Consider the following 127,547-nt stretch of genomic DNA (forward strand, 5'->3'; position numbering starts at 1 on the left):
CCTACGTGTGTTTCGTCATTAAAGAAACTCTGTTTTGTCAATTCGCTTTTGGGTCCTCATTCACGCACCTGACATATTGATGCATGTTAATTATATTATAAGCAGCAAAGAACATTAAGGGCATATGCTCAAAACACCGTACAAAAATATCTAACAAATAGCAATAGCTCCATCTTTGAACATGCTCATTCTGTTTAGAGTTTTTGTAAACAATCTAACAAGTTCAACATAAGTCAAACATACAGTCTGAAACACACAACAAAACAGTTCACTGAAACAGCCTGTTTTTAAATGCAACAGATTTGTTAGAAAGTTTCTCAGTCAGTTCCATAAAAACCTTTTGAAATACTTAAGGTGTAGCGGAGCTCATTAGGGTAACTGAGGTTCATGGCATTCATGAGGCTGTTAATTGCAACAGCAAATGCTACATTGCCCCAATCCTGCAGCACCTTGACGGTTCCAGGACAATCCCAGTGTCATCTGGTTCCTCACTCGTAGCATGGTCTTTGAGAATACACAGTAGTGTCCAAAAGTTTTGAGAATGACACAAATATTAATTTTCACAAAGTCTGCTGACTCAGTTTGTATGATAGCAATTTGCATATACTCCAGAATGTTATGAAGAGTGATCAGATGAATTGCAATTAATTGCAAAGTCCCTCTTTGCCATGCAAATGAACTGAATCTCCAAAAAACATTTCCACTGCATTTCAGCCCTTCCACAAAAGGACCAGCTGACATCATGTCAGTGATTCTCTCATTAACACAGGTGTGTGTTGATGAGGACAAGGCTGGAGATCACCATTTCCTGCTGATTGAGCGCAAATAAGACTGGAAGCTGCAAAAGGAGGGTGGTGCTTGGAATCATTGTTCTTCCACTGTCAACAATGGTTACCTGCAAGGAAACACATGCCGTCATCATTGCTTTGCACTGAAATGGCTTCACAGGCAAGGAGATTGCTGCCAGTTGTTACGCACGCCTCCAAGAAGAGGGAACGCAACACCCTGCTACAACTCAACTCTCCGTGAAGTGAAAGAGGTATGGACTGTAGGTGTGAGTAAGGATGACAAAGGCAGAGAACTTACCGTTACTAGAAATTAATCCTTCACACAGTAATATGGGGAAAAGGGGCTGGACGGAACCAAAGCAAAGAAAGTACATCTCAAAGCCCCCTCTCCTACCTTACCTGCCTACCCACTACTTGCCTAATTTAGCACCACCTGGTGCCCTAACCAAAAAACAGGGAGGGGGGGGGGGGGGGGGGGTCTGCCCAGGTCTTACCTAGTGTGCCTAGACAGTGAATATACTACGGGTATATGTATGTCCGCGGGCCTCTTGCCTAAGCACTCCCTAGGTGCCTTTCCCTTCTCCCCTGGGAACAAATGAAAAATGAAACAGAATATTAAACAATCCACTTCACAACAAAACTGAGAAAAACTAACTCAGGCCATTAAAGAAGCTCTGACAAAGCAACAAACACAGAACATACCAAAACTGCTACCAAAAACAACTAACATAGTACATACCAACGACCAACATGCTATAACCCTCAGCCATCAACCTCCTCTCTCAGCAATGATCTATATCACAATCAATCTCTCTCCTGAACAACAGAATACTGGCTTTTATAACTGGAGACGGAGTCTAATGGGATACAGCTGTAACTTGACAAGGGGGCGGGGTCAGCTCCAGTTAGCCATGGAGTCAACCAATCAGCAGCTTGGGGGATTTCAGGAAGCCATTTCCTGAAATACACACATGCAAATACACAAACTACAACACAGAAACTGGGGAATGTAACACCAGTAAGATTGCACCTAAATCAAACATTTATTGTATCATCAAGAACTTCAAGGAGAGCGGTTAAAATGTTGTGAAGAAGGCTTCAGGGCGCCCAACAAAGTCCAGCAAGCGCAAGGATCGTCTCCTTAAGGTGATTCAGCTGCGGGATCGGGGCACCACCAGTACAGAGCTTACTCAGGAATGGCAGCAGGCAGGTGAGTGCATCTGCACGCACAGTTCGGCGAATACTTTTGGAGGATGGCCTGGTGTCAAGAAGGGCAGCAAAGAAGCCACTTCTCTCCAGGAAAAACATCAGGGACGGACTGATATTCTGCAAAAGGTACAGGGATTGGACTGCTGAGGACTGGGGTAAAGTCATTTTCTCTGATGAATCCCCTTTCCGGTTGTTTGGGGCATCCGGAAAAAAGCTTGTCCGGAGAAGACAAGTTGAGCGCTACCATCAGTCCTGTGTCATGCCAACAACAAATGCTCTTCTCCCACACTAACTTTACAAAATTCAAAATTGTAATGCTTTTCTTTCATTATATGGTATTTTATGCATGAATGTGATGGCTCCCGGTTTGATGTTAGCATTTCATGTCTGAGTTTGCAATGGCATAAAGCCATTTAAATAATTTGCCACATCAAAAGGTTTTATGATGAATGAGCCATCTGATTCAATGAAAGTCTTTCTGCCCATAATTATATGTCAGGTACGTTTTTTTCCCATCATTCTTTATATCACTGTTCCATCTTCAATTTGTTGAGTTTAGTAACATAATTTCTAAACATACAGTAAGTTTGCCAATCAGATGTGCAGCCAGACTTCTAGCCACTCCTTTCGCCTCTCATCTCTAACATTTTTCAATTCCTCATCAATCCATGGAGCCTTAACAGCGCTATCAGTCAGTTTCTTAACTGGTGCCTGCTTCTCAATGACTGGAAGAAAGGATTTTAAAAATGCATCAAGTGCAGCATCTGTATGCTCCTCAATACACACATCAGAACAACACATTTTCAACATAGGAATCATTACAAAACATTGTGTATGATCTCCAGCGGTTCAGTTGAACTGAAATAGTCTCTGTTAATCATTTTGGGAGGTGGTAATAGAACAGCAGCGTTGACTGTGTGTGTGTGTGTGTGTGTATATATATATATATCTATAACTCTCTCTATATACAACTCTATATACTGTATATACAGTGCCTTGCGAAAGTATTCGGCCCCCTTGAACTTTGCGACCATTTGCCACTTTTCAGGCTTCAAACATAAAGATATAAAACTGTATTTTTTTGTGAAGAAGCAACAACAAGTGGGACACAACCATGAAGTGGAACGACATTTATTGGATATTTCAAACTTTTCTAACAAATCAAAAACTGAAAAATTGGGCGTGCAAAATTATTCAGCCCCCTTAAGTTAATACTTTGTAGCGCCACCTTTTGCTGCGATTACAGCTGTAAGTCGCTTGGGGTATGTCTCTATCAGTTTTGCACATCGAGAGACTGAAATTTTTTCCCATTCCTCCTTGCAAAACAGCTCGAGCTCAGTGAGGTTGGATGGAGAGCATTTGTGAACAGCAGTTTTCAGTTCTTTCCACAGATTCTCGATTTGATTCAGGTCTGGACTTTGACTTGGCCATTCTAACACCTGGATATGTTTATTTTTGAACCATTCCATTGTAGATTTTGCTTTATGTTTTGGATCATTGTCTTGTTGAAAGACAAATCTCCGTCCCAGTCTCAGTTCTTTTGCAGACTCCATCAGGTTTTCTTCCAGAATGGTCCTGTATTTGGCTCCATCTATCTCCCCATCAATTTTAACCATCTTCCCTGTCCCTGCTGAAGAAAAGCAGGCCCAAACCATGATGCTGCCACCACCATGTTTGACAGTGGGGATGGTGTGTTCAGCTGTGTTGCTTTTACGCTTAACATAACGTTTTACATTGTTGCCAAAAAGTTAAATTTTGGTTTCATCTGACCAGAGCACCTTCTTCCACATGTTTGGTGTGTCTCCCAGGTGGCTTGTGGCAAACTTTAAACAACACTTTTTATGGATATCTTTAAGAAATGGCTTTCTTCTTGCCACTCTTCCATAAAGGCCAGATTTGTGCAATATACGACTGATTGTTGTCCTATGGACAGAGTCTCCCACCTCAGCTGTAGATCTCTGCAGTTCATCCAGAGTGATCATGGGCCTCTTGGCTGCATCTCTGATCAGTCTTCTCCTTGTATGAGCTGAAAGTTTAGAGGGACGGCCAGGTCTTGGTAGATTTGCAGTGGTCTGATACTCCTTCCATTTCAATATTATCGCTTGCACAGTGCTCCTTGGGATGTTTAAAGCTTGGGAAATCTTTTTGTATCCAAATCCGGCTTTAAACTTCTTCACAACAGTATCTCGGACCTGCCTGGTGTGTTCCTTGTTCTTCATGATGCTCTCTGCGCTTTTGACGGACCTCTGAGACTATCACAGTGCAGGTGCATTTATACGGAGACTTGATTACACACAGGTGGATTGTATTTATCATCATTAGTCATTTAGGTCAACATTGGATCATTCAGAGATCCTCACTGAACTTCTGGAGAGAGTTTGCTGCACTGAAAGTAAAGGGGCTGAATAATTTTGCAGCCCAATTTTTCAGTTTTTGATTTGTTTAAAAGGTTTGAAATATCCAATAAATGTCGTTCCACTTCATGATTGTGTCCCACTTGTTGTTGATTCTTCACAAAAAAATACAGTTTTATATCTTTATGTTTGAAGCCTGAAATGTGGCAAAAGGTCGCAAAGTTCAAGGGGGGCGAATACTTTCGCAAGGCACTGTATATATACACAGTTGAAGTCGGAAGTCTACATACACTTAGATTGGAGTCATTAAAACTATTTTTTCAACCACTCCACAAATTTCTTGTTAACAAGCTATAGTTTTGGCAAGTCGGTAAGGACATCTACTTTGTGGATGACACAAGTAATTGTTCTGACAATTGTTTACAGACAGTTTATTTCACTTATAACTCACTGTATCACAATTCCAGTGGGTCAGAAGTTTACATACACTAAGTTGACTGTGCCTATAAACAGCTTGGAAAATTCCAGAAAATTATGTCATGGCTTTAGAAGCTTCTGATAGGCTAATTGACATATTTTGAATCAATTGGAGGTCTACCTGTGGATGTATTTCAAGGCCTACCTTCAAAATCAGTGCTTCTTTGCATGACATCATGGAAAAATCAAAAGAAATCAGCCAAGACCTCAGAATAAAAATTGTAGACATCCACAAGTCTGGTTCGTCCTTGGGAGCAATTTCCAACTGCCTGAAGGTTTAAAAAATATATATATATATATATTTCACATTTATTTAACCAGGTAGGCCAGTTGAGAACAAGTTCTCATTTACAACTGTGACCTGGCCAAGATAAAGCAAAGCAGTTTGACACAAACACAGAGTTAAACATGGAATAAACAAACATACAGTCAATAACACAATAGAAAAGTATATATACAGTGTGTGCAAATGAGGTAAGATAAGGGAGGTAAGGCAGTAAATAGTGGCGAAAATATTACAATTTAGATATTAAACCCTGGAATGATAGATGTGCAAAGGATGAATGTGCAAGTAGAGATACTAAGGTGCAAATGAGCAAAAAATTACATTATGGGGATGAGGTAGTTGGATGGGCTATTTACAGATGGACTATGTACAGGTGCAGTGATCTGTGAGCTGCTCTGACAGCTGGTGCCTAAAGTTAGAGAGGGCGATATGAGGCTCCAGCTTCAGTGATTTTTGCAATTCGTCATTGGCAGCAGAGAACTGGAAGGAAAGGCAGCCAAAGCAGGAATTGGCTTTAGGGGTGACCAGTAAAATATACCGCTGGAGAGCAGATATAGATGACCTGGAGCCAGTGGGTTTGGCAACGAATATGAAGCGAGGGCCAGCCAACGATAGCATACAGGTCGCAGTGGTAGGTAGTATATGGGGCTTTGTTGACAAAACCGATGGCACTTTGATAGACTGCATCCAATTTGCTGAGTAGAGTGTTGGAGGCTATTTCGTCAATTTTATCACCTGAAGTCAAGGATCAGTAGGATAGTCATTTTTATGAGGGTATGTTGGGCAGCATGAGTGAAGGATGCTTTGTTGCGAAATAGGAAGCCAATTCTAGATTTAATTTTGGATTGGAGATTAATGTGAGTCTGGTTGGAAAACCAGTTTGAAATATAAACTTGCAAACTTCCGCACTCGCCTGAGAAGACTGGGATGTCCAGAGGTGACAATAAACTCCTTGAAGCACAAACCTGCCTGTAAAGTCAAGTGCAGGCTATGGAACCAAAGTGAACTTTTCCCCACATATCCCTCAGGAGAAACACAAGAGAGCCTCTAGGACATGCGGAAAGCTCTGCTGTCTGATGTGAACAAAAGGAACAGCAGAAAGACAGTGAAGTTCAAAATGGAGAAGATGTTTGCATACAGGAGACAAGAAGTTGTCCTATGGTAGAGGACTTCATGGCAAGATGGCCTACTCTCTTTGAAGTCATTGAGGTAAATTAGCTATGCTTGTCTTAGTGTTGATCTATTGGGTATGTTATTTGGATTTGTTAGTGAAGGTAGAAGATTATTTTTCTTCAGCTTGCCACATAAGTAAGTCTTATTCAGAGTTATCACCATTTTTGCTGACTGCCTAGTTATTTTTCTCCCTATAGAGAACCCTCTAGTTTGCTGCTTGTGTGATCATCTCCAGTCTATTTTCCTTCATGCAGTTTTTAGTCTAATTTTTTTAACTACTATTTTCAGGTCAATGCTGAGTTTACTTAAAAAGTTCTTAGGGATAGACACTTTTTTTTTCAATTTTTCCCTAAATGACATACCCAAATCTAACTGCCTGTAGCTCAGGCCCTGAAGGATATGCATATTCTTGGTACCATTTGAAAGGAAACACTTTGAAGTTTGTGGAAATGTGAATTGAATGAAGGAGAATATAACATAATAGATCTGGTAGAAGAAAATTCTACCACCATCTTTGAAATTGAAGAGAAATGTCATAGTTGTAGCCATCACTCTGGTTTTAATTCCGATAGTGTCCAGAAGATGGCAGCAGTGTATGTGCAATGATTCAGATGGATAACTTGAAAAATGAGTGAACAACAATAATGTGAATATTGTGAAGTCCCCAGGTTTATTTGGGCAAATCGTGAATGAGACATTCGCATGCATATTCCATTTTTCTGCAAGAATATCGTCATATTTGTATACTTGGACTTTTATTTAGCTTTTCAAGTATTAGAAGCCATATTTTAATTTCAGCAGTTTCAAAACAACCAGTTTTTATAACTTTATAACTCTTAAAAAACGTCTTATGGCTGGGGGGCAGTATTGAGTAGGTTGGATGAATAAGTTGCCCAAAGTAAATGGCCTGCTCCTCAGTCTCAGTTGCTAATATATGCATATTATTATTAGTATTGGATAGAAAACACTCTAAAGTTTCTAAAACTGTTTGAATGATGTCTGTGAGTATAACAGAACTCATATGGCAGGCAAAACCCTGAGGAGAAAGGAAACCAAGAAGTGAGACATCTGAGCTTGGTATGTATTCACCACAGTTCCCAATGAAATCCCCTTGCGATATTAATGATCTTTACTTCCTAGGGCTTCCTAGGGCTTCCACTAGGGCTTCCACTAGATGTCAACTGTCTATAGAAATTTGAATGAGACTTCTACTGTGTTGTGGGACTGAATGAAAGCAGAATCTATCAGGTGACTGGCAGTCAGCCATTTTCTGATCACGCGCATTCCTTGTGGTATCCACTTGCGTTTCATTGCTCATCAAGACACAAAAGGAATTGGAACTTTATTGAAGCTATATGTTAAAAACATCCTAATGATTGATTCTGTACTTAGTTTGAAATGTTTCTTCAACCTGTTATATAACCTTTTGAAGTTTTTGTCCGACGTAACGCTGACCAGAATGAGCGTTTGGATATGTATAACAAACATTTATTGTGGACCTGGGATTCTTGGAGTGCTTTCTGATGAAGATCATCAAAGGTAAGGGAATATTTCTCATGTCATTTCTTGTTTATGTTGACACCAACATGGCGGCTATTGTGACTATTTTTCTGAGCGCCGTCACAGATTATTGCATTGTTTGCTTATTCCGTAAAGTTTTTCTGAAATCAGACACAGGGGTTGCATTAAGGAGAGGTATATCAATAATTCCATGTGTGTAACTTGTATTATTATCTACATTTATGATGAGTATTTCTGTGGAATGATGTGGATATGCAAAATCACTGGATGTTTTTGGAACTAGTGAATGTAACTCGCCAATGTAAACTCATATCTTGATATGAATATGAACTGTATCAAACAAAACATACATGTATTGTGTAACTTGAAGACCTATGAGTGTCATTGGATGAAGATCATCAAAGGTAGGTGATTAATATTATCTCTATTTGTGCTTTTTGTGACTGCTATCGTTGGCTGGAAAAAATTGCTGTGTTTATTGTTGTTTGATGGTGATCTAACATAATCGTTTGTGGTGCATTTGCTGTAAAACATATTTGAAATCGGGACACTGTGGTGGGATTAACAACAAGAAAACCTTTAAAATGGTATAAAATACATGTATGTTTGAGGAGTTTTAATGATCAGATTTGATGTTTTGAATTTGGCGCCCTGCACTTTCACTGGCTGCTGTCATATCGATCCCGTTAACAGGATCGCCCTAGTTAATATTCTTATATGTTGTGTCCAAAAGGAAAAGGCATGCTGTCGCAAAAGGTTAGCTCCTACATTTTGAGACCGAGACAGGGTTTCCTGAGACTCCCGTAAAGCTCAGCTCATTGGCTAGCTAGAAAGCTTTATTTGACAAAGATACAGTTGTTCAAGTGATGTCACGCCGCGTCATCGCCGCTCTCTGACCAAATATGGTGTCCTATACGATATATTACACCCCTAATGAATTAGTGAAACAATTGTTTTTTATAAGAAGAAGATTGTGGAAGCTGTATTGTTCGATTTCAGTGCAGTCTTTGATATTATTGACCATAATTTGACCTAATGCATTATGGCTTTTCATCGCCTGCTGTGGATAATGAGCTATCTGTCTAATAGAACACAGAGGATTGTCTTTAATGGGATCTTCTCTGATGTATAACATGTAAAGTGTGGTATTCCACATTGCAGCTGTCTTGGTCCTTTACTGTTCTTTATTTTTTATTCATGATTTATCATTAGCATTAAACAAAGCCTGTGTGTCTATGTGTGCAGATGATTCAACACTATAAATGTCAGCAACCACAGCTAGTGAAATCACTGCAACCCAAAGAGTTGCAGTCAGTTTCATAATTGGTGGCTAGGAATAAACTAGTCCTGAACATATCTAAGTATTGTACTTGGTACAAATCATTAAGTTCTTAACCTCCGCTAAATCTGGTAGTGCATGATGTAGGTGTTGAGCAAGTAGAGGAATATAAACTAATTGGTGTTACCTTGGCTTAGATTGTAAACTGTCATGGTCAAGGTATATGGATTCTATTGTTTTAAAAATGGGGAGCGGTCTGTCTGTGATAAAGATATTCTCAGCTTTTTTGATCACATTAGACCAAACAAGTCTGGTTTTATCATATCTTGACTATTGCCCGGTTATTATGGTCGAATTGTATAGAACCATGGTTACATGGAACTGCCTTCCATCTATAGGACTGTAGCTCTCCAGGAACAGGCTTAGAGGGAAAACCTACAGGACGGTAGCTCTCCAGGAACAGGGTTAGAGGGAAAACCTAGCTCTCCAGGAACAAGGTTGGAGAGCCCTGACCTTTTGTATAGATATCAGACTATTACTTCACATACTGCTGTTTCTATTGTCATTATCCATCAGACTTTCTATTATGGATATTGGTTATGGAACTGCAATGTTGAGGGAGCTAGCACACAAGCATTTAGCTGTGTACGTGACGAATACAATATGATTTGATGCATCTGTGATCTATTTACATGGCTCCTGGGAACCTTCCCAGCAGCATTTATAAAGCATTCACTTATACAAACATACATATGAGCACACTCGCACAGACGCACACACACACACACAAAAGCTGCTAGACACAAGGGAAGAGGTTATCACTACCAGTGGAAATGCGTGGTTTGTGATTGATCCATTGGAATGTCATGATACATTTATGAGCTTAGGGGAAAGCGAGTTAATGATCAGTGGCATATGGGCGATCTGTCTTACGGCATTGATAATTTCCTAACCACAATGCTTCCCCCATGAGGATGCAGTCAGTGCTGGATGGGTTTCAACCACTCTGGGGGACGTCTGAGATGAGTGATGTTTTAGCAGCTTACTGGAACAAGACCGAAAAGAGAGCTGGTGCATTCAGCAAGAGTTTTTTATTGGAACAGGGCCATACATATTTGAATGGCACATTTGCATTGATAGTTATGCCACTGTAATCCCCATTCAATAATAATGTAAAGCAATCGTATATCAATACAAGCATACATTAATAGTACAACCCCGTGTACTGCTCCTGAGTGGGGCAGCGGTCAAAGGCACTGCATCGCAGTGCTAGCGGCATCACTACAGACCCTGGTTCAATCCTGGGCTGTATCACAACCGGCCGTGAGCAGCGCACAATTGGCCCAGGGTCGTCCGGGTTAGGAGAGGGTTATCCGGAGTAGGCCGTCATTGTAAATAAGAATTTGTTCTTAACTGACTTAGTTAAATAAATAAAGGTTAAATAAATAAAGGTTAAATAAAATAAAATAAATACATCACTGAAGTACATTTAAATATATTTCCCTTACATTGGGGCACCTACAGCCCTGGGACAGATCCTGCTGAATTTCACATCACAATCACATGTGTCTGCCTGTACACACAAAAGCCAGGAAAAACTATCACTGGAATCCTCTTAAATGTAATCGAAAATGTAATCTATGTAATCCCCAAAACGTATTATTTATCATGAGAAGGCCATAAACAACAACTAGTCATGCTCCATACTACAATAAAGGTTAAAATCTCACCTTTCAGGTAAAAATAGTTAAAAATAGCTGGTGTAGTCACTTTTGTGGACACAAGCTCAAGAACACTGTACAAATATGAAAAAACTATGAAAATATTAATTATTTTATATGATGAACTTCCTATTCAACAAAACAGTATGAATAAGGCTTGAAATGTCATATTTTTTCTAAATGTAGTATAATATAGTATAACATTTCACCTTCCTTATAACTGTAAAATACATATTTGTATATTTACTGTTAAAGAAAATGTGGATATTTTCTAAAGGCCTTTCTTGATTAAAACCTCTGCCCCCATCGCTGTGAATGTCTCACAGAGCTCACCTTTCATCTCATATTGATCTTGTCTGTGTATGACAAACAGAAAGTGTTTTTTATTTCAAATCTATGAATTATTTTAGATTACGGGCTATAAATCGATCTCTGAATGTGCTACAGAGACATGGCCACTCTCTCCTGGTGCTTTACACAGTAAGTATTATGGGCATATGCGTTGTTAGGGGCTCTGACAGGGTTTAGCCAGAAGTTGATGGACAGTAGGAAGAGCGAATTAAATGGTAGGAGGGACATCCCAGCTTCAAGTGGCGTCAGATTTCATGTCCTGCTTCATTTAGTCAGAAGAGACATTCTCCTTTGTCCATGAGAATCAGAGCTACCGCTCAATACAAGCCATTTTGTTTCCACAGATCGATTTATAAAAGAAAATGTCGGTCAGAACCAGTACCAGAACCATGCAGGTCCCCTACACAGGGGACTTTACCTTCGAAGATGTTTAAGAGGAGACAAAACCATTATTTACCTCAATTATTGCAGACATTTTTCAGTTTCCTGAGAGGATTGACATCACAGCATCATCAATCAGGCCAACACAAAGAGTCCCTGAGGGGAGTAATAGTACTGTGATGGGAAGGGAAAATGCTTCCCCCCTAAGAAGACATGCCTTAAAGATGAACAAACACACACACAGTAACTGGGTACCTCTCAGATAGAGAGAGAGAGAGAAAAAAGAAGATAACACGAATATAAAAGGCTACTGTGAATATAAAAGGAAAATGTAAGATCTGAGTGGAACTCTACCCTCTTTTACAAGAGTCACAATTGATAGAACAGCTAGCACCTTGCCATACACCATTGTGGTTGTTTACAAGTGATAACATTAGCTAGAGTTTATGGTACCAAGCAATATGAGTGTTTGGCCAGTAACAGAAAGGTAACAGGAAGTTTTGAATCCCCGAGCCGACAAGGTGAACAATGGATCAATGTGCCCTAGAGCAAGGCACTTAACCCTAATTGCCCAAGGGTCGCCGTTGACAATGGCCGACCCTGCATGACCCCACTCTCCAAGGGTGTCTCAGGGGGCGATGGGATATGAAAAATAACACATTTCCATTTCACACGTGCGTGTTAATACACATGCGTGAAACAGGACAAATATAAACACCCACCATGTTATTACTAATGTTATTCACCCTCTAATAAAAGGTCAAATTAGGTTCTTGTGAAAGGGAAATGTGGCACAGTTTTGGAACACAAACCCTAATTCCATCAACTTATTGACCTATAACATTTATGAACTATCCCATTGCTTCCTATCCTGTCCATTTTACCTGACCTTGCTTTCTGGTGTGTTATTGTGATCAACACAAACAGTTATTGAAGGTTAAAAAGCAAAGTAGAGCTGTCAGATGTTCCTATGCAGGAATCTCAGACCCTAAAATGTACATCACTCACAGTTGGCCATTCAGTTTTATGCAAGAAGCTGTTTCCTCCACAATATGAATAAATAATGATGAAAGGTCAAGATACATTGAGACAAAGAGAAATACAGATATAGACAAAGATCCACCTCAGCAGACTTGGCAAAATAGTTCCTGCAAGTACAGTATCTGCTAAATTAGCTCTAAAAGTAAATAAAGCAGTCTAAGCATCAGAAGAAAGTTTTGTTTCTGACCATTTTGAGTCTGTAATTGAACCCACAAATGCTGATACTCCAGATACTCAACTAGTCTAAAGAAGGCCAGTTTTATTGCTTCTTTAGTTAGGACAACATTTTGCAGCTGTGCTAACATAATTGCAAAAGGGTTTTCTAATGATCAATTAGCCTTTCAAAATGATAAACTTGGATTCGATAACACAATGTGCCATTGGAACACAGGAGTGATGGTTGCTGATAATGGGCCTCTGTACGTCTATTTAGACATTCCATATAAATCTGCTGTTTCCAGCTACAATAGTAATTTACAACATTAACAATGTCTACACTGTATTTCTGATCAATTTGATGTTATTTTAATGGGCAAAAAAAAAGTGCTTTTCTTTCAATAACAAGGACCTTTCTAAGTGACCCCAAACTTTTGAATGGTAGTGTACATGTGTGAATAACAAACTTACTAACATTTACAAATGCGGTAGTAATGATTCATAAATGGTGAGCAAACAGTTTGTAATTGTCACGGCTGATTGAAGAGAAGGTGTAGCAGGGATCAGACCAAAATGCAGCGTGGTAAGTGTCCATAGTTGTTTTTAATTAATAAACCGAAACACTACAAAACAATAACCGAAACGTGAAATAACCAAAACAGTACAGTACAGTGTGGAGTGGAGTGGAGTGGAGTGGAGTGGAGTGGAGTGGAGTGGTGTGGTGTGGTGTGGTGTGGTGTGGTGTGGTGTGGTGTGGTGTGGTGTGGTGTGGTGTGGTGTGGTGTGGTGTGGTGTGGTGTGGTGAAACAGACACGGAAACAATCACCCACAAAGTACCCACAGAATATGGCTGCCTAAATATGGTTCCCAATCAGAGACAACGATAGACAGCTGCCTCTAATTGAGAACCAATCTAGGCAACCATAGACATACATTATACCTAGAAAGGAAACAGCCCCATAAACATACAAAACCCCTAGACAAGACAAAACACATACATCACCCATGTCACACCCTGACCTAACCAAAATAACAAGGAAAACAAAGAATACTAAGGTCAGGGTGTGACAGTAATTGCCTTAAATGTTTTAAAAATGGTTTAATATGGACCCTTAAAATAAAGTTTTGCCAACGCTTAATTCATAGTCCACAAATTTAGTGGTACGTAAAGTTAGATAGAGGCTGAACTGATTTATTCAGTTTGAAAACAACCCTTTCAAGTCATTTAGTACTTATATAACCCTCAACTCTCCTCCTCCTCATCCTTCCATCATCCTCCCTCCCTCTCTCCCCTCAGAAATCAATATCAGTTCAACAAGTGCGAGCCCCTGTTAGAGGATTTAGTGGGTAATGGAACTGGTAACTCCTGACAGCTTCTCCTGTGTGTTTGGGCAGACCAGTAATGAATCCAAGGAACAAAGGCAGAAGGGCAAGTATTTACCCTGGCTATAAGGCAGCAAGCTGCCTGCAGCACGTCCTGTCCATCTAAAAGGCTTTGCTCCTTCCCTAACTGAAATGAAACCTCAGTAATGAGCTGACAGGTGCAACGTTTGTGCTTGATACCAGCAAGGCAAATGTGTAGGGGGATTCACATGATGTATGATGCATATTAGGAGTTCATATTCATTAATGCCTCTCTCATCTCATCCAAGCCAGATGTGTACCCTTCAAAATGTGTTCAGTGGCTTCTGCAGCATTAAAGGTGCAGTGCAGTCAAAAACATAATAATCATTTTTTTAATGATAGTTCCACTCTGAGGTCAAAGTAACATTAATAATGACATTTTAGTGTAATCACTTACTGTTCATGTGGGATGGAGTTTTTGGGCCACAGCATGACATCACAATCAGATTTGATTATTCTGACCAATGACCAAATATTGTTTAATCAAAAATATTAAATAAATACATAAACATTGAAAAAAGATTTATAGAATACCAGTCAAAGGTTTGGACACCTACTCATTCAAGGTTTTTATTTATGTTTTACATTTTAGAATAATATTAAAGACATCACAACTATGAAATAGCACATATGGAATCATGTAGTAACAAAAAAAATATATATTTTATAGTTGAGATTCCTTGAAGTAGCCACCCTTTGCCTTGATGACAGCTTAGCACACTTTTGGCATTCTCCACACAGCTTCACCTGGAATCATTTTCCAACAGTCTTGAACGAGTTCCCACATATGCTGAGCACTTGTTGGCTGCTTTTCCTTCACTCTGCGGTCCAACTCATCCCAAAGCATCTCAATTGGGTTGAGGTAGGGTGATTGTGGAGGCCAGGTCATCTGATGCAGCACTCCATCATTCTCCTCCTTGGTAAATAGCCCTTACACAGCCTGGAGGTGTGCTGGGTCATTGTCCTGTTGAAAAACAAATGATAGTCCAAATAAGTGAAAACCAGATGGGATGGTGTATTGCTGCAGAATGCTGTGTTAGCCATGCTGGTTAAATGTGCCTTGAATTCCAAATAAATCATTGACAGTGTCACCAGCAAAGCACCACCACACCATCACACAACCTCCTCCATGCTTCACAGTGGGAACCACACATGTGAGATCATCCGTTCATCTACTCTGCGTCTCACAAAGACACAGCGGATGGAACCAAAAATCTCAAACGTGGTTTCATCAGACCAATGCTCATGTTTCTTGGCCCAAGCAAGTCTCTTTTTCACGTTCGTCATAATGAGGAGACGAAGGTGCTGCGTGATAAGCGTACATAACGCTTTAATTATAGAGAGAACACTGAACAAAACTATACAAAACAACAAAACACACCGTGAAGCTATATGACTAGTGCAAACAGGCAACTAAACATAGAATAACAAACCACAAACTATCCAAGGAATATGGCTACCTAAATATGGTTCCCAATCAGAGACAACGATAAACAGCTGCCTCTGATTGAGAACCAATCTAGGCAACCATAGACATAAAAACACCTAGACTAGAAAACCCCATAAACATGCAAAAACCCATAGACAATACAAAAACTACACAAACCACCCTTTTCACACGCTGACAAGGGAAGACTATGGGTCTTCCTTTCCTGTGGCTATTGTTCTACAATGTAGAAAGTAGTAAAGATAGAGAAAAACCCTGGAATGAGTAGGTGTGTCCTAACTTTTGACTGGTACTGTAATTGTCTCATGTAGTTCTAGTTCAGAAACTACCCCTTGACTTTTTCCACATTTTGTTGTGTTTCAGCCTTTTTTTTTGTTATTGATCAAATGTAGATTTGTTTGTCACTGGCCTACACACAATACCTCATAATGTGAAATTGGAATTATGTTTTTCAACATTTTTACAAATGAATAAAAAATAAAAAAGTACAATGTCTTGAGTCAATAAGTATTCAATCCCCTTTGTTATATCAAGCCTAAATAAGTTCAGCAGTAAAGATGTGCTTAACAAGTCTCTTAATAAGTTGCAGGGACTCACTGTGTGCAATAATGGTATTTAATATAATCCTTTAATGACTACTTCATCTCTGTGCCCCACACATACAATTATTTGTAAGGTCTCTCAGTCGAGCAGTGAATTTCCAACACATATTCAACTACGAAGAGCAGGGAGGTTTTCCAATACATCTCAAAGACGGGCACTCAAAAAAAAGCAGACAATGAATATCCCTTTGAGAATGGTAAAGTTATTAATTACATTTTGGATGTTGTATCAATGCACCAAGTCACTCCAAAGATACAGACGTCAATCCTAACTCAGTAGCCGAAGAGGAAGAAAACCTCTCAGGGATTTCATCATGAGGCCAATGGTGACTTTAAAGCAGTTACAGAGTTTAATGATAAGAGAAAACTGAGGATGGATTAACAACATAGTTACTCCACAATGCTAACCTACACTGAAAAAAAAATGTGGCAAATAAATTCGGGGCAAATCCAACAACACATCACTGAGTAGCATTCTTCATATTTTCAAGCATGGTGGGGGCTGCATCATGTTATGGGTATGCTTGTCATTGGCAAGGACTAGAAAAATCTTCACCATCAAAAGAAACAGCATACAGCTAAGCACAGGCAGAATCCTAGGGGAAAACAAGGTTCAGTCTCCTTTCCAGGTTCAGTCTCCTTTCCAACAGACACTGGGAGACAAAGTCACCTTTTAGCAGGACAATAACCTAAAACACAAGGCCAAATCTACACAGGAGTTGCTTACCAGGATGACATTTAATGTTTCTGAGAAACGTAGTATACATTTTGGTCTTAAATCGGCTAGGAATCTACAGCAAGACTTGAAAATGACTTTCTAGCAATGTCAACAACCAACTTGACAAAGCTTGAAGAATTTTAAAAAGAATAATGGGCAAATATTGCACAATCCAGGTGTGCAAAGCTCTCAAAGACTTCCTCAAAGAGACTCACAGCTGTATTAGAATTCTTCTTCCACTTTGACATAAAGTTTTTTGTGTAGATAGTTGATCAAAAATGACAATTTAATAAATATTCATCCACTTCGTAACATCAAAATGTGGAAAAGTCAAGAGGTGTGAATACTTTATGAAAGCACTATATGTTGCCTTTTGAGGTCAGGATTGTGTTCCGTTCACAAGAAAGAAACCTCTAAAAAGTCTTACTTCTTGTTGGCACCTGCTGGTCCTCACTCCCACACCCTCGCCCACTCCCAGTGTTTGCCACAAACCTTTTGCATCTCCTCTGCAGCTGGTGAGTGGACCTCATCACCATCCTCACCATGCCTCCCTCCCTCCATCCTCGAAACCCCCTCCCTCCATCCTCAAACACCCTCACTCCCTCCCTCCCTCCCTCCATCTTCGAACCCCCCCTACCTTCATCTTAAAACCCCCTACCGCAAACCCCCTGCCTCCTTCCTCCCTAACGCCATTATTTGCCACAGGCCAGTTTGTAGCTCTGTGTCTGGTGAGTGGGCCAGTTTGTATCTCTGTCTGGTGAGTGGGCCAGTTTGTAGCTCCTCCATGGTGGGTGGGTGGTGAGTGGGCTAATACCCCTCATTAGAGAGGTGACCTTTCTGGGAATTGCAGCTGTGCTCTCATCCTCGGCTCATAACCCCCTGACTACCTGTGTTACTGCAGCTCAAATCAAATATCCCAGTCGGCAGTCACTGTTCGTGGCGCTCACAGACCAGGCCAGAAAAATAATGCATTTTATTGATGCCTCTCCTGGCAAGCTTACTGGAAATGGTTGAGGTGGTTGAAGGATACACAATACCCCGTAATGATAAAGTGAAAACATATTTTTTGAAATGTTTGCAAATGTATTGAAAATGAAATACAGAAATATCTAATTCACATAGGTATTCACACCCTTTTACTATGACACTCCAAATTGACGTCAGGTGCATCCAATTTCCATTGATCATCCTTGAAATGTCACTACAACTTGATTGGAGTCCACCTGCAGCCAAATCAATTGTTTGGACATTATTTCTTAAGAAGCACACCTGTCTAGGTATATAAGGTCCCACAGCAGAAACTATACTATGAAGTCCAAGGAACTGTCCGTAGATCTCCAAGACAGAATTGTAATGAGGCATACAGTGCCTTAAGAAAGTATTCGTACCCCTTGACTTATTCCAAATTGAGTTGTGTTTCAGCCTGAATTCAACATGAATTATGTATTTTTTTCACAACCATCTAAGACAATACCTCATAATGACAAAGTGAAAACATGTTCTTATATTTTTTTGCACATTTATTGAAAAGGAAATACAGAAATATCTAATTTACATAAGTGTTCACACCCCAGAGTCACTACTTTGTAGAAGCACCTTTGGCTACGATTACAGCTTTGAATTGTCTTGGGTATGTCTGTATCGGATTTTCTCCCATTGCAGATTTTCTCAAGTTCTGTTATTTTATATGGGGAGAGGCAGTGAACAGAAATCTTCACGTCTTTCCACAGATTTTCAATGGGATTCATGTCTGCGCTTTGGTTGGGCCACTCGAGGACTTTTACATTCTTGTTCTGAAGCCATTCCAGTGATGCTATGGCTGTATGCTTGGGGTCATTGTCCTGTTGGAACGTCAATATTCTACCCCAGTCTAATGTTGTTTGCACTCCTAAGCAGGTTCTCATTAAGGATTTGCCTGTATTTGGCCCCATTCATTATTCCCTCTATCCTTATCAGTCTCTCAGTCCCTGCCCCTGAAGAGCATCCCCATTGCATGATGCTGCCACCACCATTATTCATTGTAGGGAATGTGTTAGATGGGTGATGAGATGAGCCTGATTTTCTCCAGAAATAGCACTTTGCACTCAGGCCATAATAGTAGTTTTTTGTCTCATCAGACGACATAATCTTTTGCCTTATGATCTTAAAATATTTCATGTGCGTTTTTTCAAACTCCAAGCTAGGTGTCATGTGCATTTTTCTCAGGCGTGGCTTCTATCTGGCCACTAACTTATTGTGGGAAGCTTGTGGAAGGCTATCCGAAACGTTTGACCCAAGTAAAACAATTTAAAGGCAATGCTACCAAATACTAATTGAGTGTATGGAAACCTCTGACCCACTGGGAATGTGATGAAATAAATAAAAGCTGACATAAATCATTCTCTCTACTATTATTCTGACATTTCACATTCTTAAAATAAAGTGGTGATCCTAACTGACCTAAGACAGGGAATTTTTACTAGGATTAAATGTCAGGATTTGTGAAAAACTGAGTTTAAATGTATTTGGCTAAGGTTTATGTAAATTTCCGACTTCAGCTGTAACTGAGTACCACTCTTCATATTTTCAAGCATGGTGGTGGCTGCATCATGTTATGAGAACACATGTCATTGGCAAGGAGCCAAGCACAGGCAGCATCCTAGAGGAAAGCATGGTTCTGTCTGCTTTCTAACAGACACTGGGAGATGAATTCACCTTTCAGTGAGAAAATAACCTAAAACACAAGGCCAAATTATACACTGGAGTTGCTTTCCAAGTCAACATTGAATGTTCCTGAGTGACGTACTTCCAGTTTTGATTTATTAAATCGGCTTGAAAATCTATGGCGAGACCTGAAAATGGCTGTATAGCAATGATCAACAACCAACTTGACAGAGCTTGAAGATAAAAAATAAAAATGATGTCAAATATTGTACATTCCAGGTGTGCAATGGTCTGAGACACTTACATTTGAGTCATTTAGCAGACACTCTTTTCCAGAGAGACTTACAGGAGCACTTAGTGTTTAGTGACTTGCTCGAACCTGGCACAATACTCTTAACCGCTAGCCTACCTGTCTATCTTACCCAGAAAGAGTCACAGCTTTAATCACTGCCAAAGATGCTTCGACAGAGTGTGAATACTTATGTAAATTAGATATTTATGAATTAAATGTTCAATAAATATGCAAACAATTCTAAAACATATTTTCACTTTGTCATTATGGACTAGTGTTTGTAAATGGATGAGAGAAGAAATCAATTTAATCCATTTTAAATGCAGGCTGTATGCAGCAAAATTTGGAATTAGTCAAGGGGTATGAATACTTTCTGAAGGCACTGTATATAATAGACCTGGACTGCATGGAGTAATTTTGTAATCGTACTAGATGTACAGTACTCAAGAACTTTGAATTGCATAACTTCATTAGCGGTTCCTGAGAACCGAAAGGGGAATAAGTCACTGGAAATGTTTTAGTAAGTTGAAAAATCCCCAATTATAGGATTTACTGAGTCAGGGCTACTGCAGGGGAAAAAGACATGAACAGAAATGCAGGCTAAACATTGTCAATGTTATCCCAAATGAAGTGTAGTATGACTTGAACGTCACCCTTTCGTTCCTGGATCAGTTCTAGATTTTCAGCAACTGTGTATATGTCCTTTATGTTTTCTGTCCAGTTACAACTTATCATTCATTATTAATTAATTATTAAGTACAATTATTCAAGAATAACATTCAGTAGTATATCAAGAGGAAAATGAGCACACACAAAGCTGACCTCGGTAAGAGTGAAGTCCAAACACTGTAGTTATCGTCCAATTTCTGTCTTATTTCTTGTTTTGAGCCTGGTTTTCTTCAGACAGATCTGGATGATGTTGGGGCCAATCATAACTTTTCTGACATATCGTGATATTTGAGCTTATAGAAAGCCCCTACAACAGCTACAACATTACAGTGAAATGCTTACTTACAAGCCCTTAACCAACAATGAGAAGTTCTAAGAAAAAGAAGTGTTAAGAAAGTATTTACTAAAATAAACTGAAGTAAAAAATAAGAAAATAGAAAAATAACTAATTATTAAAGACAACAAAATAACAGTGCAAATCATAGTGCGAGTGGACCAGTACATCACTGGTGCCAAGCTTCCTGCCATCCAGGAACTCTAGACCAGGCGGTGTCAGAGCAAGGCCCTGAAAATTGTCAAAGACTCCAGCAACCCTAGTCATAGACTGTTCTCTCTGCTACCTCACGGCAAGCGGTACCGGAGCGTACCAAGTCGAGATCCAAGAGGTTTCTAAACAGCTTCTAACCCCAAGCCATAAGACTCCTGAAAACTTAATCAAATGGCTACCCAGACTATTTGCATTGCCCCCCCCCCCTTTTACACCGCTGCTACTCTCTGTTGTTATCATCATTGTATAGTCACTTTAATAACTCTACCCACATGTACATACTACCTCAACTAACCGGCGCCCCCGCACATTTACCCTGCACCGGTACCCTGAACCCTGAACCTAGCTATTAGTAGTCTAGCTATTGTTATTTTTCTGCTGCTCTTGAATTACTTGTCACTTGTATTTCTTATTCTTATAAGTATTTTTTTTAACTGCATTGTTGGTTAGGGGCTCGTAAGTAAGCATTTCACTGTTGTATGCGGCGCATGTGACAAATACAATTTGATTTGATTTGTTACATCTTATGGAGCTACACTTCATTTCTGTATGATCAGATCAGAAATCCCATGGTTGGACTTAGCTTGTGCGTTGTAATGTATGAAGCCATTTAGAGCTGTCTCCTGGTGATACAGCATGTGTGGCTTGGCAACGATGCGTACCTTTGTGTATACATACACGTCGGTATGTTTGTATTAGTGTAGCACGGTGTTAGATGAGGCTTGGCTCAGTACAATGAAACTCCCATCGCCGCCTCAAAAGGTCTGTCCAATACTACAAATAGGAGCATACTGCCTTGAACCCATAATCAAAAGCAACGTCAGAAAGTAGATTGACTTTATTGAACGTAAGATGTTTATGTTGCACAATGCAACGCACTCAATGTGTAATTGGACTTTACAGATCCAAGTAAAACTGTTTTACACCTCATTTCAAAGTTTCTCATTATGATTGGATAATTGTCCTGGAACCTTCCCAAAAACAGGGGTGCATTGACCGGTCAATAGCGTCTAGACAATGGATGTACAGTAAATGTGTCCCTTTAGAGTGAAGGTAAAGTTGCTAATCAGTGGAGGCTGTTTAAAACCTTTCACCTCAGATGATGCACCAGTGAACTGGGAATCTATGGTAAGTGTCATTTACACATGAACCAGATACACAGATTGTAAACTATGGAAATACTGCATGTAATGAAACCTAAGATTACCTGAGATAACAATGTAAGAAATAACACGTAAAAAAAAACTAAAAACTGCATAGTTTCCTAGGAACGCGAAGCGAGGCGGCCATCTCTGTTGGCGCCGGAAGTAGACAACACTGAAAGGAACGATACCTGCAGCGAGATCATAATTAATATCACGGTAAATCTGCCTTGTGTGCCACCAGGAATTGTAGCTGACCTCAGAAGAGGGGTGAAAGTAAGACCATGGCTGGTGCTTTCTTCCACATGCTGAACCCCACAAATACACACAGTAGACAATTTTGTACCTGTTTCCTCCAGCATCTTCACAAGGCCCTTTGCTGTTGTTCTGGGATTGATTTGCACTTCTCGCACCAAAGCATGTTCATCTCTAAGAGACAAAACGCGCCTCCTTCCTGAGCGGTATGAAGGCTGCGTGGTCCCATGGTGTTTATACTTGTGCACTATTGTTTGAACAGATGCATGTGGTACCTTCATGTTTTTGTAAATTGCTCCCAAGGATGAACCAGACTTGTGGAGGTCTACAATTTTGTCTTCTCTAAGTTCTTTTGATTTTCCCATGATTTCAAGCAAAGAGGCACTGAGTTTGAAGGTTCGCCTTGAAATAAGTCCACAGGTACACCTCCAATTGACTCAAATGATGTCAATTAGGCTACCAGATGCTTCTAAAGCCATGACATCATTTTCTGGAATTTTCCAAGCTGTTTAAAGGCACAGTCAACTTAGTGTATGTAAAAATTGTATCTACTGGAATTGACAGTGAAATAATCTGTCTGTAAACAATTGTTGGGAAAATTACTTGTGTCATGCACAAAGTAGATGTCCTAACCGACTTGCCAAAACTATAGCTCATTAACAAGAAATTTGTAGAGTGGTTGAAAAACGAGTTTCAATGACTCCAACCTTGTCAAGTGTATGTAAACTTCCGACTTCAACTGTATTTCACTGATTTTACAAACACGCAGGGACATGCACCGGCCCCAATCTTTCTGTCAACACCTATAGTTGAGTTACTGTACTATACTCAACTCTACTGTACTGAGCTGTTACTGTACGTCATTAGCTGACTCACTGTTCCCCCAGAGTCTACAGCTCACTCTCTCAGTGTCCCTAAATCAGATGTCACTTACCTACATTGTAAATAATTATACAACATAGTATTAATAGAAGACATCCATGATGTTGGTGATGAAGAGGAGGAGGGTGAGGAGGAGGAGGAGGAGGAGTAGACGAAGGAGGAGTATGTTAGGAGGAGAAGCAGGGGAGGAGGAGAAGGAGGAAGATGGGGGAACGTGTAAAGAATGTGTATATTGACTACCTTTTATTTGTGTTTGTGGCTCTTTGAGTAATATGTTTTCACTGTGATAAAATACATAACATGACAAGGATTGATTTGTAGCAGTGTCCCATTTTCTACTGGACCTTTTTTGTCTAGCAGCTAGTCAACACAGTCAACATGATTTTGTTCAAGTGCCAAGCTTGAGTGTGATGTTAAACCAAGCCAGCGATCTACAAAATACTTTCCAGCCGAAGCCTTCAATATGCGACGGACTTAAACTCCCGGCACCGTCTGTGTGTAATAAAGCAGGCTCAGACAGTAGTAAAATATAGATGCTTCTGGAACAATCGGCCTTGTTTACCAAAAGCCCTTGGCCCCGGAGGACCAGAAACATTCTGCTGTGAATTCTGATGTTCTAAATCCCAGTCCAATAAATTGCCTACATTTTTGTCAAACATCAAAACACCTCCGGTCGATGTGCCACGGGCTGTATTTTTTTAAGTAAGTGAGAGAAAAGAGAAAGGGCCTGAGAAAGACATGTAGGACTCGGAGTTTAGTTTAATCATGTCTCTCTCTCACGTCTATTTCTATGACTCCTCCAATAATCTCTGTACGTACAGTGGCTTGCGAAAATATTCACCCCCTTGGCATTTTTCCTGTTTTGTTGCCTTACAACCTGGATCTAAAAAATATTTTATGGGGGTTTGAATCATTTGATTTACACAACATGCCTACCACTTTCAAAATGCAAAATATTTTTTATTGTGAAACAAACAGGAAATAAGACAAAAACATAACTATTCACCCCCCAAAAACATAACTATTCACCGCCCAAGGTCAAAACATTGTAGAGCCACATTTTGCAGAAATTACAGCTGCAAGTATCTTGGGGTATGTCTCTGTAAGCTTGGCATATCTAGCCACTAGGATTTGTCCCATTCTTCAAGGCAAAACTGCTCCAGCTCCTTCAAGTTGGATGTGTTCCGCTGGTGTACAGCAATCTTTAAGTCATACCACAGATTCTCAATTGGATTGAGTTCTGGGCTTTGATTAGACCATTGCAAGGTATTTAAATGTTACCCCTTAAACCACTTAAGTGTTGCTTTAGCAGTATGCTTAGGGCCATTGTCATGCGGAAGTTGAACCTCAGTGCTAGTCTCAAATCTCTGGAAGACTGAAGCAGGTTTCCGTCAAGAAGGTTTCTCTCAAGAACATCCCTGTATTTAGCGCCATCCATCATTCCTTCAATTCTGACCAGTTTCCTAGTCCCTGATGATGAAAAACATCTCCACAGCATGATGCTGTCACCACCATGCTTCACTGTGGGGATAGTTTTCTCAGGGTGAGGAGAGGTATTGGGTTTGCGCCAGACATAACATTTTCCTTGATGGCCAAAAAGCTCACTTTTAGTCTCATCTGACCAGAGCACCTTCTTCCATGTTTTGAGGGAGTCTCCCACGTGCCTTTTGGCAAACACCAAACGTGTTTGCTTATTTTTTTCTTTAACTTCTTGGTGACAGGGGGCAGTATTTTCACGTCCGGATGAAATGCATGCCCAAATTCAACTGCCTGCTACTCATTCCCAGAAGATAAGATGTGCATATTATTAGTCGACTTGGATGGAAAACACTCTGAAGTTTCTAAAACTGTTTGAATCATGTCTGTGAGTAAAACAGAACTTACAGTAATTAGCAGGCGAAACCCCGAGGACAAACCATTCAGATTTTTCTTTTTGAGGTCACTCTCTTTTCAATGAGTTTTCATTGGGAATCCAGATTTCTAAGGGACCTTCTTGCAGTAACTCCTTCACGGTTATGTTTGGTCTCTTTGTTGCCTCTCTGATTAATGACCTCCTTGAGTTTTGGTGAGCGGCCCTCTCTTGGCAGGTTTGTTGTGGTGCCATACTTTTTCAATTTTCTAACAATGAATTTAATGGTGCGCAGTGGGATGTTAAAAGTTTCTGATATTTTTTTATAACTCAACCCTGATCTGTACTTCTCCATAACTTTGTCCCTGACCTGTTTGGCGAGCTCCTTGGTCTTCATGGTGCCGCTTGCTTGGTGGTGCCCCTTGCTTAGTGGTGTTGCAGACTCTGGGGCCTTTAAGATCTTTCATGACGGCGACAACAGAGATGGTCGCCTCGCTTTGGGTTCTTCAAAAACTATGCAGTATTTTGTTTTGTTATGTATTATTTCTTACACTGTTACCCCAGGAAATCTTAAGTCTATTACATACAGCTGGGAGGAACTATTGGATATAAGAGCAACTTACCAACATTACAACCAGGAATACGACTTTCCCGAACTGGATCCTCTGTTGGACCACCACCCAAGACAATGGATCACATCCCATTAGGCGACCCAAAACAACGGCGCCGCAGAAGGAGCAGAAGGAGCGATCTTCTGGTCAGGCTCCGTAGACTGGCACATCGCTCACCGCTCCCGAGTATACTACTCGCCAATATCCAGTCTCTTGTGTCGTGTCTTTACTATCATTAAATTGAAGACTTAGTTTTTATCAAAGATTCTCTGTAATTATTATTACGCAATCAAACTGATTAATCATGTAACTGTAATTAACTGGGAAGTCAGGGCACCAAGGAAAATATTCAGATTTCAGATATTTTATATCTGATCAGTAGTCCTCACGTTAGTCTCATTCCAAACGTCGTAAATTGTTGGTTATCTCCACGAACCCAGTCTTCACTATGAGTCATCCATACATCAATTGTCTTAAATCATTTATTTATTAACTAACTAAACAATCACAGAAGTGCACACACAAACAAACAAAGTAAATATGGTTACAAGAAATGATAGGGAAATGTGCCCTAGTGGGCTGAACCGGCATGACGGCTTGTTGGACAAATGGGGTCGACTAAGAAGTCACTACAGAGTTAATAATTATAACAATTGAAATGCTAATCCTTTACACATGAACGCTCACTCATTCGGGAACAATTGCAATCAATATATATATTTACGCTCAGTGTGTCGTCTTGATCGCTGTTGAAAAGTTTGTTTCTTTTGTAGAATTGTCTTTCTCTCTCTCTCTGTCATGGTTATATTGGATAGTTCAGAGTGACATTCATTCATGTTGTTGTAGAATGGATGTTTCGGCGGTTGTCGTTCTTCGTGTTCAATGATACCGAATTCCTAGCTGCAGACTAGTAATTAATATCAAAGGCTTGTTCTTATTCTGTCGGTATCGATAGTCTAAGAGTTTAACCAAGTGGTATGGTTAAAAGATTCAGCAATGGTCTGCAACCTTTGTCCTCCAGTGATTGAGAGAAACATGGTCTACTGAGAATTTCTCAAAGTTGGGTTTTATTCGGATTTGCAGAAAAGGGGCTGTCCCAGGATGCCTGACCCTAACTGGGCTCATGGGCGGTCCTCTGATTTAGTTAAACTCTAAAGGGAATTGGAGTTTCCTTCATTAAACAGTCCAAAATCACATTACACAATTTTACAAACAGGCTCATACTCACTCATTCATCTTATACAACAATTAGATGTAAACCTCATTTCTGAGGCTATTATACAAACAGCGTTATGGTAATGTGGCCACACCGTCTCCCATGAGCTTCCCCAAGTTGTAGCAAATGGACCAGTTTGTAGCTGGATTCTTCACCAATCTTTGATATCTTCTCCGGAACGTAAACGTTGTTCGGACCTCAAGTTCTGTGAGGAGGAAGAAATTCCTTTGTTTTCTATGAAACTTCACTCTCTCTCTATACTGTGTGGCCATGAGGCAGGGTCTCCCCTATGAATTTACGACCTCACTCTGACCACAGCAGTCTGCTTGTAGAAGCAGAGAGCGGGGGATGGTGCTCGCTGTACCCAAAGAGGGCAACGTCATGACACTTGACAACAAGGTAGACGAAATTCGAGCAAGGGTTGCTTTCAAGAGAGACATCGAAGATTGTAACATTTTCTGTTTCTCGGTAACATGGCTCACTCGGGATACGTTATCAGAGTCGGTACAACCACCTGGTTTCTTCACACAACGCACTGACAGAAACAAACATCTCTCTGGTAAGAAGAAAGGTGGGATTGTATGCCTTATGATTAACGAGTTTTGATGTAATCATTACAACATACAGGAACTCAAGTCCTTTTGTTCACCTGACCTAGAATTCCTTACAATCAAATGCAGACCGCATTAACTACCAAGAGAAATCTCTTCGATTATAATCACAGCCAAGCAGACGCCTCGACGGCCCTGGACTCTATGTAAACTGGAAAGCATATATCCTGAGGGTCCATTTATTGTAGCTGGGCATTTTAACAAGGCTAATCTGAAAACAAGGCTCCTTAAATGTTATGAGATGCGCATTTTATCAAATGTGCATCCCGGGCTGGCAAAATTCTGGATCATTGCTACTCTAACTTCCACAACGCATACAAAGTCCTCCCTCGCCCTCCTTTTGGCAAATCTGACCACGACTCCATTTTGTTGCTCCCAGCCTATAGACAGAAACTAAAACAGGAAACGCCCATGCTCAGGTCTGTTCAACGCTCGTCTGACCAATCTGATTCCACGCTTCAAGAAGATTGCTTCGATCACGTGGACTGGGATATGTTCCGGATAGCCTAAGACAACAACATTAATGTACATGCTGATTCAGTGAGCAAGTTTATTAGCAAGTGTATCGGTGATGTTGGACCCACGGTGACTATTAAAACCTTCTCCAACCAGAAACTTTAGATTGATGGCAGCATTCGAACAAAACTGAAAGCGCAAACCACTGCTTTTAATCATGGCAAGGCGACCAGAAACATGACCGAATACAAACAGTGTAGCTATTCCCTCCGCAAGTCCATCAAACAAGCTAAGCGACAGTATAGAGCCAAAGTAGAGTCTCAATTCAACGGCTCAGACACGAGACGTATGTGGCAGGGTCTACAGTCAATCACGGATTACAAAAAGAAAACCAGCCCCGTCGCAGACACTGATGTCTTGCTACCAGACAAACCAAACAGTGCCACTGACACGGCCCGCTACCAAAGCCTGCAGGCTCTCCTTCACCACCGTCAATGTGAGTAAACTCTTTAAATGTGTTAACCCTCACAACGCTGCCGGACCAGACTGCATCCCTAGCCGCATCCTCAGAGCATGTGCAGACCAGCTGGCTGGTGTGTTTACGGGCATATTCAATCAATCCCTAAACCTGTCTGAAGCATCCCACATGCTTCAAGATGGCCACCATTGTTCCTGTACCCATGAAAGTTAAGGTAACTGAGCTAAACAACTATCACCCTGTAGCACTCACTTCCGTCATCATTAAGTGCTTTGAGAGACTAGTCAAGGATCATATCACCTCCACCCTACCTGACACCCTAGACCCACCCCAATTTGCTTACCACCCCAATAGTTCCACAGACGACGCAATCACAATGCACACTGCCCTAACCCATCTGGACAAGAGGAATACCTATGTAAGAATGCTGTTCATCGATTACAGCTCAGCATTTAACACCATGGTATCCTCCAAACAGCGTGGTGAAGGAGGCGCAACAGGCTGAAGAAATTTGGATTGTCACCAAAAACACTCACAAACTTTTACAGATGCACAATTGAGAGCGTCCTGTTGGGCTGTATCACCGCCTGGTATGGCAACTGCTCCGCCCACAACGGTAAGGCTCTCCAGAGGGTAGTGAGGTCTGCACAATGCAAACTACCTGCCCTCCAGGACACCTACACCACCTGATGTCACAAGAAGGCCAAAAATATCATCAAGGACAACAACCACCCGAGCCACTGCCTGTTCACCCCACAATCATCCAGGAGGCGAGGTCTGTACAGGTGCATCAAAGCTGGGATTGAGAGACTGAAAAACAGCTTCTATCTCAAGGCCATCAGACTGTTAAACAGCCACCACCAACATTGAGTGGCTACTGCCAACATACTGACTCAAATCTCTAGCCACTTTAATAATAAAAAATTGGATGCAATAAATGTATCTCTAGTCACTTCAAAACAATGCCACTTTATATAATGTTTACATACACTACATTACTCATCTCATATGTATATACTGTTCTCCATAACATCTACTGCGTATTTCCTATGCCGTTTGGCCATCGCTCATCCATATATTTATATGTACATATTCTAATTCATTCCTTTACACTTTTGTGTATAAGGTAGTTGTTGTGAAATTGTTAGATTCCTTGTTAGATATTACTGCACGGTCGGAACTAGAAGCACAAGCATTTTGCTACACTCACATTAACATCTGCTAACCATGTGTATGTGACCAATAAAATTTGATTTGATTTGAACAGGTGTATAGGTATACTGAGATCATGTGACAAATCATGTGACACTTAGATTGCATACAGGTGGACTTCATTTAACTAATTATGTGACTTCTGAAGGTAATTGGTTGCACTAGATCTTATTTAGAGGCTTCATAGCAAAGGGGTGAATACATATGCACGCACTACTTTTCAGTTTTTTCACTTCACCAATTTGAACTATTTTGTGTATGCTCATTATATGAAATCCAAATAAAAATACATTTAAATTACAGGCTGTAATGCAACAAAATAGAAAAAACACCAAGGGGGATGAATACTTTTGCAAGGCACTGTATAGTGCCCTGGTCACTCGCTGAGCGTTGAACACTGACATGCATTTTTTGATGTAGGGCCTGTGCACCACTTTCTTAATTCTCCAGCTGGTAGTTAAGAATGCATACAAGAAGATTATCTTTGAGTCAACTTTCAACCATTGTCTTCATCTTACTGAATTGTTTTCACCGAAGTGTCATTTGTGAAAGTAAGTTCTTTGAGAGAAGTAGTTTTTAGTGTAACAGCCAGACTGCATACAATTCCATATCTGGAATGAATAGCAAGGATGTGTTTGTTAGGCTCCATTTCTTGATTAAACCATTGTCGTGTGTGTGAAATCTCGATTTTACCGCTCCTCTGTCCTTTTGCCGGCTAATTTAGTCAGATAAAAGTGGGAAGTAAAAGTGTCAGATTGAGCTGTTAAAAAGTGATTAATAGCTCAAAGCTACAGTTACTGTTTGGGACATCTGCTTGCTTGTTATTTTCTCTAATTAAAATGATAAATAATTAGTCATGTAAATCCATCAGCATATCTTTGGATTTTTCCTGCTACAACAAAATGTGTGGTTGGATTCAAACCACTCCTCTCATCTGCATATATTAGATACACTTGGAATGGAATATGCCAATAGGATGTTGAGTAATTAGTGATGTTTCCACTGGCGAAGCTTAGGCTGCACAAACACCAGAACCAGAGGTCCAGAGGAGGGTCATACAGCATGTGGGTGTTAGCAAGGCTTTCATTGTAATACTAGTCAGGTTCAAGTGGTGGGCCTAGTGCTTGTTATGATTTAGTTCAAACTATTAGCTAACATCCTACATGAATTTAAATATTAAAACATACCGATCTATCCTTTGTAATGTGTGCACTTTAGTTGTTCTGCCATCACAAGATGCTGCCTTGTTCTCAAAGATGGTCCTTCAACCTGGACTATGGAAACCCAGAGCCTCTGAGCAAAAGGCAGGATTTGACCCCCATTTTACCTAGTTTCCGGTGAGATACATTTTGTCCTGATTAGCCAGTATTCTATAATATGTGTATAAGGTTTCAACTGAACAGATGGGTGCCAAATGCTCTGACAACAGCAAATAACCTTTTTTCCAACATCAGAGAACTGCTAACTATGACACCCAAACTTGGGCTTATCCAACATTTCCGCAGATTATAGCAGTAAAAAAAACAAGTTTAGATATGTAAAATATAGTTGCATTTCCTGTGTGCATATTTAACGATTGTACACTATATATTTGCCGCCATGTATGTGTTACATCTGCTCCTGCCACGCCATCTACTGCTCGTCCTGTCTCTTTGACCTGCAGCCCACTCCCCCAGTGCTCTCTCCCTCTCGCTCTCCCTCTCTCTCTGTTTGTGTGAGTTTGTGGGTGGAGACAGGTGTGCTGGAGTCAGAGCAGATCCCCACCAGCTGCAACCTGTTCCATAATCAAGAGCTCTACAAATACTCAGTCTTGCCACTTCCACACTGCCAGATTGCAATCTTTGCTTCGTCAGTCTACGTTTCTAGCCGTTTATTACTATTTAGATCCTGTTATCCTGTTGTGCCTCTTTTCCTTGCTAGACAAGGTTTTCCTCTCTGCTACAGTTCTGCCCGCTCTGATCTCTGGTCCCACGTCCTAGTCCCACGTCTCCTCATCCTGCTACTCTGCCCTGGATTCCCCACTCTACTGCTCCCTTGGATTCCCCTCTGGACCTGCTTACCCTGTCCCAGCCCCTCTCACTCCAACCTCAGCCTCCGCACCTGGTTTCCTGCAACCCGCCTGAGTTTCCCCTGGCCTGCACTCCATCTTCCCCCTGTGTTTCAATAAATATATTGATTTCTTCATCCCAGTCTCCTCGTCTGAGTCTACTCTTGGTTTTCCCTGTTCCACTCCACGTAAAAGTATGAGACATATTATGTGACCGATGGGCTTGAATTTGTCTTATGTAGCAAAATTTGAAATTAGGTTTTTTACATTGGAGAAAAGTAGATATTAAGAGCTAGAAAATTTTATACACCACAGTTGAGGAAAAATTGGAAGTAATTCTGCTTTGAAAGTTGATAAACTTGCAACCTACATTTTTTGAAAATGGCATTTGAATGTTTTGGTACCTACTGGAGAGCTCTTCTTTGTCTACACCCATTCAGCATTGTTCACTCCCTTTTAAGCTTTAGCCCCACCCATCTCTTTAAGGATTCAAGTGAGGCTATGTACTAAACAAACCAAAGACTTCAAACAAACAACAGCAGTCAAGCACCCAAGCTAACATTGGCTAGCTACTTCCAGACACAAATGAGAGAACAGCTCACTCTGACCATTTTACTTGCACTAGCAGAGCTGGTTAGGCTGTTTTCACGTTATCCAGAGTGTTGGTGACTGCAACTGTGCTTCTGGCAACAATTTAATTAAACTTTTTTACTGACTTATTCAATGGGTCTTGAGCATTTGTAAATTCATCAGTTATTCTGCACTCTGAAACACTCGGAAAGGAGTACTTTGAAATTGGAGTAGATAGCCATAGTGAATTTACCAGCTACGTCTATCTACTGTTGTCGCAGTGGCATCAATATTCTATTGAAATAGTTACTTGATTAGTGGAGTCTTTTGTTTAGACATGTAGCTAGCTAAAAAATGAACCATAATCCCAACTGCAAGAATCTGCAGGTAGCTAACCAACCAGGTTCAATGTTAGCTAGTTAACATTAGGCTATAACTAGCAAAGCAAATGGCACTGAGATACGAATAATATTACTACACAGATCATACACGTAATGTTAGCTAGCTAGCTAACCAGCCAGCTAACGTTAGCTAGCTAACGGTACACTTTAACTTGAAATGAAAACGACTTTCTGACAAAATTAGAAACGTGTAATATCTGAAAATGTAGCTAGCTAGACTCTCTGTTCCATATACATGGATGGACGCTTCTCCCTCTCTGTCACGGATAGCATGGTTGCCCTTAGTTTGAAGATGTAATCCGGGGAGATATGTGTCTTATACAACAGCCTTCTGTGTGTTCCCTTTTCAACTCCGTCTGCAACTCATTTCCTTAGCTAGTATACTCTACTATACAGATTTTCAAAACTTGGTCCTCCAGAAAGTGGAGAGCAACACTTATGCAGTTTTACTATGTGATATATATATTTTTTAAACTGCATTAGAAAGGATTACCTGCACATACTGACCAGCTCACATTATAGACAGAAGCGTGCTTCATGGCAGACCAATCTGAACTCATCTCTCAGCATGTCCAGCCCACTCATTATCTTAGCCAATAATGGCTAGTGGGAAGGTTGCTCACTTTTTATGTGGCTAAACCAACTAGGCTCGTAATTTAACAATTGTATTTGTATTTACAGATGGTTTACAAGTTTGTTAGTAAGGCACATGAAAATTCACATGTTCCAGAAGGCATTTTGCTAAAAAATAAAAGTACATTCCAATGTCTCTCCTGTGAAGTAGTGACACGCAAAACATGCTTAGTTTCCCAAAATGAGTCACATATTGTAGACTGACTGAAACTGTTGAACTGTTAGATTTCGCTGGAATCAAAACAGTGTACATACTGTCCAAAATAACACTCTCAGATTATGCTTTTTAATCAGATATCCATGCGTTCCCACACAAGCATTAAATTATGGACCAGGATCTCCTTGCATTGACTAAGCATTGCATTAGAAGTCCCAGTTTAAGTGGATGGATGGAATATTTCATTATTATTAATTTTGCTGTCTATCCAGAACATACTCTGCTGTTGACTGTCTCATAACAGAGAGGAGATGACTGGCCAGACGATGTTCATAAAATCAAAACAAATTTGGTAGATCACATACACGTGTTCAGCAGATGTTATTGTGAGTGTAGCAAAATGCTGGTGCTTCTAGTTCCGACAGTGCAGCAATATTTAACAAGTAATATCTAACAATTTCATAGCAAATACCTAATACACACAACATCCATCAGTACAGTGTAACTGGTGGCTGTGCTGCTTGCAATCAGTATAGGAGTGGTTTATAGATGGCTGGTGATGGTGTGGAAAAGGATGGGTCTGCCTCCCAAATGGCACCCTATTCACTATATAGCGTACAAAAAAACATTTGGAAGACCCATTTGCGACCAAGCTTTAACTTCCTAACTGACGTCTTGAGATGTTGCTTCAATACATCCACATCATTTTCCTACCTCATGTTGCCATCTATTTTGGGAAGTGCACCAGTCCCACCTGTGGCAAAGCACCCCCACAACATGATGCTGCCACCCAGGTGCGTCACGTTTGGGATGGTGTTCTTCGACTTGCAGACCTCCCCCTTTTTCCTCCAAACATAACGATGGTCATTATGGCCAAACAGTTCTATATTTGTTTCATCAGACCAGAGGACATTTCTCCAAAACGTACGATCTTTGTCCCCATGTGCCAACATGTGCCAACATGTGCCAAGTTACAACCCGTAGTCTTGCTTTTTTATGGCATTTTTGTAGCAGTGGCTTCTTCCTTGCTGAGCAGCCTTTCAGGTTATGTCGATATAGGACTTGCTTTACTGTGGATATAGATACTTTTGTACCTGTTTCATCCAGCATCTCCACAAGGTCCTTTGCTGTTGTTCTTTGATTGATTTGCACTTTTCGCACCAAAGTACGTTCATCTCTAGGAGACAGAACGCGTCTCCTCCTGAGCGGTATGACGGCTGCGTGGTCCCACGGTGTGTATACTTGCGTACTATTATTTTACAGATGAACGCGGTTCCTTCAGGCGTTTGGAAATTGCTCCCAAGAATGAACTAGACTTGTGGAGGTCTGCAATTTTTATTCTGAGGTCTTGGCTGAGTTATTTAAATTTTCTCATGATGTCAAGCAAAGAGGCACTGATTTTGAAGGTAGGCCTTGAAATACATCCACAGGTAGACCTCCAATTTACTCGAATGATGTCAATTAGCCTATCAGAAGCTTCTAAAGCCATGACATAATTTTCTGGAATTTTCCAAGCTGTTTATAGGCACAGTCAACTTAGTGTACGTAAACTTCTGACCCACTGGAATTGTGATACAGTCAATTATAAGTGAAATAATCTGTCTGTAAACAATTGTTGGAAAAATTACTTGTGTCACGCACAAAGTAGATGCCCTAACTGACTTGCCAAAAATATAGTTTGTTAACAAGAAATTTGTGGAATGGTTGAAAAACGAGTTTTAATGACTCCAACCTAAGTGTATGTAAACTTCCGACTTCAACTGTATATCTCCAAACACGCAATGTCAAGTTATCGTACTGTGTGTAATCTAGCTGTAAAGACCGAATGAATGACATTTTACTTAAATGGAAGTGTAAACCAAATGTTGATGTTGTGGTTATAAAAGTTGCAATAGTATTAAGTGTCTATTGGAGGATAGTTATAATCAAGAGAAAACTAATGAGAAAGACTCTGTTACAGTTATAATCATTAATCATGACACAGCCGATAAGGGAATCATTAGCCATTGTCTTATTTTGTCATTTTTAGTGCTTGGATGAGAGGTTTGCCCTTCACCTCTTCTCTCCTTTCTTTCTAAATGCCCCTGTCTCTCTTTCTCAGTCTCTTTTCACTTTATCTGTCTGCCTACCCCCTCCGTCCTTACTCTCTAAACACCCAGTAGGGATGAGATTGGGGAACCTGAGCCAAGAATGTGCACACAATGGGGTGTGCGGATTGGGGAGAATCAGTCATAGTTACTGGAGTGAACAGTGGGATGGATTGTCCCGTGCCCAGGCACCTGCAGGCCATTGGCACAGCAATGGTAGGCTTGCCACAGTATATTCCTCTGATAGAATAGAGAATAATAGCCTGTTGCTCTCTGATTGAAATATGCTTTGTTATTGTGTTATTGTGAGTCAGAAGGTTCTATAAATAATTTATTTTGATGGGGTCTGTATTATTTTGTTTGTTTATACCACAGCATTGTTGAATACTCGTTTCTGATTGGTTAGAATCACATTCTATACTGGACATTAAAACCAGATAACAGGACAGTTGGAAAAGATATCGGGACAGTTGGAAGAGAGGAGTGATGAACATGAATTTCTCTGGTCCCTAGTCATACTGTCAAATCCTCCCACGTTTCTGGTTTGACCAGCTGTTTTAGGCAACTGATATTGTTTTGTTCACTTGTCATATTCGCAGTTTTGCTAGAAACAAACTGGTGTCCTGATGAGAAGGTAAACTGTTCCATCTACGCCAGGCAAAATCGGGCATTATCAGCTCATTGTTATGGATGTACTCAAATGACTGTCAATAGAAAACAGCTACTTTGCTGTTATTCTGGCTGCAGAGGTCGTGACTGTGTTTATCCCTAGCTATCTGGTTAGCTAGCAAGTAAGGGATAAGAATGTTGCCAGAGACCATGGCAACAGAACATAAAGAACAATCGACTGGGTAGCATCCATAAATATGATGAGAAAGTATGAATTCCTTTATATAAATGAAAATATCTACAAAAAAATATTGTTTCTACTCGTGTGCTTATAGTATTGTTTTCTTGGGCAACTGTTGTATAAGCAGGATAAACAGCTTAAACAAACGTAACTGAATACACTGTTGTTATTCTGGCAGCAGAGGCTATGACTGTGTAGCTATAGCTAGTTGGCTAGCTAACAACAAGCAAGGGATAAGAATGTTGCCACTGAGCATGGCAACGGAACATAAAGAACTGTTTTCTGTCAAAAAATATTGAACTAATCTCAAGAACGACTGGGTCACGTCTCTATCAAAAAAAGATTAGATTGTTTACCTTGGAAAAATTAACTCTGCAAAGGGACTCAGCTCCCCCTCTTCCCGCTGCATCGTCCATTTTTTTGTTTCTTGACATTTTACACAATGTAGTCATTTAGCAAGGTAATGTACAGAACGGAGCCGCTTATCCCTTAATTACAACTATGTATCTATACAATCTAATCTATCTATACAACTATGTAAGAATAAAGTTATCTGACAATGCATTTCCAATGCCTTTTTGTGACGCAATCTTGAGTGGTACTTAAAGGTAGCTTAGTGCACATATAGTATTTCAATAGTAGAGAATTCTGTAAATCCCACAGTGTGGTAAAAATAATTATATTGACGCAACATGCGTCAATCTAAATAACATAATAAAAAATTTCCAGCAAAATCTGCCAATTTAAGCTAGATATACAGTGCCTTTGTAAAGTATTCAGACCCCTTGACTTTTAAGGATGGAGGCAAAGATGAACTGAACAAAGTACAGAGAGATCCTTCATGAAAACCTGCTCCAGAACGCTCAGGACCTCAGACCCTGAGCACACATTCAAGACAACAAAGGAGTTGCTTCGGGACAAGTCTCTGAACGTCCTTGAGTGGCCCAGCCAGGGCCCGGACTTGATCCCGATCTAACATTTCTGGAGAGACCTGCAAATAGCTGTGCAGAAATGGTCCCCATCCAACCTAACAGAGCTTGTGAGGATCTGCAGAGAAGATTGGGATATTCCCCAAAAACAGGTGTGCCAAGCTTGTAGCGTCAAACACAAGAAGGCTTGATGCTGTAATTGCTGCCAAAGGTGCTTCAACAAAGTACAGGGTCTGAATACCTACAGTATGTAAATGTGATATTTATGTGTTTGTTATATGTTTGTTATTGTGTAGTATCGTGTGTAGATCGATGAGGGAAAAAACAACTAATCAATTTTAGAATAAGGCTGTAAAGTAACAAAATGTGGAAAAAGTCAAGGGGTCTAAATACTTTCCAAAGGCACTGTAGTTGTTTTTTAGCATGTGCTGTGTCTCAATCCACCGCATCTGCCTAAGCCCCCTAAGCCGGCCTTCAGCATCTGTGGTGGAACATGGACGAGCTAGAACAGTGTTTGTCAGACAATGAGCCATCCGGTTGGTCCAAATTGGTCTTCTCACAAAAAGGTTTTGCTCTACGACCCCCACAAGTGTCAAAGGTATCGTCTGAAGGTAACTGGTACCATTTTTTTTTAATGAATGGAAGTACAGTGGCTTGCAAAAGTATTCACCCCGCTTGGCATTTTTCATATTTTGTTGCTTGAGGTTGTATCATTTGGATTACACAACATGCCTACCACTTGGAACATGTAAAATATTTTTTGCATGGTGTACAGCAATCTTTAAGTCATACCACAGATTCTCAATTGGATTGAGGTCTGGGCTTTGACTATGCCATTCAAAGAAATTTAAATGTTACCAATTAAACCACTCGAGTGTTGCTTTAACAGTATGCTTAGGGTCATTGTCATGCTGGAAGGTGAACCTCCATCCCAGTCTCAAATCTCTGGAAGACTGAAACAGGTTCCCTCAAAACTTTTCCTGTATTTAGCGCAGTCCATCATTCCTTCAATTCTGACCAGTTTCCCAGTCCCTGCCAATGAAACACATCACCACAGCATGATGCTGCCACCACCATGCTTCACTGTGGGGATGGTGTTGGGTTTACACCAGACATAGCGTTTTCCTTGATGGCTAAAAAGCTATGTTTTAGTCTCATCTGACCATAGTGCCATCTTCCTTATGTTTGGGGAGTCTCCAACATGCCTTTTGGCGAACATCAATTTTTTTATAAAACCATATTTTTTTATAACCCATCCCTGATCTGTACTTCTCCATAACTTTGTCCCTGTCCTGTTTGGAGAGCTCCATTTTAATTAAGAAAATGTACGCCTACCACGCTGAACCTTGGTCTCATTCGAGCGACGGACATTACACCTTGATCTTAATGTGCCGCTTGCCTGGTGGTGCCCCTTGCTTAGTGGTGTTGCAGACTCTGGGGCCTTTCAGAACATATACTGATATCATGTGACAGATCATGTGAAACTTAGATTGCACACAGGTAGACTTTATTTAATTAATTGTGTGACTTCTGAAGGTAATTGTTTGCACCAGATCTTATTTAGGGGCTTCATAGCAAAGGGGGTGAATACATATGCATAGACCACTTTTCCGTTTAATATTTTTTTTTTCATTTCACTTCACCAATTTGGACTATTTTCTGTATGTCCATTACATGAAATCCAAATAAAAATCCATTTAAATTACAGGTTGTAATGCAACAAAATAGGAAAAATGCCAAGGGGGCTGAATACTTTTACAAGGCACTGTATGGAGGTAGTTTTCTGTCAAAAATGTGTGTCCCTCAAAGGCTTAGACTTTTAGAGACTAACCATAGAGATGTTATTAAATTACTAGAGGGGCTATGTCATAAACCATCAAAGTTCTATAAAGGGATCGAAATGAAAGTCATCTTGGTCAGAGAAAAATCCAAAACCAGTGTAATTGGAATGAATTGAAGTAGAGGCATAGGTCATGCATTTCCTGCTTTTACATATGCAGGGGGAAAAAGTAAGGCATGTGATGTATCAGAAATTGTGTTCTGTAGTCAACCTAAAATATTGTCACATAATAAAAATATGTATATGTATATGTATATGTATAAAATAGTATAAATAGCCTCTAAAATATATGTAAACAGACTATACATGCCTGTTTACATATATAGCTGTCACGCTATTATATGATACAATATCTATACTTGTTGCATTTACAACTTGTCTAAGTCCTATCATCAACTGATTTCCGCCAGTGTATTGACTGCATTGTTTGAATGGAATGTTGGCTTATTGGCAGTGAATTATAACAATTAATAGAATAATTCCTCTAAAACTGTCTGGCTAGCTAGTTACAGAGACATAGCGCAGATAAATTCTTCACATTCATTGTTTTACACAATAACTTATCACAGCACTGGCAAACCATAGTTGACCAACTCCCTGACCACCATGGCTGACCTTTGGACCATCATAAGAAGGTTCATGTCCGTTATAGTATTCTAATTTCTAATCCTATGGGTTTAACATTAGCATAGTAAGACCCTGGCTGTCAGGAAGAACTCTATTTTAGAAATCCTTAGCTCCGGAACATGCTCAGCTCCATTAGAGAGTGAAAATTGGAGGCAGGGACGTGTACAGAATTGCACATAACCCCTCTAGCACCCCAGAAGTACCTCAAGAGCCTAGGCCTGCCATCCCTCCTGGTTGGGGGTAGAGCATGTTATTCCCACGAAGATGCCTCCACAGTATAATACATTAATGTAACACATTACTGTGTTAGAGATGGATTTTCCCTCCATATCTCCTGGGCGCTAGGGGGCTAATTAAGAAGGATTGGGGGCTAATTGAGAAGGAGGAAAGGAAGACATTTTGAAAAGTTTTTCTCCTTTATGTTGGAAACTGTTATGTTAGTTTGAATGTTAAACCAAATTATTCATGGATTACACATTCCGTCACAATATTGTTTTGGAAGTTCATTTTAAGCCTGATGCCCAACTGAGTATTCTTCTCAATGCATTCTCAATGGGCACGGACTAAAATTCTGTCTAAAGTGCATTACTGTGGCTTGGAAACAAAATTATATTTCAAAGGAGGCAAATAATTAATTGGAGAACCTTTTGTCATCATTGTTATGTCGCCAGATTGACTTTAGATATAGCATAACTTTAGCTATCTAGCTAATCGTGAAAGGACAGCACCAAAATTTAGCTAGTTAACGTTAGCATTGCTAGCTATTTTTGACGAACTTTGCTAGCCAATGGCAACTATAGCCATCTCTCTGAAATAAATTTGACAACACCATAAGGATGGCAAGTTGTTACCTACTAACTATTGGTCTACTTTACCAATGTCATAATTTTCCAGGCCACTAGAGTACAAATTTGAAAAAGTCAGTAATTAGCCCAACATGCAGAATGACTGAGCACCAGTCACTTTCATACCTGTAGGGCACTAATATGGCGGAGATGTTTTAAAAACCTTCATAACAATGGCTTGTAGCAACTGAGTGACGGAGGTGCAAATCCATGAATATGGTCCGTGGTAGAAATTATCTTTCGAGCCAAGTCTGTCATGGTTACATCTCATTATTTTCTGAAAAGTTCATTAGTGTGAGTTCTCCCAGTCAAATAAAGTATATTAATATATAAGCATTTTTGTTGGTGAAAATGTTTTTAAAACCACAGTGTTATGGTTTCAGTCCAGCCCTCAGATGTTCTCTGAGGCATCTGGTTCAGAACAGATTTGACATTACTGACTGTGTTCTGCCTGCCTGATTGCTGATTGTGTGATGCCTGCCTGATTAATGACTGTGTGCTGCCTGCCTGATTACTGACTATGTGTTAACAGCCTGATTACTGACTGTGTGCTGCCTTCCTAATTACTGACTGTGTGCTGCTTGCCTGATTAATGACTGTGTGCTGCCTGCCTGATTACTGACTGTGTGCTGCCTGCCTGATTACTGGCTATGTGCTGCCTGCCTGATTACTGGCTATGTGCTGCCTGCATGATTACTGACTGTGTGCTGCCAGCCTGATTACTGACTGTGTGCTGCCTGCCTGATTACTGACTATGTGCTGCCAGCCTGATTACTGACTGTGTGCTACCTGGTTGATTACTGACTATGAGCTGCTACCTGATTACTGACTGTGTATTGCCTGCCTGATTTTTGACCATGTGCTGCCTGCCTGATCACTGACAATGTGCTGCCTGCCTGATTACTGACTGTGTGCTGCCTGCCTGATTACTGACTGTGTGCTGCCTGCCTGATTACTGGCTATGTGCTGCCTGCCTGATTACTGACTATGTGCTGCCAGCCTGATTACTGACTGTGTGCTGCCTGCCCGATTACTGACTATGTGCTGCCTGCCTGATCACTGACTGTGTGCTGCCAGTCTGATTACTGACTGTGTGCTGCCTGCCTGATTACTGACTGTGTGCTGCCTGCCTGATTACTGGCTATGTGCTGCCTGCCTGATTACTGACTATGTGCTGCCAGCCTGATTACTGACTGTGTGCTGCCTGCCTGATTACTGACTATGTGCTGCCAGCCTGATTACTGACTGTGTGCTGCCTGTCTTATTACTGACTGTGTGCTTCCTGCCTCGTCAGGATTTACAGCTGTGAGAATGAGAGCTGCCCAGCTGTACTGATCCCTCTGCTCTCTGGCACGTACACAGTCATGGGAGAGTAGTGTGTGTGTGTGTGTGTGTGTGTGTGTGTGTGTGTGTGTGTGTGTGTGTGTCCATCCATGTACACGCATGTGTGTATGATTTATTATTTTTAATAACGCTTAGATGGATCATTAGATGTACCAGTACTACTGTGGTCGTTTCATGAGGTGAAAACTGTCAAATCCTATTGGATATCAGCATAATCTACTGCAAAAGCTCTTCAGCCTCGTACTACAGCGTGTCAGTGGTACGCTGTGTCCCAGACTAGTAGGAATGGCTCTGAAATAGTCTATTAATCTAGGGAATTTAGCTAGAGAACAAATTGCCACTCTACATTCCAAAATCCTAACTGATTGAGAAAAGATGATCAGCTCAGCCCTTGATAAATGGTTTATGGGATTACCCCTGTTGGATACTACACCTCCCCTGTGCAATGAGACGAAAAATGTTTAATTGTCATAATTTACTGTACATAGATATTGTACGCATGTAAAGGCTGTCATAACATGGCAACATAAAGACTGTTTTGAAAGATGTGTTGGACATTTGGTCCTCTTCAAAGTTCCATTCAAGATTCCTCATACAGGGCACCAATATACAGTGCCTTTGGAAAGTATTCAGACTACTTGACCTTTTCCACGTTTTGTTACGTTAAAGCCTTATTCTAAAATTGATTAAATTGAATCTACAAACAATATCTCGTAATAACAAAGCAAAAACAGATTTTTAGAAATGCTAGCAAATCTTTTAAAATATAAAAACAAAAATACCTTATTTACGTACAGTGGGGAGAACAAGTATTTGATACACTGCCGATTTTGCCGGTTTTTCTACTTACAAAGCATGTTGAGGTCTGTAATTCTTATCATAGGTACACTTCAACTGTGAGAGATGGAATCTAAAATCTCAAAAATCCAGAAAATCACATTGTATGATTTTTAAGTAATGAATTAGCATTTTATTGCATGACATAAGTATTTGATCACCTACCAACCAGTAAGAATTCTGGTTCTCACAGACCTGTTAGTTTTTCTTTAAGAACCCTCCTGTTCTCCACTCATTACCTGTATTAACTGCACCTGTTTGAATTCGTTACCTGTATTACCTATAATTTAGCCCAAACAACTACCTCTTTCCCAACTGTATTTAATTTATTTATTTATTTTGCTCCTTTGCACCCCATTATTTTTATTTCTACTTTGCACATTCTTCCATTGCAAAACTACCATTCCAGTGTTTTACTTGCTATATTGTATTTACCTTGCCACCATGGCCTTTTTTGCCTTTACCTCCCTTCTCACCTCATTTGCTCACATTGTATATAGACTTGTTTATACTGTATTATTGACTGTATGTTTGTTTTACTCCATGTGTAACTCTGTGTCGTTGTATCTGTCGAACTGCTTTGCTTTATCTTGGCCAGGTCGTAATTGTAACTTGCCTACCTGGTTAAATAAAGGTAAAATAAATAAAATAAATAAATAAATAAAAGACACCTGTCCACACACTCAATCAAACAGACTCCAACCTCTCCACAATGGCCAAGACCAGAGAGCTGTGTAAGGACATCAAGGATAAATTGTAGACCTGCACAAGGCTGGGATGGGCTACAGGACAATAGGCAAGCAGCTTGGTGAGAAGGCAACAACTGTTGGCACAATTATTAGAAAATGGAAGAAGTTCAAGATGACGATCAATCACCCTCAGTCTGGGGCTCCATGCAAGATCTCACCTCGTGGGGCATCAATGATCATGAGGAAGGTGAGGGATCAGCCCAGAACTACATGGCAGGACCTGGTCAATGACCTGAAGAGAGCTGGGACCACAGTCTCAAAGAAAACCATTAGTAACACACTACGCCGTCATGGATTAAAATCCTGCAGCGCACGCAAGGTCCCCCTGCTCAAGCCAGCGCATGTCCAGGCCCATCTACAGTTTGCCAATGACCATCTGGATGATCCAGAGGAGGAATGGGAGAAGGTCATGTGGTCTGATGAGACAAAAATAGAGCTTTTTTGTCTAAACTCCACTCGCCTTGTTTGGAGGAAGAAGAAGGATGAGTACAACCCCATCCCAACCATGAAGCATGGAAGTGGAAACATTATTCTTTGGAGATGCTTTTCTGCAAAGGGGACAGGACGACTGTACCATATTGAGGGGAGGATGGATGGGGCCATGTATCACAAGATTTTTGCTGATAACCTCCTTAGTAAGAGCATTGAAGATGGGTCGTGGCTGTGTCTTCCAGCATGACAACGACCCAAAACACACAGCCAGGGCAACTAAGGAGAGGCTCCATAAGAAGCATCTCAAGGTCCTGGAGTGGCCTAGCCAGTCTCCAGACCTGAACCCAATAGAACATCTTTGGAGGGAGCTGAAAGTCCGTATTGCCCAGCAGCAGCCGCGAAACCTGAAGGATCTGGAGAAGGTCTGTATGGGAGGAGTGGGCCAAAATCCCTGCTGCAGTGTGTGCAAACCTGGTCAAGAACTACAGGAAACGTATGATCTCTGTAATTGCAAACAAAGGTTTCTGTACCAAATATTAAGTTCTGTTTTTTGATGTATCAAATAATTATGTCATGCAATAAAATGCAAATGATTTACTTAAAAATCATACAATGTGATTTTCTAGATTTTTGTTTTAGATTCCATCTCTCACAGTTGAAGTGTACCTATGATACAAATGACAGACCTCTACATGCTTTGTAAGTAGGAAAACCTGAAAAATCGGCAGTGTATCAAATACTTGTTCTCTCCACTGTCTGATGAAAACAACTTGAACACTTTGGCCTGAATGCCAAGCTTCACGTATGGAGGAAACCTGGCACCATCCCTATGGTGAAACATGGTGGTGGCAGCATCATGGTGGGGTGTTGTTTTTCAGTGGCAGGGACTAGGACACTAGTAAAGATAGAGGGATAGATTAATGGAGCAAAGTCCAGAGAAATCCTTGATGAAAACTTGCTCCAGACCCCTCAGGACCTCAGGGTGGGGTGAAGGTTCACCTTCCAACAGGACAACGACCCTAAGCACACAGCCAAGACAACGTAGGAGTGGCTTCGGAACAAGTCTCTGAATGTCCTTGAGTGGCCCAGCGAGAGCCCGGACTTGAACCCAATTGAACATCTTTGGAGAGACCTGAAAATAGCTGTGCAGTGATGCTCCACCTCCAACCTTACAGAGCTTGAAAGGATCTGAAAAGAAGGATGGGAGAAACTCTCCAAATACAGTTGTGCCAAGCTTGTAGCGTCATACCCAAAAAGACTCGAGTATGTAATCGCTGCCAAAGGTACTCCAACAAAATACTGCGTAAAGGGTCTGAATTCTTATGTAAATGTGATATTTCAGTTTAGAATTTTGTATAAATTAGCAAACGTTTCTAAAAACCTTTTTTGGTATTGTTTGTTGATTGATGAGGGACAAAAAAATATTTAATCAATTTTAGAATGAGGCTGTAACGTAACAACATTTGGAAAAAGTCAAGAGATCTGAATAATTTCCGAAGGCACTGTACGTAGGGTTAGATTAAAGCAGTGGTTTTCAAATTTCTCTTCTGAGACCCCATGATGTTTCACAGTTTTGTTGTAACCCTGAACTAGCTGACCTGATTCCCCAAATCATGGGCTTTATAATTAGTTGACAAGTTGAATGAGTTGTTCTAGCTCTGGAGCAGTTCAAATACATGGAATGGCTGGGGGTCCCCGAGGAAAGGTTTGAAAACCCCTGGTTTAGAGTAAGGACTTACCAAATGTGTCCACTGTACGTGGATGCCTCATGGACAATCCTACAGCAACAGAAGCCGCGTTTATGGTGGTGTTGCAGTTATTGTTGGTGTTGTTGTTGTTTTTGTTGCTGGTGTTGTTGCTATTGTTGGGTTGTTATTGGTGTTGTTGTTCTTGGTGTTGTTTTGGTGGTGGTGCTGTTTTTATTGTTGTTGGTGTTGTTTGGTTTGCTGTTGTTGGTGGTGGTGCTGTTGTTGTTGGGTTTGCTGTTATTGTTGGTGTTGTTTTTGAGCCACGTTGTTACCTTCTCACCTGTTCGCCACATTGTGTCTAAAACATTCTGTTAGGAATTTACCCCATGATACCATTCCTCACCCCATGCCCCTTTAACCCATTAATATCACCTTCCTGTCTTTCTCTCAGCAGTCTGAGAACTGGTGAAGGTTAAAGTTACACACTGATCCCAGCAAATATTCACAAACGTGTCAAATGCTCACAAATGATTTAAATGAGGCTGCTTATTCCACTGTGCCGTGCGGACATCAGAGAGGAGAAGGGTGACATTGATGAACCATCTGCTCACCGAGTATCACCCTAGGCAGCCATGCTGATGGACAGAGCCCTGGGCTTTCTGACTCTGGAAAATACCAGCTCAGCGACTTTGGTGTAATAATTATGTACCAACTGTGAAGCCATCGCGTACTGTGCCCCATCTCTCTGGATTACAGAAAGAAAAGTTGAAAGAATATTTTAGGAAGTTTGTGAGCAATTTTGTTTTTGTGGAGGCTGTCATTTTCTTTGGGACTGCTTTATGCCACCACTGAACCTATCAGGGCCTTTGTGTGTGTGTGTGTGTGTGTGTGTGTGTGTGTGTGTGTGTGTGTGTGTGCGTGTGCGTGTGTGTCTTATGTGTCTGAGGTCCTTTAGCGGTGAGCAGCATAAACTTTCTCATATAAGCCTACGCCCCGGGCCATGAACTCTAATATTTCAATCACATTCAGTGGAGCTTAGAAAAATGTCTTATTACTCATGATCAAAGGGGTTCTGCGAAGGAGATGTGGAGAGTCAAAGAGAATATGCATGGAGAATTGTAGGCAGATCACTTTTATTGAATATTGAAGAATTTTGCTGGACTGCTGATATTAACCGTTTGTTGTTGTAAAGGTCCTTGTTACTTTGTCTTTGAAGCAAGCTGAAATTAATTAAAATATGCTAAATATAAGCAAATTAGAAAAAATAAACAACAAATAACTGCGAGCACTCCCCCCAAAAATTTGAATAAAAATGTAATTCCAAATGGCATTGATCTGGGCAGTTATTGCAATATTGAAAATGATCTGTGAGAACGTTTATTGCCCTTCCAGAAAATGAAACTTTAAAGTAACTTAAAGTAAAATGATGGCTCTCCTCCCAAGTATGTTAGTGGAAGTTACAATAAATACACATTTAAGTGGAAACTAAGATATTTCTTTGTGGTTAGTAGCGAACAATAAAACTAATACACATTGAACAATATTTTTTACCTTTGCTCATCAAATTTAATTAAACTGTTTACATCTGTCATCTGAACAAATCTAAAAGAGCTACTATGACTACCAAGCAATACCATAACTACCAAGAGCCATTACAGTATGGCTGCACATCAGCTGCATGGTGGGCACTGAAAACGAGTTAAATGCTACATTTAGCTATTTTCCTCCTTCCAACACCAGATAACTTCCCTAGCCCTGAGTTATTTTCCACCTCTACCAGCAAGGTGCCTCAAAAACTGGGTTCAAATACTGTTTGAACTATTTAAAATAATGTGAGCATTTATTTAGCCTCCCTGGACTGCCAGATGGAAGGGATTTAAGTTCCCATGACTATCCAATCCATTCCTATTCCTATTGCGCCAGCCAAAGACGTCAGATATTATTTTAACACAGGTTTGTTAATTTAACAATGAGTGGAAAAGAGAGTTAGTCTATTAGAGGGGAGGTAGAAGAAGACCATGCCTATTTCTCCTGTTGATTCCCTCTCCAGATTGATATCTCCATGGCTCGCTTGGGTCCTCTCCTCTTTCTCTCCTCTTCCTCTCCTCTTGCTCTCATCTTCCTCTCTTCTTCCTCTCCTCTATTTCCTACTCTCCTCTTCCTCTACTCTCTTCTTCCTCTCCTCTTCTTCAATGAAAATTGCCACGTGTTTTTTTTTTCTTTGAATATACAGCCAGGTTGTCATATGTGTTGAATCTTTTCGTGAAATCATGAGCAATATAGAGATCATGGATCGCAATATACAAAAACCTTATTTTGTGTTCCTGTCATTTGCCCTGAGGCATCTTATGCAAGTGTCATACTGCGTTTGAAGTTACTGATAAAGCAAGATCTTGCCGCACGCAAACCATATGAACAAAGAAACAGTGGCATGGCTATTCCAAATGATATTTTAGGACATATTGGTCCGTATAGATCTTTTTCAAATAGCTTTCCGAGGTCATACTAAAATAATATTTGGACAGGAGGTGTACGAATAAGTCTGTGTGAATCATTTCAAGTCACTTTTAGAGGTAACACCAAAAGCACTTTGATGAAAGATGTGTAAGGGCAGGCTTTCTCTTTACAGACATATCAGCGTTGGTGACATTAGACCAGATCAACTCCCCCCACAAAAGTAAAAAGCAGAAAATATAAAAACTTTTTTAGGGGTCATATGGAAAGCATTCAGGGCAATCCTGTAGACAAAAGGTGTATGGGTACTCTTTTTAGTCATGTCAGCATTGGTGGCATAAGAGCTGGTGCCCTTAGACCCCCCTACAAAGTACAGAAATGAAAAAGACAAAATATAATGAAAGACAGATAGGATATGTGGTCTCTAGGAAGATTGATGCAGTCCAGTCCTGCTTTAGTAGATTAATGAAATCTGTTTCATGAGCGGGATATGGGGATAGCTAGTCAGTTGTACAACTGAATGCATTCAACTGAAATATGTCTTCCGCCTTTAACCCTGAATTAGAGAGGTGCGGGGGCTGCCACAATCGACATTCATGGCGATCGGCATCCACAACATCCTATTGGTTACTGGCCCATCGCGCTAACCACTACGTTACCTGCCGCCAAGTGAGCTCACGCTGGTGACACACACACACACAGCAGAGCAAGCGCGTCACTCACCCGGGCGGCGGGTGCCAGTATCCCGTGGAGGACCGAGAGGAGAAAGAACTAAATGCAGAGTACTACCGGGGCTGAGATACCGAAATCAGGCCAGGGTTGACAAAGCACCACAAAATATGAGCCTGCCCTGCCGCTGTAGGCCAGGCCCAGATATGAACAGTCCACAGGGCAATTCAGGCAAATGCCAGATGGGCTGGTCCATCTTTGGCCCAGTGGGCCTGTCAATACTGTTTATTGTAAGAAAAAATTGCATAGAATAGTTGTTATTTGGCTAATAATTGGGGCCTCCTGGAAACAAATTAGCTGGAGTAAGGGCCTCGAAGGAAATAAATGGGCCAGTATGTTAGAAATGGGCCGATTTGTGGTCCCAGTCCATCCTTGCCTGGCCTGCCATCTGTTTAGAAGGAACTTGGGGAAAAGTTAGGGTCTACTTACTGTACGCTTAGGTGATATGTTATGTGAGTGAGGTGACACTAGCTGCTGTTCACTGTAGATCTCAGGGCCATTTTTTTTACAACATCTGAGGGATCTTTTTATAGCATTATGGGGCATGTATTTTTCACATACCTCATTAAAATAGCATAACAGAATGTTGTTGTACATTTTTATGAGTGTTGATGATGTAATCCCTGTGTTAGCAGTGCAAGAGGAAACCTGCCTCTGCTATTATTTATGTTATGCAATATGTCCTTGTGTCCTTTAGATCATAGATCATCAATGTACGTTAAGGTTTCATATGTCTATGTGCGAAGAAATTCAGACACTGCCAAAGGCCTACTATACTTTTTGGACATGTATTACATTACATCGTGTTCATGAACAATAGTCTGAAGCAGCAAAATACGATTGAGCAGTTATGAGTGATTCTGTGTTAGGCTGTTGAATTCTGTGTGATTGTGTTACTGGTTATACTGAAGAGCTATTCTGAAGACTATACCTCTAATGCCTAAAAAGAACACATCAATAACCAACCAGTTATATGAAAGGAGACCTTTTATTCATAATATATTCATACTTGTACACAAGTAAAATAAAATGCATATCTATGATTCCATTGCAATCTCTGTAAAACATTTAGCCAGCTTTCTATTAGCCAATGCTACCTGTATCCATACTGTGATGAAAACAGAACTCAAACTGGGGAACAATAAACATTTGTCTTTACTGAAATACGTATAAACATAAAAAACATAACAGTACCCAACAAATGCATCACTTTTTTAAAAATAAATAATGGGGGAGAGGGCATGAAAATCTATTTTTTAATAAACGTTCTTTGTGTGCGTTCAGCCGGCCCTCGGAATTTATGTTTTTTCCTATTTTTTCAGTGGTCTGTCTCAGCAGTCACTGTTGTTGCAGTAAAAGCTTTTTGAGAGGGAAATAGGAATAAGGAGAGTCTCCAAAGTGGTGTAGCTTAGACACGGTACAATAAAGTACATACAGAACAAACAATTTGGGCACCGATTTATTATATACATTAGATATGATGTGTTCTGTAAAGGCATCCATTTTGTTAAATTGTATTTTAACTTCTTTTGTAGTTTAACTTCAAGGACATAGTCCTTGTTACCCTGGTAATCTGTCCAAACCTGACCTCCTGGTTATCAGTCTCTAGGCTATTATTGGAGGTCAGAGGTCACTGCAGAAGGATTCTGTATTATTGTCATGAGCATTAATAACAATCTGTGAGTCCCAGCAATGTATATTTAGCATGTGATCTAATCCCAGCCAGGCCCTAAGGTCCTAAGACATGGCCAACGAGAACCAGATCCAGACTATGGACATGAAGAGAGAACTCAGTGCCACCTGCATTGTAGATCCATGGCCTTTGAGACACTGGGCATCAGATTTGGGCTTTTTAGTGCACTTCTTTTTCTTCCTGGTTGGGGCTGTAGAGGGTTCCAGGTCTTCAATTTGAACCAATGACTGGTCAAGGTTGTTGGACAGGGTCCCCAGAGGCCCATCATTGAGACTCTGCTTATTCCGGATGGTCTCGTTTTTCGTTCGCTCATGCTCTCTGAATTTGGTCTTGGATATGTTCTCCTTCTCCTTGAGGGGGTTGTTGGTGATTTGACGGCTGTTGTAAGATGAGGGGTCAGCGATCGTTTTCCCGGAGATGATAGAGGACTTATCGTTGTCTGGAAGACAACATCTGGGAATTCCATCTCCCAGAGGATTTTCAGTGGAGGGGAATTTTCCGGAACGCGGCTTGGAGCTGAAGAGCTGGGTCTGGATCTGGGGTGTCTCCACACACCCTTCCAGGTCGTTACTCTTCAGCCGTTTCAGGTCCTTCCCGAACAATTCCAGGGGGACGTTACATTCGAGCTCAGAGCTGGAGCCCTTGAAGCGTTTGAACCAGTCCCATAGGGTACTGGCCCGACAGTCACACACCCACTGGTTCCCATTGAGACGCAGGTATTGCAGGGACACCAGCGGGTCCATGGTCTCCCCGGTCAGCACGGTAAGGTTGTTGTAGAACAGGAACAGCGTGGTCAGCTTCCCCAGGTCGCTGAATGCCCTCGGCTGGACGTAGATGACCCGGTTCTGGTGCAGCAGCAGGCGGTCAAGGTTGATGAGGCCGCGCAGCATGTGGTCTGACACGGTCTTGATCTTGTTGTTGTGCAGGAACAGATAGGTGAGGTTGGCCAGGTCCAGGAAGGTGTCGTTGTGCAGGGCCAGCAGGTTATTGTCCTGCAGGTAGAGGTACTGCAGGGAGAACAGTCCCTGGAACGCTCCGACAGGTAACTCCGACAGGCCGCACCTGTGCAGGTGGAGGGTGTGAAGCTTGGACAGACCCCTGAAGGCTGTTGGGCTGATGATCCTCAGGTTACTGTTGTCCCCAATGTCCAGCTCCTCTAGCCGCTCCAGACCGTAGAAGGCCCCGGCCTCAATGTGGCTGATATTGTTGGAGTACATCCAGAGGACGGTAAGGTTGTGCACGGAGCTGAAGCTGGTGGAGCGGACCACGGTTAGCTTGTTGCTCTGGAGAAATATACGCTGGCTCCGCACAGGGATCTCGGTAGGGATGGAGAACAGTCCTTGCTGCTGGCAGGCCACGGTGGGCCGTGGTTCGCTGTAACACACACATTTGGCCGGGCAGCCATCCACTCCTCGAGACACCAGGTTTAGCCACACAACCAGGAACAGGAGTCGCCCCCCTGGAGGGAGGGAGGGAAAGAGCGAGAGAGAGGGGGAAAAAGGTGGAGGGGGAGAAAGAGAGAAAGAGGGTCAGTTTTGGAAACTACGTAAAAAAATACTTAATCTTCATCTTCATTTCCATGTAAACGTTGCTCCTAGAAGGTTTCTAAATGTGATTTTTGTCATTTTAACACCTCTGCCTATCTCTTGATTGGTTTTTGATTGTTATTTCCTGTAAAGCAAATCAGCAATATTGCTCTCTGGTAGCAATGGTAATCTTCTGCAATCAGACACTGCCCTAAGATATTCACATTTTTACATCAGTACATATCCCTTCCCTCAAATCACCAATGCAGTGCTTTCCTTCACATTTACAAATGGCATATATACAGTTTAAGCAACATCCACCTTCAAATCCAGTATAACAGGGAAATAGCTCTGAAGGGAAATAGCTCTCTTTTTACTAGTGATGCAGTGTGATGCAGTGTGTCTATAAAGAGAGAGCAGTCGGTGGTTATTTGGCCCTGGGGACCCATTTCCTCTCTGCTATCGACGCAAGCATGAAGCCTCGGGCAATCGAGGAGAGGGGTCCCGAGAAGCTGATTCATTAAATATGGGTGGGTCGATTTTATGCTGAATTAGCCAGCACTAATAGGTTGGACGTAACTAATGGCATCCTAGAGATTTCTGACCTTTTGACATATATCTTGTCGTGTAAAGATACGTGTAGTGGGGCTTGGTGCTGGTTGCCAGGGTGGAGAGCTGACCTAGGTTTAAATATTGGAGATCACTTAAATTATGTTATTTGTGTTTTACTGTGCTTGTCTGTTGCAATATACAGTGGCTTGTGAAAGTATTCACCCCACTTGGCATTTTTCCTATTTTGTTGCCTTACAACCTGGAATTAAAATAGATTTTTGGGGGGTTTGTATCTTTTGATTTACACAACATGCCTACCACGTTGAAGATGCGAAATATTTTTTAATGTGATACAAACAAAAAACTGTCAATTTGAGCGTGCACTACTATTCACCCCCCCTCCCCCCAAGAATGTCTCTAACCTAACAATAGAACAGTGTTCTATCTCTAGTAGGAAGATAGGAAGGGAAGCGCTACTAAGGTACACAATAGTACATTTTAGTAGATAGAAGGTGCTCTTTGGTAAAAGGGGTAAATTGGTTATCAAAAAGAAAGGAGGACCAAGGCACTCTTAATAGAATTCATTAAAATGCCTTTATTAGTATGGCATGTTCAATAGAAACAAAGGTTTTTAAAAACCGACGCGTTTCGGCTGCATGGCCTTCGTCAGGGAGCACAAAAAAAATGAATACAATGTCCTCTTTTGAACAGCTTTTCCAATTAGCCCTAATTGGAAGAGGGAGTGGTTACACAATTGACACTATACACATTAAAAGGTGAAATACTGTAGCTATGTTATCATAAAAATACAACTCCAAGCTAGAAGTATCAGAACACTTAGAAAGGTAGTTCTAACCTTAAATATGACTGGTAGAAGTGTCAAGAATAAGAAAGCAATATATTCCATAGTACACTAGAACACAGCAAAACATGAACAACAACAGTCTAACCATAGCTGAGGGCAATTGAGCAAAATGTCCACTAGATGACAGCAAATGGACCCATCACAACCCTACAGGAAGGGTGAGAAATCGATATCTTCATTTAAACCAGGGTATTTAGTGGTCTGTAGTTTGTAAAACCAAAAACTTTCCCTTTGGTTTAACTGTTTAAGACGGTCCCCTTTTCTAATAGAGAACGAAATATGATCAATACCATAGCTTGTAGAGAGGCAGGGTTTCCATGATGTAAGGACTTGTAGAGCCTTGCCATGGGGTAGTCTTCATTGCCTACACGTATGGCGTACTTGTCTTCCGGTAAGCGGTCTTGAATGCATCTCTTTGTCCGTCCAATGTAGAACACCTTGCACTGTTCAATCTCTAACCTAAAAATAGAACAATGTTCTATCTCTAACCTAACAATAGAACAATGTTCTAGCTCTAACCTAACAATGGAACAATGTTTTAGCTCTAACCTAACAATAGAACAATGTTCTATCTCTAACCTAACAATAGAACAATGTTCTATATATAACCTACAATGGAGCAATGTTCTATATATAACCTAACAATAGAACAATGTTCTATATATAACCTACAATGGAACAATGTTCTAGCTCTAACCTAACAATGGAACAATGTTCTATCTCTAACCTAACAATAGAACAATGTTCTAGCTCTAACCTAACAATGGAACAATGTTCTAGCTCTAACCTAACAATAGAACAATGTTCTATCTCTAACCTAACAATAGAACAATGTTCTATCTCTAACCTAACCATAGAACAATGTTCTATATATAACCTACAATGGAACAATGTTCTAGCTCTAACCTAACAATGGAACAATGTTCTAGCTCTAACCTAACAATAGAACAATGTTCTAGCTCTAACCTAACAACAGAACAATGGTCTATATATAACCTAACAATAGAGCAATGTTCTAGCTCTAACCTAACAATATAACCTTTTTCTACTGTATATATAACCTAACAATAGAACAATGTTCTATATATAACCTACAATGGAACAATGCTCTAGCTCTAACCTAACATGGAACAATGTTCTATCTCTAACCTAACAATAGAACAATGTTCTATCTCTAACCTAATAATAGAACAATGTTCTATCTCTAACCTACAATGGAACAATGTTCTAGCTCTAACCTAACAATAGAACAATGCTCTATCTCTAACCTAACAATAGAACAATGTTCTAGCTCTAACCTAACAATAGAACAATGTTCTATCTCTAACCTAACAGTAGAACAATGTTCTATATATAACCTAACAATGGAACAATGTTCAAGCTCTACCCTAACAATGGAACAATGTTCTATATATAACCTACAATGGAACAATGTTCTAGCTCTAACCTAACAATGGAACAATGTTCTATCTCTAACCTAACAATAGAACAATGTTCTAGCTCTAACCTAACAATATAACAATGTTCTAGCTCTAACATAACAATAGAACAATGTTCTATCTCTAACCTAACAATAGAACAATGTTCTATATATAACCTACAATGGAACAATGTTCTAGCTCTAACCTAACAATAGAACAATGTTCTATCTCTAACCTAACAATAGAACAATGTTCTATCTCTAACCTAACCATAGAACAATGTTCTATATATAACCTACAATGGAACAATGTTCTAGCTCTAACCTAACAATGGAACAATGTTCTAGCTCTAACCTAACAATAGAACAATGTTCTAGCTCTAACCTAACAACAGAACAATGGTCTATATATAACCTAACAATAGAGCAATGTTCTAGCTCTAACCTAACAATATAACCTTTTTCTACTGCATATATAACCTAACAATAGAACAATGTTCTATATATAACCTACAATGGAACAATGCTCTAGCTCTAAACTAACATGGAACAATGTTCTATCTCTAACCTAACAATAGAACAATGTTCTATCTCTAACCTAATAATAGAACAATGTTCTATCTCTAACCTACAATGGAACAATGTTCTAGCTCTAACCTAACAATAGAACAATGCTCTATCTCTAACCTAACAATAGAACAATGTTCTAGCTCTAACCTAACAATAGAACAATGTTCTATCTCTAACCTAACAATAGAACAATGTTCTATATATAACCTAACAATGGAACAATGTTCAAGCTCTACCCTAACAATGGAACAATGTTCTATATATAACCTACAATGGAACAATGTTCTAGCTCTAACCTAACAATGGAACAATGTTCTATCTCTAACCTAACAATAGAACGATGTTCTAGCTCTAACCTAACAATATAACAATGTTCTAGCTCTAACCTAACAATAGAACAATGTTCTATCTCTAACCTAACAATAGAACAATGTTCTATATATAACCTACAATGGAACAATGTTCTAGCTCTAACCTAACAATAGAACAATGTTCTATCTCTAACCTAACAATAGAACAATGTTCTATATCTAACCTAACAATAGAACAATGTTCTATATATAACCTACAATGAAACAATGTTCTAGCTCTAACCTAACAATGGAACAATGTTCTAGCTCTAACCTAACAATAGAACAATGTTCTAGCTCTAACCTAACAACAGAACAATGTTCTATCTCTAACCTAACAATAGATTAATGTTCTAGCTCTAACCTAACAATATAACCTTTTTCTATATATAACCTAACAATAGAACAATGTTCTAGCTCTAACGTAAGAATAGAACAATGTTCTAGCTCTAACCTAACAATAGAACAATGTTCTAGCTCTAACCTAACAACAGAACAATGTTCTATAGATAACCTAACAATAGATTAATGTTCTAGCTCTAACCTAACAATATAACCTTTTTCTATATACAACCTAACAATAGAACAATGTTCTAGCTCTAACGTAAGAATAGAACAATGTTCTAGCTCTAACATAACAATAGAACAATGTTCTATCTCTAACCTAACAATAGAACAATGTTCTAGCTCTAACCTAACAATAGAACAATGTTCTATCTCTAACCTAACAATAGAACAATGTTCTATATATAACCTACAATGGAACAATGCTCTAGCTCTAACCTAACAATAGAACAATGTTCTAGCTCTAACCTAACAATAGAACAATGTTCTATCTCTAACCTAACAATAGAACAATGTTCTATCTCTAACCTAACAATAGAACAATGTTCTATCTCTAACCTAACAATAGAACAATGTTCTATATATAACCTAACAATAGAACAATGTTCTATATATAACCTACAATGGAACAATGTTCTAGCTCTAACCTAACAGTAGAACAATGTTCTATCTCTAACCTAACAATAGAACAATGTTCTATATATAACCTACAATGGAACAATGTTCTAGCTCTAACCTAACAATGGAACAATGTTCTATCTCTAACCTAACAATAGAACAATGTTCTATAAATAACCTACAATGGAACAATGTTCTAGCTCTAACCTAACAATGGAACAATGTTCTATCTCTAACCTAACAATGGAACAATGTTCTAGCTCTAACCTAACAATGGAACAATGTTCAAGCTCTAACCTAACAATAGAACAATGTTCTATCTCTAACCTAACAATAGAACAATGTTCTATCTCTAACCTAACCATAGAACAATGTTCTATATATAACCTACAATGGAACAATGTTCTAGCTCTAACCTAACAATGGAACAATGTTCTAGCTCTAACCTAACAATAGAACAATGTTCTAGCTCTAACCTAACAACAGAACAATGGTCTATATATAACCTAACAATAGAGCAATGTTCTAGCTCTAACCTAACAATATAACCTTTTTCTACTGTATATATAACCTAACAATAGAACAATGTTCTATATATAACCTACAATGGAACAATGCTTTAGCTCTAACCTAACATGGAACAATGTTCTATCTCTAACCTAACAATAGAACAATGTTCTATCTCTAACCTAATAATAGAACAATGTTCTATCTCTAACCTACAATGGAACAATGTTCTAGCTCTAACCTAACAATAGAACAATGCTCTATCTCTAACCTAACAATAGAACAATGTTCTAGCTCTAACCTAACAATAGAACAATGTTCTATCTCTAACCTAACAGTAGAACAATGTTCTATATATAACCTAACAATGGAACAATGTTCAAGCTCTACCCTAACAATGGAACAATGTTCTATATATAACCTACAATGGAACTATGTTCTAGCTCTAACCTAACAATGGAACAATGTTCTATCTCTAACCTAACAATAGAACAATGTTCTAGCTCTAACCTAACAATATAACAATGTTCTAGCTCTAACATAACAATAGAACAATGTTCTATCTCTAACCTAACAATAGAACAATGTTCTATATATAACCTACAATGGAACAATGTTCTAGCTCTAACCTAACAATAGAACAATGTTCTATCTCTAACCTAACAATAGAACAATGTTCTATCTCTAACCTAACCATAGAACAATGTTCTATATATAACCTACAATGGAACAATGTTCTAGCTCTAACCTAACAATGGAACAATGTTCTAGCTCTAACCTAACAATAGAACAATGTTCTAGCTCTAACCTAACACCAGAACAATGGTCTATATATAACCTAACAACAGAACAATGGTCTATATATAACCTAACAATAGAGCAATGTTCTAGCTCTAACCTAACAATATAACCTTTTTCTACTGTATATATAACCTAACAATAGAACAATGTTCTATATATAACCTACAATGGAACAATGCTCTAGCTCTAACCTAACATGGAACAATGTTCTATCTCTAACCTAACAATAGAACAATGTTCTATCTCTAACCTAATAATATAACAATGTTCTATCTCTAACCTACAATGGAACAATGTTCTAGCTCTAACCTAACAATAGAACAATGCTCTATCTCTAACCTAACAATAGAACAATGTTCTAGCTCTAACCTAACAATAGAACAATGTTCTATCTCTAACCTAACAGTAGAACAATGTTCTATATATAACCTAACAATGGAACAATGTTCAAGCTCTACCCTAACAATGGAACAATGTTCTATATATAACCTACAATGGAACAATGTTCTAGCTCTAACCTAACAATGGAACAATGTTCTATCTCTAACCTAACAATAGAACAATGTTCTAGCTCTAACCTAACAATATAACAATGTTCTAGCTCTAACATAACAATAGAACAATGTTCTATCTCTAACCTAACAATAGAACAATGTTCTATATATAACCTACAATGGAACAATGTTCTAGCTCTAACCTAACAATAGAACAATGTTCTATCTCTAACCTAACAATAGAACAATGTTCTATCTCTAACCTAACCATAGAACAATGTTCTATATATAACCTACAATGGAACAATGTTCTAGCTCTAACCTAACAATGGAACAATGTTCTAGCTCTAACCTAACAATAGAACAATGTTCTAGCTCTAACCTAACAACAGAACAATGGTCTATATATAACCTAACAATAGAGCAATGTTCTAGCTCTAACCTAACAATATAACCTTTTTCTACTGTATATATAACCTAACAATAGAACAATGTTCTATATATAACCTACAATGGAACAATGCTCTAGCTCTAAACTAACATGGAACAATGTTCTATCTCTAACCTAACAATAGAACAATGTTCTATCTCTAACCTAATAATAGAACAATGTTCTATCTCTAACCTACAATGGAACAATGTTCTAGCTCTAACCTAACAATAGAACAATGCTCTATCTCTAACCTAACAATAGAACAATGTTCTAGCTCTAACCTAACAATAGAACAATGTTCTATCTCTAACCTAACAATAGAACAATGTTCTATATATAACCTAACAATGGAACAATGTTCAAGCTCTACCCTAACAATGGAACAATGTTCTATATATAACCTACAATGGAACAATGTTCTAGCTCTAACCTAACAATGGAACAATGTTCTATCTCTAACCTAACAATAGAACGATGTTCTAGCTCTAACCTAACAATATAACAATGTTCTAGCTCTAACCTAACAATAGAACAATGTTCTATCTCTAACCTAACAATAGAACAATGTTCTATATATAACCTACAATGGAACAATGTTCTAGCTCTAACCTAACAATAGAACAATGTTCTATCTCTAACCTAACAATAGAACAATGTTCTATATCTAACCTAACAATAGAACAATGTTCTATATATAACCTACAATGAAACAATGTTCTAGCTCTAACCTAACAATGGAACAATGTTCTAGCTCTAACCTAACAATAGAACAATGTTCTAGCTCTAACCTAACAACAGAACAATGTTCTATAGATAACCTAACAATAGATTAATGTTCTAGCTCTAACCTAACAATATAACCTTTTTCTATATATAACCTAACAATAGAACAATGTTCTAGCTCTAACGTAAGAATAGAACAATGTTCTAGCTCTAACCTAACAATAGAACAATGTTCTAGCTCTAACCTAACAACAGAACAATGTTCTATAGATAACCTAACAATAGATTAATGTTCTAGCTCTAACCTAACAATATAACCTTTTTCTATATACAACCTAACAATAGAACAATGTTCTAGCTCTAACGTAAGAATAGAACAATGTTCTAGCTCTAACATAACAATAGAACAATGTTCTATCTCTAACCTAACAATAGAACAATGTTCTAGCTCTAACCTAACAATAGAACAATGTTCTATCTCTAACCTAACAATAGAACAATGTTCTATATATAACCTACAATGGAACAATGTTCTAGCTCTAACCTAACAATAGAACAATGTTCTAGCTCTAACCTAACAATAGAACAATGTTCTATCTCTAACCTAACAATAGAACAATGTTCTATCTCTAACCTAACAATAGAACAATGTTCTATCTCTAACCTAACAATAGAACAATGTTCTATATATAACCTAACAATAGAACAATGTTCTATATATAACCTACAATGGAACAATGTTCTAGCTCTAACCTAACAATAGAACAATGTTCTATCTCTAACCTAACAATAGAACAATGTTCTATATATAACCTACAATGGAACAATGTTCTAGCTCTAACCTAACAATGGAACAATGTTCTATCTCTAACCTAACAATAGAACAATGTTCTATAAATAACCTACAATGGAACAATGTTCTAGCTCTAACCTAACAATGGAACAATGTTCTATCTCTAACCTAACAATGGAACAATGTTCTAGCTCTAACCTAACAATGGAACAATGTTCAAGCTCTAACCTAACAATGGAACAATGTTCTATCTCTAACCTAACAATAGAACAATGTTCAATCTCTAACCTAACAATAGAACAATGTTCTATATATAACCTACAATGGAACAATGTTCTATATATAACCTACAATGGAACAATGTTCTAGCTCTAACCTAACAATAGAACAATGTTCTATCTCTAACCTAACAATGTAACTTTAAGCATCAGCTGTCAGAGCAGCTCACTGCACCTGTACATAACCCATCTGTAAATAGCGCATCCAACTACCTCATCCCCATATTGTTATTTATTATTATTTTTCGCTCCTTTGCACCCCAGTATCTCTACTTGCACATTCATCTTCTGCACATCTATCACTCCAGTGTTTATTTGCTAAATTGCAATTACTTCGCCACTACGGCCTATTTATTGCCTTACCTCCCTTATCTTACCTCATTTGCACACACTGTATATAGATTTTATTTTCTATTGTGTTATTGACTGTACGTTTGTTTATGTGTAACTCCATGTTGTTGTTTGTTTCGCACTACTTTGCTTTGTCTTGGCCAGGTTGCAGTTGTAAATGAGAACTTGTTCTCAACTGGCCGACCTGGTTAAATAAAGGTGAAAAAAAACAACAACAAAAAACATGCAGACACAGTACAGTACAGACACAGATACAAGTACAGAGATTTCACTAATTCATCAAAGGTGGATCAAGGTGTCAAAGTGTGACAGCAGGAGAGTCCGAATCCAATATGCCATGTCAGGTGGCAGGTGGCAGTGCCAAATATTTCCCAAATCTCAGTGAATCCGACCCTAGCCCCTATCATAAGTGAGGATTTCCATTCCCAGCTGCCACAACCATCACGGGAAGCCCAGTCTCTCTGCTGTGACAGGTAGTGAAGTACTGGAAAATGCATGAGCTTTACCCCTCCCGTCCTCTCCATCCCTCCATCTCTTTCCTTCTCTTCTTCCTCCCCTGCCTCCCTCCATTCCCTGTCCCTTTCTCTGCCTCTCCCTTTCAACTCCTCGCTCCCTCTCACTTTTTCTACCACACCCTCTCCCTCCCTCTCCCATCCCTCCATCCTGCCTTCCTGCTGTTCATGCAGAAGTAGCAGCTCATCCCTGGCCCTTGTTAAACGAAGGCTGTGGTGTGGCCTGACAGCAGCCCTCTGTTGCACTTTCCCTCCAACCTCCCTGCTCAACCTTCAGTCAGATATACTCTGCCACCGGAAAGCTGTCAAGAGTTTTCTTCCACTACTCTTTCGTTCTGCATCGCATCACTTTTTTTCTCTTCCCTCCCAGCCACAGCTCCTACTTTCCTAACAATAGCAATTTATATATATATATAAAATGTTACTGCTGCAGATAGAGCACTCTTCGTATCTCCTCACTGTATGTCCACTCACTGTCTTATTTTTTAATGTTCATTAACAGGCTACGTCCACCAATTCGCTTTATTTCGGATATCCGGTTTTCTGAGCTCCCTGCTTCATTTTATCTTCATTAGCATCTTCTGACACTAAGCAAGTCAGATGTCCTCAGTTTTTTTCTTCACCAATTATTTTCCTATATATAGTACTATATCAATTGCCTCGCCATTAGTTCCTGTCAAAACAAAGGAACTATCCAAAGCCATTTTGCACTCATCACGTTGACCTCCTTGGACTTTGTTTTTACTGTGCTGTACTCTTCTGTGATTAAAGTGGTACTTTTCACTCTGGTCTTTCAGCATGACCTCTGTGTGATTTGATAGTTCACAGAAGTTCTCTCACCTTCTTCTTTTGGGAATTACACCATGTCTCAAAACATAGTAATCGCTGTAAAAGTTTGCACTCCCACGCAGTGTTGACCTGCTAAGTCTACTAAACTGTACGTCCTGACTTATCTACCGACCTCTGATTGGTCCCTCCCCTTTTACCTTTGGGAGTTTCTCTTATTTATCACAACATCATTGCTAATAGTTTGCCCTCGCTATTGAGCTGTTGGGTATATCAAACTCTATCTTTCAACCTTTCTGCTCAATTCCAATCAACTTTACAGTACTGATATACTAATGTAAAATATTTACGTGGCTAAACTGACATAATGAATGCATATACAGAACCAGTCAAAAGTTTGGACACACCCACTCATGCAAGGGTTTTTCTTTATGTTTACTGTTTTCTACACTGTAGAATAATAGTGAAAACATCAAAACTATGAAATAACACACATGGAATCATGTAGTAACAAAAGACATTGTCGTGTCTTTGTGAGCCGCAGAGGTGTGTGGTTCCCACCGTGAAGCATGGAGGAGGTGGTGTGATGATGTGGGGGTGCGTTTTTCAACAGTACTATGACCAAAAACACACCTCCAGGCTGTGTAAGGGCTATTTGACCAAGAAGTGGAGTGATGGTGCTGCATCAGATGACTTGGCCTCCACAATCACCCAACCTCAACCCAATTGAAATGGTTTGGGACCCAATTGAGGAGTTGGACTGCAGAGTGAAGGAAAAGCAGCCAACAAGTGCTCCTTCAAAACTGTTGGAAAAGCATTCCTCATGAAGCTGGTTGAGAGAATGCCAAGAGTGTGCAAAGCTGTCATCAAGGCAAAGGATGGCTACTTTGAAGAATCTCAAATTCTGATTTATTGAACACTTTTTTGGTTACTACTTGATTCCATATGTGTTACTTCATAGTTTTGATGTCATTGTAGAAAATAGTACAAATAAAGTAAAACCCTTGAATGAGTAGGTGTGTCCAAACCTTTGACTGGTACTGTATAACATTGCACTGGTGCTAACAAATAACAAAAAAGCTATGTATCTTTATCTTATTTGGCCAACTTTGGTTTCAACATGTTCTCTCCCCTATCTGTTGTGTCTAATTACAGTCCTGACACACCAACAGTCACAAATCCAAATCTCTGGTGTTCCAGTAAACTGGCCTCCCTGTCCCTCTTGAAAAGTCCATTATGATCTAACAACAATCTTAACTCTGTCTAAGATGAGACAACAACCTCTTTGTCTTGCGGAGGCCAGACTTCCTTCCAAGCTCTTTATAAACTAACGCACATTGACTCAGGCTCTCCTGCATGTTTGAGAAGCACTTTTCCTCACAAAGGCTGAGTGCTATATGGCAGTCTATTTCCTGTGTCGTGAATTACTTTTGACTAGAGCCATATGGATCCTGGTGAGAAATAGTGAACTATATATAGAACAGGGTGCCATTTGAGACAAAGACTGGCAGACAGACAGAGAGACAGACAGAGAGACAGAAAGAGAGAGACAGACAGGGAGACAGACAGGGAGACAGACAGGGAGACAGACAGGGAGATAGACAGAGAGGCAGACAGGTAGATAGACAGAGAGGCAGACAGGGAGATAGACAGAGAGGCAGAAAGAGAGGCAGAAAGAGAGGCAGACAGAGGCAGACAGAGAGGCAGACAGAGACACAGACAGAGAGGCAGACAGAGAGACAGACAGAGACACAGACAGACAGAGAGACAGACAAAGATGCAGATGGAGAGATAGACAGGGAGGCAGAAAGGAAGGCAGACATACAGGAAGAAGGACAGAGAGGCAGGCAGAGAGACGGATAGGAAGACAGAAAGAGAGCCAGACAGAGAGGCAGAAAGGGAGACAGACAGAGAGACAGGCAGGGAGACAGACAGGGAGACAGACAGGGAGACAGAAAGAGAGCCAGACAGAGAGGCAGAAAGGGAGACAGACAGAGAGACAGGCAGGGAGACAGACAGGGAGACAGACAGGGAGACAGACAGAGAGGCAGACAGAGAGGCAGACAGAGAGGCAGACAGACACACAAACAGACAGAGAGACAGACAATGACCCAGACAGAGAGACAGACAGGGAGACAGACAGAGAGTCAGACAGGGAGACAGACAGGGAGACAGACAATGACGCAGACAGAGAGACAGACAGGGAGTCAGACAGGGAGACAGAAAGAGAGGCATACAGAGAGGCAGACAGAGACACAGACAGAGACACAGACAGACAAATAGGCCAACAGAGAGACAGACAAAGAGGCGTACAGAGAGACAGACTGAGACAGACAGACAGACAGACAGGGAGGCAGACAGGGAGGTAGTCAGAAAGGCAGACAGAAAGGCAGACATACAGGGAGACAGACAGAGAGGCAGACAGAGAGACAGACAGGAAGACAGAAAGAGAGGTAGACAGATAGGTAGACAGAGAGACAGACAGAGAGCCAGACAGAGAGCCAGACAGTAAGAAAGACAGGGAGACAGACAAAGAGGTAGACAGAGAGGCAGACAGAGGGGCAGACAGAGGGACAGACAGGGGGGCAGACAGGGAGGTAGACAGAGAGGCAGACAGAAAGGCAGACATACAGAGGGGCAGACAGAGGGACAGAGTGAGAGACAGATAGACAGACAGACAGAGAGACAGACAGAGGGACAGAGAGGCAGACAGAGTGGCAGACAGAGGCAGACAGACAGAGGGAGACTGACAGAGAGATAAAAAGAGAGACAGACAGAGAGGCAAACAGAAAGGCAGACAGAGAGACAGACAAAGAGGCAGACAGAGAGGCAGACAGAGGGACAGACAGGGAGGCATACAGAGACACAGACAGACAGAGAGACAGACAAAGAGGCAGACAGAGAGACATTTAGGGAGGCAGACGGGGTGGTAGACAGGGCGACAGACAGAGAGACAGACAGAGGCATACAGGGAGATAGACAGAGAGGCAGACAGGGAGGCAGACAGAGGAGGCAGATAGAGAGGCAGACAGAGAGACAGACAGAGGGAAAGAAAGAGACACGGACACAGAGAGACAAACATAGAGGCAGACAGGAAGACAGAGGTAGAGATATGTTCAGACAGTTAACAACCTAGTGATGAATGGCAGACATCAAGGTTGCTCCTCACTCGTCTAATTGTGTTATTTGCCAAAACAAAAAGAACAATGTGGGAGAACAGAAAACACTTGCGATAATAGCGAGGTGTGAGGAGGGTCGAGGAGGACAGAAGTGGGAGCAGCCAGCGAGAGGTGTTTACTTAACGCAGCAGTGCATGACCAGCCTGACACCCTCCCGGATCATTTGCATACGTCCCTGGCTGTGTGTGTGTGTGTGTGTGTGTGTGTGTGTGTGTGTGTGTGTGTGTGTGTGTGTGTGTGTGTGTGTGTGTGTGTGTGTGTGTGTGTGTGTGTGTGTGTGTGCGTGTGTGTGTGTGTTTGCTACTTCACTACTTCACTACTCCAGGCCCATCCGGTGCTTTGTCTCAGCATGATGGAGGCATCCCAATCTGACCCAGCGACCCGGCCAAGTGCCCTGAGAGCACAAAAGGGCATGTAGGGACAGGGAATCCACAGGGTCTGCAATTCATCACGCAGGCTTTACTTTGGAGAGAAATAGATCGGGCCCAGATGGGTAACATGACAGTGTTATCCCTTAGCTGAGAGGAGAAGGGAAGAGAAGTCTATCTAGGAGATGTATCACACAATTCATCTCAGGGGATGCAATGGCCTCTTTCCACTCACACAGCGTTAGGGATTCTTGTTGCTGTGTGGAATTTAACATGTTCCAAATATAGTCGACATCTGTGTACTTTAGGCTGTTTGATTGTTGTAAATGCATTCATGCCTCCAAATCAGCCTAATATCATGTATAAATCAATAAGCTAAAGGCAATGTTCTCAAAGCGCTGTCACAAAGTGGCTCTAAACCCAAGTGATTGTGTATGGTGATAACGTGCATTACAACCATTGCCGGCTGTCATACTAGGACCAACATCTTTGACTGGTGGCATTTACTCTTTCAAGGGGAATTCACTCAGTATACGGCATAATGGGAAACCGGATTTGAAGAGTTGGTACCGCTCCTAAATGCTTCCCCCCTTTAACACGGATGGAACTATAGTTCCTAATGTCTTCCCACATGAACCTACACAGAGACAGAACTACAGTTCCTAAATGTTTCCCTGGCATGAACATACACCGAGACAGAACTACAGTTCCTAAATGTTTCCCTGGCATGAACATACACAGAGACAGAACTACAGTTCTTAAATGTTTCCCTGGCATGAACATATGTGACTCATTTCAGGAAAATAGCGTATGCCACTACTTTACGGGATTGGCATTTGAATGTTAACAGGTGTGTTTTATCAAAATGCATTTTCTGGCAGCAATGCAGTCTGGAACATGTGAACTTTTACGTGCATGAATAACATACCTGTATGCCTTCTGTAAATACAAATATGATTGTGAAATTACGAGCCACGTTGGTTTAGCCACAGAAAAAGTAGGGAACCTTCCCGCTAGCCATAATTGGCTGAGATATTGGATGGGCTGGACATGCCGAGAGATGAGTTGGGATTGGTCTGCCATGCAGCAAGCATCTGTCTATAACATGAGCTAGGGCTGGGCGATATGGCCAAAATCTCATATCCTGATATAGCTCATTTCATATCCTGATGAAGATACATATAGCGCATTTTCTGTAAATTCAATGAATTAAAAAAAAAAAAATTTTACCAGATGTAAAGGCCTATTTCTTATTACATTTTGAAATATAGTCAACAAATAAAAGGTACTTAGTCATGTTTGATTATTTCTCCTTTCATTTGGAACCTTTGCGCAACTGTTCAATTAAGCATGTAGCAAAATAATGATGTATAAATCTGAAAAGGTAAATAGAAAACAAAATAAATATAGGCCTAAAATATAAAATATATATGTTATTTTGGCATTAATATGTGTAATATATCAATTTTAATTTTGTACCTTGGGTCGAGTATTAGCACCAAGTCACGAAACCCCTGTTTCTCGACCATGTAAATTGGGGCCATGTCTTTGTAATGGCAGCTGTTTTCTCCTTCCATCTTCATGATTCTTTGCCATATGATGTGCCACGGACAAAAGCATCTTGCAACCTCTGAGTCTGGGGTTTGTTTTGAGCACTTGACTGTACTTTTCTGGGTCTCACCCGTAGACTCTCTCCGTACTGTTTCACATGATTCTTGCGTAGGTGGTAAAAGAGGTTAGTGATGTTTGAGCCTGTTGTCAGGACCGGCCTGTTCCACATGATTCTTGCATAGGTGGTAAAAGAGGTTAGTGGTGTTTGAGCCTGTTGTCAGGACCGGCCTGTTCCACATGACTCCTGCGTAGGTGGTAAAAGAGGTTAGTGGTGTTTGAGCCTGTTGTCAGGACCGGCCTGTTCCACATGACTCCTGCGTAGGTGGTAAAAGAGGTTAGTGGTGTTTGAGCCTGTTGTCAGGACCGGCCTGTTCCACATGACTCCTGCGTAGGTGGTAAAAGAGGTTAGTGGTGTTTGAGCCTGTTGTCAGGACCGGCCTGTTCCACATGACTCCTGCGTAGGTGGTAAAAGAGGTTAGTGGTGTTTGAGCCTGTTGTCAGGACCGGCCTGTTCCACATGACTCCTGTGTAGGTGGTAAAAGAGGTTAGTGGTGTTTGAGCCTGTTGTCAGGACCGGCCTGTTCCACATGACTCCTGCGTAGGTGGTAAAAGAGGTTAGTGGTGTTTGAGCCTGTTGTCAGGACCGGCCTGCTGCATATTTTGCAGAGGACGGTTTTCTGGTCCGTTTCAGACTTTTCATACCCAAACCACGTCCATGCGACCGAAGTAGCCCCTATTTTGGGTATGAGCTCCGTGTCTCCTTGCCTCCATGTTTGTTTGTGTTGTAAATTTCCTTCCACAAGAACGTAAAGCGCCGTCCAATTGATAAAAAATATTGCCGTAAAGAGTGATTTGTGAAAGAGCATCATTTGAAACAAAATAAATGTTTCTATCGTCACACGATATATATCATCACATCGCCCAGCCCTAACATGGTCTGCTCAGTATGTGTAGGTAGTCCATCCTAAAACAGCTATTTTGAAAGATATCATGAAGAGCCGCGTTTTGACATCAGTGGAATGCCCGGTGGAAGCAGAGTATGATAGCTATGAAGATGGAGAAAATTCTGGTGTTTGATTGCAAATAATACGGAGGGAGTCTAAAATAAAACACACAGAAGAAGGCTGTTGTATAAAACTCCTGTGTCCGGAGGATATCTTCAAACTAAGGGCAACCATGGCATCCATGAAAGAGAGGGAGAAGCGTTCATCCATGTATACGGTTAAGAGTATAGCTAGCAACATTTTCAGATATAATACATTTCTAATTTAGTCAGAAAGTCTTTTTAATAGAAGTTAAAGAGTATGTTAGCTAGCTAGCTACCTTTAGCTGGTTGGCTTGCTAGCTAATTTTAAGTATATGATCTGTTTTAGTAAGATTAATCGTATCTCAGAGCCATTTGCATGGCTAGTTATAGCGTAATGTTAGCTAGCTAGCTAACATTGAACCTAGTTTGTTAGCTTTAGCTACCAGCAGATTCATGCAAAGTATTAATCTTAAGAGTTGGGATTATGGTTCATTGTTTAGCAACCTAGCTACATGTCTAATTAAAAGACTCCACTATGCAAGTAACCATTTCATTTTATTGTTTACACCTTCTGTATCCTGTGCCTGTGACAAATAAACTTTTTTTATTTGATATAATGTGTGTTTATCAGAGACGGTAATGTGAAGAACCAAATGACCTTCACCAAAGTCAAATTAGGACATAACACTAGGCAAACACGACAGTGTCCAAGTTCTAAAATTCTCCAGTAGAATGCCCTGCTTTTATTTCATCACACTCACAACTGTAAGCTATTTTCTGTAATTTTCTCGTCATTTACTTGTAAATAATGATCTTGTTGTGAGTTTATTTTCCTACAATATTGAATTCAAATGAGCTAAAGTTAAGACGTTGTCGGGTATATGATATGGACATTTTTAACGTTAGCTTGCTAGCTAACAAGCTAGAAAGGAACCAAAACATTGTTTAGAAACTTGCTTTTAGTTGCCTGGTTTGCTAGATTGACATGTACTACATTCATTTTTGAACGGATGGCTTGATTGGTGTTAAATACACCATTTATACTATTTTGGACCAACAGGCTGCTGATGTCATGTAGCTTGTCGTTTTTGTGCTTATACTTTTTCATAATGACAACAACAAGTTTGATGTCGGACGACAATAGAATGTTCATGATGTCACTGTGACAACTGTCTACAGACATGTTGATGGACGTAATATAAACCAGCCGTTAATCTTGGTTTCTGCGGTCGTTTAGTACACTACAATACTCACTCTGTTTAGCACATGGCCTCACATGTGAATCCTTAAAGAGATGGGTGGGACTAAGGCTTAAAAGGATGTGAACAATGCTGAATGGATGTAGACAAAGAAGAGCTCTGCAGTAGGTGTACCAAAACACTCAAGGGCCATTTTCTCAAAAGTGGGGTTACAAGTTTATCAACTTTCAAAGCAGAATAACTTTCCCATTGTTCCTCAACTGTAGTGTACAATATACCATGTTCTAGCTCAGAGTCAATTATTTTATCTCATATAAAAAACACAATTAAACATTTTGCTACGTAAGACCGAATCGAGCCGGTCGTTCACATACGCAGGGAGAGAACTACAGTTCCTAAGTGTTTCCCTGACATGAATATATGCAGGTTGAGAACAGGTCATCTAACAGCACATAAAGCCATGTGTATCCTGATCAGGCTGTTAAGGGTAAGATCGCTTATAACTAGCTTTGGATTGTGAGCATTTGTTTGTTTGTGTGTGTGTGTGTGCACACGCCTGCATTTGTGTTTGCACGTGCATGTATGTGTGAGTGTTTGTGTTTGTGTTTGCACTCATGTGTGTTTCTGGGAGAGCCCATGGTCTAGTATGCAGACAAGGACACAATTAGCAGAGCGGCAGAGGGACAGATCAGGTCCTGTCTGCCACACATCTGCCACAACACTCATCTCATCCAGACAGATGGCTCATGAATAACTGAGGAAACCGGAGGTCGGCGGGAGAGAGAGACAAAAGAGAGAAAGAAGGGAGCAACTTTGTGTGTGTGTGTGTGTGTGTGTGTGTGTGTGTGTGTGTGTGTGTGTGTGTGTGTGTGTGTGTGTGTGTGTGTGTGTGTGTGTGTGTGTGTGTGGTGTGTGTGTGTGTGTGTGTGTGTGTGTGTGTGTGTGTGTGTGTGTGTGTGTGTGTGTGTGTGTGTGTGTGTGTGTGTGTGTGTGTGTGTGTGTGTGTGTGGTTTTACTATCCTTGTCGGGACCAGAAGTCCTCACAAGGATGTTAAAACAAGGGAAATGATATGCGAGAGGTTAGAAGAGAAAACATGAAATAAATGCAAGATTGTCAACTACTTGGATTGCTCGTCAGTCGTAAAATAGGAAACATGACACAATTTAACTATCGAGGGACAAAATGTCAGGGCTGAAGTTGGAAAAACATGTAAGAACTAAAAACTTCACACCCCGTTGTGTCCACATCCACAACAAACTAGAATGGTCCAAACACACCAAGACAGTCGTGAAGAGGGCACGACAAAGCCTATTTCCCCTCAGGAAACTAAAAAGTTTTGGCATGGGTCCTGAGATCCTCAAAAGGTTCTACAGCTGCAATATCGAGAGCTGCAACATCGGACCCAGTACATTACTGGGGCAAAGCTGACTGCCATCCAGGACCTCTACACCAGGCGGTGTCAGAGGAAGACCCTAAAAATGGTCAAAGATCCCAGCCACCCCAGTCATAGACTGTTCTCTCTACTACCACATGGCAAGCGGTACCGGAGTGCCAAGTCTAGGACAAAAAGGCTTCTCAACAGTTTTTACACCCAAGCCATAAGACCAAATGGTTACCCGGACTATTTGCATTGTGTGCCCCTCCAACCCCTCTTTTACTCTGCTGCTACTCTCTGTTTATCTTATATGCATAGTCACTTTAACTATACATTCATGTACATACTACCTAAATTGGCCCAACCAACCAGTGCTCCCGCACATTGGCTAACCGGGCTATCTGCATTGTGTCCCACCACCCGCCAACCCCTCTTTTTACGCTTCTGCTACTCTCTGCTCATCATATATGCATAGTCACTTTAACGATACCTACATGTACATACTACCTCACTAAGCCTGACTAACAGGTGTCTGTATATAGCCTTGCTACTGTTATTTTCAAATGTCTTTTCACTGTTGTTTTATTTCTTTACTTACCTACACACACACACACATACCTTTTTTTCACACCATTGGTTAGTAAGGTTTACACCTGTTGTATTCGGCGCACGTGACAAATAAACTTTTATTTGATTTGATTTGTAGACCTGGCATTCAACCAACCCTCACTGCAAATTATGATCACTTTGACATGTGATTTGAAGTCTCTTCCATGCAGTTCTCTCTCTGCCCCCTCAATCCCACCGGCATTGCCACTTCGCACATTACATTGTGTAGAATGTATCAGGCAAGCAATGTGAGATGAAAGTAATGCAGGCCTCAGTCGAGTGCGTGTGTGTGTGTGTGTGTGGGGTGGGGGGCTTCCCAATGCACTCTCCAAACCCCAAAGGAGCCAGCATAGAAGAGTCATCCTATACCATGTGGTTGGACTATAGAGTTTGTAGCCCTTAGCACATCTCTTAACAGCAAGCCTCATTCTGCATGGGCCTATTTCTTCAGTAAATGTAATATGCCATGCAGAAGCATGTATGTATTACCTAAATATAGCAAGAGTATTAAGTTGCACAAATCCTACTGTATTTAGTATAGTTGCCATCTTCCAGATGTGAGTTTTAGGGAGATACTAAGCATTGCTTTTCTTTCTCTGTAAGAGCATAATTCTGGTATTGACATAATAAATATTATTTTCTTCAGCAAACAGCAACTTAAATATACCAGGTAGCAGTACAGAAGATACTGTATTAAGTTTTAAGTGTGTATTAAGATACTGTATTAAGTATAGTATATATTGCCAGCAGCATACCACCCTGCATACCACTGCTGGCTTGCTTCTGAAGCTAAGCAGGGTTGGTCTTGGTCAGTTCCTGGATGGGAGACCAGATGCTGCTGGAAGTGGTGTTGGAGGGCCAGTAAGAGGCACTCTTTCCTCTGGTCTAAAAAAATATCCCAATGCCCCAGGGCAGTGATTGGGGACATTGCCCTGTGTTGGGTGCCGTCTTTCGGATGGGACGTTAAACGGGTGTCCTGACTCTCTGAGGTCATTAAAGATCCCATGGCACTTATCGTAAGAGTAGGGGTGTTAACCCCGGTGTCCTGGCTAAATTCCCAATCTGGCCATCAAACCATCACGGTCACCTAATAATCCCCAGTTTACAATTGGCTCATTCATCCCCCTCCTCTCCCCTGTAACTATTCCCCAGGTCGTTGCTGCAAATGAGAATGTGTTCTCAGTCAACTTACCTGGTAAAATAACGGATAAATAAAGAAACATTTAAAAGTATTAAGATACTGTATTGTGTATTAAGATACTGTATTAAGATACTGTATTAAGTATTAAGTGTGTATTAAGATGCTGTATTAAGATACTGTATTAAGTATTAAGTGCGTATTAAGATAATGTATTAAGTATTAAGTGTGTATTAAGATACTGTATTAATATACTGTATTAAGTATTAAGTGTGTATTAAGATACTGTATTAATATACTGTATTAAGTATTAAGTGTGTATTAAGATACTGTATTAAGTAAGTGTTGAAATGTATCACCAGGTAACTCTTTAGGGGATACTGGGCAAAGGTGTTGGTCCATCTCTGTAAAAGCTTCGTTCTGCCTGGTCTATATCACGCAGGCAGAAGCACCGAAGCTACATATATGTAACTGCCAAAATAATGGAAACACTTGAGTAAATAAAGGAACACAAAGTACATTGAAAGAAGGTGCTTCCACACAGGTGTGGTTCCTGAGTTAATTAAGCAATTAACATCCCATTGGACGACAATGTGCCATGGCCGTCTCAGTGACCGGATCTCATCCTGATTTAACACTTTTGGGAGATTCTGGAGCAGCATCTGAGACAGCGTTTTCCACCACCATCAACAAAACACCAAATGATGGAATGTCTCATGGAAGAATGGTGTCACATCCCTCCAATAGTTCCAGACACTTGTAGAATCTATGCCAAGGTGCATTGAAGCTGTTCTGGCTCGTGGTGGCCCAACGCCCTATTAAGACGCTTTAGGTTGGTGTTTCCTTTATTTTGGCAATTACATGTGCGATTATGACACATCATCTAATGCATTTAGAGTGCTGGCCAGATGTGGAACGTGTCACCAGCAGCTCAGAAGAGGCTACTAGGCACAGGTGTTAGTCCTCTTCTATCTGGGGACCACCGTTAATCATCATTTAGATGAAGCCATCACACCTTAACCCTTAAAAAAACATGCCCCTCCTCCCCAGCCAAAAATGAAATCACTGTCTCGCATTGCAGACTTTTATTAGCAATCAAGCCTCAATTTGAAATCTGTGAGGCTGCCAGACCTGCAGGGTTGAGAGAATACATTACCCTGAAATAAACGAGAATGTGGACTAATGATTTACCGTTGTATTATCAGAGTGCCGTACCACCGGTAGTGTTCAATTAGGGCTGTGATAGGATAGCAATGCTAACACCTCTTGATTCAAAGTGTCTCGTGTGAGAGAGCCATGATAAGGTTCACTGATTCACTGACAATTGTCACACACGGTGCACACAGTTTGTGTGGATGACTTAGAATACTTAGAATACTTAAATACTTGGAATATGGAATGTTTATGCTGCTGCTTTGTTGTCTGTCACAGTTATGCAGTGCAGCCAGCTAGATCCTATGTAGAAGTATTTTCTGCCCCCAGACTAGACAACCAAGCAGTCCCAATGAAAGTAGTTAATCAAGCTGATATGAATCACAGTGAGATCTCTAACATGATCTACTCTGTTCTATTCTGATGGGTACATTGTGGTAAAATCCTAGTGTTCTAGTGTTTGGCACAGTTACGCAGTCAGTTAGAGGTTATTTAGAAATATTTTCTGTCCCAGAACAAACCAACCCAACAGCTCAAATCAAGTTGTTTGTTATGCTGATAGCAACACTTACACCTCCTTGTGTGAAGTGTTTCATCAAGATAGAGAAATAATCATAGACTATTTAGAAATGCTTTCTGTCCCAGACTCAAACAACCAAGAGGCCCAATAAAGTGGCACTTCATACTGAAAAGAACCACATTGAGACCTCTAATACTATCTACTCTGCCTGCAATCTCTGCATCTGTCTGAAAGGTTCATTACCGAACCATTCTAGTGTTTTGGCACCAGACTGTTTTAGACTGGTATTTGTTTTCTGCTTAACATTTAGAGACGGTTAACAAATGTTTTCTGCCCAGAATAAACAAGCCAGCAGCCCACATTATCTACTCTGTCTGCAATCTCTACATCAACATGACAGGTTAATTATGTCTTTGGCACCATTTTAGACTGGCACTTGTTATTTTCTTCATTGTCTTGGGCATAGTTATGCAGTTAGTTAGCCTATTTAGAAACCGTTTAAGCCCCAGAAGCCCAATAAAACAGTTGTTCATGCTTAAAAAGGCATTACAGTCAGACCTTTAACATTGTGGACTTCGTCCAGAACACTTTGATAGGATCAGTACCGCAACATTCTAGGGTTTTTGCCGTTTGGCACCTAGTCGTTTAAGAATGCCACTTCTTGTCTGCTTGTCAACAACAGAGAGGGAAGTTGAGATGAACTCTGTTTGCGGTCGGGTTACAAATTGGAGGACAATAAATCAAACAAGGCACTAACTCTCGACCTACACACTAAATCTCATCCACTTCTTAAGTGTTCAATTTACAGAGCATTGTGAGCGGTAGAGGGTGATAGAATTGCCCGGTTGCACGCTGCTTCAACTCTTTCTCTGGAGCTCAACGTGATCTTTCAACCCCTTATTTTCTCTTACAGGATGGAAGCATTAAAAGTGTGCAGTACCAGCCATTTTAAAAGTTTCAGTTGCACAAAGAGTTTCAGGCAATTACTGTTCTGTCTCCTGGTTTTCAACGTGACAGGCTGAAATCTGAACTGTGAATGGTTTGAGAGACACACCACTATCGACGCCTCTCTTATCTATTTAATGTGTCATGTAACCGCTCGCTGTCTGCTCTGGTTCTGCCAGCTCTGCACTTTGGTGGAGGGCTGCGCTACTTTAGCTGACTAAGCAGGGATGCGACAAACGTCTCATCCACAATCATCTCAGGCTTAGCCAGATTGGGACAGGCCGAAAGGTACGATTCAACTGATGAACCCAGATGAAGTACGTCAGCAAAGCCTAACAAACGGCTAATCCTTCTGTGATGGCTATAGTGTCATACTGGGGTTCAACTTAGAAGCCACATGAATAACTCGAAAGCACAAATAAAATGAACACACACACCGAGTTCTGTATGGTTTAGAAATGTGCAGCTTCCACCAGCATCTGCCATCCCAACCTCCACATGCAAGCCAGAGAATGAATGATACAAACGTTTGTTAAATTTAAAGAGTTTTGCTATTCCCCAGCCAGTCAGCGATAGATTCATTGGACTTAAAAGCCTGCAATGCTGTAAAAAAGACAAATTAACCTAGCTTTATTAGATCCAGCAATCTACATGGAGCTGATTGAAGCTTGATTGACATGAAATGTGTGCGTGTCTGTGTGTGTGAGTGTGTGTGATATTTGTGTGATATTTCACCCTCAAGGTAGCAGTAGCACTTGGTCTTACATCGTACATACAGTAGAATAGAACACAATGCTACCATGCCGATTGCTAAGAGGCTTGCTTTACATACCACACAATGGCATGCAGCTGACAGATGGTCTGCCTTGTTTTTGAAAAAGGAACTGAACTGAAGTGACATCTTAGATTCCTTTGTCCTGTCTCTGTGCTCTGGTATTTTATGGGTCAATTCCATTTCTTATCCAACACTTTATGTGCCTCTCTGCTTTGTTAGGAGTGTAATGGACAGGCACACAACTGGATGAATGGGACAGATGGATTGCATAGTGTAGGTGTAGGGATTGATTTACAAGGTTACAAGCTCTTGAGGTGTGTGTGTGTGTGTGTGTGTATATATTTTTGTATGAGAATGTTGTTGTTGACATACCGACTCTGCAATAGTTATGGTACTTCAAGTACTGCTATAGCGATGGTATTACAAGTCACTATCCAGCCACCTCAGCCTACAGTAGAGATCCTCATCTCTTCTACAGCATTAGAACCAACAAGGCTTAACTCACATTTGTATTTACATTTTTTAGTCATTTAAGAACAAATTCTTATTTACAATGATGACCTACCTCGGACAAACTCTAACCCGGACGACGCTGTGCCAGTTGTCCAACGCCAACCACAGCCAGTTGTGATACAGCCTGGAATTGAACCAGGGTCTGTAGTGACGCCCCTAGCACTCAGGTACAGTGCCTTAGACCGCTGCGCCATTCAGGAGCCCAAACCTAACAAATGTGTTTACTCATGTGGCATCTCAATTGATATCCTTTAGCTATCCATTGCCTAACACAATGGATATGTAATATGGTTGCACAGCACAACTGGAGTCCCATCATGTCTCATCACCAATGTGGATGGCTATCTATGCAGCTTTAAAGGCGCAATCTGTGATTTTCATATACATTTTTGGTATTTTAAATATACAGAAGAATAACACCTATACAGTAAATGCTTCATGAGATGAGGTCAACATTAGTGGAGAGCAAACATCCCTTAATAATCGTAATATGGATATACAGGGCATTTGGGAAAGTATTCAGACCTTATACCTTTTTCAACATTTTGTTACATTACAGCCTTATTCTAAAATGGATTCAAATGAGTATGTTTTCTCATCAATCTACACACAAACCCCATAATGACAAAGTAAAAACAGGTTAGTAGAAATGAATACAGGAGGAGTGATTCCCACAAGGCTTAGCCCCAACGGATACAGTAAGCTCCCCATCACAGATCTCTACTTATTCGAGACCATCTATTTCCGATCCTCAGGCAGCACCTTTGAGGCACGTTGACCTGGAAAAGACAGACCCTCTCTCTACTTTCATCTCTGCAAGCTAACGCATTAGGACCAACCATACAGTGGGCCTTAGTTCTGTTCTGTGATTCTGTCCAATAATATCAGAACTGTTCTCCTCTCTGCTGTACTGTGGAGTTTGATGAAAAATATTTCCAAACTCAAAGATGTTTCCACCCAAGATGATTTGTGAAAATTAAACTTAAATTTCTACTATATTAATGTCAGGCCATATACTGTAGGCCCAGTAATAAGAGAACTGTTCTCTCCGTTACTGTGGTATTTTCCAACGGTTTCTCTTTTCAAAATAGCAATGTCAAACAGAACATTTACTGCTTTGTGCCTGTAAATCCCATTTGTGTTTGCTCCATACTGAACTGTGTGTGTGTGGGTGGATAGCTGACATCACGGGGGCATACATTCTCATATCTAGTCTTCTGCCTCCACATATCTCAACATATCGCCATTTACAGTGCCCTCTGGAATAATTTGGCCAGTGAAGCATTTTCTCTTCTTTGGCTCTAAACTCCAACAGTTTGTATTTGGAATCAAGCAATGAGGTTAAAGTGCAAACTGTCAGCTTTCAGCTTTAAATTGAGGGTATCGGGTGAACCGTTTAGAAATTACAGCACTTTTTTTATACATAGTCTCCCATTTCAGGGGAGCAAAAGTATTGTACTACAAATTCACTTATTTGGATTAAAGTACTAAAAAGATGAGTATTTGGTACAATGTTCATAGCACACAATGACTACATGAAGCTTGTTGGATGCATTTGCTGTTTGATTTGTTTGATTTTCAGATTATTACTATGGAATAGAAATTAATGGTAAATAATATATTGTGTCTTTTTCAAGTCACATTTATAGTAAATAAGAATAAAATATGTTTCTAAAGACATCTACATTCGTTATGTCTCCTCCGTTCTCCTGCTCTGGCGCTCGATGTCACCGGTCTACCATCCACCGGTCCTGGCAACCCATCTTTACGCATACCTGGCAACCATCATTACGCACACCTGGCAACCATCATTAAGCACACCTGGCAACCATCATTACGCATTTATCTAGCACTCTGTTTTGTCAATCATCTGGTAGCATTGTTTGTGTTTCCATGTCAACGCTTCTCCTGTTTTGTATCATCTGTGTTCGTTATCATTAAACTCACTAATCGCACCTGCTTCCTGACTCACTGCGTCTACGTTACAACATTAATGTGGATGTAGCCATGATTACGGATAATCCTGAATGAATTGTAAAAATATCATACCCCCAAGACATGCTAACTTCTAACCATTAGTGTATAACAGGGGAGGTTGTGATTTTTGGGGAGTTGTGATATCCGTGCGTATATATTCAGGATTATCTGTAATCATGGTAGTATCCACATTTATGTAGAAGTGTTTAGAAACATATTATATTCTTATATACAATAAAAGTGACTCCAAAACGACACAATACATTATTTACCATTCATTTCTATTGGGCACAAAATAATCTGAAACAACCAAAACAAAAAGAAAATGGAGATTCTTTATCCTCAAATTCTGGGCTCATCTTTACCAGGCTAAAACTATTTTGAGGAAGTGATGAGAAAGGGACCACCTAGGGATGTAGTGAGAAAAGGAGAAGAAAAGAGGAGAAATCTCCCTCTTCGTGCTGAAATATGACAGAATGACAGGCGGGAAGACAGAGGTTGTAAGTCCCAGACTTGAATTCGATCAGTCCTGCTCTGTTCTGCTCTGAATTCCTTCCAGAGCAGGATGCCTTAATGTGGACGTACTGTACGTCACAGTCGCCATCTGCTCCTCTTTTTGATGTTTGCTGCTGTCGACACACTGCATAGCATCAAGTTGGCCTATCTGGCATAGCATCAAGTTGGCCTAACTGGCATAGCATCAAGCTGGTCTATCTGGCATAGCATCAAGTTGGCCTAACTGGCATAGCATCAAGTTGGCCTAACTGGCATAGCATCAAGCTGGTCTATCTGGCATAGCATCAAGCTGGCCTATCTGGCATAGCATCAAGCTGGCCTATCTGGCATTGCATCAAGCTGGCCTATCTGGCCTATCTGGCATAGCATCAAGTTGGCCTAGCTGGCCTAGCTGGCAAACGGTGCTGGGAACAAGACCCCATTTGTACCGGGACTAGAGCTGGGGACTCTTCAGCGAATGATGCAATCCTAACATCTCCTCGGTGCTTCACAGTAGGGAAACAGGGGGCACTTAGGAGGGAAGAGAGGGGACGGAATGGGCGGCAATCCGCACCACAGGTTCTGATTCTCAATTTTTTTGTGAGGGCTGTAATAATGACCGCCTTTGGCCCCCATGCAGCGTGAATTTTGAGCAAGGGATTTTTTTGGGAACGCTGCCCCAAAACACAGAGAGAGAGAGAGCTGGGCTGGTTTAATGAGCCCACTTCAGAGGTTCTGTTGTAGCGAACAGAGCTGAGCGGTCGGTCTCCTTTAGAAGGATGAAGAGAGAAAGACGTGCATTATTTACCAGCTGTCTCTGTATCGCCACGCCCCGTACAGACAAAGAGCCCTGCTGCAGGAAAATAGATTTTCTGCAGAGGAGACTGTATGATGAGGGTGAGAGAGAAAGAGACCTGATCTGCTGTCTCCTCTGCCTCCTAATCTGCTGTCCCCTCTGTTTCCTAATCTGCTGTCTCCTCTGCCTCCTGATCTGCTGTCTCCTCTGCCTCCTGATCTGCTGACTCCTCTGCCTCCTGATCTGCTGTCTCCTCTGTCCCCTAATCTGCTGTCTCCTCTGCCTCCTGATCTGCTGTCTCCTCTGTCTCCTAATCTGCTGTCCCCTCTGTCTCCTATTCTGCTGTCTCCTCTGCCTCCTGATCTGCTGTCTCCTCTGTCTCCTAATCTGCTGTCCCCTCTGTCTCCTGATCTGCTGTCCCCTCTGTCTCCTAATCTGCTGTCTCTTCTGTCTCCTGATCTGCTGTCTCCTCTGTCTCCTGATCTGCTGTCTCCTCTGTCTCCTAATCTGCTGTCTCCTCTGTCTCCTAATCTGCTGTCTCCTTTGTCTCCTGATCTGCTGTCCCCTCTGTCTCCTGATCTGCTGTCCCCTCTGTCTCCTAATCTGCTGTCTCTTCTGTCTCCTGATCTGCTGTCTCCTCTGTCTCCTGATCTGCTGTTTCCTCTGTCTCCTAATCTGCTGTCTCCTCTGTCTCCTAATCTGCTGTCTCCTTTGTCTCCTGATCTGCTGTCTCCTCTGTCTCCTGATCTGCTGTCTCCTCTGTCTCCTAATCTGCTGTCTCCTGATAAGGCAGATGAATGTGTTCTTTACATCTGAGCCCTCCATGGATTAGTCACCTATTTCATTCCAAAGGTGGAGTCCTGGCCATTTGCACGTCAACGATGGGAAGCCATCATCCCGCCACCTCTCTTTATCGCCAGTGTGAAGGATGAGCCCAGACCCAGGGTGATGCCACATCGCCCCCCTCTATCCGCCCGTGCCCCCTGGGCTGCATTCAGCGAGATAGAAGAGGGAAGGAGGGAGGGAGAGAAGGGACAGTGAGGGGTGCAGAAAGGAAAGGCAGTTTGGAGAAGCTTTGTCGAGGAGGGTGGCTATCTGATAAGGGCAGGATCCAATGGCAGCGAGAAGGGAAGGAGTGTCTGTGTCGCACCGTGGCATCTCCAATCCGAGCGATGAGACCTCGTTTTCTAGCTAGCTATCTCCCCAAATCCGACATGACACAACTCGGCTTGTCGCAAGTGGAGTCTGAACAAGCCATGGCGAGATGAGCTGGAAGGATAAACATGTCAGCGACTCAGCTGGCATCCTTCTGAGACTTCTCCAAAGCTTTTATTTTCTTTCACCATGGCCCCCCTCAGGTCTGATCTAGGATCAGGACCCCCTGTGCATACTATCTCATTAATTATTCAACTCCAACTATGAAATGCTTTCTGAATACTGGCCCAGGTGTTTGTCCCTGTCCCAAACAAACAGTATACAGTACTGTAACCATGTGCCAGGGTACTGTAGGACGCCCCAGATGATATACAGCACTTGCTGCTGCTATGGAGTCTGGGTAATGAGTCACTCTACCCCTGGAGAAAAACAATTGTGTATTTTTAAACTGCATCCTTCAGCTGTTCTTTGCTCCCAGGAGCAGTGCCTAGCTGCCTGCCTGTTAGATCTTGGTTGGCTGTGAAATTAATGCAATTTTCAGCAGTTGGCGCTAATGGGCACACGTGGACCCACTCCTGGTCCAACCAATGGACCTGTTGGTGAGAACTCAACAATCAACACATCACAATGGGCATGAGATTGCATGTATGAGTTCTAGAAGTGACACGTGTCGAAAGCACTGTACTGTAAGTTGTTTGGACAAAACGTCAGAGAATTTAGAGTGCTGATAATGGAAGCTCCAATATTAGTACAGTAAACATGTATGTGAGCGAGTACTTTCCCTAAGCAATGGTTCAATGGGCAGGGGGGCATATGAATCCAATTCCAAACTCATTACAACTGTCATCTGACCTCTGAATTCAATACTTTCAAGTTAATTGCACCCCACCCTGCTCTTTCTGGCAATCGTCAGCATCTGACATTGTTTGACTGAGTATCTGTGTACGCTGATGCTTGCATGCCTGTGTACCTGTGTGCATGCATGAAATATGAAATAGCAGCCAGCCAGCAGAGGCGACAGACACACAGAGCAACAAAGCCCACTTGATCTCCACTCATAAACAAAGCTGTGCTCTGCAGCTGAGGATTCTGCTTACAGAGGCTGTCTGCATTCCCGCCTCATCACTTGGGCAGACATCACCTGACAGCAGGGATTTCCATCATTCTGCTGAGCATCAAACACAGCGGTTCCCACTGGGCAAAACTGGTTGAATCAAAAACAATTCTCCGTCATTTCAACCCCAAAAATCATTGTGATGATTTTGAATCAACGTGGAAAACTTATGTAATCAATTTAAGGGCATTTAGTATTTTTTTCATCCTACTTTTATCTTAAGCATTTGACATTTGTTGTTGATTTCACGCTGAATTCACTTGAGTTGACAACTAACACATGAGCGTGCACGCACACATACACACAGACACCAGTGCCCACTGCCAGTGCTACAAGCCCCTGTCCCGATGATGTGAATGCTCCAGTTTTAGAGTTTTCACAGGTTCCCTAATGCAAACAATACTTATTTGGGACTCGCTGAAATAGATCATGTGTACCCCCTCATCAAATCCTCATTAGCAAGCCTTTCTTAATGACCAATATGGGTATTCTTATTTATGCACAGTTTTCTTTGCAGGAAATCTTTTTAACAGAATCAGGGACAATAGCAGGGCGATATACAACAGTCACTTGATAAGCATTAGAGAACAATCACAATGCCTTTCTACGTCTATGTATGAAAAGAGCGACCTTGCAGTACAGCATCGTGGTTGGTTTCCATAGTTCCATTAGCTATATGGAGGGAGTTGTTGGGGATATACGCTATTCAGCTGGATAAGATACACATCCCTACAGTATCCCATTCAACTAGGACTGAAAAGAGCTCTGTACAGTATCTTTGGCTAACAATAGAACATACATTTTCCCATCCCCTTTCTACATTCATTATCTTTAGTGGACGTCTGTCAATGCAAACTGCCTGTTGTACGACAAAGAAGCAAAGATGGTATATCATCAATTACAGTGTGTAAGTGTACAGCCAAATAACGAAAAACAAACACTTAAAGTATGTATTTTTTATAGGCACAAAATAGCTTCAAAACAGCGAGCCAGCGCTACAAACAACATAAATGTTTAGATAATTTATACCTACTCATTCAACTTATTTTATCTTACTAGCCTGCTGCTAGCATTAATATCTCACAGTTGCCAATGAAACCAACAACTGTTAAACACAATTTCATGCCAGCTAAATGTTTGGAGTTGATGTCTTCATATATCAAAACAACAGAGATGAAAATATGCTAAAGTAGGTCTTTGTCGCTTAACAAATGCCAAAGTCTATACTTTAAAAATATGCTACTGCTTTTTCACTTCAGAAATGCCTTAGCCTATACTTTTTAATCAATTTGAGGACCTGTGTAGCCTCGATACATAAAGGAGCTTGACAAGCACATTATGATTAATGATGCATTACCCTCTGGGTCTGAATAAGAGCTCAATTAGCCGCCAGGGCTAGGAGGGCTAAAAGCTTGTCATTAGCTCCACAGGCTAATCCCATGTCTTTTGTTACACTTGGTAACCGCATGGGGTTAGAAGGAAAACATGTCCAACATCTGTTAAATACATAGCCTGGTAACTGCTTTTATGAACAACTATTCAACAACATAACAACATACTGTTCGTAGCACAATCCTTGTAGTTGCCATTTATGTGACGGTGACTGTGTGACATGATTTACCCATATTCCCCATCTACCAGTGCTCTCCTCTCTTGCCCTTGGTGGCTGCCCGCCTGTGACAACAATCACTGAGAGAAATTAAATTAAACTATTTTAAGTTAAATTAGTTCCTCCATGATGTTAATATTTGATGGAGGCTGGGCCTTTCTGGCCTCCTGAGAGGAATCAGCCATGCTTAATCCACACTCCTTCTCCCTGGGGTCTTTCCGCACTGCTTTAAGTGATAGAAGACTTGTATCTTCTCCTCATGAGGCACAACAGGGAAAGGCTGAATAGGCTGAATATTTCATATACTTCATATAGTGTCCCAAATGGCCCCTTCTTGCCTACATCATGCACTCATTTTGATTAGTGCCCATAGGGAATAGGGTGCCAAATGGGACACAACCATAGCTACAGTAGTCTGCACCAGTTATACAAGGACAGCTAGTACATCACATCACAGAACACCAACAATACAGCACAGTTGAGTACAGTTTGTGCTGTTCCCTCTAGTGAGGACCATGCCCTCGTGGGAAAACATGGCTTGCCATCTGCTCTACCTGCCTCAGTGGAAACAACAGACAGAAGGAAAGACAGAGAGACAGAGAGAGAAGAGAGAGAGAGAGACTGACAAAGACTTAGACAGAGAGAGAGAGAGAGAGGAAGACAGATAGACGCAGAGAGAGGGAGCACCACTCCAGAACAGATTGCAGAGGCAGTGGCACAGGTACAAGGCAACTAGCTAAATGCAGGATGAAAAGAGCCGTCAGAGTGAGAGGATTTGATCAGGGGGGCTGGGCTGACACTGTAGACCCATGACTGAAGCATATTGCGGCAGGCACAGAAAATGAGCCACTGTGCAATGGGGGAGAGAGCAGAGGAATTAGCTTCGATAGAAAATGTAACCATGAGGAGAGACACCAGAATCATGTCCACACGACTCGCCTCAATCAGAATACTAAGTAGCCCGCTGATATTTTTAATAGATTAAGATTAATGTGGGCCAACTGACTCACACAGCCGCGCATGCATTCACGCACACACATATGCACGCATGTAAGCATACTCACACACCCCCTCACCCACCACCCCAAACACACACGCACACCCCCACCCTCACCCACTCACCACCCCAAACACCCTCCCTCCCTCCCTCACCCACTCACCACCCTAGACACACACTACATAGATAGCAGGCAAGTATTATGAGACGGTGGAAGAGATCCAAGCGTCTCAATGTGTCATGTAGTAAAGTTGTGAGAAAAGCTCAAGCTTGCCCCCTAGTGGTCATCCCAGTCCCACCGGACCAACTCTTAACATGGTCTCTGCTCCACAGGGTGTCTTGGATGTCCTTCTTCTGATTGGGTGGGCTTGCTGTTACTACTTTATAATGAAATACCCTAACACATCTCTGATCAAAAGCCTTAATAAGCATTTTGTCCTGTACAGACCTAAATCCCCACTCTCCAAACTCCTATATAGGTTAACATTGATTACGATTTCATAAGGGACTCCATTCCATGTTTGTAGTTTAGTTAATAAGTCCTCCATGGCAGTAGTATAAGATGTCTGAGAGCCACTGTGACTATGTGATCACATTCTCTGTGCCTTGGTCTCTGTAGCTCGTCTGAAACATGCCTTTCTGTCAGAAGGAAGGAGTGTGTGCGTGTATGCGGCCTGTGTCTAAACGAGGAGGGGCAGAGATGTCAAAAAGCTCATTATATGGTCTGCGATGAATCCATTAGAAACGGTATTCATTGATTGATGATTTGATTCTGCTTGACATATTTCTACGAATACGTTTCTGCAGTAAATGGGGCAATCAACAGCACTAACACACACACACGCACGCACGCACACACACACACACACACACACACACACACGCACACACGCACACACAATACACACACACACACACACACACACACACAGAGAGGGAATCTCACCCTTACATCCCATCCCTCTATGGGGAATCTCTACCTCACATACTATCCGTCTTTGGAATATAGGAGAACACCTCGCCCTCACGTCACATTCATTTGAGGAATATAGGGGATCACCTCGCCATCACGTCCCATCCATCTGTGAAATATAGGGGACCACCTCTCCATCACGTCCCATCTACCTGTAGAATATAGGGGACCACCTCTCCATCACGTCCCATCCATCTGTAGAATATAGGGGAACACCTCGCCATCACGTCCCATCCATCTGTGGAATATAGGGGACCACCTCGCCATCACGTCCCATCCATCTGTGAAATATAGGGGACCACCTCTCCATCACGTCCCTTCATCTGTGGAATATAGGGGACCACCTCGTCATCACGTCCCATCCATCTGTAGAATATAGGGGACCACCTCGCCATCACGTCCCATCCATCTGTGGAATATAGGGGACCACCTCGCCATCACGTCCCATCCATCTGTGAAATATAGGGGACCACCTCGCCATCACGTCCAATCCATCTGTGGAATATAGGGGACCACCTCACCATCACGTCCCATCCATCTGTGAAATATAGGGGACCACCTCACCCTCATGCCCCATCCATCTGTAGAATATAAGGGACCATCTCGCCCTCACACCCCATCCATCTGTGAAATATAGGGGACCACCTCGCCCTCATTCCCCATCCATCTGTGGAATATAGGAGACCACCTCACCCTCATACCCCATCCATCTGTAGAATATAAGGGACCATCTCGCCATCACGTCCCATCCATCTGTGGAATATAGGGGACCACCTCGCCCTCATGCCCCATCCATCTGTGGAATATAGGGGACCACCTTGCCCTCACGACCCATCCATTTGTGAAATTCAGGGGACCACCTCAACCTCAAACCCCATCCATCTGTGGAATATAAATGACCACCTCACCCTCACGTTCCATCCATATGTGGAATAAATATAAGGAATTCTTGCTGACCCTCATGTCCTAGACGGTAATCCGAGGGGATAAGGTAAACACGGCTTGTCTCAACCATCAGCAGTACGTACGGCCATGGTCTCTATATTTAAGGGTCCAAGCTAGCAGATAGCTGACAGCTCAAATCCCAGCAGTCAATGGACTAAATATAAAACAGCATCGAACCACATCGTCCGACCGTTAAATGTGGAAGGAATGTCTTCTCTGCTGCCAATGAATGTTTATGATTGTCAATAGAGGGTGTCATTAGATATAATAAATCCCTGAAATCTACAGTTGAAGTCGGAAGTTTACATACACCTTAGCCAAAAACATTTAAACTCAGTTTTTCACAATTCCTGATATTTAATCAGAGTTAAAATTCCCTGTCTTAAGTCAGTTAGGATCACCACTTTATTTTAAGAATGTAAAATGTCAGAATAATAGTTGAGAGAATTATTATTTTCAGCTTTTATTTCTTTCATCACATTCCCAGTGGGTCAGAAGTTTACATGCGCATTGCCTTTAAATTGTTTAACTTGGGGCAAACGCTTCGGGTAGCCTTCCACAAGATTCCCACAATATGTTGGGTGAATTGTGGCCCATTCATCCTGACAGAGCTGGTGTAACTGAGTGAGGTTTGTAGGCCTCCTTGCCTCCTTGCTTTTTCAGTTCTGCCCACAACTTTTCTATGGCATTGAGGTCAGGGCTTTGTTATGGCCACTTCAATACATTGACTTTGTTGTCCTTAAGCCATTTTGCCACAACTTTGGAAGTATGCTTGTGGTCATTGTCCATTTGGAAGACCCATTTGCAACCAAGCTTTACCTTCCTGACTGATGTCTTGAGATGTTGCTTCAATATATCCACATAATTTTCCTACCTCATAATGCCATCTAGTGGCATCTGCCCCTCCTGCAGCAAAGCACCCCCACAACATGATGCTGCCACCCCGTGCTTCAAGGTTTGGATGGTGTTCTTCGGCTTGCAAGCCTCCCCCTTTTTCCTCCAAACATAACGATGGTCATTATGGCCAAACAGTTCTATTTTGGTTTCATCAGATCAGAGGACATTTCTCCAAAATGTATCATCTTTGTCCCCATGTGCAGTTGCAAACCGTAGTCTGGCTTTTTTAAGGCGGTTGTGGAGCTTTGGATTCTTCCTTGCTGAGCGGCCATTCAGGTTATGTCGATATACAACTCATTTTACTGTGGATATAGATACTTTTGTAGCTGTTTCCTCCAGCATCTTCACAAGGTCCTTTGCTGTTGTTCTGGGATGGATTTGCACTTTTTGCACCAAAGTTCATCTCTAGGAGACAGAACACGTCTTCCTGAGCAGTATGACGGCTGCATGGTCCCATGGTGTTTATACTTGCGTACTATTGTTTGTACAGATGAAAGTGGTACATTCAGGCATTTAGAAATTGCTCCCAAGGATGAACCAAACTCGTGGAGGTCTACAATGTTATTTCTGAGGTCTTGGCTGATTTATTTTGATTTTCCCATGATGTCAAGCAAAGAGGCATTGAAATACATCCAGAGATACACCTCCAATTAACTCAAATAATGTCAATTAGCCTATCAGATGCTTCTAAAGCCATGACATCATTTTCTGGAATTTTCCAAGCTGTTTAAAGGCACAGTCAACATAGTGTATGAACATCTTCTGACCCACTGGAATTGTGATAAATTAAATAATCTGTCTGTAAACAATTGTTGGAGATTTGACTTGTGTCATGCACAAAGTACATGTCCTAACCGACTTGCCAAAACTACAGTTTGTTAACAAGACATTTGTTCCGTGGTTGAAAAATGAGTTTTAATGACTCCAACCTAAGTGTATGTAAACGTCCGACTTCAACTGTAGGTATTACAGACTCGGTCAGAGGGTGGTTGAAAATGTCAGTGAAGACACTTGTCAGTTGGACCACGCATGCTCTGAGTACACTCCTGGTAATCCGTCTGGCCCCGCGGCCTTATGAATGTTGACCTGTTTAAAGGTCTTGCTCACATCGGCTACAAAGAGCGTTATCCCACAGTCGTCAAGAACAGCTGGTGCACTAATGCATGTTTCAGTGTTGCTTTCCTCCAAGCTTGCATAAAAGGAATTTAGCACGTCTGGTAGGCTCGTGTCATTGGGCAGCTTGCGGCTGGGTTTTTAGTCCATAATAGTTTGCAAGCCCTGTTACATGTAGTGATTCCTATGTTGATGATGTAAAGAATATTTGCTGGTCTGTGGTGTGTAATGAGGAGTAACCAGACGCCTCACTTGACGCATTTATGAAACTACTTACTCCAGTTACTAATAAGCACGCACCCGTTACGAAAATGACTATAAACAAAACTGTTAAATCCCCTTGGATTGATGAGGAATTGAAAAAATGTGTGGTTGAGAGGGATGAGGCAAAAGGTAGTTAAGTCTGGCAGCCCAACTGATTGGCAAATGTACTGCAAATTAAGAAATCATGTGACTAAATAAAAATAAAATACACTATGAAACAAAGATAAACTATATAAAGAATGAGAGTAAAAAGCTTTGGTGCGCTTTAAATTACATTTTGGGAAAAAAAAGCCAACTCGGATCCTTCATTCATTGAATCAGATGGCTCATTCATCACAGAGCCCAATGATATTGCAAACTACATTAATTACTTTTTCATCGGCAAGATAAGAAAACTTAGGGATGACATGCCAGCAACAAATGCTGACACTACACATCCAAGTATATTGGACCAAATCATGAAAGACAAGAATTGTACTTTTGAATTCCGTAAAGTCAGTGTGGAAGAGGTGAAAGAATTATTGTTGTCAATCAACAATGACAAGCCACTGGGATCTGACAATCTGGATGGAAAATTACTGAGGATAATAGCAGAAGATCTTGCCACTCCTATTTGCCACATCTTCAATTTAAGCCTACTAGAGAGTGTGTGCCCTCAGGCCTGGAGGGAAGCTAAAGTCATTCCGCTACTCAAGAATATTAAAGCCCCCTTTACTGGCTCAAATAACCAATCAGCCTGTTATCAACCCTTAGTAGACTTCTGGAAAAATTGTGTTTGACCAGATACAATGCTATTTCACAGTAAACAAACAGAATTTCAGCATGCTTATAGGGAATGACACTCAACAAGCACAGCACTCAGACAAATGACTGATGATTGGCTGAGAGAAATTGAGGATACAATGATTGTGGGGGCTGTCTTGTTAGACTTCAATGCAGCTTTTGACATTGTCGATCATAGTCTGCTGCTGGAAAAACGTATGGGTTATGGCTTTACACCCCCTGCTATAATATGGATAAAGAGTTACTTGTCTAACGGAACACAGAGTGTGTTTTTTAATGGAAGCCTCTCAAATATAATCCAGTTAGAATCAGGAATTCCCCAGGGTAGCTGTTTAGGCCCCTTTCTTTTTAAATGTTTTACTAACTACATGCCACAGACTTTCAGTAAAGCCAGAGTGTCTATGTATGCGGATGACTCAACACTATACACGTCAGCTACTACAGCGACTGAAATGACTGCAACACTCAACAAAGAGCTGCAGTTAGTATCAGAGTTCCCACTTATTCAAGGAATAAGTTAGCCCTAAATATTTCTAAAACTAAAAGCATTGTATTTGGAACAAAACACTAACTAAACCTCAACTAAATCTTGTAATAAATAATGTGGAAAGTTGAGATGACTAAACTGCTTGGAGTAACACTAGATTGTAAACTGTCATGGTCAAAACATTTTGATGCAGTAGTAGCTAAGATGGAGAGAAGTCTCTCTATATTAAACTGATGCTCTGCCTTCTTAACAACACTATCAATATGGCAGGTCCTACAGGTCCTAGTTTTGTCGCACCTTCACTACTGTTCAGTCCTGTGGTCAGGTGTCACAAAAAAGGACTTTGCAACTGGCTCAGAACAGGGCAGCACGGCTGGCCCTTGGATCTACACAGAGAGCTAATATTAATAATATGCATATCAATCTCTCCTGGCTGAAAGTGGAGGAGAGATTGACTTTATCACTACTTTTATTTTTGAGAGGTATTGACATGTTGAATGCACCGAGCTCTCTCTCTAAACTATTGGCACACAGCTCGGACACCCATGCATACCCCACAAGACATGCCACAAGAGGTCTCTTCACAGTCCCAGAACAGACTATGGGAGGCACACAGTACTACATAGAGCCATGACTACATGGAACTCTATTCCTCATCAAGTAACTGACACAAGCAGTAAAATTAGATTTAAAAAATAGATAAAAACACACCTTATGGAACAGCGGGGACTGTGAACCAACACAAACATTGGCACACACACACTCACACTCACACTCACACACACGTGATCACATACACACTATACATACGCATGGATTTAGAACTGTAGATATGTGGTAGTGGTGGAATAGGGGCCTGAGGGCACACAGTGTGTTGTGAAATCTGTGAATGTATTGTAATGTTTTTAAAATTGCATAAACTGCCTTAATTTGGCTGGACCCCAGGAAGCGTAGCTCCTGCTTTGGCAGCAGCTAATGGGGATCTATAATAAGTACAAATACAAGTTCATCAGACGAGCGTCACAGGCGGTGTGGTAGGATTCAATCTTAGTCCTGTATTGACGCTTTGCATGTTTGATCGTTCGTCTAAGGGCACAACGGGATTTCTTATTACCATCCGGATTAGTGTCCCGCTCCTTGAAAGTGGCAGTTCTAGCCTTTAGCTTGATGCAGATGTTGCCTGTAAATCCATGGCTTCTGGTTAGGATATGTACACACAGTGACTGTGGGGACGACGTCCTCGATGCACTTATTGATAAAGCCGGTGACTGAGGTGGTATACTCCTTAGTGCCATTGGATGAATCCCGGAACATATTCCAGTCTGTGCTTCCAAACAGTCCTGTAGCATAGCATCCACCTCATCTGATCAATCATCTGACCAATCATAGATATAAGAGGGTAAATAGAAAATATTCACTAGAATGGTGATATTTTGCAGAGTTGGGGACTTGACGAATTGGGGACTATTTGGCATAATTGGAGACTTGAAGTTGGTACTCAGCCGACAGTGAATGAATGACAAGTCTGATATTTGGTATCTGAGCCTGAAGTTGGACTACTGTGCAAGTCTGCCATGTTCCACCGCAGTCCCCAAGCAGTGCAGCGCACATGCCTTACAGCAGGATATCACCACCACTTTGGAGACCTGGCTGTCAGACCTTGGCTCAAAGTCAAAGATTATCTCTCAGAGGCCAAGTCTTGGCAGGGGCTGAGAATAGCTACCGTTTTTGCAACAGGAGCCTTAGTTGTTTGTTGCTTCATTCAGTTGATTGGATTCATGTGGTTTGACGAGAGGCTTACTTCCCTTCCTTGCCAAATACTTCCCTTGTTTCCGCAGGTCTAATGGGGTAGAACATGTTTCGAGACGGTATTTCTTATCAGAAACAACAAGGGCCCAGAATTTTTCCCCGGTCAGGTCATGTAATCAGGAAAAAATGTAAATCTTTGCAAGATTCTTATTTCTTGTATCCGGAATTATTATTCTCTCATTCACAAGAGTTTCTGGTCAGGAAAACCTGCTGGCGCTAAATCATTTTCCAGGTTTTTAAAGTTTCTTCTTTGAGGTATAACAAATTGTCATAATTTAATTATAAAGCACTGTTAGGTTATCAGTGACTGAAACCAGATGTTGCCCTTTGCCTCTCTCAATAGGATACATGAGATTTAACAATAGCATGTTCTGACAGAATGTTCTGTAAACATTCTGCACTCCCTTTCTCACTCAGTAACTTTCCATACACCTAGTTCTGATCCACCTTCCAATGACCCCAACATATACATTCGTTATACATCTATAAATCGTAGTATGGAATCCAACAGTACAATGTGGAGAAAGAGTAGTGATTAATGGATATGAATCAGAACCCAGCGGTCTGATTGGCACCTAGCTCAGAGTCCCACACCTAAACTTTAAGACTTCTCCTAACTAACTTTAAGACTTCTTCTAGCTAACAGTAAGACTTCACCTAGCTAATTTTAAGATCTCCTAGCTAACTTCAAGACTTCTCCTAGTTAACTATAATACTTCTTCTATAGCTAACTTTGACTTCTTCTAGCTAACTTTAAGACCTCCTAGATAACTTTAAGACTTATTCTAGATAACTTTAAGACTTTAAGACTATCTTGCCTCCATCATGATTTAATAAGACATGGTAAACAACTCTGACTGACAATCCTGATACACCAACCCATTATCTTAACATTTCTGCTTCCCATAGCGTAACAAATTGGTTGTCCTAACCACGACACCCCTAGAGAATGTAGGATACATTAGGATAAAAAGAAGGAGGGGATAAACATATATTTGTGAAAAGAGAATCCATTTGACCTATTCATTTTCATGGATTTCATCCCAAGACAACATTAGACTACATCCATCAGATGAGTACGTATCACAACAACTACGTAACACACAGACAAGCAGACAGAACAACCAAACAACAGAGAGAGACTGAACAACAGAGATTTTTTATTTAATCTTTATTTAACTAGGCAAGTGAGTTCATAACAAATTATTATTTACAATAACGGCCTAAGAACAGTGGTTTAAGTGCCTTGTTCAAGGGCAGAACGACAGATTTTTACATTGTCAGTTTGGCGATTCGATCTAGCAACCTTTCAGTTACTGGCCCAATGCTCTAACAACTGCCTGCCGCCCCGATAGAGATAGACAGACAGCCAGGCAGACAGACAGAATGAACGACAGAGCGCCAGACAGACAGACAGACAGACAGATAGACAGACAGACAGACAGACAGACAGACAGACAGACAGACAGACAGACAGACAGACAGACAGACAGACAGACAGACAGACAGACAGACAGACAGACAGACAGACAGACAGACAGACAGACAGACAGACAGACAGACTGAACAACAGACAGACAGACAGACTGAACGACAGAGAGATAGACAAACAGACCAAACGACAGAGAGAGACAGACAGACAGGGATCAAATCATATGGAAACAAATAGGATGAGCAACTGCCCTTTACAGTTAAAGTGCCCCATTACACAAGGTTACTATCGACCTTATGCGGCAGGCTGATGCTGCTCTACCATTGAGCAAACAGGGCTTAGTGGGATGGAAAGCAAAGCTAGCTATCGCATTATTGGGAGGAAAAAAGGGACTTTAGGGATTAAAGTTTTTATTTTTTGAATTGAATATCAGAATGTGGGAACAGGCTGGGATAAATAAACAAAAGCAATGAAATCCTCTTGTCCTTTTTGAATATTTTATATCATCGTGTCTGCTTGTGTTTAAAACAGATTTCTTTGTTTTGTTTGGTGACTGTTGTGTATGTATGTGAGTGTGCCTGACAAGGGATTTAGTCCTTTGAAGGCTTGTTTCCAATATGAGATGACCAGGTGGACCATATCGGGAGAGAAGGAGAAAGAGAATGGAGATAGAGAGAAAAGGGAGAGAGAGAGAGAGAGAGAGAGAAAAGGGCGAGAGAGAAAAAAAAGTAGAGCGAGAGAGATTGAAGGCATAGAGAGAGAGAGAAGGGAGAGAGAGAGAAAGATAGAGAAGGGAGAGAGCGAGACGGAGAGATAGAGAGAGAAGGGAGAGAGCAAGGTATTAATTAAGCGTGCACAGGGATACAGGGAGACTAGCAATAGAGTAATATAGAGAGAAACTGAATAGAAATAGGTACTCTTAAATGCCCACCGCAGTCAAAAACATGTGTTTTATCTATATTTCTACACTATGAGGTTGGAATAATACTGTGAAATTGTGAAAATTATGATAATGCCCTTTTAGTGTAAGAGCTGTTTGAAAAGGCTGCCTGAAATTTCAGCCTGTTTTGGTGAGATGGAGTTTTGGCCTGCCTGGTGACAGCACCAGGCAGTAAATGAGTTACTAGGCCAACAAGAAATAGAGTTCTAAACCTCTCTGCCAATAACAAGTAGTTTTCAATTGTTCCCTCCCCACTCAGACCACTCCCAGACAGTCCTACTGTAGCTACATTCTTGCTTGGGAAAATGCTCTTTGCTAAGAAGCTATTTTTCTTTCCATTAGACCATTTTAATTGAAAACAATCACATTAAGGTACTTAATTATTACCCAGAAATTATTTGATATTGAAATCAAAACAGCTGCATTGGACCTTTAACAAAATTACCTTATTCACACTGGAGTATTTGCCTTTAAGCCTGTGTAAATGTCAGTTGGAATTGAACACCACCATGCAGAATGACGTGATGAATCTCAGACAGTCTCTCTCCACTCTCTGTAAGACCCAGATCTTATCAGGAGGACAGAGGACTTAAAGTCAACTTATGGTTAAAGGTGTAACAAATCAATACTTTGAAGATGAAGGCGTAGGCTTATTTTTTGTGTCAGTACCACATTCCCAACGGGAGTCAGCCAGGTCTGCTACTTCAGTTCAGTCCCGTAGAAGGCCCAGACCCCCAAACCTGAGAAGATAAGATATCTGCTTTTCTCTTCAGAAGAAAGGTATCTGAGCTGCTTGAAAAGATAAGGTGACATCACTCCGCCAGACCTCAACGGTCAGTCTGGTCAGCAGCTCAGATAACAACCTGGATGGAGCCGTGCCGCTGGAGTGGTGACTGGCAGCCCCTTGAGTAGGCAGCTAAGAAGGTAACTGGATAAATGAGCTGTCGCTCATGTTTGGGGAGAGGTTGAAATGGTCCTCATATACACTACAAGCACCTTGGCCATTCAATTCTTAAGCTGCCCGAAGAGAGATAGTGAGTGATAATACTATGGTAAAATGTGAAACGTATCTATTTGTGTATTCTTCAGCATTTCCTTTGCAGCTGTATTGATTTCTCAAGCAATAGACACAATATCCAAACATATTTTGAAACAATGAATCATTTTCGGTTGTGAGGTTCACTGAGAACCTAATTCTCCTTTCGCTGACTTCTAACTTTACTGCACCCTCTGTATTATCAGAAGCCATTACCATGGCAACATACTTTTGAGGGATTACAAAATGGAGGGCACCAAAGTACAGCAGTAGAGATCCAAACCAACGGAAGCTCCAGTGACTCGGGCAACATCAGAAAGGTAGTAATTCACGGCAGCAAGTGTTTTGTGATTTGGTAACCGTTGAACCCAACATGTCCGAGAGTTATTTCAGAACAGTGCGGTGCACCTGAAAGTCTTATGTGAATTGGCTTCAGTATGTTTATTGGTGTTTGACTCACTTGGCTCCTTCCTTTCAGCTCCTAGTGGAGCAGAGGCCCAAATGCATGTTAAAAATGTGAGAGTTTTACGTAGTCAAAACTTTAAAGCAGAATAACTAAGCAGGGCACTAACACGCTCCTTGGCGTCATCAGTTTTGTTTTGATTTCACCTCACAGTAGCGAAAGCCAATTTGAGTGCAACTTTTCATTCATCATGCCATTCTAATTACCCCGAAAGCAATTAGCCGAGCCACTAAGTTGTGTTAGCTATCACCCTTAGTAAATCATAGGCTAATATCCTCATGGCATGCTGTAACGTCTATCAAGATAACAGGCAATGGCGGGCAGGTATATGACATGAATGAAGGGAACCGATTGGAGCAGAGCCACAGATATATGTAAAAATGTACTGTCCATATATAGCTCTGGATGGGAGGCTTCTTAAAAACTGAGAGAGTGTACCAAGAAGTATGTAGTGTATTTAAAAGGGCATGTAGGAGGTATAGATCTGTTGAAAGATAACTTCTTTGGTTAAAGACGTAAAGACTGGGTTTGAAGAGGAGAGATGAAAGCAGGTGGAGAATGCTGTGGAGTGTATCAGTATTCACACACTCCTCCATCTCTCTCTCTCTCTCTCTCTCTCTCCCTCTCTCTCTCTCTCTCTCATCCCCCATTCCTTTTCAGAAGCGTATCTATCTTCTCTCTGTCTTCAGTCTCTCTCTCTCTCTCTACCTCCTCTCTGTCTCTCTCTCTCTCCCTTTATTTTCTCCCGCATAGTACATAGGACCACTTCACATCATAATGCACCTTCAGGATTATTTTTTGTTGTTGTTGACTTCACTGTTTGCTGCATCTTAAACATGGAATATGAGGTGACAGAAAAGTTTGGTGGGAAAGAGAGGGAGGCAGGGAGGATTGAATGGTTGAAGTTCACTTTGAAAACCTGGAAAACTTACTCTGACTGACTGTGTTCGGCTGAGTCCCATATGGGAGTATTGTGCCTCGCCTATTGTAGCTAGGGACATGGTTGAAATGTACTCAATATTGAAAGAAAGAAAACAAAAACAGTTGGCTGGAAATCTTTCAAAGAACGGCTACAGTGATGAAATATACATGGGGTTCTGCTAGTGCGCAGGGAATGAGAGAGAGGCGTTTGTCTGTTAGGTGAAGAGGATGAGGTGTGTGTTGCTGTGTAAGGGGCGGAAGTTGGATCCACCAAAATAGATGATATTCCCATCTCCCTGATGCTGTGGGAGGGAGGCACGAAAACAACGTACCGCTGTTTGTGTTTTCACACATTTTGAGTTTTGCTTTTCACGCTCCTCCCCTCTTAGATTCATGCCACTTTGAGTTCCTACCCTAACAGCCCTCCCATGTCAGCTCAACCCACTGAACTGAACTGAGGCAGACAGACAGGCCACCTTTCTCAGCCTGACTGTTGCTGTTTACAGTGAATATGTGTGTTATTATCACGATAGTGGTACAATGACGTACTAACAGGCCCACCTTGGAATTACATGCAAATCACAAACCATGCTGCCTATATTCATGTTCTTTCCCTATAGTTACACCTGTGTTTTACACCTGTATCACAAACTGTATGCTACAACTATGACAACATAGTTCACACATAGTGACTGTTGGTTGTGAGAGCGTCTGTCTGTCTCTCTCTGTCTGTCTGAAATAGAGGATACAGTTTATTTTCATTTACATTTTTATTTTTTTCCCCTCCCTCTCTTTTTTCATTCTTTATGTGTCTGATATTTTTTGGCCGTTTTATTCTCACAGAATTTTTTTGGGGCTGGCATTATTGAAATTAACAGAAGATAAAAGGGCTCCGGCGCTTTGTTAATATCTCTTTGAAGATGCAGTCAAATTGGCAGTAGAATCCCTGGCCCTTTTGGTCTCCTCCTGTATTCAATACGTTGAGTAGAGAGGAGGAAAGATACTGCAGACTCAGCGTGGCAACACAGCTCCCCATGGCTCTCTCTCTCTCTCTCTCCCTCTCCCTCTCGCTCTCTCTCTCTACCTATGTTTACATTGCCAAAGCAAGTGAAATAGAAATTAACAATACAAAATGTACAGTAAACATTACACTTACAAAACTTCCAAAAGAATAAAGACGTTTGAAACGTCATATGATGTATATATACAGTATTTTAATGACGTGCAAATAGTTAAAACACAAAAGTGAAAATAAACATAAAAATAGGTTGTATTTACAATGGTGTATGTTTTTCACTGGTTGCCATTTTCTCGTGGCAACAGGTCACAAATCTTGCTGCTGTGATTGCACACTGGTATTTCACCCGATAGATATGGGAGTTTATCCAAATTTGATTTGTTTTGGAGTTCTTTTGGGGTCTGTGTAATCTGAGGGAAATATGTGACTCACCACCTGGATTTGATGTAGCAAAATTGGTGTTTTATTCATTGGATAAAAGTAGAGCTACAAACTGGTGTAAATCTGTATTTTTGAGGAACAATGGAAAAGTAATTCTGCTTTGAAAGTTGATAAACTTGTAAACTCACTTTTGAGAAAACGGCCTTTGACTGTTTTGGTATCTAGTGAAGAGCTCTTCTTTGTCTACACCCATTCAGCATCGTTCACACCCTCTTAAGCTTTAGCCCTACCCATCTCGTTTTGCTCTCGGAGCGTTCAGAGCGCACACTTGACTCTCTGGCCGATGATTTATTTATCTATAACATGAAAACAGCCTAACCAGCTATGCTGGCAACAATTTCATTACAGCCAGCTAACATTTGCTATTTAAACAACAATGATCATAGTTCCAAATCATGTCGTTACTACCCTGCATGAATCTGCTGGGAGCTTACCAACCAAGTTCAATGTTAGCTAGCTAAAATGAGGCTCTAACTAGCAAAGCAAAAAGCTCTGGGATATGAATAATAATGCTCATAAACGTAACGTTAGCTAGGGAGCCAGCCAGCTAACGTTAGCTAGCTAGCTAACAGTACACTTTAGCTTAATAGAAGTAGCTAGCTAGCTAGGTAAAAATTGTTATTATTTTTTTTGTTTTTATTTAACTAGGCAAGTCAGTTAAGATCAAATTCTTATTTACAATGACGGCCTACCAAAAGGCAAAAGACAAAAGGCCTCCTAGGGGGATGGGGGCTGGGATTAAAAATGTATTTATTTATTTTTTATTTCACCTTTATTTAACCAGGTAGGCCAGTGGAGAACAAGTTTTAATTTACAACTGCGACCTGGCCAAGATAAAGCAAAGCAGTGTGACAAAAACAACAACACAGAGTTACACATAAACAAACGTACAGTCTTTAACACAAAAGAAAATAAAAATAGAAAATCTCTGTACAGTGTGTGCAAATGTAGAAGAGTAGGGAGGTTGGCAATAAATAGGCCATAGAGGTGAAAATAATTGCAATTTAGGATTAATACTGGAGTGATAGATGTGCAGATGATGATGTGCAAGTAGAGCTACCGGGATGCAAAAGAGCAAGAGGGTAAGTTATAATATTGGGATGAGGTAGTTGGGTGTGCTATTTACAGATTGTCTGTGTACAGGTACAGTGATCGGTAAGCTACTATGAGAGGGAGATATAAAACTCCAGCTTCAGAGATTTTTGCAGTTCATTCGTCATTGGCAGCAGAGAACTGGAAAGAAAGGCGGCCAAAGTAAGTGTTGGCTTTGGGGATAACCAGTGCAATATACCTGCTAGAACACGTGCTATGGGTGGGTGTTGCTATGGTGACCAGTGAGCTGAGATAAGGTGGGGCTTTACCTAGCAAAGACTTATAGATGACCTAGACCAGTGGGGTTGGCAACGGATATGTAGTGAAGGCTAGCCAACGAGAGCTTAAAGGTCGCAGTGGTGGGTAGTATATGGGGCATTGGTTATAAAACAGATGACAGTGTGAAAGACTACATCCAGTTTGCTGAGTAGAGTGTTGGGGGCTATTTTGTAAATTACATCACCAAAGTCAAGGATCGGTAGGATAGTAAGTTTTACGAGGGTATGTTTGGCGGCATGAGTGAAGAAGGTTTTGTTGCGAAATAGGAAGCCGATTCTAAATTGTATTTTGTATTGGAGATGCTTAATGTGAGTCTGGAAGGAGAGTTTACAGTCTAATCAGACACCTAGGTATTTATAGTTGTCCACATGTTCTAGGTCAGAATCGTCCAGAGTAGTGATGGTAGTTGGGCGGGAGGGTGCGGGCAGCAATCAGTTGAAGAACATAGACTTAGTTTTACTAGCATTTAAAAGCAGTTGGAGGCCACGGAGGGAGTGTTGTAAGGCATTCAAACTCATTTGGAGGTTTGTTAGCACAGTGTCCAAAGAAGGGCCAGATGCATACTGAATGGTGTCGTCTGTGTAGAGGTGGATCCGAGAATCACCAGCAGCAAGAGTGACATCATTGATATATATAGAGAAAATAATTGGCCTGAGAATTTAACCCTGAGACTGCCAGAGGTCTGGACAACAGGCCGTCCGATTTGACCCACTGAACTCTATCTGAGAAGTAGTCGGTGAACCAGGCGAGGCAGTCATTTGAGAAGCCAAGGCTATTGAGTCTGCTGATAAGAATGCGGTGATTGACAGAGTCAAATGCCTTGGCCAGGTCGATGAAGACGGCTGCACAGTACTGTCTTTTTTTGATGGCGGTTATGATATCGTTTAGGACCTTGAGCGTGGCTGAGGTGCACCCATTACCAGCTCGGAAACCAGATTGCATAGTGGAGAAGGTACGGTGGGATTTGAAATGGTTGGTGATCTGTTTATTAACTTGGCTTTCGAAGATTTTATAAAGGCAGGGCAGAATGGATATAGGTCTATTACAGTTTGTGTCTAAAGTGTCTCCCCCTTTGAAGAGGAGGATGACCACAGCAGCTTTCCAATCTTTGGGGATCTCAGACGATATGAAAGAGAGGTTGAATAGAAAGAGATGGTCCAGATTGTCTAGCCCAGCAGATTTGTAAGGATCCAGATTTTGCAGCTCTTTCAGAACATCAGCTGTTTGGATTTGGGTGAAGGAGAAGCAGGAGGGGTTGGGTAAGTTTCTGCAGGTGGTGCTGAGATGCTGGCCGAGGTAGGGGTAGCCAGGTGGTAAGCATGGCCATCCGTGGAAAAATGCTTATTGAAATGATTGATTATCATTGATTTATCGGTGTTGACAGTGTCTCCTATACTCAGTGCAGTGGTCAGCTGGGAGTAGGTGCTCTTATTCTCCATGTACTTTACAGTGTCCCAAATCTTTTTGGAATTAGTGCTACAGGAAGCAAATTTCTGATTGAAAAAGCTTGCCTTAGCTTAGTATATTGGTTCCTGACTTCACTGAAAAGTTGCATATTGCAGGGGCTATTCGATGCTAATACAGAACGCCACAGGATGTTTTTATGCTGGTATAGGGCAGTCAATCTGGGGGGAACCAAGGGCTATATCTGTTTTTAGTTATAGCTTTTTTGAATGGGGCATGCTTATTTAAGATGGAGAGGAAAGCACTTTTGAAGAGCAACCTGGCATTCTCTACTGACGGGATGAGGTCAATATCCTTCCAGGTTATCTGGCCCAGGTCGATTAGAAAGGCCTGCTCGCTGAAGTGTTTTAGGGAGCATTTGACAGTTATGAGGGGTGGTCGTTTGACAGTAATGAGGGTTGGTCGTTTGACTGCGGACACATTACGTACGCAGACAATGAGGCAGTGATCACCGAGATCCTGGTTGAAGACAGCAGAGGTGTATTTAGAGGGCAAGTTGGTCAGGATGATATCTAAGAGGGTGCCCATTGTTATGGATTAAGGGTTGTACCTGGTAGGTTCCTTGAAAATTTGTGTGAGATTGAGGGCATCTAGCTTAGATTGTAGGACGGCCGGGGTGTTAACCAGTTGGAGCTCTAGGGGCGCTATTTCATTTTTGGATAAAAAACGTTCCCGTTTTAAGCGCGACTATGCATATTCTTGACAGTTTTGGAAAGAAAACACTCTGAAGTTTCAGAATCTGCAAAGATTTTGTCTGTAAGTGCCCCAGAACTCATTCTACAGGCGAAACCAAGATGATGCATCACCCAGGAATTAGCAGAATTTCTGAAGCTCTGTTTTCCATTCTCTCCTTATATGGCTGTGATTGCGCAACGAATGAGCCTACACTTTCTGTCGTTCGCCCAAGGTCTTAGCAGCATTGTGACGTATTTGTAGGCATATCATTGGAAGATTGACCATAAGAGACTACATTTTCCAAGTGTCCGCCTGGTGTCCTGCGTCGAATTCGGTGCGCAATTGCCAGCTGCTTCTACTTTACCATTTGATTCAGGGGAGAAAGCATGTGTTCAAGAACGATGTATCAATGAAGAGATATGTGAAAAACACCTTGATGATTGATTCTAAACAACGTTTGCCATGTTTTCAGTCGATATTATGGAGTTAATTTGGAAAAAAGTTCGCGTTTTGAGGACTGAATTTTCGGATTTTTTTTGGTAGACAAATGTGATGTATAAAACGGAGCTATTTCTAATACACAAGGAATCTTTTTGGAAAAACTGAGCATCTGCTATCTAACTGAGAGTATCCTCATTGAAAACATCAGAAGTTCTTCAAAGGTAAATGATTTTATTTGAAGGCTTTTATGTTTTTGTTAATGTTGCGTGCTGGATGCTAACGCTAATGCTAACGCTAAATGCTAACGCGAAATGCTAACGCTAGCTAGCTACTTTTACACAAATGATTGTTTTCCTATGGTTGAGAAGCATATTTTGAAAATCTGAGATGACAGTGTTGTTTACAAAAGGCTAAGCTTGAGAGATGGCATATTTATTTCATTTCATTTGCGATTTTCATAAATAGTTAACGTTGTGTTATGCTAATGAGCTTGCTGATAGATTTACACAATCCTGGATACAGGGTTTTTTTCATAGCTAAACGTGACGCAGAAAACGGAGCGATTTGTCCTAAACAAATAATCTTTCAGGAAAAACTGAACATTTGCTATCTGAGAGTCTCCTCATTGAAAACATCTGAAGTTCTTCAAAGGTAAATTATTTTATTTGAATGCTTTTCTGTTTTTTTGTGTAAATGTTGCCAGCTGAATGCTAATGCTAAATGCTACGTTAGCCATCAATACTGTTACACAAATGCTTGTTTTGCAATGGTTGAGAAGCATATTTTGAAAATCTGAGATGACAGTGTTGTTAACAAAAGGCTAAGCTTGAGAGCTAGCATATTTATTTCATTTCATTTGCGATTTTCATGAATAGTTAACGTTGCGTTATGGTAATGAGCTTGAGTCTGTATTCACGATCCCGGATCCGGGATGGGGAGATCAGAAAGGTTAAGCATGTCCCAGTTTGTTGGGCACAGACAACAGCACAAAGGGTAAGAAGGTAGAGACAATAATACATCACGCAAAGCAGCAACAACTGTCAGGTTAACACAACTGTCAGTGTAAGATCACACACGTTACATAACGTTAGCTAACGAGCCAGCAAGCTGACGTTAGCTAGGTAAACAAAATGAACATAGTGCCAAATCATGTCGTTACTACCCTGCATGAATCTGCTGGGAACTAACCAAAAAAGTTAAATGTTAGCTAACTAACATTAGGCTCTAACTAGCAAAGCAAACAGTTCTGGGATACAAATAATAACTTCATAAAAATAACATTAGCTAGGGAGCCAGCCAGCTAACGTTAGCTAGCTAGCTACCAGTACACTTTATCTTGAAATTAATCACTTTCTGTCAACATTAGAAACATGTAATGTCTGAAAATGCAGCTAGCTAGAGAATCTAACCCACATTCATCATCATGCATCATCATGCATTACGGATACAAGTCATTTTTCCAACAATTGTTGACAGACAGATTATTTCACTTATAATTCACTGTATCACAATTCCAGTGAGTCAGAAGTGTACATACACTAAGTTGACTGTGCATTTAAACAGCTTGGAAAATTCCAGAAAATGATCTCATGGCTTTAGAAGCTTCTGATAGGCTAATTAACATAATTTAAGTCAATTGGAGGTGTACCTGTGGATGTATTTCAAGGCCTACCTTCAAACTCAGTGCCTCTTTGCATGACATCATGGGAAAATCAAAAGAAATCAGCCAAGATCTCAGAAAATAATTGTAGACCTCCACAAGTCTGGTTCATCCTTGAGAGCAATTTCCAAATGCCTGAAGGTACCGTGTTCATCTGTACAAACAATAGCACGCAAGTATCAACACCATGGGACCACGCAGCCATCATACGGCTCAGGAAGGAGACGCGTTCTGTCTCCTAGAGATGAACGTACTTTGGTGCGAAAAGTGCAAATCCATCCCAGAACGACAACAAAGGACGTTCTGAAGATGCTGGAGGAAACAGTTACAAAAGTATCTATAGCCACAGTAAAATGAGTCCTATATCGACGTAACCTGAATATCCGCCCAGCAAGGAAGAAGCCACTGCTCCAAAACCGCCATAAAAAAGACAGACTACGGTTTGCAACTGCACATGGGGACAAAGATGGTACTTTTTGGAGAAACGTCCTCTGGTCTTTGAAACCAAAATATAACTGTTTGGCCATAAGGACCATTGTTATGTTTGGAAGAAAAAGGGGGAGGCTTGCAAGCCGAAGAACACCATCCCAACCGCGAAGCACGGGGGTGGCAGCATCATGTTGTGGGAATGCTTTGCTGCAGGAGGGATTGCTCCAGTTCACAAAATAGATGGCATCATGAGGTAGGAAAGAAAATTATGTGGATATATTGAAGCAACATCTCAAGAAATCAGTCAGGAAGTTGGGTCGCAAATGGGTCTTCCAAATGGACAATGACCTCAAGCATTCTTCCAAAGTTGTGGCAAAATGGCTTAAGGACAACAAAGTCAAGGTATCGGTGTGGCCATCACAAAGCTCTGACCTCAATCCCATAGAAAGTTTGTGGGCAGAACTGAAATTGTGTGTGCGAGCAAGCAGGCCTACAAACCTGTTTAGTTACAACAGCTCTGTCAGGAGGAATGGGCCAAAATTCACCCAACTTATTGTGGGAAGCTTGTGTAAGGCTACCCCAAACGTTCTGACCCACTGGGACTGTGATGAAAGAAAAAAACGCTGAAATAAATCATTCTCTCTACTATTTTTCTGACATTTCACATTCTTAAAATCAAGTGGTGATCCTAACTGACCTAAGACAGGGAATTTTTGCTAGGGTTAAATATCTGAAATTGTGGAAAAACTGAGTTTAAATATATTTTGCTAAGGTGTATGTAAACTTCCGACTTCAATTGTATATTGTAGACCAATCCGCTCTCTCTTACACACAGAGGATGTTTTTCCAGAATTATGCATGCAGAGTCTCAATTTGGTGTTTGTCCAATTTTGTGAATTATTGGTTGGTGAGCAGACCCCAGACCTCACAAACTTAAAGGGCAATGGGTTCTATGACTGATTCATGTATTTTTAGTCAAATCCTAATTGGGATGTCATATTTTATTTTCCTTTTTATGGCATATTAGGCCCTTCTTGCGAGCTTTGTGGTGCTGATGTTATCGGTTGCGCTGATGTTTAGGCCGAGGCATGTACTATAGTTTTTTTGTGTGCTCTAGGGCAACGGTATCTAGATATAATTTGTATTTGTGGTTCTGGCAACTGGACCTTTTTAGATCACCATTATTTTCGTCTCACTGAGATTTACTGTCAGGCCCCAGGTCTGACAGAATCTGTGCATAAGATCTAGGTGCTGCTGTAGGCCCTCTTTGGTTGCAGACAGAAGCACCAGATCATCAGTAGACATTTTACTTCAGATTCAATTAGGGTGAGGCAAGATGCTGCCGACTGTTCTAGTGCCCTTGCCAACTCGTTGATATATATGTTGAAGAGGGTGGGGCTCAAGCTGCATCCCTGTCTCACCTCACAGCCCTGTGGGAAAGGGGAAAGGGGGATACCTAGTCAGTTGTACAACTGAATGCATTCAACTGAAATGTGTCTTCCACATTTAACCCAACCCCTCTGAATCAAAGAGGTGCAGGGGGCTGCCTTAATCGATAGCCATGCAATCTAAATAAATATGTGTGTTTTTTGCCAATTTTAAATGCACACTTTTTGTTTGTGTACATGGATTTTATTATATGTCGTATGTTTTTCCCCTAACACTGCTTCCATTCATTTGTATAGCAGACCCTCATGGCAAATTGAGTCAAAATCTTTTTTGAAATCCACAAAGCATGACAAGACATTGCCTTTGTTTTAGTTTGTTTGTTTGTTTGTTTGTCAAAGAGGGTGTGCAGGGTGAATACATGGTCTGTCGTACGGTAATTTGGTAAAAAGCCAATTTGACATTTGCTCAGTACATTGTTTCACTTAGGAAATGTACATGTCTGCTCTCGCTCTTCCACATGTTGTATTTATTTTTTCAGAATGTTGTTTTGTCTTGTCACCTCATTGTTCTTTCTGTCTTAATCTCTAAAACCCAGATAAGTCGTCTCAGAAAACAATCAGACATCTGGAGTTCATGGATGGTTCAACAGATGTTCTAAATACACATCCTCCCATGTGGTGTGACGTTCCACTACCAGTTTAAAGTGAACAAATTGAAAACGGCCAAATCTCTGCTTCGTGAGAACCATGTTCCTCGAATAAGCTCTCTCTCTCTATCTCTCTCTCTCTTAGTCATTAGCTAAATGCTTTACGGACGCCTCAACTTTGTGTCATTACAGAGTTGGGCAACAGAGAGACAGGGAGAGAGAGAGAGACATGCGTGCCTGATTTGTCAGGAATCCTCAAGTAGAGCTTAAAATTAAAGTGTGGGAACCACTCCAGAAGCTTTCTCCTCCTCTCCTCGATGTTGCCCCAAATGGCACCCTATTCCCTACAGTGTGTACTACTTTTGACCAGAACCCTATCTTTATAGGGAATAGGGTGCCATTTTGTACGCATCCTGTTTCTCTATCAGCGCTCAGAAGCCCAGTCCGTCATCCATCTCCTCCACTCTGAGAGAGAGCTGTTGAACCAACCAACGTGGCATCACATCTCGCTGAGACGTTAATACTCTGTTAATTACTCTCATCTTGACCTGGGACTAAAAGGAGACCCTGTGTTTCCATGATCTAGCGTAGAAAACGCATTAGCTCACGCTCTCTTTAATAGCTTTAATTAGGTGTTAACGGCAGACGGTTTGCCGCTAAGTGACCGATGAGTCAATATGGTAACATGTTTCTAATATGTATAGCTATGGCCCTCAATGTTTGTCTAAAGAGATGCATTGGGATTGTGTTTTGTATGGAGATGGCGGTGATAATATGCCAGATGAATCTATCCAATTTTAACAAATTAATATCCTATCCTGTAACAGGCAGCGAGGCAGCAACTCAGACAGGCCATATCAAATGATTACGCTGACCTAGTATCTGTTTTCATTTTCAGATCATAATGAATAAAACAGTGGGGACCTGATCCTAGATCAGCACTCTTACGCTTAGACACTTTGTGAATAAGTGCCCAGAACTTTTGGCTCTTGCTTCAGCAAAAAACTATTTCAGAGCATGATGGTGTTGATAGCAGAACCTTCACTGCTCTAGCCATCATAAGTAATGTAGTTTCTAGTCTATAATTTATCCATTTGCTGGATGATGGCCGGCCCAGTCAGTGGTGAACTCTATTCACACTGGATGATGGAGCTAATGGGTACTGATGGTTTTTAATGTAGAGTGATATTCCACTCAATACAGGCCAGCACCACTGATATTATAACTGGGTTGGGCCTCTGAAACTGTTTCAGGGAAAAGCAACAAGCGTTGACTTATGGGAAATTAAAGCAGCACTTCTCAATCTCTGCTTCCGCCCTTCCGCCTGTTCGAATCCCTAAGCTAGGCAAAACATCTGTCGATGTGCCCTTGAGCAAGGCTCATAGCCCTAATTGCTCCTGTAAATCGCTCTGGATTAGAACATCTGCTAAATTACTATAAGTGTAAAAGTCTAAACCTAATAATAAACCGAACAGTGAGTCATAGCACCTTTATCACACAGAGGAGGGTGTCGCTTTCATTGTGTTTCTCCCGAGGAGTCACGAAAACACCTCTTTCTATCATGGTGTTTTTCCTGACACAGGAGCAGTGGGAGATGCCAACATGATGCCTATGATATTTACTGTGAATCTCCTTCTGACAATATGCTCTCTCTACTCTACCGCCTAACCCATGTGTGAGTCAGTGTGCAGGCATACATGCATGCCTGTGGGAGTAAACAAAGGGAGAAAAACACTGTGAGAGGGAGGGACAAGAGGAGGTCCATGCATGCTGTCTATCCTGGCTCACATCGCTCTGTGTTGTAGAACGGTGTGCCGCATGGTGGGAATCGCTTCACAGTCAGGCACGGAACTCAATATGGAGAGAGAGAAAACATAACATGTCAATTATCTACGGCACAACCGCTGAAAGATTCATTGGAAATCGCCGGAATGTTCCACAAGACTAAGCATCTCTCAGAACAGAGAAGAAAGATCAGCAGTAGTGTAAGGCTAGCTGAATAATTACCATGTTAAGTCAACAGCATTAACATCGGATCTCACGTAATAATAGTCTGGGTGAATTATATATAGTATAATTAAGTTGATTACTTGAATTATGAAAAAAGGTAGTCAGATGTTAAAGCACTGGTCATTTTCTTTGAATAAGCAAAATCTGAAGTAATATCTGCAATGATTTCATTGGTTTCTGGGAATCCAGAATGTTTAGGGATCCCTACCATCCAACAGCATGCATGATGTATCATAAGAAGTCATTTCCAACTAATTTTTTTTTCCTGACATTTGGAGCATTGTTTACTGGGAGCGATTGTCTTTCTCAGTCAAGTTAATTGCTGCGATGATTGGATTAACTCAAAACATGAACAGACAAGTGAACAGGAAAAAACAAGTTCCGATTTTGATTAGCAGTATGAATAACTGAGCCACCCAGACATCTCCTCTGAATCTCTGCTCTCATTAGATCGATTCTTCCAGCGTCACCATCACACACAGACCGCAAAATCAGAAAAAACGAAATAATCCCACACAGCATGTCATGAAGCCCACACACACACACACACACACACACACACACACACACACACACACACACACACACACACACGGACACACGGACACACGGACACACACACATGGAAATGGCTTAAAACGGACACACAAGATGATGTTCATAATCGTGTTCCGACAAAGCTGTTGAACTGGACCAGGGTTCATCATGACCCAGGCTTCAGGTCAGGAAGTCCTGGCCATTGGTTCCCATGCAGAGGGCAAAGTTGAAATGATGTTAATACAACCAGCTGCTTTGCCCTGCCCTGTTGGAAGTGATGTTGAATGTGATCTGACTCTGGCCAGGCCATGGATGGGATCAATGGGTGAGGTGAGGTCAATGTGAAAACAGCACGCACGCACGCACACACACACACACACACACACACACACACACACACACACACACACACACACACACACACACACACACACACACACACACACACACACCATCTTATCTGATGAGGTAAAAGCCATAGCTCTGGTTGCATGCTCTCCTGCCAGCCAAGCCAGGCCATCAAGGCAGGCCTCCTACTGAAAAGGATCCATGTTCAATCCTCTATGATCCCCCCCTTAGTCCCCGCCCCTCCCACTGAGCACACCAGATTACTGATATCATTATAATGGACGGTCTGGCAGAGTGGCTGCGGTCACATTTAATTTGGCATGTCCTGATATCTACACTAGATAATCAGCCTTTACACCTGAGGGAGGGAGGGAGAGTGTATCCAAAAGACCTAGAGAGGTAGAGAGACAGAGAACGATGGAGAGAGCACGTTGAGTGAGAGAGACAGTGAAGGAGAGAAAGAGAGAAAGGTATAGCATGAGGGAGAGAGAGAAGAAAGAGAGTGTTATTCAGCATACACACCAAAGGGGCGAAGGGAGTCTGGCTGCGCTTGTCAGATTTACATTCTAATGAGAGTAACCTACTTTAGGCTTCTCAGAAGACGCACAGTCGAAACTGATTCACTTGGACATCTCTCAACACTGATGAAACATTTAAAGGTGCAATCTGCAAAATTTTCACCTCTTCAATGGTCAATTCGATTAACAATACCTATTATATTCTTGAGGAAAATAATATGTGCCTCTCGAGCTTAGTACAACTGCCTTAGAACAATAATGGTTAAAACAATGTTGTTCTCATGGACTGATCTCATTCATGTAGCTTCATGATAAACCAAGTGGAAGGGCTGTCGTTTGGCTGAAAAACTAGTTATGGATTGTTCTTTTAAAGGGGGGCTGGTGTTTGTTTCCTTATATAGTGCATATTTTTCGAATATCCAACACCGAGATCCTATAAATATGTCATTCTATGGGTATCAATATTGCACGAACATATGATTTCCTATGTGATGACTGGGCTGAATGTACTGTATTACTGATGACATAATCTGACTTCATTCATTATACTTCAATACTATGATTTGATCAATACACAATCAGTATTGAGTCATCCCTACTGAGGTCAGTAGAATTGAAACTATCTTGTTTGTTAATGTGAGGGAAAAGTTCCTATCAACTGCACCAGGATTCCTTCTCTTGCAGGCTGCTCTCTTGCAGAAACATATTGGATATATAGGCTATTTTAACTATACAAGGTGCATTTCATTTACCACTTTATCCGTATTGGCATTGTTGAGAAGAAGTGTCACAGAACTTCTAGCATTCCATTTAGTTTGTGCATTTAGTAAACTCCATCTTCACCATTCTCCATCTAAACTATTCCTCGATTCCCTTGGAAAGAGTTTTATTGAAGACATTCAGCCCAGCTAAAGAAAGTTATTTATCAGTTGGTGGAAATGTGAATTCTTGTTTGAAAGATACTGGCATCTATGTTTTGCTGTTGCTCCCTCCCGCAGAATGGGCTTTCAGTCCTACAACAGATACATTTCCCCAGAGCAGCAGAGTGACGGCCTGAAATGCTATTTCCTTTGAAGGGCTTACCATACATATTTCAACTGTGCACTACCAACAACGCTCAGGGAGCAGAAAACACATCGCCAATCTCCTCCACTGCACTGCAATGTGATTCTATTCATCCAAGCTGAGCATCAATCCATTGTTCTATCAATCTATTTACAGTGTCTCTCTGCATCTCTCTTTCCACTCATCTGTCAGAGTTTAGGACTAGAGACTTGAAAGCTACCATTTTGAAAGTGTGACGGAAGAAATCAGCATACAGAAATTTATTTGTTCTTCACAAGAAAAAAAAGATATATTATATATGCAGTGATACATACAAGTCAAGAAGCCCCTTTAAAGTGATCTTTTGAATGTCATTTTTAATGAAGATGAATAGAACGCAGAACAGGAAGGTTCTAAGAGTGAATAGAATAGAACCACAAAAAAAATGCAGAGTTCTTCGAACAAAGTTCACAGGGTTGTAAAAGAAAAGATTCACCATTGGTCTCTTTATTTTCCAGTAGCAAGTCATGCAAAATAGAGGAGGTAGATCAGAGGAATTCAGAGAGAGACCAACGTTTTCGCTCAATACTAATGAGATGAACACTGCCAGAAATATATCTATGAATATCTATCTTTCTGGAGAGAAAAAAAAAACAGTTTGAGTTCTTTCCCTTAATCCATTCCCTATCAGATCTAGGCTAATCATCACTTCACAGCCTTCTTGTTGCTGGAAACATCTCAGCTAATAAAACACATCCAACATCTAAAGATCAGAGCTGCCTGAGCTGCAAAGCCAGTCGAAGCAGGTCAACTCTGATATTAGAAATGGACATTCTTTCCAGCTGACAGTAATACTCAGTCATTAACATATTATTATCATCATAACAAACTGAGATTGACACATATAAACCATCATCGGTATTAGGAACATATCTCAGTTATGACTGATCAATAAACATGATTGATCAGATATGAAGGGCACCATATACTATGTATGGGGGCTCTGTCTGGATCAAACATCACTGTAGAACAGGGGTGTTCAAACACAGGCCTTTAGGTCTACAGTACTGCTGCTTCTATTCCGTCCCTGGTAGTTGATTGATTGTAATTATATTTATTGAACTAGAGTTCACTCACTAGGACATACACCACTGGCAAAGATTAAACGTAGCAGTGTAACAGCCTGGATTTGAGCACTCTGCTGTAGTTTGTGGGTTCTGATTACACCATAGTTACTTTCTCCTCTTTACAAATAATCTAGGATCGGTTCTACCTAACCTCTGTCTTAACCTTCACCATTGTGATCTAAAGTACCAGGCCAGTATGGCTACACTAAAGGCAGGAGAGTATACACAGACTGACTAAAGAAGGATCAGCGCTAGGCTACGTGCTGACTGAGTTATCAGCCTGACAAAGGCTCTGTTCAACCATCTAATTTAAGAACTGCTTCTTCTCTGCCTAATTAACAATTTACTAGGCCATCAGTCAGCCCCTCCATTGTGGCATAATCAGCGTCACAAACCGACCCGATCGCACCGGCACTCTGAAATACACCCTTTCATGAGAAGTACATACACCAGGACATGCAGCATTCAGCCACCATAAGGTTGACTTGTCATTGTGTTGGATGTGCTCGTGCCATAACATTAACCCTCTGTGTCAAATGAACTGGTCCCAATAGGCTTGGTTAACTAACTCTGTGTCAGATAGGGTTAACTTCATAGACATGGTACAGTACTACACAGCATTAACCCTCAGTGTCAGATAGGATTAACTTCATAGACATGGTACGGTACTAGATAGCATTAACTAGCTGTGTCAGATAGGGTTAACTTCATAGACATGGTACAGTACTACACAGCATTAACTTAATTTATGTGTCGGGGGGCTGGAGTCAGTTTGTTATCTGGAGTACTACTCCTGTCCTATTCGGTGTCCTGTGTGAATCTAAGTGTGCGTTCTCTAATTCTCTCCTTCTCTCTTTCTTTCTCTCTCTCGGAGGACCTGAGCCCTAGGACCATGCCCCAGGACTACCTGACATGATGACTCCTTGCTGTCCCCAGTCCACCTGGCCGTGCTGCTGCACCAGTTTCAACTGACCTGAGCCCTAGGACCATGCCCCAGGACTACCTGACATGATGACTCCTTGCTGTCCCCAGTCCACCTGACCGTGCTGCTGCTCCAGTTTCAACTGTTCTGCCCTATTATTATTCGACCATGCTGGTCATTTATGAACATTTGAACATCTTGGCCATGTTCTGTTATAATCTCCACCCGGCACAGCCAGAAGAGGACTGGCCACCCCACATAGCCTGGTTCCTCTCTAGGTTTCTTCCTAGGTTTTGGCCTTTCTAGGGAGTTTTTCCTAGCCACCGTGCTTCTACACCTGCATTGCTTGCTGTTTGGGGTTTTAGGCTGGGTTTCTGTACAGCACTTTGAGATATCAGCTGATGTACGAAGGGCTATATAAATACATTTGATTTTGATTTGATTTGATTAACTAGATGTGTCAGATAGGGTTAACTTCCTGGACATGGTACGATACTAGATAGCATTAACTAGCTGTGTCAGATAGGGTTAACTTCCTGGACATGGTACGGTAATAGATAGCATTAACTAGCTGTGTCAGATAGGGTTAACTTCCTGGACATGGTACGGTACTAGATAGCATTAACTAGCTGTGTCAGATAGGGTTAACTTCCTGGACATGGTACGGTACTAGATCGCATTAACTAGCTGTGTTAGGTTGGACCCAGATAGATTAAACCACACAAGTTACATGGTATACATGGAACAGTCATTCCAAATGGGCCTGTTTGACTTCAAGTATAAAGTTTCAACTCTTATATGTCACATACACAGGATACAGCAGCTGTAAAACAGTACCGTATATACAGGGTGAATTGACTTGACATGGAACCTGTCAGATAGGGTTGACATGGTACTATACTGTGTGTGCCTTGTGCCAGTACACATGACTCAGCATTACCTCTCTGTGTCAGACAGACATGCACTGGTTAGTCCTGATAGGGCTGGTTATCCTTGACTTTACATTGTGCGTGCCTCATGCCAGTAGAGAACACACTATTAACCCAATGTGGCATATAGCGTTGATTTAGTTGACATGGTACTCCACTGTAACTAGCTCATGCCAGTACCGATAACATCGTATTAACTATGTGTGTCAGATGTCAGATAGGCCTGTGCTCTGCTGAAGCCCCTGAGAGTGGCTGTGTGTGTGAGGAAAACGAGATGGTCAGGCCGATCAATTAGCTAGCTAACAGAGCCATCCACCTATGTATAAACACATGCTAAAGAGTTAAATGGTTATATCTGATAGAACAATACAGCGAGAGGAGCATCAGATACAAAAGATGTGATGGATACTGGAGATCAGGGGCGCAACTTTCACTGGGGACCCCCTTGTGAAAACACTGGGGGGGAAGAAAATGCAATTTTAGAATGTGGCATGTCCCCCTACATAGTGTGTGCAAAGTGTGTGCTTTAGGACCATGCGGACGGCTCCTAGCGGTCGGGTAGGCTGTTTGGAGGGTTTGTCCGACTGGATTAAAAATGTAATAAAAAGATGACACCCCCACTTGTAAAACCAAAGTTGCACCCCTGCTGGAGATAGTGACATAGTGGATTGCCCCAGGGGCGTTTGTGTGGTTAGTCTGTTTGTTGGCTGTATGGTGTATCATATCTAAACTGAGCATCCGTTCTGCATACGGCTCCAAATACGGTACGTCCCTTGCATGTGATGAGTCCAAATTGGGTAGCCTAGTGGTTAGAATGTTGGACTAGTAACCGAAAGGTTGCAAGTTCAAATCCCCAACCTGACAAGGTACAAATCTGTCGTTCTGCCCCTGAACAGTTAACCCACTGTTCCTAGGACATCATTGAAAATAAGAAATTGTTCTTCACTGACTTGCCTAGTTAAATAAAGGTAAAAAAGAAAATAATTGCACAATGTAACTGTTGGTGAGGTTTTGATCTTGGATGCCACGCGTAGGCATCTTTAAACTATTACGATACCGCTTCTGTCAGAGTGGAGGTTTTAAGCACACTAATAAATGTGCCACTAATGTTGTGTAACTGAATTTTCAGTTGGAAAGGATATTGGCCCTACCCAGAAGAAACAGCCAAGGCTCATATTGTATGACCTACGTCGGTCAGTCGAAGGAGGCACATTATTTCTCATAGGCTGTAGCATCCTGGAAATTCTAATTCTAGTTATCCCTTACAAATTCTAAATTCCAACAGTCAGGCAATAACCCAGAAAGGGGATTAGAACCCTATAACCTAGAGAGGGGATTAGAAACCTATAAACTAGAGAGGGGATTAGAACCCTATAACCCAGGGAGGGGATTAGAACCCTATAACCTAGACAGGGGATTAGAACCCTATAACCCAGAGAGGGGATTAGAACCCTATAACCTAGACAGGGGATTAGAACCCTATAACCCAGAGAGGGGATTAGAACCCTATAACCCAGAGAGGGGATTAGAACCCGATAACCCAGAGAGGGGATTAGAACCCTATAACCCAGAGAGGGGATTAGAACCCTATAACCCAGAGAGGGGATTAGAACCTGATAACCCAGAGAGGGGATTAGAACCCTATAACCCAGAGAGGGGATTAGAACCCTATAACCCAGAGAGGGGATTAGAACCCTATAACCCAGAGAAGGGATTAGAACCCTATAACCCAAAAAGGGGATTAGAACCCTATAACCCAGAGAGGGGTAGAAACCTATAAATCAAAGAGGGGATTAGAACCCTATAATCTGCATGAGTTTCAGATTCTATTTACTCAGTTCAACCTTTGGTTTTTCTTCCACATAAACAAATATAATTTTCTTTGTTCATCCTCTTAGTCTCTGTCTACTGATTAGTAATGACGGGTTTGGAAGACATGGGCTAACCTTCAGGATGGTTCTGGGGCCTCTCTCTCTCTCTCTCTCTCTCTCTCTCTCTCTCTCTCTCTCTCTCTCGCTCTCTCTCTCGCTCTCTCTCTCTCTCTCTCTCTCTCTCTCTCTCTCTCTCTCTCTCTCTCTCTCTCTCTCTCTCTCTCTCTCTCTCTCTGTGTAAACAACACTGCGATTCATGAGGGCTAGCCTGCTGAGCCAATTAAAAGGGTTCCCCTGAAGAACTGGGGCTCATTAGGATTCACTGAACATTGACTGTGTCGCAAATGGAACCCTATTCCCTATATAGTGCACTACTTTTGACCGGGGCCTATAGCGCAGTATATAGGGAATAGAGTACCATTTGGGATGCAGCCAGTATCCTTCAGATTACCAATCTATGGAGACTTTCTGCCAATGCAATCGAAAACTAGGCACTAACTACGACCTCCTGCACACGTCTAGGACCAAGGGTATTCCCTATGGGAGGGCATCATCTTGCTGGCCATTTAGGCACATGGGAAGAAGGAGGTGTCTGGTGTCGAATGTGATTCTGTTACCCAGGATTTAGGTCACATTTCAAGACACTTGACTTTAAGACACACCCCGTGAACGAGCTACATCAATGTACAATCGTTGGGAAATTGCCACCCACTGCCTTTAAGCGTTCGTTGTCACTGTGTGTTTTGTCTATTATAGCACAGGAGATTGGTGGCACCTGCATTGGGGAGGATGGGCTAGTGGTAATGGCTGGAGCAGATTCAGTGGAATGTTATCAAATACATCAAACACATGGTTTCCATGGAGAAGGATTCACTCTGATGGTATCAATTTAAGAGCTATAAAACCTGTTGTATACCGTACTTGAAAAAATAAAAGTTGAATAGTTGTTGTTACCTTGCTTTACAGCCAAGGTGCACAAACACAAGGGCAAGCTGAAGAGAGGAAAATACCAGGTTAAAAAAGGCTTCTAAAGTTTGTAATTTCCACTTTAAAATTATAGACTTGATTTGCCCTAATGACAAATGCATCAACCCCTACAAAAAAATCCATTCATTATAATCCACATAACAATTCACATTACCCGTTGCTGCAGGATTATTTTCCTGCAGTAGCAAACCGGCTCAAATTAAGATCCTACATCTGTAAATTCCTATAGCTATTGAAGAAGACTCACTTCCCACTGGGCAAAGACATCACCAGATCAACCTTCAATTCATTCAAACATGAATTCAATTTGAAATCAACCAAATCTCGAAACCTGTTTAAATTGAGACAAGCTATGAGCATTGATAACGTCTAGCAAATTAAATGTAAAAAATGTAATTTAATGCAACGTGATAGAATGTGATTACGTTTTTTAAAAAAACTGGTGAAATAGCGTGAGAAGTAACTCAACCAATCGTTTCCAGCTGCAGCCAGTCTGGTCTTTTTCATATAGCATACAGTCACTTTTCCAGGCTAAAGTGTTGTGTTTCCTTCCTCCAACTGTAATTGGGTCTCGGTTTGCGTATCAGCTTAATGCCAAAACATATGTTGTGTTGAAGACAATCCTGTTGACTGCAATTGACCCCTGGGAGGTTTATCTCAAACCTCACGGGAAGAGTTCTGCCTCTGTTTCATTGGCCGTATGCCAGTCACGGCCAATCCAGTTTAGCCTTGCTGCCTTATCTGAAGAACCTCAATTAGAGCATCCTGGGTAGGAGCACACGCATGCAACACCTTTTCTCAGCACTATATTGATCCACATGGGAAGGCATTGCATGGTGGGGAAATGGTGGAGGCAACCTGTTTGTTCTCTCTCTCGCTATATCTCTGTCTCTGTCTCTCTCTCTTTCTCTCTGTCTCTCTCTTTCTATCTCTCTCTTACGCTCTCTCTCTCTTGCTCTCTCTCTCTATTGTACTCTCTCTCTCATGCTCTCTCTCTCTCTCTCTTTCTCTATTGTACTCTCTCTCTCATGCTCTCTCTCTCTCTCTCTTTGTCTCTCTATCTGTGTCTATCTTTCTATCTCTCTCTTTCTCTCTCTCTCTCTATTGTACTCTCTCTCATTCTCTCTCTCTCTCTCTCTCTCTCTCTGTCTCTATCTTTCTCTCTCTCTTGTGCTCTCTCTCTCTCTCTCTCTACTCTCTCTTGTTCTCTCTCTCGCTCTTGTTCTCTCTCTCTCGTTCTCTGTCTCTTTCTTTCTCTCTCCCTCCTGTTCTCTCTCTCTCGCTCTATGTCTCTCTCTCTCTCTCTGTCTATATGTCTCTCTCTCTCTCTCTGTCTCTATGTCTCTCTCTCTCTGTCTCTCAACCACATTGTTCATAATATGCCCCCTCCAAAGCTTCAAGATGCTTGACTAACACATTGGCAGAATGTATTGTCTTCTAATAGGAAAACATTGAGGAGGATTCACTCACATAGAATTTGAGCTAGGTAATAATAATCTCTCTCACGAACACCTCTCATACACACCTCTCATACACACCTCTCATACACACCTCTCATACACACCCCTCATACACACCTTTCATACACACCTCTCATACACACCTCTCATACACACCGCTCTCACGGCTTCCCTTGTCTCTCCTTCTTTCCGTCCAGGCTCTCTATCGCTGTAACCTCTCTCTCTCTCAAACGCGGGCATGCAAAACACAAACCATTTAGAGTACAGCAGCTGCCATGTCTCATTGTGAATTTATACCTATGTGATGTTTGATCAAACCTAATGCAGCTTATATGCTAATCAAACTTTGTTTTATTAATTTATGTGCAATCTTTTTTTCAGCTCTAATATTCCAAACAATTAATCATGCTTCCTCATAACTGGTCACTTCAAGCAACCTATTTACAAAGATAGTGCAAAAAGTCAGCAAAATGTATATTTTCCTTGCACAGTGTTGCCAAAACCCAGTGCTGCCAAAAAAATAACTAATTGAAAAAAGCCCTCATTGTTTGGTTTCAAAGCTCATGAAACTAAAGCATTCAGCTCCATATAATGGTTTTATCCATTTGTTTGTCTTCTATTGGCTTTGCTTGACAGGAATTAAAGAAAGAATCCCCAGAGCAACAGCTCAAATGAATTCAAATCAATGTTTCTTAGTCGCGTACACAGATTTTCAAATGTTATCAAGGTGCAGTGAAATTCTTGTTTTGTTATCTCCAACATTGCAATAATACCTAGAAAGGACGACTAGAAAAATACACAGATAATCCAGAAAAAGTACAAAATTAAGAAAATTAAGAAAAATCAGAAAGAGCAATGTCAGAGATCAGAATTGAAATGTACTGTATATACACATAATGGTGTTATTCCAGGAGAGGTGGCTGATATTTGATCATATGCTGTCTGAATGAGAAATTGCATACATTACACCTGCTTTAGCTGTGACAGTTCAATAAACACACGACCTGACAGCCTTATTAATGAATCTATTCAAAGAAGGCCTAATGGCCTTTGAGGTATACAAATTACACAACCCCACTGAAATATCAGCAGACATTGTCTGGCATTTCTTTAAACTTACTACTAGATCACAACAGAAAGTGAATGATGAATGAACCTTAGCTCATAGAACAATGGGGAGCATTCCAAGTTCCATGCCAATGAGATGGGATACAAATGAATTAGCATTAGCTGTGGGAATATCAAACAGAATAAACAAACAAATGCCTGTTTGATTTGTAGTTGTGGAATACAAACACACTGTTGTCCTCTACTGTAATCTGCTGCTTTCCTCCTATAATCCTCTGTTTTTAGTAATGAACAACATGAGGCCATAGGAGTGTACACGACATATTGCGTAAGCAGAGTGGGCTTGAATGTCTGTCTGTGTGTGTGCGTGTGTGTGTGTGTGTGTGTGTGTGTGTGTGTGTGTGTGTGTGTGTGTGTGTGTGTGTGTGTGTGTGTGTGCCCGTGAAGTTATGATATGCCCCCTCTTTCGACACACACACCATCCAGTCATTACATGATTCATTTTACTGCTACATGATCACCAACACAAATCTGGATCTCTCCCGACCCACATTCATTAAGAATCACCTTCCCTCTAAACCCTAGTGCCCCCTGTTGTCGCACTGGTTACAGACATAGCCCAGGCCACCACTAAACCATTAATTATGGGTAAAGCAGTTAGAAAAGAGCGATATAATCCGACCGGTATGAGCATTAAAGCAGACCATCTGCAGACTTCATCAAAGAGCAGCTCCTAATGGCCATGGCACAAACCGCAAAAATAGAAGATACGGGCGAGGCGCGAGGTTGCTAAATCCGCTCGGGCATGTTGTTATTCCAAACTGTGTGTAAATATACTGACGCAACTGTCCCTTGGCCATAGTCTAGTGGTAGAATGTCATATCTATATAATCATTATTGATAACATCAAAGTCATTCATGGTGTGAGGATGTGTTTTACGGTAATCAATTAATGATGACTAGCCAACATGAGATATAGACCTACTAATTACCCCCCTCAATGTTCATATTCAACGTTATTGATCCAATACTGTCAGAGCTAGATTAACATATATTATTCTATTTTATAAATATATTGTTTTATGAAGGTAAGAGTAGCGCAAATATAATGATAACTTTTCTTTCACAAAGCACTTATTCAAGTTGCATTACGTTCACCAAGTCGAAATCCATTGAGAAATGTTTTCTCTTAGTCCAAATCATCCAAACAACCTTCCGTTGATTTCTAGGGGTTCCGCGCGCTCTCCTCCAAGTTACCTTCTTAAGGTAGTAGCATGCGGAGGGCAATGACGGTGCTCGATTTCGATTATATTGGTGTCCTAATTTACAATCACGTACCTGTATCATTCTAGTCAATGCAACCTATAATCAACTTTATGGGATGTTGCCTGTGTACTTACCCTCAACAAGACTGGTCTTCATGATTTTTGAATACATCCAGTAGTTGAATAAATCCAACAGATGAAGCCTGTTTGCGGAGACTGTATATCCGCTCTTTAGTTGCAATCGATAGATAATTGCAAATCCAGGGCACGGTGTTGTCACGGACCTCCCAGTCACCGTTACATTCAAACTTTAGCCGGAGGTTTTCCTGCTGAAGCCGACTGGAGAACAACGTCTCCGGCTGGAACGGCGCACAGTCATCTGGGCCAGTGGGAGCGAGACAAGAAGTGTATAGTATCCAAACTCAACCAACACACAACGTAGGCTACGGGAGCGCAGAGCGTAGAACAACACCCCAAAAGGACGCGCGAACAATCAACAAAAAAACACACAATGAGCACTAAGTTCCAAAATTGGTCAAGTCTAAAAGAGACAGAACAAATCAGAAAGGAATCCATGGACAGGCTACTGATGTACACATCCTGTCTGATTTCTAACTGACTGTATTCGGAAGTACATCTATATGTGTTTGGATATTGGCCGCATTGCCCAGCGCAGTACAACATGGGTTTGCATGGGGGTCGCATAAAAGAGAGGGCGGTGCCGTGAGAGAGAGAGAGAGAGAGAGAGAGAGGGGGTGGGGGGGGGGGGGGGGGGGATTCAAAGATTAATGTTTTATGGGTCTGGATCAGGGACTGCGCGCTAATGAATGTTTTAGAAGATACGGGTGGTTTGACGTGCGGGGAATCTGTTTTGGATCAAACATGCTCAAGCACGCACATGCATACGAAAATACACAACAAAATACACCTTGCAGGTGAACGGCTAGCCTACTTATGGGACAAGGCATAATGGTTGGGAAGGGGCCACGCAGTTCTGACCGAAAAGCATTATAAGCGGAAAAGGGAAATTTGAGAAGCAGCATTTGCCTGAACATGGTTTTAATTTCCTTCCTTTAAATATACAAGCTTTTGTTATTACATTCAAATGTAGTACACAATTCTAGTCTGATAGAAATCTCCCAAATCTTCATCACCGTTTAGCATTCGCCAAATTAACCATCAAGGTAAAATGGAGACCGTAGCTTATTGTTTTATCAATTTGCGCACCGTCATTAGGTTACAATTACACGACGGTAGTAGGGTACACAGGAATGCACAAAAAGCTTGAGGGGATCATGCGAAACGTTTGAGTGGATGCGCCCATTACACCTATTTGATGTAATAAAGACCGTAGTTAAAAAGTGATTGAATATTAAGCTCCATTGATGCATGCATGCTGCGGAGACTGATTGGACCGAGAAAACAAATTCCCTTCGCTGTGCACTCTGCAGGCTAGATGTACTGAAACCCACGGGAATTAGATCAGTACCGCCCGCGCCGTTATTTCTAAGTGCCATGCGCCTCCTAGCGGTAGGTCAACATGGTAAGGATGTCCTTTCAGCCCATGCACAGCAACAGCGCAGCTTCAGTGGTGAAAATGCTCTCACCATGTAGCAGCCTAGGCTACTCTTAGGGCAACAAAGTGGATCCAGTGCAATTGAAGCTTCAGATGTCATAGTAACATGCATGCCGTTTTTTAGTACCCTTTCTACTATCCATTTGTTAATGGAAACCAAATGCAGTAGAAGATGCAAAGGACATGATGAAATATGAATGCAATTGAGCAATCATCTCCTGAAGCCTGTGGGCTAGCACTCTGCAAAAAGTGATTTTAGTTTACACTTCTGACATATTAATCAACTTACAGTTCCCTCCGTAATTATTGGGACAGTGAAAGATTTTTTATTATTTTGGCTCTATGCTCCAAAAGTTTGGATTTGAAAAGTTTGGATTTGAGACTGTCAGCTTTAAATTGAGGGTGTTTTCATTCATATCTGGTGAACCATTTAGAAATTACAGCAGTTTTTGTACATGTCCCCTATTTTAGGGGAGCAAAAGTATTGGGACAAATTCACTTATACTGTATGTGTATTAAAGTAGTAAAAAGTGAAGAATTTGGTCCCATAGTCCTAGCATGTTATGACCACAGCAAGCTTGTGACTACACATTTGTTGGATGCTGTGACCAATTGAAATTAATAGTAAATAATATATTGTGTCATTTCGGAGTCACTTTTATTGTATATAAGAATATAATATGTTTCTAAACACTCGGCAGTTGACATTGTAACATACACAACCTTCATAACCAGGAAGGTCAAAGGTCATATGTTGTACAAAAGCAAGGAGAGACTTTAACCTCTGTTTCCACTTACACCCTGTGTCTCAATTCAATCAAATATGCATTGTTTGTTTTACAATAGCTGTTTTTCCCATCGTAAATTAAAATCCCAGATGGGTTCTGGGTAGCTGCTATGAAAACCTACTTCTACCCTACATGGCAGACTCCCTTCACGAGTAGATCATTTCTATTTTCTGAATAATTAGTGTTTATATGTGCAGTAGTTTGTAAATAAATACACTGCGTAAACATGCCTGTGGCCTAGGTTACTCTTTCCTATTTTTTCAATACGCTTGTTAGTGGGTGGCGATATACTATTACTGATCACACTACTTCCACTCACCTTATTATCAAATGTAATCAAATTGTATTTGTCACATGCTTGGTAAACAACAGGTGTGGACTAACAGTGAAATGTTTACTTATGGGCCCTTCCCAACAATGCAGAGAGAGAGAAATGTTTACTTATGGGCCCTTCCCAACAATGCAGAGAGAGAGAAATGTTTACTTATGGGCCCTTCCCAACAATGCAGAGAGAGAGAAATGTTTACTTATGGGCCCTTCCCAACAATGCAGAGAGAGAGAAATGTTTACTTATGGGCCCTTCCCAACAATGCAGAGAGAGAGAAATGTTTACTTATGGGCCTTTCCCAACAATGCAGAGAGAGAGAAATGTTTACTTATGGGCCCTTCCCAACAATGCAGAGAGAGAGAAATGTTTACTTATGGGCCCTTCCCAACAATGCAGAGAGAGAGAAATGTTTACTTATGGGCCCTTCCCAACAATGCAGAGAGAGAGAAATGTTTACTTATGGGCCCTTCCCAACAATGCAGAGAGAGAGAAATGTTTACTTATGGGCCTTTCCCAACAATGCAGAGAGAGAGAAATGTTTACTTATGGGCCCTTCCCAACAATGCAGAGAGAGAGAAATGTTTACTTATGGGCCCTTCCCAACAATGCAGAGAGAGAGAAATGTTTACTTATGGGCCCTTCCCAACAATGCAGAGAGAGAAAATAAAGGAATAATAGAAAATAGATAAGACATAATAAGAAAGGTAATAATGAATACACAAGTAACAATAACTTGGCTATATACAAGGGGTACCAGAACTGAGTCGATGGGAAAGGGTATGAGGTAATTGAGGTAGATACGTACATATTTATTTACAAAATGTTACCTCTTTTTCGCCCCAGTTTCGTGGTATCCAATTCGTAGTTAAAGTCTTGTCTCATCCTCAACTCCCGTACGGACTAGGGAGAGGCGAAGGTCGAGAGCCGTGCGTCCTCCGAAACACAACCGAACCAAGCTGCACTGCTTCTTGACACAATGCCCACTTAACCCAGAAGCCAGCTGCACCAATGTGTCAGAGGAAACACCGCACACCTGGCAACCGTGTCAGCGTGCACTGCGCCCAGCCTGCCGCAGGAGTCGCTAGTGCACGATGTGACAAGGACACCCCTGCTGGCCATACCCTCCCCTAACCCAGATGACGCTGGGCCAATTGTGTGCTTCCCCATGGGACTCCCGGTCGCGGCCGGCTGCGACAGAGCCTGACCTCGAACACAGAATCTCTAGTGGCACAGCTAGCAGATCACTGTGCCACTTGGGAGGCCTGTAGATATGTACGTATAACTTGGTTTAAAGTGACTATGCAACAGGATAGATAATAAACAGTGGCAGCAGCGTATGTGATGAGTCCAAAAATTTAGTGCAAAAAGGATAGCTATTTGGTCAACTATTTAACAGTCTTATGACTCTGGGGTAGAACCTGTTCTGGGTCCTGCTGGTTTCAGACTTGATGGATCGGTACCGCTTGCCTTACAGTAGCAGAGAGAGCAGTCTATGACTTGGGTGGCCGGAGTCTTTGACAATTTTTAGGGCTTTCCTCTGACACCGCCTAATATAAAGGTCCTGGATGGATGGTAGTTCGGTCTCAGTGATGTACTGGGCCGTACACACAACCCTTTGTAGTGCCTTGACGTCAGATGCAAATCAGTTGCCAAACCAAGTGGTGATGCATTAGGTAAGATGCTCTCAATGGTGCAGCTGTAGAACTTTTTGTGGATCTGAGGGCCCATGCCAAGTCTGTTCAGCTTACTGAGGGGGAAGAGGCGTTGTCGTGCCCTCTTCCCGACTGTGTTGGTATGTGTGGACCGTGATAGATACTCAGTGATGTGGACACAGAGGAACCTGAAGCTCTAGACCCACTTCACTACAGCCCCATTGATGTGGATGGGAATGTGCTCGGCTCCTTTGTCTTGATCACGTTGAGGGAGAGGTTGTTGTCCTGGCACCCCATTGACAGGTCTCTGACCTCCTCACTATAGGCTGTTTCATCATCGTCGGTGTTCAGGCTACCACCGTAGTGTCGTCAGCAAACTTAATAATGGTGTTGGAGTCGTGCGTGGCCACACAGTTGTGGGTGAACAGGAGGGGAGTGCAGGAGGGGACTAAGCACACACCCCGGAGGGGCCCCCGTTTTGAGGGTCAGTGGGGCGGATGTGTTGTTGTCTACAGTCTCTACTCTCCAAGATCCCTACATTACCACTGTAGTGGATTTTTCATAAATATCTATTCCAAGTTGCACCCTATTTCCTATATAGTTCCCTACTTTTGACCAGGGCCTGTAGTGTGCCATCTGAGACTCAAACAATGGTACAGCAGGACTGAGAGGGACACAGGTATTTTGTGGGAGAGGTTGGAGTCTATAGACTCCTTCGTAGAATAAGAGACTGTACATTACTGCAGGTGAGCATCATCACTATATGAATGAACGTTAGGGACAGAATCTAAAAATATTTAATTCATGAACGTAATGGAACGAGTGGAGTCAAGCTGTTGGAGTTTCAAAGCAGATAGCTCTGGTTCTATACTATGCTCTCATCAGCAACCAGAAGGATCAAGCATAAGAGCTGGATCAGATAAAATACTTCATTTGATATTGCCACTGGAGGGATATCATTAAATAAATGATATGGGCAGTACTAGCATTATTTCTGTCCAAATTGTAATAATTAGTGTCTTGTGCAGTGGTGCTAGCTAGTAGGCAGCGGAGATGAGTTGTATTTGGAGAGTGTTATTCCCCACCAAAATCACTGGAATCATCTTCATTTTGGCTGTTCATTCTGTTGATATCAATCTTTTTACAAGGTACCCTGAATTGATTACATACCAGGCTCCATAACAAAACACTCTACATTGAAGCCATGCAAACCCATCAAGATGTCCTCCTTCCAATCCTTCTCTCTCAACAGCAGCTGTTAGGATCACAATATCAATGTGAGACATCAAATCTTTTCTGTCAACTTAAAAACACACTTGTAGGACACTCACCGTTGTGTCTTCATTAAAATGTGACTATGTGTGCATCACAAATGGCGCCCTATTCCCTATGTAGTGCGCTACATTTTACCAGTCCCCGGGTCAAAAGTACATACTGGCATGCCCTGACCTTAGAGATCCTTTTTATGTCTCTATTTTGGTTTGGTCAGAGCGTGAGTTGGGGTGGGCATTCTATGTTTTGTGTTCTATGTTTTCTAATTCTGTGTGTTTGGCCGGGTGTGGTTCTCAATCAGAGGCAGCTGTCTATCGTGTTGTCTATTGTGTTGCTGCCCTATGCTCTGATTGAGAACCATACTTAGGTATACTTAGGCCTTTTACCACCTGTGTTTTGTGGGTCGTTGTTTTCTGTTTTGTGTCATTCTGCACCAGACAGAACTGTTTCGGTTTCGTTCATTCTCTTTGTTATTTTTGTTAATCAGTGTTTAGTTCCATTAATAAAAGTACGAACACGTACCACGCTGCACCTTGGTCCTCTCCTTCCGTTACACATACATTCAGGGTGCACAGCTCGTCATATATTACCAGTGCCCCAGCAGACGAACCCCTGTTGTCATTAAGATCCTCCTGACAGCTCATTTTCTCTCACTGGTCTGTAGAAGACAAAAGCAGTGATGGAATTGTTTTTGCACTCTGTCCAGAACCTCCAACTCATTGGAATAAAGGCAACGTGAACTCATTCACATTAAGCTGTGCGTACACTGACCCCCCCCTCCCCTTTCCATTTGCTGTTTTAATTAGATTGTCCTTCTAAAACATGGCGACAGTGTGGATTGGATTGACATTTAAGACTCATAAATTAAGATGCAGTTGTCCGCTGTATGTACTTGAGTGTGGCTGACGACGGGCAGGAAAAGGGTCCCAAATGGCACCCTTTTCCTATGGAGTACAGTACTTTTGATCAGGGGCTCACAGCGGTCTGGTCAAAGGTAGTGCACTAGGTAGGGAATAGGGTGCAATTTGGGAGGTAGACAAGAAATTAGATGACGCCTGACGGCCACAACGTTTTGAAGAAGGGGAT

General features: G+C 41.3%; 1 protein-coding gene across 1 annotated transcript; it reads right to left on the reverse strand.

The window, feature by feature from the left end:
- Nucleotides 1-49,959: 49,959 nt before the first annotated feature.
- rtn4r (reticulon 4 receptor) lies at nucleotides 49,960-121,550 on the reverse strand. Its single transcript, XM_021622125.3, has 2 exons — nucleotides 120,981-121,550; nucleotides 49,960-52,142 (listed from the first exon to the last, which is right to left on the reverse strand). Exons 1-2 carry the CDS (start codon nucleotides 121,015-121,017, stop codon nucleotides 50,728-50,730), a joined length of 1,452 nt encoding a protein of 483 aa, XP_021477800.3. The 5' UTR covers nucleotides 121,018-121,550; the 3' UTR covers nucleotides 49,960-50,727.
- Between the last annotated feature and the right edge of the window lie 5,997 nt (nucleotides 121,551-127,547).

This window comes from Oncorhynchus mykiss, chromosome 11, assembly GCF_057628025.1.
Source record: "Oncorhynchus mykiss isolate SJ-2025 chromosome 11, ASM5762802v1, whole genome shotgun sequence".
Taxonomy (NCBI): domain Eukaryota; kingdom Metazoa; phylum Chordata; class Actinopteri; order Salmoniformes; family Salmonidae; genus Oncorhynchus; species Oncorhynchus mykiss.

What these genes read in the sequence shown, in the direction of transcription:
- rtn4r (XM_021622125.3), bottom strand. Translation starts at nt 121,017, where the DNA reads ATGTATTCAAAAATCATGAAGACCAGTCTTGTTGAGG. An exon ending in GAAGACCAGTCTTGTTGAGG is followed by an intron (nt 52,143 to 120,980) that starts GTAAGTACACAG and finishes CCCTCCCTCCAG; the next exon opens with GGGGGCGACTCCTGTTCCTG.